The sequence below is a fragment of the Genypterus blacodes genome, unplaced genomic scaffold (genome assembly GCF_046128005.1).
Source record: "Genypterus blacodes isolate CSIRO-AG114 ecotype Tasmania unplaced genomic scaffold, CSIRO-AGI_Gbla_v1 ptg000141l_1, whole genome shotgun sequence".
NCBI classification, from domain to species: domain Eukaryota; kingdom Metazoa; phylum Chordata; class Actinopteri; order Ophidiiformes; family Ophidiidae; genus Genypterus; species Genypterus blacodes.
Window position 1 is genome coordinate 817,148 of NW_027466943.1, and position 144,179 is coordinate 961,326.

The following is a 144,179-nucleotide window of genomic DNA, read 5'->3' on the forward strand; positions in this document are numbered from 1 at the left end:
AATTTCCTTAGCAACTTGCATGTTTAATTTATTTAATTTATTTAATTTGGTGTGTTTTAATTTAAGTTTGCACAGTTGTTTTGTATGTTGATCACACCAACGACCAGAAAAAAATCCTTCTAAGTGTAAACTTTATTGGCAATAAAGCTATTCTGATTCTGATTCTGAGACTGATATTATGCTTTATTTAGCTCTGTTTTCTGAGCAGTGCTGTAAAACGGCGCTGTAATTACTGTCTGCAGTGATGATTCAGATCACTGCACACAGATTTGACCTGGTCAAATCAGGTGTGTTTCTCTCCAGTGGACGCTTTCCGTGACTCATGGGCTGACTTGTTCTATTTCAAACACACTATGCAGAACTTTACTTTACGCTATAGTGATTCACTACTGAGTCTCATTCTTCATCAGCATCCCACACAGCACAGGATGCGGATATTCTTATTCATATCGGACCTTCACTGATCTCCCTGTGTAGGTGCTGAATATGGAACGTACTGTACTCCAGACATGAAATACAATGTGACTGATATGGAATTCCAGTATACTTTTGAGAACTATACACTGTGCATAATGTAAACTCTTGATAATTACAGTAGAAGAAGATGGAGTAATCTCAGTGCAGTATACAGTATATAGAAATTGTGATTCCACTAGTGTTACTATTGTAGCTATTAATGTAGTTGTGGCAATGCTGATAGGATACAAAATGAACGAAATGGACATTGATGTCTCGGCCACTGCACATTCAGGGACAAACCCACCATATCTGAAGGTATCCCATATATGTTTACATTGCATTGATACAGGCCACATTTATCACATTTGTGTTTGTAGTGTCTATTCAATTTTATTGACCAATGTTTTGTTTGATATGATGATAAAACAGAAACTTTATGACCTTGCGATATGATGAGCATTTTATTGAAAATGGTGTTCAATTGATGAATCAAAGCCTCTTTTCCTTCTTTTCCAGGAACTTGGAAAACCACTTTGGGAACTCTGCAACATTCCTTTGTGTTGCACATACCAGGAATCATTTGTAGCTCATGCTCCAGGGTAGTTACTCAACAATGTTAAAGAACTGCTTTATATTTTTGCATAAGCTTGTTATTGTACACAGTCAAACAGAAACCTCTCTACTCCACACACTGGCACCATCAGTGTGAGAGAGAGACTCTGTGATTCTTCTGTTGGTATCATTGGGCCATGCTGCATTGTCCCTCAGGATGAGGATGATGTCACCAGAAGGCAAACAGTATGGTGAAATTGTTTTCAATTTGATTAAGAACAATTGTTGGCAAATCAGCTTTTGTTACCTCTGCAACCCTACTTTCCTCATTTTGTTTCCATGTAGGAAACTGTAAAACCTTTTGAGCAATATCTCCCAAGCATGATTTTATTCTCAGAAATGTTGCTGTTCTTTGCTACCTTATACACGGTCGCCTATTAAGTTGGAATAAACAATTATTCCAACCTTATGAGCAACAGTATATACTGTACACTGTTGCCCATAAAGTTGGAATAATTATTTATTACAACTTAATGGCCGACCGTTTATCTGTACAGTTAGTGTACCTTCAAACATGGTGGCCAGTCAAGGTATGACATTCCATTTGCAATCCCTACTAAAATAACTGTGAATGAATAACAACATATAAGATCTGAAAAAACGACCCACCATTTATGGTTGACAAAGAGGGGGTGCTCATGTACCACTATTAAATCTGGAGGACTACATGTAAGATACATACATAACATGCTTTAACTAAAACTAATTAAAAAATAGCCTTCAATCAGTTAATCAACTTAGATTCTGATTTTAAGGCAGAGCAGGAGATCATTTATTATTGTCAAGTCATTTTAATATAAATGCCTTGATATGTTCCTTAATATTGTTGATATGGTTTTAATTTCCCGTTGGTCTGATTAAACCTGAATGGGTGGAGTGATGATACACAGTTATTCATGACGAAAAGGATGAGATAGAAGCCCACTAAAACGTGGAATATACAGTATGTGTTGTCCATTATCTGAGTTATCTGCCACAAATTCATGCAAGCTATAGTAGCTGTTGGGAAGAGTTATCTTGCCCAAGGATCTTCCCCAGTCACTGAGATCTTGAGTCAATCAAAAGGTGATAGACTAACATTCAATATGGCTGGATGTTTCTTCTTCATTTTATTAGGTGTATTAAATTTGACCGTCTGTCTGAAATTAAATCCTAAGGGTGTATTCAAATAAAAACTGTATTGAATGCCCTCTTCATTTCTCTCATCATCTTTCTGGGCACTCTTTAATTTGAAGGAAAAGTGTAATAATGGCCAAATGTCAAAGTAATACTAGGAAATAATAACTGAAAATCAAACTATTATAAGCATCTAACCCAGATATGACATTTATAGCAAATACCAATACTGAATTGCAATTGTGCAAAATTCTGAAAGTGCAATCAATAAAGGCCCACCAATCGTCCCAGTCATCCTTTCCCTGAAACACAAAGATGAAGGTAATGATTAGAGGGCATCGTCTTATAGAGTTCTTGTGTTTACCTCCAAGCATTGCTAAGCTAAGATGCATACAATGCAATGTCCTTATATTAAAGTCCTGACTCAAACACCAGGAAGTCCACGTGGTCCTTCTCTTTGGTCTTGAAGGCCTCCGCAATGACCCGGGCTGCATCCTTGTGCTCCCGACCTCGGAGGGAGATGCCATTAACCTCCAGGATGACCTGACCCACCCTAAGCTGACCACAGTTATCGGCTGAGCCTCCTCTCTGTCAATAAAAGCACAAAGGGGAGGGAATGAGAGAAGGAAGGCAAACAACATGAAATCAGAAGAGTTAACGAGTCACAAATAAGACACAGAGGAATGTTCTTGCAATCTTTAAATTCAGACTAAAAAAATGTACCTTTTTCTTGCTACACTTAAAATGTAACTGAACTGCTGTTAAACAGGGTGTATTAACCAGTGACTAGCTACCAGTTTAGTTTAGGCTTAGAAAGGCTGGGGTTAGTCTTATCTTAGCCTGAGCTGCTCAATGGTAGTGTGAGTATAGTCAGAGGATCAGCAGCCGATCCTTTCTTTCTTTCTTTCATTCTCTGTCTCTGTCTCTCTCTTTTTCTATGGGACTCATATTCGTCATCTTTGCTGTATATATATAGCATTTTTGTATTTTCTGCTGTATTATTTTATTTCAAACCTGGCCATTTGTGGAGAGGGAATCTCTCTCTGAATTGCCTCTACCGAGGTTTCTTCCTTTCCCGTAGACATTAAGGTTTTTCCTTTCTCTAAATGGAACAAGGACAGACACGGAAGTGTGATTCCGGGGGTTTTCTTGTCCGTTGTATAAGATAATCAGCTGCTGGATTGTTTAAAACTGGCTGGCTGTTGTAAATATTGCCATAGCAATATATCTAGTTAAACCACCTAACATTAACATTACATGCTGATTAGAATGTTGACGATGTGACAGAAAATGCTCTGCCTAGTGACACAAGAAAACACATTTTGTTGTATACATATTGTTTATGTTTGTTTGTCTTGTTGTCAAAGTTTTGATTAATGGGGGGAAAAAATTGCAAAGATTCAGGAAATAAACACAGCAACATCTGGGATCTTGATCACAAACATTGCAAAAGAAATTGGGAAATCCTGGAGGGACTGATTCATTCATTAATATACAAACTCTTCTCTCCACTCTTCCATTCAGTTAACAGAAAAGCACAATTTTCCATTTATATAGCCCTTTTCCACATTTCCATTTGTATTTAATGTTTTACTTGCATTAACAGTGGGAATCACTCTCCCATGATTCCATGAATGAAAACGTGAATGATTTCACAGCTGTTAATGTCATCATTGACAAAGACACTACTTAGAGAATGTGCAATTGACACACACAATATTTTGAGCAAACGTTGGAGAACAGTAGGAGTGATGGGTCGGGCTGGGGAAAAATATATGTGGGAGGGGTGCAAGTTTTCCTTGAAGGTGAGGTTGGTTAGGGTTAGGGAAAAGTGTCTGAAGTGCACTCTGCTCTATAGTCATGGAAATAGTGGATAACTAATTCTCTAAACTGTCAGACAAGAAAGAAGGAGTATGACAACAATGAGACCTTGTGACTTTCTTGATCACTAGTGAGGCTCATTATTGTGACTTAATCCCCTTGGAAAGGAGGTCAAACATACGAGACCAAACAGTGTAAGCTTCAGACAGGTATGGGTTTGATATTGGGCTGTTGGATTGGATTGCTTTAACTTGCAAAGATGTACATAATAAAACTGCTGTTGAAGAAAGTGGCAAAAGTCAGGACAAAGTGCACAACTGTCACAATCACCTGAATCATTCTAAACCTCAGGCCTAAACTAAGCTGAATTTGCTGTGACATTCAATTACAAAGCTGTGGCTGTGACAGCTACAGGACATGTACTGTACACCAATTATAATGAGGTTTGAGTCTGCAGATCTGACAGGACACTCTGGGCTTCTACAACCATCACTCAAATGGCTTGGAGCAAAGTGTTGACCTCCAGATGCTCCAATGCAACAGCTCCCAGTGGTTGGTGGAGACTTCTCATTTATGGACATTTTAAATACATCCCTGTTGAATCACTGACCATTCCCGAGTACCTCACCTCTGCAGTCTGAGGGTTTGGAAGCGGGGTGACGAGCAGCACCTAAGGAGATCCACTGTCACCAGGTTATAGTGCACAGAATCTGTTCCCACTGAGCTATCGTAGGGATACATGACAAGTGGTTGGGAATCAGAATAATTGATTCACACAATTGAAGTTAACACAAATTGTCTTGTAAAGTTTGCTTTAAAGCAGAAGTTCTGTTCACTCCAATGTCATAAATGGAACCCCTGCTGTGACATCAAAGAGCAGGTTGTCATAATGTGCTTGAGAGTTTCAAACCACAGCGATCGGTGCTGCTGCACTTTTCTGTCCTGTGATGCAGTGTAATATTTTGGTGCTGACCTCCAGGTTATATTTAGAAAGATGTCTATTTTTGTAGTTCACTTTATGCCTACAGTGACATTTCTGAAAGGAATAGGAAGGTCCTTCAGCACTTGAAGAATCTTAGACTTGATGACTCATGAGTCATTTGACCGAAACGTCTGTGCAGAGCTTTAAGCCTGATTTCTGAGCACTCTCTCTGTTAGGCTCATCTACCACAATGTAGGATATCATAATCAGCATGTCTCCTCCCATCCACCAGTAAGCAGTGATTCTAAGATGCCAGGGGAAATTTTAGTCATCACTGCATTCGTCACTGTGCCCAACATTGCGTGGGAGGAGTGACAAGGTTCAAACACTCTATTCATATTTGGTGCCATGTGATTTGTCAGACTGAAATATCCTCTCCATCAACTCCTCCTGAAAAAAGGCAAAAAAAGGTAAATTAGATAGTCTCACTCTTCCAAACACTGCCAAATCCTCTGCTACTCTGACTGTGTGCAACCATTCAGAAGAAAGCAACTTGTCTTTATAAAATTACAGCCCCTCAATATGATTGGGATATAACAAGGCAAATGTGCTTGTATTCCAGGCAGCATGACTGTGTAGGTCAAGAGCATAATGTCTGACATTCAATGTTATTCAGTAGATGGAGTCATTGTTATGGAAATCTCTGCACAGTCACGAAGACTCCTCAAGTATGCCTCGCTCAGGAAAGAGAGGCTGGAGGGAGAGACTGCTGAGGTTGCCAAGTCATTCGCTGATAAGATGATTTTATCGCCTCATGCTCACTATCAAACACTGTTATAGCAGTTATCCCTTCTGCTTTCTCTTTGCTACGATTAACAAAGTATCAATAGGAGTATACATTTATCGCATTTTGCACTTCTGGTTAGAGGCTATCTGCATTTTGTTGCTTGTACTTGTGACGGGCAATGACAAGTTGAATCTAATCTAAACTTATACAGATTGCCTTGCAATGCTGACTTGCAAAACTATTGCAAACAATTAGCAGACACTGAGCAAGAGCGCTATCCAAGTCCGTCTCCACCCGGTACATAAAACATGTTGCATGTTGTGAATCCAGACTCAAACATAGTCTAATAATTTGTCTACCAAGCGTTGAGAGTCGAGAGTTTTGAATCTGAAATTGACTATAACCTGACAAAATTCAGTTAGACCAACGAGTTGGAAAACAAAATCAATGATTGGGCTCCAATATCAAAGTTAACCTCTGCACTGACTTTGCCCAGTCTGCACTCCACTACCAACAACAAACTATGGCAAACTGCCCTACCAACTATATGAAATAAACTTGATAGTGGGAAATAACATTAATTTGCACATTGCAACTAAATTCAATCAGTCCAACATTTAACTCATACATACATACATGTGCTTTAAAACTGTAAAGACGCTTAAATAATTATGTGATACACAGCAAACAACTAACTAACAGGAACAATAGGTTGTCCCTATCCCACTGGCGGAAACTATACTGCAAAAGGGCGTCCTAAGTTGCGCGTATCTAACCATGATTTAAATAAACACCAGGGGTGACAGTAGACTCCAATTTAATCTCTTCATATTGTTCTTCTCCCACCATCAGCTTCATGCATCCCTGAACAGAAGCATTCAATGTTTTAGAACCTGTATGGTGTAGCTATTAGAAACATTTGACATCATGCATAGCAAATGCTTTATCTAAGTAGTCAAAGTGCAATTATAAATATAAATATATGCAAGGATAAATTACAACACGATTCATCAACAGTTGAGCAGTTTGCAAGGCTGTTTTTGAATATTGAAAGCAACAACGCAAAACACTTTGAGTTAGTTGCCTGTTAGCTATGGACTTAGAACTAGAAGCTAGAAACAGAGTGAGGGAGGAGAACTCAAACACAGGGGCACACAGGTATAACAGAAAGAAAAACAGCTGTTATTGACTAAACTCACACAATCACAGAAAGCACAAGGAAACTGAAGAGGAAGATGAAACAGAGATAACAAATTCAGAAAACAGATAAATAAACAGGGAAACATATATATAAGAGACTAGCAAATGCATATCTAATGCGTATCCCTAATCACATGAAATCAATAGATAAGTGCTTAATGAATCTATTTCAATTGACTGATTTATGTTCATTACCTTTTTACTCAATAGCATCAAATGTGTGTTGCATTTATATATTTGGTCAGTGCAGATGGCAGCCCATATTTTCAGATGATACTTTATTTATTCCTTATTCATAGTTCATATCAGGCTCAATAGACTGCAGAGCTAGATTTCTAGTTGACCAGGGCTCTAGATACAAAATTGAGCAATTGCCAATTATGTAAAAAGTATTTTCTTATAAACCTTATTATTATTTTTATTTATCAGTAGCTTCATTTTACTAACATTTACTTCATTAACAATAATTTGTTAATGTTCTTTAATTGTTTAATGTGAAAGCAACTTAATTTAAATTGCTGTAATAATATGTGCAATTGTTGCAGCTGTTTCTTTATTGTCTCAAGGTGTTATGAATGTAATTCTGTCGGCTTGCATAATGACAGTAGGCCTGAGCAGGAGTGTGAATAAGAGTGTGTCTTAGCCCTGTGATGGATGAGGAACCTGTCAGTGTGAATCCACCCTGTCGCTCAATGATCCCTGCAAACCTGCACAGGATAAGCAGGTATAAACAATGGATGGATGGATGAGCAGTTAAAGGTATTGTTCTTACTCTGTCAGTTTCCTGTGTGGTGATCATCTTTTATACCCTGCTGTTTACACAGAGTCATTGGACTTAAGTCTTTGCAGGAGTTAGCAAGGGATCATGTTTAGTGATTTGATTATTCAAGCATTCCCGAATAGAAAATTCATTCAAGATATGGAGCGCATTCATTGGTTAACTGAAGAATTCAGATTATTCTCTTTGACCTTTGAATTCATAATAAAAGCTACATTGATATTTCACACTAACTTTGTTCACTGTTTGCCAGTTTAACAGCATGTCTTGAAGTAAAATGGTAATTTGAAGTTTCCTACTTGTATGTTGGACCTTTGAGTGCAATGTCTTGCTAATGAACATTGAATTATAATGAGTTAAAGGAAAAACACACAGATGTATAGAATAGATGTATAGAATGGGCTTTGCAGGTTAGATAATGTCATTTCCTGGAAAGGTTTAGATTCTGCCAAGCCTTCAAGGTTATTCTACCCCTGAACTGGGAGGCAGCATACAGTATATGTGTGCGTGTTCTTGTTTTTCCTGATGATATTTCAGGAAGATCCATCACAGAAAGCATCTACATCTGCATCTAACATTAATATTGCACATGCTGAAAGACTCAGATGTTTTTCCTATTACTGTGTCTCTTATTGCCAGCAAGCCCTTCAACACTTTGTTTTTTGATGTAAAACAGTGATAATGTTTAAAGAAAATATACAGATTATAGTCGCAAAGTACGGTTTATAGGCAGCTTTCCACCAAAACTCAGTCAAAACTGATTTCTCACCTGTATGGAGACTATTCGTGGCAAGGGCTGGCGTGTATTAGCTCCTCCCTCTATAGCAATGCCAAGGGTGGTGGCATTTTTCACCACCCGTACCATGGTGGGGGCAGGAGCTGGAACTGGTGAACCAGCCTGCCGTGCAAATAGGGAAGAGTGTGTAAGAAAACAAAGCTGAATTAAAAGTAATTTACAATCTTTGGGGGTAAAAAAAATCCAGATAACTCAGCTGTGTGATAAATATGGGCTACAGTAATTTCAGCTAATGCATAAAGCTTCCCTTATATAAAGGAATATGATTATGATAATAACAGTGCATGTAAAATGTGTTCAAACCGGCAGCTGCAGCATATGTAAGAGACAAAACACGTTGTCTACTGTTTTCTCTGGTGTAAAAAGCAAATTGAACATGTCAAATCAGCAAATGAAGCCTTAATTCTGAGGTTTACAGCGCTTTAAGAGAAGGGCTCTTTGTCAGTTCTGCCTCATAGGTGGTGGCTGGGGGATGTGTGTGTGTGTGCTGTGTGATGTGTTTGTGTGTGACATATAGAGAGGAGAGGAGGATGCTTAATAAATGGCAGAGCATTAGTAATTATTCAACTCAAAGCCTCATTTTAACTGATCATTACATTACATTACCACCCTTCGCAGAGGGGGGAGCAATTGAGGGTTCGGTGCCTTGCTCAGGGACACCTCGGCAGGGGCTCGAACCGGCGACCGTCCGGTTCCCAAGCGGAAGCACTACCCACCGAGCCACTGCCTCCCGCATGATCACTAATACATGTGAGGCGAATTCATTTTAAAAGACACCCACTTTTAGAACAATTTACCAGATTGAAACAGGTCTTAACTTTTGCATGATGGTATGATTTATCAAAAGCTTACTCATCAAGAAAATGAGAAAATACTGAGGTAGCTCTTCTTTCTGGGCAAACTTGTGTGTCTTTATGAATGAACCCTTTCGTATATCGAGCTCAAGTAGCAAAGTAATAGGTCTGAGTGTTTATTAAAACCACAATGAAAAACCAGATGGAGCAATAAAGGAGTGCAAGAAGATTCATGCTCTTCTTAATAATGTCTTTCTGTGATTAACATCTTATTTAGCTCCAGTGGAATAGTGTAGATACAGCAAACAAACACAAATGGCCCTTTAATCACCCTAAGGGTTGTCAAGCATAATAATGCAGTGGTAACAAACCACTGCATTTAACATGAGAAGAACAACCTTGAAAGATAGATAGATACACATAGTGCACTTAGTATTTGACATGATGAGGCAATAGAATATGATGGTTGAAGGAAGAATTGTGCATGTTGTCATTACATTTGTCTTCTCTGCAGGTAGCATGCGAAATGGGGTTAGTGGGTTAGTGAGCAAAATGCAGCTAAAACCTCTGTAGAGCTGCAAATTTGATTTTGAATTCTCTGTTTGCTTCTGAACGCAATCTGAACAAATTAAAATGATCAATAGATAACATGATCATTTGACCTGTAAGTGTCATGTCCCGCCAGATTATTTAATGTCATGACTTTATGTGTGTTAATCCAAGTATAGCGTTCTAGCCTAATTTTTTGTTTCACGTATATATTTTGTAAAGCTTTGTTATTTTCTTGAGTAAAAGATAGTGATGGCGAGATGAAGCTTCATGAAGCGTTGAAGCTTTCCATCCAATTGCTCGACAAGTGGTACAGCAGGTTCGCAAGGCTACGAACGTCACTACATACGTCACCAACACACAACACACAACACAACACAAGAATGTGAATGATGATAACCCACGGCTAAAGTGCTTAAAGATCAATTAATAAAGAATGTTCAAACTGTAAACAAAGAGACCATTCCATAATCAGACTGCCTCAGGAGACAGAGAGACAACGGCGCAGCAGCGCAAAACGTCCTGTGTTCATCTTCATATTTTCGTTTAGTTTTACGCTTTCCTGCATCCATGGTGCTTCTGTCAGTAGCACTCTGAGACTGTGCGCGCACATTAGAATGTTTCAAGTTTGGAGCATTAACGTTACTTAGAGACATCCGTCAAGATCGCGTGATGACAAATTATATGTGAGAAATATTACATTGAAATCGGACCGCTTTTTGTCTGTATTGCCAAATATAGTTAGTACAATATGAAAATCTTGTACACCAAGAGAAATATCAGTGAGCGCTTGAGCCGAGCCGCACGTCGGCCGTGGGATCAATTGCGTTTCGCTGACCCTCAATTTTCGAATTGCGTGACGCTTCGAACATCAACGCGTACGTCACCAACACACTCCTCAATACGCGCTTCACAAAAATTATTCGACACACGCTTAAAAGCCTCAACTCGAAAGGACACATCACTAGTAAAATATATTTTTGCTGTTTGAACCCCTTCGTCGAGTCGTGTATATGGATCCAGTGTCTTTGGTGCTGTTGTCCCTGACTGAACAAATCAGGCAACGCCAGCGGCAGGTAATTGATTATGCAATTAAGTTCTGCACCATAGCCGCTGATAGTGGTTGGAACACGGCAGCTTTAGTCGACGCCTTCATGAACGGATTGACGAATCTGATCAAAGACCATTTGGCGCCCTTAGAACTACCCGAGGAACTTGTAACCATAATCGCCATTGCGATTCGCGTGGACCGCAGACTGAGGGAGCAGGATAGGGAACGTAAAGGTCCGCGATTCGCCCTCCCAGTCACCAGGTACGCTCTCCGGTGGGAAGTCCGCCATGGACGTCTTTGCCTTCTAGATCAGCCCCCGAGAGACCAGCATCATCCCAGGCATCGGAGGAACCGATGCATCTGGGAAGGACCAAGATTCCTCCAGAGGAGGGACAGCGCCGCTTCCGGGAAGGTTGCTGCTTTCACTGCGGCCAACAAGGGCATTTGCAGACTGTCCAAAAGAAATGGGAGGCTCACCAGCCAGGAGGAGTGCGCTTCTGTCTATATTCCCTCCTTGTTCAATGACTCAGGTAACCCTTTCTGTTAATAACCAAGTTTTAAATCAAGAGCTGATAGTCCATTCTGGTGCTGATGAAAGCCTCATGGACTGGCACCTAGCCGACAAAGTCAGGTCAAGACTGTTCCCCTGACTAAGCCCAATAAAGCCAGTGCCTTAGATGGTCGATTATTGTTCAAAGTGACCAGCTGCACCAAGCCCATACTAGTTGTGGTAAATGGTGACCACACTGAATGGATGAAATTCCATTTATTCAATTCAGCACAACACCCACTGATTTTGGGCTACCCATGGCTTACTAAGCACAATCCCCATATTGACTGGCGCACAGGCAAAAGGCTTTCCTGATGTTAAACCCTCAATAAACGAATCCACGTAATGACTCTCTGTACCTAGATTTGACTTAAGTCCCCTCCTGTTACCATGACCATACGAGAAGTGTTCAACAAGGCTAAAGCTATGTTGCTCCCTCCTCACCGTCTTTTCGACTGCCCCATTGACTTGCTGCCTGGGGCACCCATCCCCAAGGGATGCCTGTACTCCATCTCTGAGCCGGAGAGAGCGGCCAAATGGACAAATACATCACCACTTCCTTGGAAGCCGGGATCATCCGTCCATCCTCCTCTCCCGCTGGGGCGGGTTTCTTCTTTGTGGGTAAGAAGGATGGCTCCCTCAGGCCATGTATAGACTACAGCCTGTGGAATCCTTCCACTTAATCATGTGGTTGGAGCAGTGTCATGGCAGATAGAAGAAGATGTTAAGCAGGCTAATGTGAGTCCAGCACCTAGTGGTTGTCGAGGCAACCGTTAGTTTGTTCCAGTGGCACTGCGATCCAAGGTAATTCACTGGGCTCACACATCCTTGCTATCATGCCATCCCGGGGTTAAGCGTACCATATTCGTGCTGAAGTAGCGTTTTTTGTGGCCATCCATGAAGTTGGAGATATCCGGGTACGTGGCGGCCTGTCCAGTCTGTGCCCAGAATAAAACATCATCCAGGGCTCAGATAGGTCTACTCCAGCTCCTTCCAGTTCCTCAACGCCCATGGTCCCACATCTCCCTTGATTTTGTGACTGGTTTACCACCTTCGAAAGGTAACACGACCAATCTGACGGTGGTTGACCGTTTCAGTAAAATGGCACATTTCATGACCCTAACCAAGCTTCCCTCTGCCAAGGTAACGGCAGAGGTCATGTTGAGTCAAGTGTTCTGTATCCATGGTCTTCCCGGGGACATTGTATCTGACAGCGGCCCTCAGTTCATTTCAAGGTTTTGGAAGGAGTTCTGCCACCTCCTCTTCAGGATACCACCCATAATCCATTGGTCAAACTCGCCTCAACCAGGACCTCGAAATGAGCCTTTGTTGCCTCGTGACCCAGAATCAGACCACCTGGTGACCACCTCACCTGGGTGGAATAAGCCCACAACATCTTGCCTACGGCCGCCACCGGCCTGTCCCCTTTCGATTGCGCCAATGGGTACCAGCTGCCTGTATTCCCATCCAACGAGATGTAGGTCACGGCCCCATCGGCTACCTCTCCACGTCCATTCCAGGAAGTTGGTCCCCAGGTTTGTGGGCCTTTTTTCCAATATCAAAAATAATTAATCCAGTCTCTGTCCGTCTAAGACTACCCAGGTCATTGAAGGTCCACCCAACATTCCAAGTCAAGCCAGCCAGGACAGTCCCCTTGTGCCCACTTCCAAGCCTCCTCCCCCCTAGGATCGTCGAAAGGCGGTCCAGTATACATCCGCAACCGGGGTCGAGGTCGACTGTTCCTTCTCGATTGGGAAGGTTATGGCACAGAGGAACGCCAGTGGGTCCCATCCAGCTACATCTTGGACAAAACTCTCATCCAAGATTTCTACCACCAGCATCCTGAAATCCCCGGGCCGTCAGGTGTTGGCCCTAGAAGGGGGGGTACTGTCATGTCAATGTCAATGTCTTTAGTCATAGTCACCCCATGTTACAGTTTAGTTCATGTTCAGTGTTTAATGTCTCGTCCTTGTCTCTCACGTTATGTCAAGTTACCGTCACTCATGTCTTGTGTCGTCTTGCACTTCCTAAAACTTACCTTTCCCTCTCGTTCCAGGTCACTTAACTGCCTTTGTGTGTTTTCCCGCTCCTGTGATCGTCTGCCCCACCGCTGATTGTTGTCACCTGTGTGCCCTTACCTCATGTATAAGTAGTCCATGTCTCTCCTTGTCCTGTGCCAGTTTGTCTTGTTTATTCACTACGTGTGTTAATCCAAGTATAGCGTTCTAGCCTAGTTTTTAGTTTCACGTATATATTTGGTAAAGCTTTGTTGTTTGAGTTAAAAATGTTTTCTTTCTTTGAACCCCTTCGTCGAGTCGTGTATTTGGATCAGGTGTTTTTTGTGCCGTGGTTCCTAACAGTATGTTTTATTACGACTAGACTTTGTAGTGTGAAGTGCTGACCTGTCTATTGGCGCCCAGTAGAAGTGCCTGGGCAACTGGCTGCTCTGGGTGGCTCTGCTGGTCTTTGCTAGGCCGAGGGCTGCCGTCCTTAAAGAGAATCCCTGCCTCGGCAATGTCCACTCCACTGTCCTCACTCAGGGTCTGGCCACTGTCTGACAGCTGGGACAGTGTGGCCCCTGAACAGGACAGAAGTGTTAAGTTACAATTATGCAACGCAGGATATCATAAGGTATAAGTGACGTGTCATTTTGTGCAGAAAACACAAAATTACCTCTTTGCTGTGGTCTTGAGTCTGCAGACAGACGGTTCATGTCTGTTATGGTGGATATATGGTATCGGGCTGGTGAGCAAGGCTGCTCAGGAGTGCAGGGTGGAGCTGCAGGTAATATTATTGAGGTACAGGGGGAAGGACATGGTGAGAGATGAGGAGATAGATGAGGGGACAACATAGGCGATGCTGCTTTTGAAGAAGACGCAGACTTTGACAAGATGGAGGACTTCTCATAGGAGCTGGATCTGGAGGGGAGTTTTCCACATGCATCTGGTTTAGCAGGGATGAAGGGGTCACGCTGGTTCAGGACCCCTGGGCATATGTGATGTCCTGAACTGGGCCTGTTGCGGTGGGGACTGTGATGGTGGTGGTGGTGGGCAAATTGTGCATGATTGTGAGGATCAGTGACCTGAAAGCTACTTCGACACATGTGATGGAGCGAGTTAAGGGAAGTGTTGTGGGCTCCACCGGCACAGGCACGGTGGGCAGATGCTGAGGACGGTGGGGAGCAATGTGGCTGGTGTGTGGAGGGAGATTTTAATGACTTGTGTTGGCAGTCCTGGACCCGACGGGTGGGGCCAGTGAAGACTACACCAGAGCCGGGAGAGCCTAGCCTGGCTGAAGGATTCCGGCTGAGCTCCACCTCCCTGGACTGCCTGCGCTGAGCTTGGGGAGGAGCAAGCCTGAAGAGTGAAGGAGATTCAGCCAAAGCCTGCACTCCATCCTGCAAATAAGGGGACAGCAAACATGTCAGGGCAAATGAATGATGCTGTCCTAATCTAAACGAATCACTAACAAATATGCAACATAATGAAAAAAGCCAAATGATGGTAAATCCATCATGCAGTCTCACAGCGTTTGGAACACCTGTCAAATAAGCTCTATCAGCTTGTTGACATCTACATGGTGAAAGATAAAGTGAAGACTCTTCGCTCTGTCTAACATAATCAAGACTAACATGCAACAATTCAATTGCAAGAAGGAGGCTTGACCCTAAAGGGACTGTACTGTGATTTGTTCCACGAACACCGAGACAAGCCAGCCATTTGGAAATTTTCAGGAAATTCAGGAAAGTCAGCATTCCTTTTGTGCTGCTCTGAGACCAAAAATGTTTTGGTTGAAATACCCAATAGCTGAAGAAGCAAATTAACTTGAACATTACTGAGTGCATTTATGATGACTTCGCCTTTCCTTGGACTTTATATTTTATACTTATCTTGAAATATAAAAATTTAAAGACTTATGTCCGTCATGGCGTGTAAAGAACACAGCAGCTCCCAAGGGCAACAAGCAGGGATATAGACTGATGTTATCGTGCAATTTAAAAGTGGATTGTTGTGATAAAAAGTGCTGAAAAGGATGATGTTTTGATGTAGCAAAACTTGATGGCCTAATTCCAACAACATAACACAAACAATGACACATACCAGTGCAATGTTTTGTAAGGCATTAGTATTCTCCTCTTGTTCTTGGTCTGTCCAGCCACTAACATAATTGTCAGTCTGAAAAAAACACCAAGGGTTACTCATAATGAAGCATAGCAGTATTACCGGGCTCCATCCCTTGCTACAACAATGAAAATGCTTCAAATGATTTTGAAGCCAACTAGAAGGGGTTTGTCCCATATAACACAGTAAGAGTGAGAAAGTTTAGACACTAGAACAAAGTGCTTGAAATACAGTTCTATAAATGTATAATTATTTGAAGAGGCAGTATTCAAAGTGGGCTTCAGGGAGCACCAGAAGTTTTTTAAGGGGTTCTCAGTAACTATATAACTATAACAATAGCGCAATACTATAAATTTACTCGATTAGAGAATTTATAAGAATGACTAAAAGTAAACATTTAATTAACATTAGTTATGATTTTATTCGTCGCTGTGCCATTTCGGCATAATTGTCTGTCAAACCTTCATAGAGAGAGTTATACCGCCATGCACCCCCACCCTCTAACTCCAATCACTCACATGTTTTGGCATGCTGCAACATCTTTAGCAATGTTAATTACAATTATTGTCTACTAAATAATCTCTAAATAATCTTGCCGCCATCTATCAATTAAATACAATTAGCTATTTATTGGGGATGTTGTGATTTCACAACCATAATTATGACTGTGCAGGCAATTTAATAGTTGGTGGTATTTCTTGGCAAACAGTGACACCAGCAAGCAATAGGTGCCAGAAAAAGCTAACTGGACAGGACAAATGGAATAAAGGTACTGCTGGATCAGGCAGTGAAGTGTTTTGTCAGGCAGTGGGACAAAATCCTCTACTAGAGGGAAATAACACATCCAATAACACATCCTTTATCATGCTGAAACCAAACTATGTTATCAGATCAAGTTCTCTGTTGGGTCTTCTGACCTAGACTGGTGTAGATGGATAAGTAGCAGCCTGTAAACTGACAGAATGAGAACTTTGTGGATTGATGAGGGCCATAATGAAACATCAAAAATCCCAGATGAGCAGAGATACTATACATACATTTAGACATTCATATATAGCTTAAAGTTCTTGCAATGATACTTAATATGTTTGATAATATGATGCTCATTCATGCACAATAAGAAAAACATCATTTGTTAGAGTAAGATTTCGACAATCAAAAGTCCTACTGCTTCAGTTTAGTTTTTTTTGCCTTGGTCCAAAGATCACATTTTGTGAAGTTTGCACTAAAACTGTAGGCTGTGAAAACTTTTGAAGGTTTAAAAAAAGAAAAATAGTTATAATAATAATAGTGAAATTTGCAGTGCGGCAATATATGACATAAAACACAGGAAGCACTGCTACACCCTATGAGGTACCCACAGGTGGATTCATGATATGAGCTTGACATCCTCATTTTCTACAGTTATGGTATCCCACAGCATCACAAGCATTTGGAATTATTTCCAAACAAATTGTTTACCACAGAAGAGGCAGGATCACAATCAATGAAACAGGTATATTTGCTTCCCGCCATAGCAACTATAGACGAAACACAGAGATAAGTCTGCCGCGAGAGTAATGGAGGTCATTGCCCTACCACTGACAAGGCATTGAGCAGAGAATATCCCCTATATACAGTAATTCAAGTCCTACTGCAGGTCAGCCATTAGTGCAAAATAAGTTTGACAATGTTGTTGAAAGTTCCAACATGGGTCTCGGTGTCAGGGCTGAAAATAATTGAATGGAATATATCAGCCAAGGGTATTAAGGGGTTACACCTTTTACCTGAGCAGAGGTGAGGTATCCTCCATCAGGGGTTTCATGAATGCAGTGGCTCAGTGGCTGCAGTACACTAATGTCTTCATGCCAGGCCTGGTGAGCCTCCCTCTCACAATGCAACACAAGCCTATCATACACCTCAAGATCCTGGGGAGCCATGAGACTTCTCACCTCAGACAGCATGGATAACTGGTTGAAAGGAGAAAAGGACAGAGAGAGACAATCCAGTGTTTCACTTGGTCACAACTAATAACACCGACAAGAAAAAGAATGAAAATTCCTAAAATGCATCAATTTTTTTTGAGAACCATAACTTATCAGTGAACAGGAGTACAGGAGGCCAACTCACTATGAAAGAAATTATATCAGAAAGTATTCAAGTTTTGATGAAGAGAAGAGAGATAATGGATCTGAATCGACATGTTAGAATATTACAGTACGTTTCCTGAAAATATTTTTTTGTATTGTCATTAAATTATTGTTTTAAACATTCACTGGCCTCTAAGACTAACTTTTTTGCAAGTTATTGCTGTTTAGATAGGCTCTCAGTATATCCAGCAAGTTCACCAATATAGAGTTTCCTTTTCAATGAATTAATGAAAAGAGTGAATACTCAAAGACATGAACTACACTGATTGTAGTGGAGAGTAGTTTCAACCCTGATCAGTGAACATTCTCTATATATATATACATGTGCTCATAACCAAACCCCTAAGGAAAAACAGAAGCATAAGAATGTATACATTTTTGTATTTGTAGGTTGTTGGGTTATTCCCACTTCTTGCATATTGGCTACAGACTTCTGTCTGTTATGAAGCAGGGCCAACAACTAGTCCTCTGGACAACCAGTGTCTCAGCTTGCTTCAGCAAGGCTTGGTACTGCAGCAAGGAGTAGCAAAATTGCCTCTCTGTGTTTTTGAAATCTGTATAATTTAAAGTTGAATCAGCAGCTTCACATTGCAAATATTACACTGCATTTATTTGTGACTTGCACTGTTGAGCAGCAACATATATAAAGGTTGTTGGTTTCATCAGAGTTCCCTGCTTCAGCATCATCCTCCAACAGTTAGATGGAACCCCTCCCTTGCTATGCATGTTTTTTATAAAAACCCCTGATGCAATCCTAATAATCCACATCTGATCTACCATTACCACTACACAAAAAGGAAAATAATTTGAATTGCTATAGGACTCTGCAGTGAACCTGCAGCACAAGCAGGTTGGTCATACCTTTGCATGGGTGTTGAAAAGTTCAAAGAGAGCCATGGTCAAAGGCTCCACTCCAATGTGTCCCTCTTGGTATTCCTGCAGGTAATATCCCATTGTTTGCCTCTCTGGTTCTGTCAGCAGCATGTGGGCTTGTTGTTCCAGGGACACCTGAGAACCTGGTGGGCCCACACCCCTGTACACTGACGGCTGAAAAGACAGATGGGTCCATGTGAAAGTGAGAAAAGAGGGACAAAAACAGATATGGTAAGAGCTATCAAACGGTAGAACCACAGTAGTATGCAGATATGCTTTTGTGTGCAGGTTATTACCCTCCATTTCAATCCCACACACACAGGGGAGTAGCTAAGCGTATCACTCTCAGGTAAAAATGCACCACTGTAAAGCAATATTGGAAGTCAGAACTTGTTTGCCTTTAGGACTGCATCATTGTCGTAAGCAGCTCAACTAGGAAATAGTTCTTCCACTGTTGGTATACTGAGATACAGCAAAGTCATATTGCTTAAAGCTAACAATGGAAACCTTTACATGGACTAGGACACTGCCAGTGGGAAAAAGCTGCTCAAGATTTTCACTCCCACAAACCTTTGACTGTGAATAATGCAAAACAAAAAAGCAGTTCAACAGATGCCAGAAACAACGTGTTAAAAGCCTCCCATATGCATCTCATCATTAACATACAGTGGCGCTCTGATGTTGACGCTCCAGTAAAACACAACAATGAATAGGACCGCAAAGGGATGTTAATGAATAAGCTATTTTCTGTGCTTAAATATGCATTGCATAAATATGCATTGCAGTGCTGGACCGCTTACATTCACTATAAGAGAGTGGGAGAGGAGAGGCAAAAAAATAAGAGACAACATGGAGCAAGGGAAGCTCATATCTTTCTGGATTGAGAAATCAATACTTCTCTAGGCTTTACAGATTGCATTTGACCTTGGCCTTCTCACAGGCGAGTTACAAGGTTGGCTTCAATGAAGAAACAGATCACCCATGAGTGTATCTACTGTATATTTTAATAATATATTTAAGTTATTGTGCATCAAGATATTACATCAGACAGCTTTAATTGAATGACTTGAGAAAGACCTTCAAGGTTTAGTGCATGTTTTCTCTTTTTTTTGAGTTGCCCAGTGGGCTTTCCCAAAGATAAGCACAGTACATACTGTAGATAGAAATGAGCTGAGCTGAGGGATAGGCCACAAATAATAAACCATAAAAACAATATCAAACAGGGCAAACACTATAATAAAAAAATAGTGGCAATGCATAATAAAATAAATACAGAAGAGGACATAATGCATAGTAATCTGACTGAGGGTAAAGCTGCGTTGCCCTATAGCCTAAACAAGTATAGTTGCAATATGGTCAAAATCAGTAGATTTTCTCTAGAGAAGTGAAGCTGGATAGTTCATCCCGCCAATGAGTGATAGAGGGGGAGAGGTTGTTTTCCAGTGTACAGTCATACATTTCCTTGGTGCTAGACAGACTAGAGCAATGTATTTCTTTTGTCTATCCTCCTCTCCAGTGCCAAAAAGACACAAGTGAAGGGTCTGTGACTGTATCTGATGTAAGGTGCCCCTGGCTTGGGCAGAAATCAAATGAAGTGAATTTGATCAAGACAAATGTGATTTCTCAACACCCAGTGGGCAGTGTATCCACAGGCTTTGCTTCCAACATCAGAGTGTCATTAGAAATAATGCTTCTGTCTAAACAGCATGTAACCTCAATTTAATTCAACTTTTTAATAAAGAGCCAACTAACAACAAACGTTACCTTGAGGCACTTTACATACAGAGCATTTAGAGAAGCCCAACATTCCCCCATTAGCAAGCACTTGGCAACAGCGGCAAGGAAAAACTCCCCTTTACCGGAAGAAACCTCAGACAGAACCGGGTTCTAGGTGGGCGGCCATCTGCCTTGTGTTACCTGTGTTTACACTGTGGTGGGCTCCTTTGCAGAGAAAAAAATAAGGACGTTTGTCATTGATGAAGTAAAAGTGGGGTGGGGTGGCTAAATCTGTGAAAGTTTATTAGCTGCACCAGAGTGAGTGATGACTTTAACTAAAGTGGACACAACACGACAAATGACAATCACGATCACAGCACTACATCGTGATTCCTAGCCATTGAAAATCTCAAATACTTTAAAACATTTTAATAGATATAAAACACTTAATCTGAAGAATGCAAATCAAGGAAGTACAATTTTTAATTTCTAGCTATAGATAAGGCTCAAGGTTGCAAATTAACTAGCTGATTTGTCGGGATATTGCAATACACGACTTCTCCACTAGGTGTCTTCCTAGAGCTCAGTCCCCAGGTCAGTCACCTTACTGCTTCTCATTTCCTGCCAGTCATATCTGCCAGTCGGTGGCGCCACCAGGGGGGGGGGGGGGGGGGGGGGGGGGGGGGGGGCGCATTTACCTGATAACCTGTTTACAACCTATGACCCCTGATCTGGACTTGCGCTGTGGTTTCTGATTACCTGCCTCAGCACTATTGGAATGAATATGACTTAAAATCTGCTAAGGAAATTAAACAAAACTATGGGATAATTCACAAAATGCTTTATAATTTATTGTAACTACGAGAATAAGGTTATTACATCTAGATTGTTCCTTTAAATAAATCATGTTGATTTATTTAAAGGAACAATGATTAGCAGCTACTCCAAATCAGAATTTAATTCATTTTAAGTGACTTCAATTACATTTATCTTATCGTAAGTTGTTTGAAACTCCAGTATAATTTCACATCAGATTAAACACAAGATATTGAAATGACATAAGCTCTTGATTATAAAAAGAATATCCCCTACATGCATTAAAGGGCCGTCTAAACAATCTCTGAGCTGGAGCACTAATGAATAAACATCTCACCACCTCCACTAACATGCTGCTTTGTGATGAGAATCCCCATTCAAGACATTATCACACAAGCACTGAATCTGATGTCTGATAAAGAACACATTCAGTTATTATGAGAGGTTTCTGGAGAGAAGTGTCTTTTATGCAGTGTCCCTAATACATTCAACAGTTACCTAACAGGGCTGAGTGTGTGCTAGACACACATTAACATTCAATCTTAAATTAAGAAGCCACTAGGCTACAGCTGCCTGAGGCCCAGCATTTTTTCTAACCATTTCCGAGAAGAAAAAGCTGATTAATTTGTCTTTGAATCAGACTAGTTTGGCTTTCTGAACACATTACCATGTTGCTAATCTATTTACAGTGTCAAAGGAGCCCATTAGTAGAAGGGACAGTGAGAGAAGCAGGGGGGGTGTGAGCAATGTAGAGTAAGCCTGAAACATAATCGTTTCATGAGAGGGTTGTCATTTTAAATTAAATGCTTTTAATATTACAAGATCAGGGCATCTGCTTTTAACTTTCTGTAATATTCTGACTGATAAGCTGAAGCTTTAACTGCAAATAGCTTACATGAACCTCATTGGCAATTTAGTACATTTAAGTTCTACTCGGATTTCCTGTTACCCAACTGTTCATTTTAAATAACGTGAAAAATATCATTTACATAAACTGAAACAAGCATTATGTTGTCACGTTTACTTGGGGCAGCATGTGCTTTGTTTCTCATCAAGATTTTGTATAATGGACATCATAATGTTGTTGTTCCTGAACCGAGAGAGCTAACCCCCATGCTGTAATGTTCTAGAAAAGCATGACTGTTAATGGAGGACCAGATAGAACAAGCATGGACAATGAATTTGTGCGTATCATGTTTTTCAGAGGTGACACTCCTCAGTCTAATGGACTGAAAATATGGGAAAATATTTAATTCATAGACTGGAGGCGCCAGTCGGTCAGGCCTCTGATGTGTGTGCTACATTTCAAGCTAGGACTGGACTGCAATGTGATTATATCATTTAATTTATTTCCATGGCATTTTAGTAAACTAAACATGTCACTATATTGTCATATAAGACAGATGAATTGCTTAAAAATTCATAAATGACCATTCCTAATCCGATGTAATTCAGGAGATTAGAAGTTAGTTACCTAGAAGTTGCCTCAATGGATTTGTGTTGCAATATAGAATACTGAAAACATGTCTTCATGCATACAGGTAGGAAATTGAAAGGGTAACAATAAGCTGATATGCGTGGTTGCCTTCCTTACCTTTCCTAATGGTAGTGTAGCTCGAGCTGAAGATGGTCTGCAACAAAGGGAAGAAAGAAAGAAAGAAAGAAAGAAAGAAAGAAAGAAAGAAAGAAAGAAAGAAACTGAAAGGAGACCTCAACTAAAGTTATGTTTAACCAAAAAAACACAATAAACACAAAAACATATCACACTGAGTCAAGACAAACAAACCTTGCCTAGACTGCTCTACAGACAATGTGAGTTCATTGAAGTGTGGAGCTGACAGCCATGTTGGTATCATTTCCAAGGCAACAGCAGGCAGAAAAATGTATAACTCCCCAAATTCTCAGTTCCATTTCAGCTGGGAGGCAGAAGGATGAGGAATAGTAGTGGAAATGGGTTGTGTCCCAATGTGTTGCTTCACTGGTAAGCACAATAGAGCTGTCAAGCGTAATTCTCCAAAACAGGGACAGTTTTCCATGTTGTGGGCACTTCAAACAGACCCATTTTTGGCCACTGGCCTAAAATTGTCCAACATGAAACACGACTAGCTGATCAGGATTGAATTCTGTTATTAGAACTGAGAGGAAAAAAAGGACCCTTGGGTAAACCTGACATTTAGAACCAGAGCATAAAATTAATAATATAGGATGCATACAATTTTACTAAACTTTAACTTTAACTAATAGCTGGTGATGGTCTGTTTTTACAAATCATTATTGTGATGTGAAAGTTTTTCTTACTCCAACTTAGTCAGTTGATGGATCATTCTTGGGAATTCTTTTGACTGTCAAAAATGAATGTGGTCAACAAAAAGCTATGACTTTCTATGACTAACAACTTATTTACTCTACAATGTTGTTCATCACTAATTCTCGTTCCATGCATGATGTACTGACCTTGTACTGCAAGAAGTGGTGCTGACACTGGTATGAATGCTGGAATTGACAGTTGGGTTGGTATTAGAACTTGTGCTGGTTGTGGCCGTGCTCTCAGCTATGGCTTGGCTGCTGATCCACTTGGTCTGGTCAACCAGCGTTCGGGCATGGGGCAGCCGGCCCACACCCCTCACCCTCATCAGCAGGTGGCACCCCATTTTCAGGATGTGAACGGCCTCATCATGGGAGATAGTGACAAAGCTTTGACCATTCACTTCAAGAATCTGGTCCCCCACCTGGAAAAGAAAGCAAGAAACCAGTGGTGTAAGTGATGGGATGAGCATGTGACGTTTCTGGGTAGAGTGGGGCGCATGATAAGAAGTCTGGGAAGGAGAAGTGTCGCTTATTGCTCAATATCATCTGTAATGCTCATGCACAGACCAGCAGTAGATCAGTGCACCGGATGACAGACGGCAGGATCCCACCAGCTCAGAAGCCAAATGGCCCTGGCTCACGGTGATTTTTGATGTAGGGGTGTCTCCTTTTATCTTGAGAGGTGAGGTCAGAACTTTTACCCTGTGATCTGTGCATTTCACAGCCTCATGGTGGTTTACATAGAAATACAGCCTGTCGTGTTTGCGGGACCTATATGAATTTGGGGAATCTGTCTATTTTCTCTTATATCCTTCACCTCCCTTTATCTTATCTTGTGCAACACAAAACCTCTCATGCAGAGTTGTCTGTTCAGACTTTTATCACTGCACTGCTTCCTGACAGCACAGATTCACACTCAGTCTCAGAAATACTCTACACATGAGAATACAGCACTGAGTGGACATTCTTACCCTCTTGTCTGGGATATAACCACAGACCATCACATTTGTGAGGCAAATGTAGAACACCGTATGCTGTTTTGGCTGTTAGTGTGCTTGTCAGCCTAACGCTATTTGTTATTTCACTTTCCTCCTGAAAATTAAGAGTAACTAATTTCAATGAATGTTGTCAGTAACTCAGGAACTTTAGGCTGTTTTGCACCACAGGAACCAGGGAATGATAATCAACTTTGATTCCAGAACAGAAACATTGCTCCTTGTTCTCCCATACCTCAGTTACATAGTTATAAGAGACTCTGTAAAGTGGTTGTTGTTGGCCAAATTTGGCAACAGCATGGAAAAGGAACTGTCACCAGAAGGGAAGTTATGTGTTGTATTGTCACAGTGTAGACAACACCAGTCAAGTTTCCATAAAGTTCAAACCCCAACTCACTGAAGGAACCACGTGGTTCCTGCACAAGATAGTTACATGTAAAGTGATTGTGACTGTAACAAGAGCTGACTGTGTGAGCACCGATTCACTTGGTTTTGTATCAGGTCTGGGCAGAGAACCCAGTCTGGAGGATAAAAGACAATTGGCTATCACTGGGGTCAGAACTGTCCTCTCACAGCTCAAAGTGATTAGCTGAGGCCTACAAAACGCAGGGCTCTGTGATGTAACACTGTTGTAACATGGAGGGTGCATTGATTCCTTTATTCAGTGAATATCCAAATATTGCAAGAATGAGAGAATTAATCAGAATGTGATTGAACTCTTATATTGAGCATTGTTTGAAAAGCTGTTGATCAGGCAATTAAGGACCCGATTTAAAGACATTTTGTTCTGCCGCAAATTGTTGGATGAAAAGGTAGTTCATTTGTCGAATACAAAACCTCCAGAATAAATGAATGCAAGGACTTACTGTAAAATGTTTATATATTGTCAGTACTGTGCCGTATAGGAGCAAAAGCTCATGGCACACCACGACCACCATTAGTAAAGAATGGTGCAATATTTGTTCTGTTTCTGTGATCCCAGAGGAGAAAGAACGTAGACCTTACAGATGTAAAATTATTTCTTTTGACCAAAGACACCATGATAACCCACCCGAGATACTCTGTCTTCTCTGTGCAGTGTGTGAACGTGTACTGTGATGCATGCACTGCATGCAAATGTATAATTTTCTTATGTAGCAAGACCTTCAGCCACAAACAAGGAGTGTCAAATGCAAGGATGACCTGACAACATAAAATAGTCTGAGTTGACGCAGGGTGCCAGACACAAACATGCACCCATATACTGCCCAAATGCTGTACTGTTTGTTGCGGAATTTGCTGGGCGTGTTTCTGATCAGCCCTCTTGGTATTGATGACCGCATGTGCTTTTGTTTGGTAGTAACAAACTAAGGACACAATTCCCCTTTCAACACGATTTCTTCTAAGGCTCTATGAATAGTAAAATGAACAAACTATCACAATGATTTGCAGGGATCTGTAGTATGTTGGGATCCCCAGCCTAGTGAGCAGTGTTGAGAAAGCATGCCTGTATATGTTTTGCTTGTTGTATGCTTAAAACTCTCCAGAAACACATCACAGAAACACGAAAACTTGAAAATACAAGTATTGCGTCAGTAAACAAACATGAAATTATTTTATATCTAGAACCTTCCCAAGAAGTCATATCACTCCTTAAAACAATGCAGAAATCCTCCTCCTGTTGAAATTGGTGGCACATTTCAGCCATGTGTCTTACTGGGAAGCATAATAAAACCATGTTTTCTAGAAGTTTTCTAGTCGTCAATCCTCTCCAGGGAGGCTAAAAAGTGATACATTATTAAATTTTTTACCAAATCATTACACAAAACCTTAATTTGTAAATTACTTTTCAAGATAAAACACTTACTGGATCTCTACAGTAGTGACTTTTAGTGACAGTAGAAGAAGCCTTGACCGCTGGCCCTTAAAATCTCAGACAGGAGGCATGATGTCATGCCTCGTAGGCGGGAGAGAGTTATGCCAATGAGAGATGACTGGTGGCTACAAAATGATGCACAATAATTCCATTTTAGCAGTGTTATGGCTGAGAGAATGTTATAACTCCATTTCAAAGTTTAAAGGGCAGTTTTGTTTGCTGTTGTTTGTCTGGTGTCTCTAGCAGCATGTGTATGGTGCTAGGCTAAACACTACTTAGTGTGCCTGGGGAGCTTGCGAAGTAGTTTGTTGTGGTGAAATAAGTTATTCAAACATTTTTATAAAGCTTTTAATGGCTGTTTGGAAGTTGGTGTGTTTGTTGTGTGTTTGTGTGTTTTTGAGATGCAGCTTGTGTGTTTGGGTTATAATAGATTAATTTACATTTCCATATTTTATACTTGTTTACTTGTCTAGCAGGTGCTTGCCTGTTAGGCAAAAGCTACCCGGTTCGATTCCCGCCAGGATTGACGTCAGCAAGGGCATGCGGTCGCTAACGGTCCCAGCTGCCAAATAAATGGGCTCGGTTAGCCAACTCTCTCATGAGGCGCATCACAAGCCTGTCCCAGATGGGAGTTCGTGATATAAACCCACATACATGCTTGTTTGTGAAATAGATATATATCTCAATGATACACTCCTACAATATTTACAAGTACTAATAACTGTTTACAGTTTGAGGACATGAATATATGTTTTGCACTTACATAGTTAAGTTTTAGTCTAATGTTAAACAAGCAACATTCAGGGGGGAAATTAGTTATTGACTTCTCCTCACCTCAATTTCTGTAGAATCTCCCTAACTCACTGAGCCATAGGGGAAGAGAGCACCTGATTTGTGCTGACCATGATTATTCCCAATTTATACAGGACACCTACAAAATGTAGTATCCACGTTCAAAGACAACTCAGCTATCACACGGTATGCAGCAGGGGACTTTAAGCATGGCAAGCAAGCTAGGATATACTAGGAGACTCCACTCTTCCGATTCTTCATGTTGACCAGCTGTGTGATGGATCATCTGCATTATACTGCTTAAATGTTAAATGTGACAGCCTTTTGAGATGTAGAGTGGGAATCCTTGTTTTCTTTATTTTAGTTTTCTCATGTGTTGCATTTAAGAATTGGCATCATTTAGTCTTGTTTTGGTATTTTCCCAACCTGAAGTCCAAAACTCCATTTTTATGTAAAAAATACAAAAAACAAATGTCTAAAGGGCTGAGTTAAAAATTCTTTATTTAATTTTCCAAGAGCATGAAGAGAGGGGAGTCTCGTTTTAGATAGCGTCCTGGTTCCCCCTGTGCCGGGCGAAACAGGCACAACATTGATTGCAAAATTATGTTAAGTGATTGGAACAGTATGGTGTAGTGTAAAGTTACAAAGTAAAAATACTTTGTTACAAATCAAAAGTATTTTCAGGGAGTAAGCCTTCTTATCATCACCTGTAGTGTATGATTCAGAAGTTGGGCTCATTGATCGGTGATGAATAAACAGACCCATTATGCTGGGTGTGTAATGTATTTGTCCTTTTCACATAAAGGGCAAACTGCTATTTTCAGCAGCAGGAACAGTTGGCTGGTCTGCAGTGGTCTCCAGGTGATCACAAGAGTTGCTGTTAATGACTTGGGTAAATACCAGGGACTATCCAACATGAGCTGTCAGTGGTCCAAGGCCAGCCCAGGCCTTGAGCTGAATTTCAGAAATATCTCTCTGCCTGCTGTCATTGAATAAAATAAACACCATGAAGTCCCTGGATTTGTTACAGTGATTAATTTTGATTGATGAACTTTTGATTCTACTATGTCAGGTTCCTAAATTACTGTCACAATGTAACTGTTGTTATAGCGCCGCTAACAGGTCAATATTTCATTTGTTGCATAAGTAGTGAGTGCATTTTGAACATGTCCACACAGTTTAGTTACAGTAGACTAATTAACATTGACTCAACTTTGGCAGCCAATTATCATTTCACAATGGTGAGGAATATAAAAGATCAAACTGTGTGTAGCCTGTACAGATGGATACACACATACACACAATCTGAAAGACTTGGGTCATGAGTAAAGGGGATCTGTCCCGAGAGGCAGAACTGCAGAGATTTCATTCTGTGGAATGAGAAGTCAAAAGGGGGCTTATAAAAGACACACAGGGAACAAAGGGGTTTCTCATCAAAATTGTGTTTTGAAAAAGCATTCGCTGGTATTATTAATACTGAATTCAATTTGCTTTTCATTAAATTGTCTGCATCTACTGCAGTGTCAAGGCTACCTCTGCAAGGTTAGGAAACATTAACCTGACTCTAATTGAATGGATTTAGAGCAGATTCATTTCACTTTCCAATCGATATGACTGTGCCTTTCTTTCCCTTAACTTAATGAATATGCAAAATGAACATTCAGTCATTTTGTTGCATAAGTATAAATGAGAAATATGGCTTTCAGCTTGCCTGTTCAAATAGCGCTCTAGTGATGGATCTACTAGTTTCACAGCACTAAATACTGTAAAGAAAGGCTACTGCTGCTTTCCACTTTATAATAATAAAACATCCCCAGTTATCAAACATGCAGGGCAAAACCCGGCAAAGATGCTTTATTTGATCCTGTTGCAAAAAAACGTGTCTTACTGAGGTTGGATAAACGATTAAAACGTAGCAAAAGTACTTTGCCATAGTGTACAGTATTTTGTATGTCTCAATCTACATTTAAGAAAGACTTAGACTTAAAATTTGAAACCCCATGACAGTTGGAGCAACTGAGATTCTTAGAAATAGCTAGGCCAAAACTAAGGATGCTCTAAACAAAGGTCGAAATTAAACAGATGTATACCTTTGGGATGTGCTAATTAAATTACATTCGGATTATGCCAATTATACATCAGCACAAACTTGACATTTTGCCTCATATGGTCTAGACCAGGGGTAGGCAAATATTGGTACAAATATGGACAGATTTTGAATTTGACAGGAAAATATACTGGCTTGCTTAAGCAAGTGTGTGTGTGTGTGTGTGTGTGTGTGTGTGTGTGTGTGTGTGTGTGTGTGTGTGTGTGTGTGTGTGGACGAGCGAGCGAGAGAGTCCGGTGATACGTAGATCGTTGGTGGGAGCAATGTTACAGTTACGGGCTATGTATGAAGATATGAATGTACAGTGTGCCAGAAACTGGTGAATATAAAGCTGCGGCTGCAGAGTTACAGGCATCAACTTCAGCCCCGGAGTAAACATCTCCCCTTTGCTCCTCGACCACGGTCTGGGAGCCAACCAGGAAAAATGTCAACATAACTCTAAACTAGTGTGTGAAGTGGTGCAGATCAAAAACAACAACCAGGCCGACAAGTCTCAGTAAAAACAGACAGTCAAACCTGATAACAGAGGATACAAACACATGAAGCAATAATGTTATCTCATTCTTCTGCTGCAATATGAAGAAGTATTGCATCATTCATTTGCCTTGTCGCGCCCCTCACTTTGGGAATCACTGGATAATCCATGAGGAAGCCCTGTGCAAATCGGTATTACAGCTTGATCATGTAGTGTAGTCAGTCATAAAGTTTGTCAACTGCATGCGTTCAAGGGGACTTCAGCATCGTCAGATTCTTAAATTCCTTGAGTAAACTGATGCTGATCACCAGGACCTGCTTTACCACTCAAATGTCCGCTGGTTAACTTAAGTCTATGGGTGTGGGAGCTCAAAGGGGAGATTAGCTCATTTTTGGAGTCAATTGGGAAAGCTGTTGATTGTCCTGAGCTGAGTAACAAAAATTGGCTTTGTGATTTTGCTATTGAATGAATGAGCTGAACGTGAAGCTACAAGGGAAAGATCAATTTGTGCATAAAATGTACAAAAATGTGAGAGCCCTCTTGCCATTAATCAATACAAATTGTGCCGTAGCATCCCGGAAGCACACATACACACACATGGCGGGAGGTTGCACCCCTAATTGTTGGCCATGGAAAGACAGGGAGGGGTGCAGTTGTGAGAGGGAAAGTCCATGAGTCTCTTGTTGTTGTTTTGTGTGCGTTCCCAACCCGGTCATAGGTGTATAAATAGGGAATAAACTTGCCATTCTGTTGACATTAACAATGTCTCCATATTCCCTCTAATAATGACAGCATGTTGAACACGTTTGCATGTTGGCAATACAGAAATTATATAAAAATAAAAGAGGAAAAAAGGACAAAAAGTGCATTTGGTGAGCATTTGGGGAATGTATGTAATAGCTTCTACAGGTAATTTATGTAAGTTCACACTGGCCCGGCCTGTCTGTCAAAAATCATTGTCTAGACTAAAGGTCAGGGGTCACCCAAGTTCAATTTTGGATCACAAATTTCAACAGTAAATGATTATGACTGTTTGACGACAAGCAAAAAAGATCAACCAGACATAATGTACCCCATCAATCTTTTGTAAAACACATTGAAACATTACTAATTTATGACCACATTTTCATCAATAAAATAGAATAAATAGAAATCAATCTTTCAAAGTGAGTCAAATGCATGACTGTCCATGAGAAGGAAATCATAGGTTCAAATAAATGCACTGTCTGTGAAATGACCCCATGTTTAATGGTAAAAAGAAATATAACATATGCCCATTTTCCTTCCATTTTGACCAATGTCACATCAGTAGTACACAGTGAGGGTGGATGCCATTAACCACAAAGAGAGATGTTCAAGGAAAGGAAATACAGTCTCATTCTCTGCCTTCTGCATTCAATTTACCTGCAGGAATTACTCAGTCTGCTGCAGTCTCCAGACCTAAAGATGGACAACACCTCTCACCCACACACAATGAACAGTAGGTAAGGTAAGAGACCCCTGTTACTGAATGGAGGCACACTGGTGACACTTGAAGAGATAAAGATCCAGTACTCTGCATGGGCACCTCTTTCTCTCAAACTCTGCAAAGTAATTTCCCTCCTCTGCTTTCACCTCTCCCTTCATGAGCTCCATCACTGCAGTGTGACCATTCAATTATCCACGCTAAATATAAGTTAAAGAAACAGAGAAATCTGTCATGCAATTGCTGCATCAATGAGAGCATTTTAATGCCATCCAGGCTCATCTGTTTTGATCTTTTACTACCCAAATACATGACTTTTTTGTTTCTCAACGTGTTCCAATTAGTTTGAATGACTAGGGAATCAATCCACACATCGGGCAGCCTATTTTTAGTCCCAAGTAGAACACTGACATTATCACCAAAGCCACATATTGTTTACAGGTAGGAACCGCTGGCTTCTGTTCTTCTCGCCTCAGGCAGGTTGAATATAGGACAGAGTGAGAGTGGCCTGCTTGTTGAGGCAGAAATCTAACCTGAAACTGCACAGCAGAGGTCCTGCATGGATAATATATATTTTTTGGGTGAAGTCAGGCACATGAATTGGGTTGTAAGGCAGGTGGCAGATATTAGTGAGTAGATTTCAGCAATGGTCAGCCACTGGTTTTTGTTTGATACTATGAAAATCAAAGCAGCATGAAAGCAGAAACGATGTTCATTGTCATAGACTTCTTGTGTTAGGTTTCAAATCTTGGCGAGTATATTTTCATAAAATGAATTGAAATGAATGATATAAATATAGATCCATTTAGCTTTTATCTATTGATTTGATGTAATTGGGGATACAGCTTTATGCATTTATTAGACACAGGTTCCCTAAAAAGCATCGATCAGTATCTTGTGTGACCACCATTTGCATCGTGCAATGAACACATCTCCTTCCAACACAAAATTGATCAAATGGTTGATTGTTGCCTGTGGAATATTCTCCCACTCCTTTTCAATAGCTGTACCAAGTTGGTCCAGAGCATCCCAAACATGCTGAATGGGTGACATGTGTGGTGAGTATGCAGGCCATGGAAACTTCAAGGAATTGTGTACACCTGAATGGCACAGCAATGGTCCTCATTCTCATCACAATATCTCTGTGCATTCAAATTGCCATGGATAAAATGCACTTGAGTTCACTGTCAATAGGAATATGCTTGCCCATACCATAACCCCACCAACACTGTACATGTTGTCAGTCATCCACCGTGTAGAGCTGAAATCGCGATTCATCTGTGAAGACCATTCTGCATCATGCCGGGAGTCATCAACGGTGAGCTTAATTGTGACGCCAAACTGCAGACAAATCCAGACCCCGATGAGGAATGTGAGCACGCAAATGAGCTTCACTGAACTGATTTCTGACAGTTTCATCAGCTATCCTTGTGTCTGGCCTCAGATGAACCCACAAATGAAGAAGTCAGATGTAGCGGTCCTCGGTTGGCGTGGTTACACACGGTAAACAGCAATGAGCTTTTTCTAAATAGATTTCTTAGTACCAAAAAATAAGAGCATCTAATGCTGTCAAATATGCTAATTGATCCTCCTAGGACATTACAGAGACATAGATTACAACTGTTGATTTAAACTACAAGTTCCACATACAGTAAGCTAGCGCCTATTAGTATGGCATGGAAAATGTTTCTTGGGGAAACCTGGTTTATTGTATGTACAATCTAATCTTACATTTGACACACTGAAATGAAATGAAAATACACTAAGATGAAGGCAGATGCTGAAACTCCAATTCATGCATTTGTTACTTCCAGACTGGACTACTGTGATGTCCTCTTCTCTGACTTGAGCTCCAATGCTCTGAAAAAACTTCAGCTTGTTCAAAACGCAGCAGCAAGGCTCCTGACTGAAACTCATATATTTTAGCACATCACACCAGTTATACGGTCACTACACTGGCTTCCTGTCAGTTCCAGGGCTGATTTTAAGGTCTTACATCTTACCTATAAGATACTACATGGACTGTCTTTAATATGTCCTTCTGGCAAACCTTGAGATCTCAGCAGGCAGAGCAGACTTTTGCAAATAGAGAATTTGGGAAAGTCTTTTCTCTGGAACACACGTCCTGCACTCGTTAAAGACTCCCTTGAAAATGATAAATCCTGTCGAAAGACGCACCTATTCTCGGTATACTTCGATAATTGCTAACTCACCAATGAACAGGAAGCACAGTCCTCTATTTGCCAACCCAGGCTCTCTCTCTCGATCCTTCTTTAGCCCCTCAATATCATATCCTGTGACTCGACTGACCACTTCTTTGGCCTATAGGCCCCACACACCCTTGAATGTGGGGTCACCAGGTCAGCTATTCTCCATCTCTGTGGCTCCTGAGCTGTCTCAATGGTCTCACCCAGAGGGAGGTCGGGCAGACCACTCCCCATCACTTCCTTCCCACCCTGCCATTTTTTTAACCACCACCCTGCAAAATCATTTGCTTACCCGGACTGCTCCCTCAACTACCTGCATGAACTACTGCTCCAGGAGAGAGACTCTTACTAATAGGATTGCACTGTATTGTGCTCATATCATTCTCTCTCTCTATCGCTCTCACCCTCCTCTCTGTCTTGCATGTTCTTTCCTAATGCATGGCTGTTTGTGTTTACTGCTTGCATGCTTTATCGTACTTTTGTGTAATCCCACAGGAAGTTCCCATTGTACACCAGGCATTCGAGGAGGGGGAATCTCTCATGGCTCTCCCGAGGTTTCTTCCTTTTTTCCTTATCCATTGAGGTTTTCTCAGGAGTTTTTCCTTGTGTTCCTCGAGAGCCCTGGGCAGGGTCAGGAGTTTTTCCAATGTTGTGTGCCTTTAAAGCCCTTTGAGACATATTAGGCTAACCAAATAAATAAAGTTGTCGATGAGATGACCTTTAATACTGTATGACTCATTAGATCTTAGATCAGGGTTAGTGGCAGAGAATTAGCCCATTGATATATACTGTAGGCTCTAGGAATAATTGATATTTTTTTAACTGAATTGTATTAAGCTGGGCAGTTGCTGATCATTAGTAGGTTAAGTTGACAGGTTAAGTTGGGTTACCTTTAGTGCACCAGCATCCGCTGCAGATCCAGGGTCCACACCAGTAATGAAGATACCCAGTCCATACTCAGCACCACCCCTGATCATCAGGCCAAGAGAGCGACCATTATCCATGTTTAGGTTCACCTGAATGCAACGACAGCAAAAAGGAGATGACCTCGTTATGGGTTTAGTTCTGCATATAGCGTAAATGCATATTGTGTTACACACATGGACCCATCTACCAGAACCATGACAATTTGGCGTCACTATTACCACTGCGGTACAGAACACAATTATTTAATCACCAATAACATTTTTTTTTTCAAGAAAAGGAAGTTACCCCTCTGATCCTGCATGAAGAGAGATGGAGAGAGAGAGAGCGAGATTATGTATGTATATATTTTTTTTTTTAATACAGTGATGTCATACATTATGTGATGATTGATGTAATATATAAACATGTGTATATATTACATCAATGTATGTATATACACTGTATATACTGTATATATGTGTGTGTGTGTGTGTGTGTGTGTGTGTGTGTGTGTGTGTGTGTGTGTGTGTATTGTATACATATATATATATGTACATTATTGCATCATCACTGTATAAAATTATTATTGCAGTAATCATCCAATTACATCCATGCTCACCTAAATATAACATGTGAGCAGTGTTGAGAATAGTGATTTCACCTGCTGCTTGACCTACATGTAAAAACTGCTTCTGAAAAGCTTTTGGGTTGATCACTCATCAACTGATCCCCATTAAAATATGCAGAAAAGTGCAGAGCTGAGTGCAGAGGGACAATCTGTGGCTGCTTAGAGCTTCCTCTAATGCAGCAGTTTAGACATGAAGAAAGTCATTGTAGGGAGAAAAAGAAGAAGAAAAAAACTTGATTTCCAATCCCTTCCCTACTCCTCACCAAAAAGTAATAATGGTAATAATAACAATAGACTTCCTCTCAAATCCTCTCAAAGATTATGTTATTGTTGTGAAATCCGGAGAAAATCAAGATCAATTTCCTGTTCTTTTTTTCTTACACAACCAAGTTCATATTCAGTTCTGAGGGCTACGTGAGCAATGCTTGACCAATTCTTGGTCCCATCATTACATCATTGTCAATGCCTATGGTTAACTATCTTTAATGCCTAATAACCCCACAGCTAGAGATATAGAGCTCCCAATTTTTTGATCCAGTTCAATAAAGTAACTGTGATTCACTGTACTTTAAGACAGCGCTAATTAAACTAAAATGTTTGCAATATAGTCATCAGAAGCAGATGCTTGCTTAATAGTGAATTGTCAGAAATAGTACAGAAAAAAAGTTCCACAAATAAAAATTAATACTGTAAAATGTGAAAAATTATAATGTAAGAAATTAAGAAGAAATTACAACTCTTTGAGACATAATTATTTTGTCAGCCAATGAGCTACTTGGAAGTCTTATTTTTTTTTTGAGACACTTTTTTTCAGTGTCAACATCATCATCTTTTTCTAGTTGTTTCTATGCTGTGTGAGGATGCCCATCTCAGACACCATATCTGAGACTTTGATCGTCCATGTGGTGACTTAAGATTTTCAGTGCTGGTTTATAAATCACTGAATGGTTTAGGGCCAAAATACATGTCTGATCTTGAACCATCCAGACCTCTCAGATCGTCAGGTTCAGGTCTGCTTTCTGTCAGAGTCAAAATTATGCATGGAGAAGCTGCGTTCAGTTTTTATGCTCCACATATCTGGAACAAACTCCCAAAAAACTGCAGGTTAGCTGCAACTCTCACTTAAAAAAAAATCAAGGCTGAAGACTCTTGTGTTTGCCTGCCTTTAATTAAACCAAATCATCTTTCACTGCACTGTAACTTAATTTAACTCAAATGTAATTTATACCTGTTTAAGCTTGTTTTAATTTTCTTTAGTGTTTTCTTTTTTTAATTGTATTGAAGTGACCTTTTCTTTTCCTGATGCTTTAATATTTTATTGTAAAGCACTTTGAATTGCCTTGGTGCTGAAATGTGCTTTATAAATAAAATTGCCTTGCCTTGCCATCAGAAGTGGAGGGGTTTGTGCTCAAAATGATAGCAAAGCATATCAAAGGATTTCAGTCATTTTACACAATGAAAAGATACAATATTTACAAATTATCTAATATTATTTCGTTGCTTAGTAATTGAGGATTTGTTTTCTTGGGAAAGTTGAGGCAGGCAAAAAGGATACATAAACCTTAGGGGATAAATAAAACATAATACAACTTTAAAAGGTAGCACTATGAGTAGAATGTCACGATAATGAACTGGCACGTATTCACAAGTTATTGAATAACTGTGTGGTACTTCCTGTCACAAAATATCTTTTTCAGGATTTAACGTCTTTAAACGTCTGACCAATCCACACCAAGTTAAATATCAGGTAAAAAATCCTATTGAAAAGCAAATGTTAGTGCTACTTGCTGGCAGATCTGTGGTGGATGACTTTTTGATGAGTGTTTTCCACAAATGTTACAAATCCAAAGGTCATGGTCCCTGTCTCAAAAAAGCAATATTCCAGTCGTGGACTGACTGACTCATGAGCTGGAGGAAAAATCTGCAATACACTCTTATCTCTGTTCGACACATTTTAATTAAATAAATTTGATCTGTTTGGCATTGTCGCATGGTATGAAACATTTTCAAACAAGACTCAGTTTGGAAACCTTGTAGAACTGGAATCAAAGACAGTTTGTAGAAGTCAGTCTCTCAACATTTCTAAAGATTCTGAGGAAAGCCTGTGCTTTTCTTTGCATCTTCCCCATGCAGAGGAAGGCTGAGCTGCTGCTGCTAACAACTGACAAAGGGACTCTCTCAGTGTAAAATTTGCCCATGCTATCTTAATTGTTATTTTGGATTTGCGTGGTTGGAGTTTTAATTCTGCTCTGGCCAGAAAATGTCTGTTATCTTTATATTAAGATAAGCAAGCAAAACGGACAAATGTATGACATTTGGAATGTCAACAAAATGGTGTGCTTTCAATTAAAAAATAAAGAAGAACATGGCCATTTAGTAGTTTGGCTATTCAGTTGTCGGTGCCTGCAATATCAGTTCTTCTAACTAAAGTGTTTTTGTTTTGTATGTGTGTTTTGTGTTGCCAATTAATATGAAATGCATCAGGAGTAGTGTGTACCAGAGCTGAATTTAATCATAGTAGGCATGATCCTTTCAGGGAGTCTGAGCTTTTCTCCCCATAGCAAGGCCGCAACCCAGAACACTGGCAGAAAGCACCAGGTCAGCTGAGGTTAACTGAGGTAACACTAGCACTCATAGCCATGCACTTGTCTAACATACAATTATTGGCTAATAAAATGGACAAACTCTTCAGCTGTATTTCTACACACTTTCTACACTGGTAGATTAAAGATGTTCTGTATTATTATGTTCCCTGCATTACACCGGCAGGCTACACGACCTACAGAAGTCACCACAAAGCTGAGGAGAGCACTAAATCTTGCAGAGGCGGTACAGCAGTCCTTGTAAGATTGTCATGGTGTATTGACATCAAGGTAACATCGGAAATGCAGTGTTTCAAACTGAGTGTTTTGAGTGCGAGCATCGTTGTTGGTTGTTTGCGAAAGTAAACATACATGCTGCTTTGAATTTGATGATTTTAAATTATTTTCCTACACATGACAAATGCAAAACGTATTTCGTTTGGGTAGTTGCCATTGTAGGTCAGATGACATTTGTGTATTCTGAGATAAATTTGCTATCAACCTTCTCCATGATGGGGAGATGCAATTCAGTAAACATTGTCTGCATATATGTATGGGGGGGGGGCATGGATACAGCTTTAAGTTTTACATATGCCTTTCAGTGTACACATACTATCACTCCAATCACTCACACATCATTCTTACCGTCCTATCCTCCATGGGGTTTCCTTGCCCCTGGTTGATCTCGTGATTATCAGGTGGTGGGGAGACGCTCCGGCCCTGAGGGTCCACCCAGCTGTATACATGGTTGGTGATGTAGCCTCCGGGTATACGACCCATAGAGCACACGGCCATGGCCAGCCTCTTGCATCCCTTCAGTACCTGCACAACAACAGGGACATTAGTTTGTGCTTCTTGGCTGATTTTACATAAATAATAAAAATGTGTTTGCATAGTATAAGGTCAGTGTAAAGAAACAATCCTTGAGGAAGGAAAAAAACATGCATTTAATGGGACATTTCCCAGCTTGCACAACTTATGTGAAATATAGCCTTTGCATTTAACCCATCATGCATAATGCATGAGCAGTGATCAGCCACTGTGCGGCCCCCAGGGACTGACTACAATTCTAAGCTAGTGCCTTGGTCAAGGGCACAAAAGCAAAAGATGAACCTCTCTGGAATGTCGCATCAAATAGGGTGCTGATCACCACAATTGTCTTGGTCAAATTGGGTTCAAGGAACAAATGAAGTACTTAATCAGAGAACATTTACGGATTATTGAGGTGAGTGTTTCAGGTCTCCAGTCGTTCAGGCATGTCACCTTGGGTGCAGACCAAAGATGTCAGGGAGCACACTTCGAGACGAGCATACAGTGTGTTCAGCTCACCAGGGTATGGGGTTGAGGCGATCTGCACAACTGGTTCTCCATTTGAAGTCTGTGGTAGCCTGTGGTCACCGCTACAGACTTGTTACAGTGTTCTTGTTGAATTGATCTACCACTGTCTTTATACTACTGATCATGAGGCATAACCCCCCTCCTCCAGCTTTTCCATGGAAAGCTTTTGTTTTGTCGACGCGGTGCACAGAGTACCCTGTTGGCTCGATGGCAAAAATGCACACTCTCATATGGCTTGTTGTCCAGTGACTGTACATTTGCCAGACGAATGGTGGACACAGGGGGCTGTTTGGCCAGTTGTCTCAATCTGACCAGAACGCTGGCTCTTTTCTCCCTCGTCCTCTGGCGACACTTGGCTAGGCTTTGATGAACAGAGAGTCTACTATGTCTACAAACAGAGAGTCCAAGTTGACATGGCGGCCTTCACGTACTGTCGCAAAAACGGTTTTCCAAATATGAACATCTTTATTTTTGCATTTTGAAGACTTTGCTAGACCATAAAATCGATTTTGAGATTAAATAGATGCCATTAAGCAAGCCATAGAGCAATTTAAGGCAATTCTGTACAGTTTCAATTCTGTTTCAGCCATGGTGGCAACTTAATTCAGACACAAGTAATCATGTGTGAAATACAGCAAAATCTTCATGCCATCTAGTCTGTAACACAAACCATATGTGCACAGTCATCAGTCACACCGCCTGGCAGGCATTCTGCTGGCAGGTCTGACTAATCACTGAAGTATTAAACTAAACAGAGACTCTTGACTAACAGTCTGTCTGTTTTTTGGCACCCACAGATTATATTCTGTTTAGCTTTTGTCATCAGAAGCTGAAGCGTAGTTCTTCTTGATCACATTCTGCTTGAGTGATTTTCTAATCCCTTGGCCTCTTTAAACTGGTGAAGCTCCATCACCTCATGCATCTGCTGTCACTGCATAGAACTGTTTTCTGTAAGAGTGGCAGAGTTAGGCTTTGGAAACCGCTGACTGTCCCTATGCAGACGTGGAAAACACACCAGGAAGAACAAGAAGGATGGAGAGTGAGAGAGAGGAAAAAGTGTCACGCTGGCAAAAATGTCAGGCCTATTATTATACAGTACATGGAGCAGATTCCTTCCTGCACCAAAGCCTTTGATGGCACTAGTTTGTGGTCTTGTCCCTTGATGGCGTAAATGCCACCTTCAAAACCCCATAAGAGAGAGACTGATTTAATTATCTATCCCTCCCACATGTTTCAGAACTATGTACTTGTGCCACAATTTATTCTACCACCATAGTGGTGGTTGTATAAATAACATGGTGGTGGTGCATCTGTTAATTCTGGAAAGAGAATGAAAACAATTGAAATAAATGATTATGTCTGTATTTGTTTTGCACTCAATTTTAGAGCATCACACATGAGAAATTGCTGTGAATTATCATAGATTTGGTTGTCTGCCTGTGAGGTGATGCTTGATTCAAGTTTGAGAACCACTGTTGTAAAGAAACTTTACAACAGCAGACTTTTACAGAAAACAAATCTGTACAAGCTGAAGCAGAGGTCAAATCTTTTCCACATCAAATTTCCACTTTTCTACCTGAATCTTGATAGATTAAGACATTCCTAATCAGATTTTTAATAATATTTGAATCTGCAGATGTTTCAAGCTATGATATGATAACTTTGAAACCAACCTAACCTGTTTTAACCAGATTTTGGAAGTTTTGGGGTTCAATTTTCGTTGATCATGCACTGTATTCTTACAGAGTGTTTAAGAATGTATACTGAAAGTTAAACAGACTGAAAACTCATATTTAAACAGGTTTGTGTGAAGTAGGAGATTATTGTGAGTGCAACAATCAATGAAAATGTTATTAGAATATGCCGCTTGATTGTCAGTCACATGCCATTAGTGCTTCTCTCCTCTTACTGCAGTGCAGGGCAAGTCAACAAAAAACCAACCAGGTGCTGGTGCAAAATAGCAGACTGACTGCAAGAAAATCTCACAGTGGAGGCAAAAGACAAACAGCGTGTCTGCATGAAGCTCGAGCCCTTGCACTTAGCAGCCACTTTGTATTCTCTCATTATTACTTCCCATCTGTTTCCCTCATCTAATTCAGACTTTTACACCCTGCCAATTGTTATCTCTAACTAACTGATTGTGTGAACGGACAAACCATTCAAAGAAAGGTTTCTAATCCCTACCTTGGTCCCCATTTGGTTTGTTCAAGGCAATACGTCTTAACCTCTGTGATGTCTGAATAAATAATGTTCCCACAGGGGTCACTATTATATTATTAGCACCATATTTCCTTTATTCCTGTTCCTTTTCTTCATTACATCACCTCATCAGTCTCATTATTGAGTGTTTCCTGTTAAATACCGTTCTCTGTATTGCCACCTGGGATTGGATTCAGCCACCCATGGCCCTGTACAAGATAAGCAAGTATCTAGAATGGATGTTCCAACCCAACAATTTGGTGATGGTGAAGTTTATGGATGGCTGATCCCAACAGTCTTGATAGATGTTCAGCGCTCAGTGCTGTGACTGCAATGTGCCATTCCAGTGGTACAGTAGCCGTAAATCAGCCTACCCAGCTCGTTCATCACAGCCGAAAGCAGCAGAAAGACTGAGTGTGCTAAATTGAAGGGTGGAGGTACTCACACATGAACCAGTATATAAAAACAAATTCATGCACACAGACACACAATACACCAGCCACTTTGACACCTCTGCATGTTATGGCTGCCTTAATGGTTGAGTTGTGTGCCCCTTCAAATGTGCAACAACTGAAGATCAATCCTGTATAAGTAGTCGTGTATAAATGTGAGATTAAAAAAATGTATAATTATAGTACTCTACCTCATCTCCAGTCTCAAAATAGACACAAGAGACAGGGGTCACTTTGAAGACAGACTGCAGGCCTATTACTAAAAGAATGATTTATATTAAACTAAACCAGAAGTGACTCCTCCTCCTTCTCCTCAGTGCCCTCCAGGCATTTGTATGCAATAGTCATCTCAAGGTGTTTTGTGTTTTAAATACAATTTATAGGCTCCTTATGTTCTAAATGTCTAAGTCTAAAAGCAGCTGTTCAGAAGTCAGAGAAACAGCCCACCCCAACATGGTGTCTAGGGGTCATTGAGCTCCAGTGTGATCGCCTGTGGCTTACTGCACCATGCACAATAGACTGGACAGCATGATTAGTTTGAATCATTTCACACACTGACGTATAGGCGTAGTCTATAGTTATCTTGTCAACCGAGGGTGTTCATTAGCGGCTTATGTCAAAGTTTCATTTTATCAAACTTGGTAGGCAGGTTGGACATGATCCAGGGAAGAATCCATTGAATGTTGATACCTGATGGTGGCGCTCTGCACTTTTATAGTTTGGTCCATAACCTTTGAACTGTAAGTCACAAAATCATCTTTTCTGTTTTCCTTAGATTCTTTGGGTCAAGCCCCATCCATCCAGATAGCTCACGCCCATTTGTACCTAACTGGATTTTTCTGGGGGTCAATTATCACAAAACTATAACAGAAGTAGAATCAATCATTATTTTGGTTTGTCAGTAAGCTCTCGATAACCTGTTAAACTGAGTCACTGAGGGATAATTGGACATATGTGCTCTCTTTTATTTTGTGTCCCACCTGTGATCCAACTACAATGTGGGCAGTCCAGAAGTCTGTAGCCAATACAGCAGAAGAAGGAAGAATCCTCCCGGAAGTGAGACTGAGGTGGTGAGGTTTTATAGTTAGGTTAGTCGGGTTATGAAGCTTAAACCTACAACTACTACATGGACAACATTTTGTACATAACTGAGACAGAAGTACATTTTGGCGTTATGCAATAGAATACAATCACATCCTTGTTGTCGGACCACAGGTGACAGAAACCTTTTGCTGTAGGAACAAGGTTCATTGACGTGGTAGTCAAGAGCAGTAAATGTGTGAGAAATCAAAAGGAATGGTCTGATGTAATAGGAGTAAAACATGCACAATCGTGCAAACAATGTGAAAAATATGCTGCGCAAGATCCCAACCCTGTGGGGACTTGTGAATGCCATGTTGAATAATAAAAGTTCAACCAAAGAATTGAAGTCAGAATATCAGAAGGTACTACCTTAAGGACTGCTTTTGAATAGGGGGATGTCATAAGAGGCTCTACAAATGAAAGTTTCTCAAAGAAATCACACAAAATCAAGCCAGACAGCAGCTCTGCTTAAAGAAATGATTAAAAGATTAATGCAAATGCACAAAATAACCAGCCATTATCATATCAGGGTTCTAGCTGAGGGGAAAAGTACAGGAATGGGTGCTGAAAAACAAATGTATGCTCATGTTTTAAATATTTTGTCAGACCTTTGTCATCTTGTGTGTCTTCATTGGGTGTGAGGCTGTGTAGTGTTCTTTAAAACCACTCTACAATAAACTGTCCTGCACTGTCCCCCACTCAGACATGATGAATTGGCCTGCTGCATTGTTGGCTGAGCCCAAGGCTGATGTTTCTGCAAACCTTTGACAGGACATAATTTATCCTGCCAGCATTTTAATATTACGACCTATATATCAGCATAGCCTCCACCAACAAAGTCCCTTTCTTCACTTAAGGTTTTCAAAGGCACACTCAATGTATTTCCATAGCAAGGACTTTGGCAGTATTGATGGAAGTCATGTCTCATAATGCAAACATATTTGATCCAAGTTGAAAAATCCATCTTAGGTTAAAAGAAGTGACACTTCCTCAACAAAATAATGAATTTCATAAATTTCAAAGAAAACCTTTATTTCCTAGTTTGAATTGTGTGAATTTGAAAAACTGAATGATGTTCAGACTTGGGGAATGGTTTTCTCCTTGGGGGTCCTCACACTAACAAATGAAAGAAGAAATGCATATTTTGGTGCAACGCATCTATTTTAACTTGTGTGAGGCAGGCAAGTGAACATTGTGTGGCTGCCTACTTAACAGCAGACAACTCTACTAATAGTGGTCAGAAGTAGCAGACTCATACTGGCAAACATACTAGGCAGGTGCCAGGACACAATATGAAACTGAACGGACATTGCTGCTATGTGCTCATTCAACTTTCCCCTGAGAAATCGAGGGCAGCAGTTTAATTGCATTATATTTTCACTAATTAAAAATTCTGGTGGATTAGGTCAGTCATGACTCTGTGACACACAGAGATTCATACTTGCTTTTATGTCCTCTCATCTTGATTACTGCAAAGTCTTATTTACTTGCATCGACCATCAGCTGTGGCACAGCTCCATTTTGTGGAAATTGCTGCGACAGGGCTTCTCGCCTGAATGTGGCCGTGGGACACGTCCTCCTGCTGGCATTTTTACATACCTGTGAGAGCAGGTATGTAAAAATGCTTACATACCTGGCATACCCGGGCTCAGTTCAATCACACTTTTGACCTGTAACAAATCACCTACTATACAGTATATACAGGTATATAGTTTTTACATATACAGTATGTATATTGGGCATGAAGACCTCCAAGTGAAAGATCGAGGGTAGTCTTGTTTGTGATTGAATCACTTGATGCTGACCTCCAGCGTTATCTGACTCAGCTGAAGAAGTTCTGACCTCTTACTGCATTCCCTGCACTCACTCCTCATCATGTCCCATCCGCAGGGAGCAACATTGCCATCCCAGCAGATGGTTCCAGTACACTAAGTAGACTGTTGGCACACTCAGTGCCTCCAGCCTTAAACCACTGCAACTCCACAAATTCCATTTCGAGACAGTGTTTTAGAAAGTAGAATAGAAGGGACAGTGGTATTTCAGTGCATGCAGGCTTGTTGAGCACATGGTGCTATTTGAGCTGTGAATGCTTTCCTCACATTCTTACATTCTTTGTTTATCCTATATCTAAACGTTCATTATAATACTGACTTTGCTGTTACTTTAAATTAAATCCATTTGCCTATCCTTCTTAACAAAGATGTCAGCAAATTTGAAGAGTACTGCAATATGAACAAAAGTGCAATAACATTTGGTTGCAAACACTTTACACAAATAAGTTGCTTTTTAACAGCAGTATTCCTTCTACACAGTAGCAGTTAAAATATTTATTGTAAATCTAAACTTAAACATTGATGTAATCACACACACACACACACACACACACACACACACACAAACACACACACATAGTGTGTGTGTGTGTGTGTGTTACAGCATTTGGCCAGGACACTGTCAAACGCACTCTTCTGCAGATACTGTGCCAGAACTGTGACAGAGACCATGCCTGACGCAGGTGGCGTGTTCAAAAAGCAGACATCTAGCAGCAGCGATCATATTTCCTGCACTATCTGTGATAAGTTTGTTGACTTAATTTGAAACGTTCCACTGCTGTGCAACATGAAAATGTTCTGGGTACGTTTCAGCAGAATGTCCTCTTTTCATTTCAGTCAGAGCAGTGAATGCAGCTCCCTGTTCATCAATATAATGCACTGTAACTACGAGGTATCATGGTTACCCAGCAATGTCTAGTAGTCTCCAGTAAGAGCAACAGTTGATGCACGTTGTAACACCGTTGCTTTTGTAGTCCTCTCCTTTTCATACAACTTATGTATTCTTCTTGTGATGGTGCGTGTTGAGGGAGGCTCATACGGACCGTCATTTGTTGAGATCCGACATCTTCCACAATACTAATCGGCCTGCAGTTTGTAGCTAGTGAGCAACGGACTTTAAAATAATAATCATTTTTAAAAAGGCACGATAAAATAATTGTCGGCTTTAATTAATCAATGCTTTAACGCGATAATAGCGCATTAACTTGCCAAGCCCTACTTTATAAACATACATGAAATAAGTTACCTGGACTAAGGAAGGCAGGGACATATTATCAGGGCTCTACACACATTACATTGGTGAATATGATTGGAATCATACTGAAGTGACATCTATAACACAGATCAGTGGAAAAACCTCAATATATATTTCATTATTATCTATCTATTATCATCTTTTTTTCTTCCTTTTTTTTCATAAAAGCTATTTTCATTGGGGTATGACAGATGAGGGAGGCTCCCCCGACCGCAATCCCTGAATGGTAAAACAAACTTTCTTCAAGCTGATTGACTGATTCTATCAGAATTTATCTGTGCTCTGAGGTTTAAATGTTAGTTTATTATATATTCATTTTATATCATTAGTCTTTACTGGCTTTCCATCAATTACCATTTATGCTTCAAATAATATCCTGAAAGCATCTGTCAACTGCTTCATAAATCTTCATACAACACCAACACCACTCAATATTCAACAAAAGCCAGCAAAAAAGTGCAAACACACAAATAATTGAAAAACCGGTGACTGAGAACAATTCATTCAAATGAAAACAAGTCATTTTAGTTAACTGGCCAATCACGGACCTCTGTTCACATTGGGACGTCTGGCTTGGCCAATCACAAATCTTGGTTAGGTGAGGGTGGTGGAAGTCTTCATAACCTCTTCACATATAATTCTTCATTGAAATTCAGACATTCAGACTTGAAATTCTCTTCCAAGTTTAGTAACGGTGCTATATTTATCAAGTGTCGTACAAGAAATCACTATACAGTTGACAGTTATAACTAAACACATCTGAACTGAACAAATCTCAAATGAAAGTAAAAAAATCTAATGGCACGTCTTGATGTGCACACAGCTGCACACTGACCCTTTTTCCTCCAACAGCTCAGACCGGCTCAAATATAGCTTCTTCCACAAGGTAGTCAACTCTTGCCATCCCTTTTTGCCAACTGCTGGCTGTTACACTCCTCTGTCAGAAGCTTAACTGTTACATAAGTTATTTATTTCATACCCATCCAATACAACAATCATTATGCATTAATTCTCGAATGATATCTTGGTAAACCGATGCTAACGATCAAGATTCAAACCACAACACAAAACAACATAAACTTGTCCTCCCCATACACTTAAGATGGTCTGTGACCTCACTGAAGAGGTCAAGAATGCATGAATAGAGGAAGTGAAGCCTCACTTCTTCCTTTACTCTTTCCACTCCATGGTGGACATGGTGAATGACAAATGAACTGATCTATATGAAATGCTTAACCAAATGAACCTATAAATAACTCAACTTAATACCTGTCTGTGTCTGTGTTTATTTTATCCAGAAATGTTGGATGTGAGTTGTAACTGAACTTAATACCAACACAAGCAAACCCGGGATAGCAAACAATAAGCATGGTAAATTAAGCTTATATGGAAAATTGTGTGGGACAAATGGAGTGCTCTCACCAACTTCGTCACAATTGCTATAAATATCTAATGCCTTTTGTATTATACTCAAAATTTGATCAGAGTGTTCTGTATATTTCCAGTAGGATAGTTTGGTGTGCCTTCCACACTAGAAAGTGGGTTTGCTCCTCTGCCCTGACTGCATCAGTGATGGACGGTGCTCTTCCTTCTGCTCTGGCAGATATGTCACCATTACGCTGGCACAACAGCTTTTTGATGGGACATCAAAAGTTTTCCATTTACTTTGACATCTTAGTCTGCTCTGTTTGGAAAAGTCTGAAGGGGAATGATGGAGAGCTGCTGTGACAGGTGATCAGTCTCTGCAAGGAAGTAATTATAGATAGATTAACGGTTGGCTTTTGTGTCTATGAAATATAGAAAAACTGATGGAGTCACATTATTCTATATCTGTTAACCATGACACGCCTGTCTAAGCTGCCAAAGATTGTTCAATAATATAAATGAGATTGTGGCATATTGGAGAATGTTATAGAGGCAATTTTGTGAGGTTGTAGCATTAAGACTGGCTGAGGGAATCTGCGAGAGGAAGATAAATGAATGCCTCCATTCCATCATGCTGTGTGTATTATGCAACACAGGTAACACTAATTCTAGCAATTTTTTTTATGAAATGAGCAATTAACTCTGAAATTCACATTACAGACTAATAAAGTAAACATAAATCCACCAAACACTCCTCCATTACACATTTAGTACGGTAATATGACTCATATATACAGTATATCGCGTATGTATTTGTGACTTTATGGTGTATTTAACAGCGACATGTCTCAGTTCTTAACTGAGGTTGGTTGCTCCTGTGAGAAAGATATGACAGAGGCACTGATGCTAAGCTGGAGTTGGTCCCTTGGTGCATAGGAGCAGATTTGCCCACCAGTGAACTACAGTACAGTACATCATCAATCATCTGATTCAAATGCTTACATGGGACAAAGGAGTTTTTTGATTATACATTTCTTAAATGTGCACTCTAGCTAACCCAAGCTATCAACCAAGCAGGCGGGTTGGCTTCACTCCTCTAACCATACTGTCACAGCAGTCTGCATACTCGGGTAATAGCAATGAATCACAACATACTGGGCAAGACGGTATCCTAATCTATTATCCCTGGCCAAGCATATTTCATTTAAGTCTCTTTGGTTGCTTGCAGTTCTGTATCTGGGGAATGACTACCGCCCACCTTTTCCATCACATCACAGAGAACTAGGGGGTGCTATAGCAGTGCACTGTGTGGAGATGGACATTTATTTATTTGAAAAATGTATGGATTGTAACAATAAGGAAAATATAAAGCATTTGTTCTCAGAGAAGCTCTCAACAGCATACAAACATATAAACATATAATTACATTCCTGTGACATTTGAGCAATTAAACTGGCATACATAATGCTGGTAATAAAGTATGTGCTGCCTCATAATCCCTCATTATTACAACCCATTATCACGCCATAGGCAAGACACAGTGTTTACTCCAGATCTTTACTGAAGCCATATGTACAAAACAACAACCTCAAAACACCAATTAAAGTCTTTTTTCCAATATATAACCTCTCATTGCACAAAATAAAAAAGACATTATTATAAGATGAACTTTATTCATTAAAGTGTCTCCAAAGTCCAATTATAGCCCTGATCACCTTAGCTCAAACTATCAGGTTATTTGACTGCCGCTGTTAAAAGAATGACCTAGATACACTACAGGAAGCAAGGGTACGCAAATGGAGTTTTACTAACAAATCTCACATGAAACTGGACAACAACAGAATCTATGCGGGTCCATTCACTTTGTACAATGATAGGGAATGAGAGGTTCAGGGAGAAGCTGCTTTCTATTCGGAGCTGAACATTTCTCCAGGCTGCAGAGGGGCAAACATGAGCACCACAACTGCAGAGATGAGTGACATTCAAGTGTGATTTGGGCTATATATGCAACGAGTGGGTGGCACAAGAGCTCTCAGTGGGTCTTGCGTAGGGCAGGATGGGTGGGTGGGTGGAGGGATGGAGGAAGAGAATTGTTGAGCTGTTGCTGTGATAAAGGGGTGGGTGGGTCTTTTTTTAGAAAGAGAAAAGGTGACCAGAAGCCAATACAGATGGCAGTGCTCGTCACTTTGTTTACAGCGCCTCCCTGAGGGCCCTTCATCATGACTGAATAGTCTCTTTAGCCTTTAACCTGCTCTTATTCTGAAGTCAACTCTAGTTCATTCCTTCATAAACATGTGGCATTAGATAGGCCAATTCATCTTGAGTGCGATTCATCCCTGCCAATGACATCACCAATCTTTGTCCCCTCCATACCTGAAACTTACCCAGCCTCTCTAAATATTGCACTCATGTACAGTATTTCACGTGTGTCTTATTTGTCGTTGTAATTTTCCCAACGAAATGAGGTATCTGCTTTTTACTTATCCTTAAGAAGCAGAGAGCATCCATAGCCCTGGGACCAATTCCAGATCAACATTGAAGTGCCTCGGTCAAGAGCACCAGTAGAAGACGTTAATGCGTGTTTTTTCTGTGGGTGTGGGAAACCGTAACACACCCACGCAGAACAGTACATGGACCAGGGTCAGTGTTGTAAATATACACTACATATGTCTCCAAGCAAATGCAGGAACTTTTGAATTTTCTTCTGAGGCTAAATATCTCACACTTTGCATTAGAAAATGTGAAAGTATGAGAACACAGGCAGCAAGCAGCTACACTACTAGCCACAACATATGTGTTCTGTCCAAAAAAGGAAAGTAGTCCCAGCTGAGGAAAAAATGAAACTACATGGTATACAATGGTGAGACAGCTCAAGGAACAAGAACCACATTTATCTTTGTCAAGTTTCAAATTTCAATTACTATGCTGTAATATCCTAGTAATACAAGATCGTGTCATACATTCATTTATTTAACACTAAGCAAACAATGCACACCTGCATAGCCTCTGAAATATATTGTATATACGTACATGTTGTAAACATAAAACAAGGTTTTAATACCTTATTTTAAATTGAACTCAGTTGAATTAGTTCCACTCTACAGCTGCTGACCATTTACTTCATGATTTCCTTTATGTTTCAGGTAGGACGGGAAGATAGTATCAAGCACCCCATTATAACTCTTATCAACAACGCACAAAATTTACGTTTTTTTTTATACATGTTATCTTTTTAGTATTATATTCTATGTATATGCAACTCTTTGTGTAGGGGGGGAACTGCATATTTGTGTTCCAGAAATGTTCTTTCTCTTCTTTCTCATCCTCTCTCTCTCGGCTATCATAAAAGTACTCCTGACTCATAAAGTGAATTGTCACCGCGGTGCATTAGTTAATAAGTTGTGTGCTTGCCAGACCTGCATATGTGTGTTTGTGAAGAGAAGCAAATTACATGCAGTCGAACAACACATGGGAATATACAAGCTCTGTTTACTGTTTACTGTCAGGTCAAAAAAAAAGTGTCTTTCCCATGCAGAAGTAAACATACACATGGATAATGTATAGAAAGATTATTCTGCTGCAGTTATGTGTGAGTGTGTTTTGGACCACAGCAACACAGAGTACATGCATGATGCTCACCCAACACAAAGCTATATTGGCTTGTTTTCCACTGCTGTGCACGTGTGTTTGTGTGTGTAACAGAGAAAGATCAATAGATGGCTTGCACAAACTCTATGTAGATGTAGTAGCTGTGATAGATGAATGAGTAAAGGAAAACAGCTGGCATGGGAGATTTGAGGCGACAGTCAATTTAACCCAATATGCCAACACACACACAAACACACACACACAGAGACAGACAGACAGAGAGAGTGAGAGAGAGAGAGAGAGAGAGAGAGAGAGAGAGAGAGAGAGAGAGAGCGAGAGAGAGCGAGAGAGAGAGAAAGAGAGAGAAAGAGAGAAAGAAATATGCAAGATTGACACAAATGCTACACATACTGTACATATTTACATATTATTTAACACACACTGCCAAATACTGACAACAAACACATCAGCAATCAAATGCATATACACACAGATGTATATCCCACACACATAGTGTGACAGCTGCTCTATGATCCCCTGTAGCATTTCATGTCAGGCTGCTTCTCCACATCAGGGAGATGATTCCTATGGGCTTCTCCCACACACTGAGGCCTGTTATCTAGAATATGCACTCTGAAAAATGGAGAGCTGTGTTCAAGGACACTTGACAATGGCAGCAACTAACATTAGTGTTTTGATAGTGAAAGCAGCATAGGGAGTCAGCAGAACAGACAGGCAGTATTCCTCTAATACCAATCGGTCAGACCACACTGGCCTTTTCTAATTAACTGTAAAAGGACAACTTCACCTACTAAAATAATTCCATATTCTTTATTCAGCATGGAGCACATTGAGGGCAAGCTGCATTTTTGGATTGTTTTTCATTTGACGGTTTTTATAGATTAGTTCTGACGTCTTCGCACAGGTGCAAAAGATTAAAAAACTCCAAATCTATATTACATGAGAGGCTGAAGCTGTACACTTTGGGCCAAAATCAGATATAAAGTAAAATGTCATATTGTCTGCAAAATTCAGGATAGATGTATGTCCACTTTTGGCAGTGTATATGCTATCAATTTGAAAAACAAATGCTCATTGTCACCACAGGCATGTTGACAAGAGAAAAGAGTGGCTGGAATTCTGTTTTTTTGTTAAACAACTGGAGCGCACTGCAGGCTATCAATACTGCTCTGATTACTCTCAAGTCCCAGAAACCTGCGCTATAGCCTATTCTTAGTCAATAATAAATGACGTGTTTGAGCAACAGACACAAAAGAACATCACATTGTATGTGGGTTTACATCACCGACTCCCATCTAAGTTCAGCACATTACAGACACGATTTAGTATTCAATGAATTAGGGGTGTTACTTCTATCCAGCAAAGCCAATTTTTTTAGGTATTACAACTTCCTCTGTTACTATTTATCAAAATAGCTCACACAAGCAAACACACAAACAATGCAATGCAATGTGGAGTTAAAATAATATCATTTGAGATCACTACAACATTAGTGGGTAAATGTAAAATACTGGTAAAGAAATTCCATCATGACATGAAAAAATACCGGCCTGCTTAAACGGATCCAGGATAAGGTGAAAAGAGGAAATCTTTGAGCTGGATGTAATTTCCCTACATTGAATAATCCAGTGTTTCACAATTTTTTTCTGCAGGGAGAAACAGGTAAAAAGTGTGCCCACCCCTGCTCTAACTTGTTCACTATTGTTTTGCATTCATTTACTACACAACAAGCCTCTGAGCATCATAACTCCACAAAGCACTTGATAGAAATGGATCGATCTCTCTGCAGAGCAAAATCACAAACCAAAGTATCTCATTTCCAGTATCTTTCCCTATTTAGGTTGGTGTCTGAAGGCTGACTTCATACCTGTTTCTCTGATGATAATTTCCAAATTTAATATGTGTTACTATATATGGTATTCCAGTGTGCCATGTCAGAGTGAAGGCTTTTGACAAAGTGAAGCAGAGCATATGGTGAGACTGACAGACTGGTAACACCTCAGACAGATCCGTGGCCAGGCTGACCATGGCAAGATTAACACAGAGGCAAGCAGCAGACTCACTCACTACAGTACACTCACTGTACGAATGCACAGATGTGTTTCTGTGGACTAAGCGGCTGCCAATAGTCAGTATTATGTGCTGATGCTACATAGAGTTCGGCATTTGAGCATGCGAGAATCTTTTATTAGTAAGGAAAGGCCATCATTAATCGTATTAAACTACAATGATAAATAAAAGCTACTCATACATATTTGTATGAAAGTTAAACAAATGTCACTTTTGTACAATCACATACAATTACTTTGATCACTTTCAAAGTTCTAAATTTCCGGCTCCATCATACATTACAGGATTTATAGGAAAGCAGACACCCTCTCTACATTTGAGAGTAGGCTTAAAACTTTCCTTTTTGATAAAGCTTACAGTAAGGGCTAGCCAGGCTTGCCTTGGATCAGCCCCTAGTTATGCAGCTATAGACCAAGACTGCTAGGGGACTACTCATGATGCACTGAGCTCCTCTCTACTCCTCCCCTCTCTGTCTGTGTATATCCATGTCATTACATTACCACCGCATTTCAATAACTAACTCTACTTCTTTCCCAGAGTTTTTCCGTGTTATCTCGTCTCACAGGTTGCTGTGGAAGCCTGTGTAATGACAATTTTGTACTCTCACTGTGTATTATTATGTATTACTCTGTATTAGTATATGTTTATATTTTGTAGAATGTGTATCTTATGCTGGCCTTTGTTTGGTTTTAGAAAACCGGTTGTATCTGGTTTTGGTGTCCAGTTTTAGCCTAAAGGTCATACAGTCACAATTTGCCCAGTAACAGTGTTGTTTTGACCTTATATGGACATAAAGGTTGTGGGCCTAACTGATATATAAAACCATGTTTTTCTCTTTGTGGGCCGTGGAGAGCTAGATGGGCATCCTGTGCACACGTATTTCTCCTCCATTTGCAAATGTGAATAAACTTTGCTTACTCTGACAAACTCTGACTGGCCTCTGCTCAACACCGTGGTACTCCTGAAATTGCCACAACACCTGTAGAGATGAAGACCCTGTCCTGCTATGAGTATTAATATCATTTGTCATATTTACATTAGTACTACAATTGTTGTTGCTGTGCCTCTCTGTGTGTGTCTCTCAACCGGTCAAGGCTGATGGCCGCCCACCTAGAGCCCGGTTCTGCCTGAGGTTTCTTCCTGTTTAAGGGGAGGTTTTCCTCGCCGCTGTTGCCAAGTGCTTGCTCATGGGGGAAAGTTGGGCTTCTTAAATGCTCTGTGTGTAAAGTGCCTCGAGATAATGTTTGTTGTGAGTTGGCGCTATATAAATAAAGTTGAGTTGAATTGCATTGTTGTATTAGAATGTGGCATTACTTCATCCAAACATGACCACTGAATCAGTGGTGGAGAATCTTGGCAGAGTTAAAAAAAAAAACTGAACAGGGTGCTGATGTTACATGGTGTTCACACCAGTGAGGATTCATACTGCCAAAATAAGAGCAGGTAGTAGACAGGGAAATGGTTAAACAATGAATTGATCCCTTAATCCGGTATATTTACTCCTACTACTATTAACATGTAAGTGACATTTATACTGATTCAAGCATGTCAGAGCTGCTTTCCTCTGCTGCTCTGTGTTCCTGATTTCCTTGAAGGAGCGCATCAAATACAGGCTCTATAAACTTCTGCCACATGAAGTAGAATTCTTAGAATGCTTCTGATGTCACTATCTGTGAACCTGGCTTTATAGTGACTGTGGCTTTATGAAAGGGTTACGGATAAAAATCTCAACTGTCTTGCCTGATTGTGTATAAATAGCAACATGTTCGTAGGTCTGTTTGTTCTTGAGCCGTGGGTTGTCAGCACAGCAAGCACCTACGTAGATGATGAACTTCCTCCTGACTGAATGGCAACCAGGGGTATCCTGCCAACAATAATATCCCACGTGGGTGTAACTTGTGAGTAGAGGGCAGTACACAATATGATCACAGAAAAGATTAATTTCTCACCCTCATCAGATTATGGCAAAGAAGAATTTATAACAGCTCCTGTTCTGTCAGCTCTAATATATGTAATCCCAGTTGGATTAATCATATCCTACACCTGGTCTGATTCTTCTTTGACATTAACACAAGATGTAAATGGACCTTATGGACATGATGAATCTGGTGCTGTGTTTTATGACATACCCCCATGGTGTTGCCAGCCACTTCTTTGCACCAGCCAGTGTTGCATCACCAGTCCCTAGCCCCCTATATCACCCTGATTTCCAGGAGTTTCATAATAAGCCTGCGCTGCAAATCCTACCCCTTTTTACGGAAGGGCTCAGAATGATCATTGAACATTGCCAATTATCAACAACCAGTGCCTTATTTAAGGCAGGACTACACTTTACTTATACACATACTCGCGCACACAGTTTCTATTTGAGCAGTGTTGTGTACGTACTCAGAGGTTTTTGTATTTGCTGTGAATGCATGGCTTCAATAATTATTCTAATAATTGGAGTTACTTGCATAACCAAACTAACACAGAATATATGTACATCATGTCAGAAATCTTTAAATGGAGTTGTAAAATGACTTGAAACAGCTCTAATGAGGAAGTGTTTGTGGCATAAGAATTCTTATAGGTGAAACAGTTGAGAGACATGAAATTTTAGGATAGAGCTGAAATGTAGCTTTTACATAATACAAGCTTCAACCGCTCTGCCACCAGCAATCATTTCTTTCTTTCTTTCTTTCTTTCTTTCTTTCTTTCTTTCTTTCTTTCTTTCTTTCTTCATAAACGAGTTATTACTGTATTCAGGTCAAATACTGTTGTTGGATAATGGTAAGAATAATTTTGCAGTAAAGCTTCATCAAATACCTTCCTGTGCGTCAACTACACTGATGGTAGACAGTTCCACTTTGAAGCCACACTTCAGATGAGAGGGATAAGTGTTCATGCATCTTGCCCTAAATGTTACCAGCTTCATTAAAAGCTGCAATGAATTATTACTGTTTTGATGAGACAGAGGATGCGGACCAGTGACAAGGTGAGCGCCTGTGTCCACATGCTGCTGAATATTGATAGAGTCTAATAATGGAACAGCACACTTCCTTCCCAAGACAGCTATAATTATGGATCAGCAGTAAACATGTATTCGTTTGATAGTAACAATGCTAAACACCATTGTCACATATTAAAACAGAAAGGGAAACGGAACAATATGACCCTGGAAAATTGGCATTGAGGGTTAATTGACGAGCATAATGTGCATCAAGAACAACATTCTAGCGGTGTTATCCTGTCTGCCCTTCAAATCAAGTGAAAACCTTGACCTGTCTGACTGCTACTTTAGAGCTTTCACTGCTTGACAGCATAGCAAAACAGCGACTCCTTCTATATACCACAAATATCCAAGATTACCTATATGTAGGATGGGATGAACAAGACAAATTCGGACACACAGTCATGAAGAAGGAGCTGTTCTGCTTATTTTCCCTATGCTGGGATGATTAAATAAAGCCTTGTATTGGCAGGTGAAAAGCCTCATTATTTGCTCTTAAATAAGATGCCCCCCAAGGCCAGAATCCAGAGAAAGTGTTGTTTCTGTTTGGAAATTGCTGTAGGTAGAGTCTTACTTGGGGAGAGAGGATTGCAAGGTCATATAAAAGTTTCTCAAATAGACACTGCAAATACATACTGTAAATAATCATTACTGTCAATGACAATAAAGGAGGAACACATTTATTTTGCTGACTTTGACCTTTGCCACGTATATTCTATGAGTTATTTTAAGTATCTTGGCCTCCCACATTCCTTCTCCATTTTTACATGATATTCCTATTGCACCACATTGAAGAATCAAAGTTACTTGGTGTTTCAGATCAATATGGACTTTTGAGAAACATGATAGTTAATAATCTGTTCTCTGTCTCCCTCATTTCTGTTTCCATCTTCAAATCAAATCTCTCAGCCAATATCTGTCACATACTGTAGTGTGACATCGGTAATATTTGACTACCAAAACAACAGAGAAACACCAACTGTCCCATATTTGCTATAAAAAAAACAGTGGCACACTGTCTCTGGTGCTTTTTATTAAATTGTTTTACAGCCTATTTTATTTGGTGAGAGGAAGAAAGAAAAATCTTTGATCATACAGTGACAGAACACACAAAACTTTTCACACAACACAAATATCTGTAGTGTCTGTAACTGTATCATCCAATGTGAATAATCCTGATATTGATCTATATGGGATGCTACTTTTAATTTCCAATACTTTATCACTAAAATTGGCTGATGGCAACACACAACAAGCTAACATAAACAAATGTAAATGTGTCTGGCTATTTCTATTTTTTTTGTCTAATAACAGGTAAGTTATTAGACAAAAAAAAATAGAAATAGCCAGAGCATGTTATCCTTAAACATCTCGTATAGATGGGGTGATAAATACAGTAAAAGCTAAACTGACAGTTTAAGTCTGCACAACTCCCTTCGAATGATTTATCATGCAGTGCCAACATGCGTGCCAACAACATTGTTTAAGGCTTTTCAACTAAGCCAACTCAGACACATCATTTCAGTAGTGAGTTTGTACAGGTCCAATCTATGACAGTCCTAATTAAACTGTATTTATCATTTCATAAATAACTATGTTTTGCCATACCTTTTGAAAAAGACAGTTAGAAATTAAATGTTTGTGACTATAAATATTACATATATAACTAAAGAAATAAACAACCTATACCTTACATTTGCATTACCTTCCCTCTGTGGCATTAATCACCCCCTATACTCACACTGTTTCAGTTATTTTCAGAAACAAATCCTGCAGAAAGACTGTATGTGTCCTTTGGGGGCTTTCACCATCAACCTTAATGTGTCTATCTGGGGGTCTGTCACATGACACTTATAAAACCTGGTGTGCGCAACTCAATGTTCTCTTCTTAAAGTTGGGAACAGGACATTTATTCTATCCGAGAGTTGAGTTTATCTTGGGTCATTGTGCCAGCGGCTTCAGAACACCAAGCCACAGTGAAATTCAGTAGATTTATTAAAAAGTAAGTGGCTTTGCCTGCTGGGGTGACTTCCAAAAGTACCTGAGGGCCAACAGAGCAGAAGCACTTTCACAATCCCCTGCTGATTTTTAGGCCATGCAGCAGTGTAGAGCACCAGTCGATCAACATGCATGAAGACAGCCCCGTTTGCATCTCTTGAATGCACACAATGTGTAAAATGTGACCATACAGTGTTGCTATTATCACCACTGCTGCCACACACATACATTACCTTGACTGCTTCTATGTGAGTGACATTATCAAACATCATGTCGTTCACAGTCACGATCTGGTCTCCGACCCTCAGTCCCTCTGTCTCGGCCGATGTGCCGGGCTCCACCAGGGACACGTAGATCCCAACCCCGTGCTCCGAACCCCCGCGGATGCTGAAGCCCAGACCCTCGTGGCTCTTGGTGCGAGTTAAGGTGACTTTGCGCACCTCTCCAAAGAGGCCTTCAATGAACGGCGGAACCATCTGAGCGCTGCTGAAATCCCCCGCACAGCCCGAGCCCGGGAACTGCCCGGGGATGGAGCTGATATATGTCTGTAGAGCTGCATCGCCCTCGTCTTCACAAACATCCGCGCTGCCATTGCTGGGCAGCGGCTCGGACTTCAGATAGAGTCCCTCGGAGGTGTACTGATCAAACAGCAGCTGATCGGAGCGCGGGATGACCAGGCGCAACATGGGGAGAAGTTGGCGTTTGTTGGCGGTGTTGAGGATCACTTTGAGAGTTTGGACCAAGTCGAAGACGTTGCGCTTAGCGTGGTAAACATTGAGGCAATGAATGAACTGTTCTCTCTCCAAGTCGCTGAGCAGCAGGTTGAGAGCGTTATGGAGCCTTCGGACGTTTGCCGAAAGCGCACGACTGTCCGACCCAGCCGAGTTCACCGATGAGTTGTGCGAAACGCGCTCCAGATCACCGCTCATCCTACAGCATAATTGAGAATCAGCGCATCATACAGGTAGGAGGGCGGCTCGGGCATCGGGTACAATCGGGTTTCAAACTCGATACCTCCTAATATTAGAGAATGGAAATCTCCACTGCGCACCGAGCAATTTCAACAGGTGACCGGTGTCCTACCCGCTTAATGCCGGTGATGTGTCCGGCTTCTGTTGGAACTGAGAAGATCACATAAGTTATTTTCCTTTACCCGGCTCAGATTCTGGACTGCAGCATTTACCTCTTTGGAGGGACGATCCTCAGCAATTTAAATAGGTTCTGCTTGGTGCCCGCCAGAGGAAATTCCAAGACATCTTTGGGACAGTCAGGTGGCTCCAAATACATCGCGACCCTCTGTGTGTTAATTGGCAAACGTAAAACTCCAGAGTGTGTGAGGGTCCACAGCGGAGCTCCGCCTGTGAGCAGCTCGCACAGTGCGCTGGATGCTCTCAGACCCTCTCTGTAGGAAATGACGCAGGTGTGTGTGTGTGTGTGTGTGTGTGTGTGTGTGTGTGTGTGTGTGTGTGTGTGTGTGTGTGTGTGTGTGTGTGTGTGCGCGATAGAGAGAGCGAGAGAGAGAGAGAGAGAGAGAGAGAGAGAGAGAGAGAGAGAGAGAGAGAGAGAGAGAGAGAGAGAGAGATTTCCTGTGTTGCTTAGAAACTGACAACACTGCCTACACTTATTTAAATGATTATTTTTAGCAAGTCATTAGCTGATGTCATGCACAGTTGAGTGAAAGCAGGAATAGCTCACAAAGTGCTACCAACACATAAACCTATCAAACCACAGAGATGTCAATGCACAAACATGTTCCCTCCGATATAGAACGAGCAAATCCCTGCTTGGGACGACAAACTTTTATTTTGACAACTTCATAATATGTCAAATAATTTAGTATGTGTTCTTTCATTTGTCATTTGTTTCTCCTTAATCACAACTTACGCTTGTGTGCACCCATGTTGCTCCTGGAGAGAAGCAGGCACCCTTTACACCCAGCTGCTCTCCATGACTCTCACCCAGTATGTTACATGATAATAAAGAAACAAAGATAGCTTTACTGATCATTATCGTCTACAATGTCCCACTCTTTTGTATGTTTCATAATCATTGTTTGTATAAAAAAAAATATGTCTGTCACCAACTTTTAAATATAGTAAAGTGAAACATGCTACATATACTTAGATTGGAACAAACCAACAGTGTGTGAAAGTGCCATTGGGGGACTTGTTTTTATATGTTGTTTTTATGTTGTTTTTTGTTGTCTTTTTATATGTTATATGTACGCACCAAGGACCAGAGCAAATTCCTTTTAAGTGTAAACTTAATTGGCGAATAAAGCTATTCTGATTCTGATTCTGATTCTGATTCTGATGAACGAAGATGCCAGTCTGTTCCCTGACAGATGCGTCTCTCTGCTTTTTCTACTTCCACTTGAATCTAAAGGAGTATGAAGCGCCCTCAGCTTAACCACTCAATTATGTCATTACTGCCCTGAAACTCCAAAATCAATCATCAAGTAGCAATTATCAATATTATATGAGCAATGTTATACAGAAGAAGTATTTCTGAATTAGGGCCATTTTAGAAAGATCACAAGGGCTCTTTGACTGAAACCTCTGTAGCTGCCTGGACTGACTTTGTCCTCTAGGTGTCACAATATCCTCATTCCATCTCACTGACCAGTAACAAGCAACTTGATAGACTGTTGAATGCAAAAGTCCAGTTCATCTCTTTTTGTCATTCAGAAATTTTAAGAGGACCATTCAATTTATTTTGACAGCTCATAACTAACTTCTAAAACTGGCAAAAGAGCAGTGAAGTCATACTGGGCGGAAATGAATGTGTCATCCCCCTGTTTGCTGGCCTTTCTCTGTAGCTTGCACATTTCCTTTTCTCTTCCTCAGTTGTAAAACACAAAGAAGATTAGATCATGACGGCAGTGTGAATCAATGCATGCTGAAAAAGACAGCAAAGGAGGAGGAGTGGTGTGGTCAGGTTATTTTTTTTATATTATTATATTTATAGTTCCCAGCATTTTCAGCCAGGTGTTGCAGTTGTACCGTGGAGGCTAGACCTCGCATTGTTTGCCGTGTGGGAGGTTCCCAGGGCTTAACAGGTTTTTTTCTGCTGTGTGGTTGTAAACAAAGTGGGGTGCTGGACCTAGTTAAGTTAATCTGGGAAGAAGGTCCAAGCCCATGTGAAAATGGGCTCCATACGTCTTAGACCAGAGAGCAAAATTCCAGACAAAGGAGAATGAGAATTTGTCAAAGGAGAATTTACAGTGATTGCAGTGACATGTTGCGACAATTTGCAGCAGGAGAAAAGGTATTTTTGTTGCAACCATCATTCAGCTGTATACTGCTCGCCAAATGACAAGGGCCACACAATGAGTGGGCTGAGTATGAGCTTGAGTGCTCTGACAGGGGAGGAGAGGCAGTCCCTGTGTCTCTGATGATCATTACATAACATATACATATGAGAACTGTGAATGAGAGAAATAAGTTGGGACCTGAGGCCAAAATCCTTCAAATCTGCCTCACCCTCTGATCCATCTCTGAAACGCAGAGAGATCAGGCGCAGCCTTGTTGCAACAGCAGTTTGCAGACTTGTTCTCAGTCAGTGATCACCAATCTCATAGAACACCATGTGCTAACTCGCCCAGACGTGACAGTACGGTCACAGACCTATTGTTTGCCTGAACACAAAAAAATAATAATTCAGAAAGATTGGAAGCCATGCTGGAGATGGGAGTGACAGAAGGGTCCAACAGTGCATCCCCGTGGTTCTTATCTGGTTCTGCATGGACTATTGCAAGGTGAATGATAAGTCAACATTTGGTGCCAACCCTCAAGTGCCTCAGATCAATGACAATGACACAGCTAGCTGGCTTTTTCGGCCACTGGCAGATTGACTTGTCCAAAGTCGAAGGAAAAGATAGCCAATTTCATTGGGTTTGTAACAATTTGTCATGCTTTCCTTCAGGCTGTTTGGGGCATATGTGGCTGCCTACTTGGATGATGTCATCATCAGTAGTGGCAAGTGTAAGGAGCACATTCAGCAGGTGGCCATATATGTTAAATCCTTCAGGCAGGCTGGGCTCATAGCCGAACTGAAGAAGGGTGAGGTTGGATGAAAGGAGCTGCAGTATCTGGGGTATCACTTGGGCTCTGGCCCCAGGTAGACAAGACTCAGTCCTAGGGTAGGGGAAGTCGACCGCTCGATTCCTTACATCACCCAGAAGCTCACAGATCACACTATAGTACCATTTAGATTGAGTGTCAGGCTATCTGATAGGCTGTCGACACCCAGGGGCGCCAATTCACACTCTGTTCAGACCTTGCACCCCTCCAATGGGTCCACTGTATGTAGGAAGCCAACTTGCAGATCACACATTAGTATCTGGCTCTGCAGTTTTATAAGTTGTGGGTGATTCATAGTTCCATCTGTTGAGGAGAGACAGGTGGTGTTGCACCAGAGGCAGGTGAATTAGGCACAGGTGTCCCTCATTTACTGATCACTGTCTCTTTGTTTAGGTAGTAGCAGTTGGACCCGAGCTCTCTTGCTCACACATCATGTGGAGCTGCTGAGAGAGTGGATACTTTGTTGATATGATTACCTCAAGCTCTGCCAGCTTATTGGCTCATTGAGTTTCTATTTCTGTTTGAAAATGTTAATAAAACATAAGACAGCGCAGTTTTTTTGGCTACTCTCCACTCTGAGCTTATCAAAGGGATTGGCACATGTTGAGTCTTACCCATTGTTTGTGTAAAAGACAATCACTTGTTTTTAGGTGCTGTGAAGTTTAACAAATCTGTCACCAGCGAAATGAAATCAGTATGCACAGGTAAAGCGTCTATTTGCACACAGTATCTTCACTTTACAGTAAACAGTACAACATGGTATAGTGATTTACAGTACAGTAAATGTGACCTATTCACATTTGCTATAGCTGCAGAAGAGAATATGTATAACCATTTATTATTATATTATTATAACCATAATCGGGCCATCCAACAAACACCATCTGAGAGCTACTTTGACAAAATAAAGATGAGACAGACAAGAGATGATGTGAAATAAAGAACTGATGTGATGACTGGAGTCGCACTACATCACATTAATAAATGACAGAAATACGTTAATCCAGGCGGCCAAAATAGACTATGCTTTTGGACATATTTTTGGTTGACATTATATTAAGGAAAAACACTTTTGTGTTATTGACAGAACCAGGGTGTGCAGTTGGTAAAGAGCTAAGCTCAGCATTGTCCTGAAGTCATCGTAGGCTGCTCTTCTCCATCTGATTTAGAGGTAAAGACAGATTTGAAGACCAGGGTGTCAGAGCTCCATGTATTATGAATTTGTGGGTAATATACATTAACTAGTGTACAGTACAACTCCCTTACTTCTGAATTGTGTAATGGGTGTAAAGCTATTTTTAAGGTTGCACTACTTAGTTAATCCTGGCTGTGCATATTCCTCTTCCAATGTAGCAGTACTTAACTCAACCCTGACACTACAAGACAAAGAGTCTCTCATTAGGCAGTCCAAACACTTTGCCTCTTCTTCACAGTTTCTGCACCTCTCCAATGTCACTCAAAAGTAAAGTATTATTATTTGTTTATGCATTGTTAGATTGTTGTGATCAATACAACATGACCACATTTAAGATTATTTAGCCCTGTAGTAGTGCACATTTTGGGGTATGTTATAATTTGAAATCTTTCTCAAAAGTTGAAATATTAAGACATCATAAAGCCTTTCAGTATATTCAACTATCAAGTTTGTTTTGCCTGCTCAAAGAGAAGAGAAGACACAGTGGCAGAGAGACAGAGGCTGAGGAAGGGGAATCTGTATTTCCAGCTATTTAGAATGAGCGTTTTTTGATGCTTGAGGCTTGCTGAACATGTACATATGGATTTTCAGTATTTCAGCTATTAAAATTGCGTGCACATGTCTGTATAACTGTTCATCAGAATGACAGCTCTCAAAGCAGCATAATGTCTGTGCAGAAGCTAAAGTATACATTTAGAAATAGTACTGTACATCAATCCAATATCCACTCAGAACATCAGAGAGCGTAAAGAATGGGGCCCTGCCTGGACAATAAAACTAAGTATATGTAAATCATGGCTGAGAGTTAAGGTTACAATCAGAAGTAAGTTTTACTCTGGTGGGACCTTATTCCAGCAGTAGCTCAGTTCATTGGGACTCAGCTTGGGAACCGGATCGCCGGTAAGAGTCCTGTATGGACCAAGAAAGTGGACGAGCAGCTGGAAAATTGGCAGTTTGCCTCTAGGGCCCTGCTCCACAGGCGCTGTATCATGGCTGCCCGGCGTTGACCCCTCTGTAATGTATGTGTGTGTGTGTCAGAAAGGCACGCAAGACAAATTTCAGATTTGCATATGATTTGACCCATTAAAGTTTCTTCTTATTCTGTTCCCCAAAAGCTGATCAAGCTGCATTAGCAAACACCTTCAAGAGGGGCATAACTGGAGCCTGAGTCTATTTATAAACAACTATTTATAGGACACCATAGTTGTCTTCTTTGTGGCAGTATGATCTCACTCTGTTTGTTCCAAGACTGACAGCAACCAGCGTGCTGCTTTTAAGAGAAAGCCTCTGTCAAGATTGAACACAGCTGAGCCCCTTCCAGAGGCAATATGGACACATTAAGTTCCCAAGTGGCCCTTAAAGTGTCTTGATATTTTGTCATTGTTGTTTTAGTTGTCCTCATCGAAAATAGGGCAGAATATCCCCTGAAAAAAGATGCCAGAACTAGGTGGCTTGCAAATGTATTTATACAATTGCTTGCCCGCATTTTTTCTGCACTCTCTCTGTCTCAAAACATCAGTGCTTGTTTGCATGTTAAGAGAGCAGAGGGACAGAGTTATCTTTATTGGCGAGACATCTGGTGGGATTGGATTTTCTGTCTGTCTGTCTGTCTGTCTGTCCGTCTGTCTGTCTGTCCGTCTGTTTGTCTGTCTGTCTGTCTGTCTGTCTGTCTGCGTTAATATCTCAAAGTAATCAAAAATCTAAAGAATAGAATAGAATAGCTTTTTATTGTCATTGTACATGAAAAAACAACGAAATGCATTCGTGCTGTGGCTGAATCTCAGGACAGTAATAAATAAACAACACACAGTTCAATTCTCTTGGCACACACAATTCCACACTTATCAACGCACATAAAAGCACTCACGGTCTAATCATTGCTGCAGTTATCATGCAGAACACACTTTCATCCTGAACTTTATACAAACCAAAGTAACAAATGCCCTTATTTGACTGAACCACAGAAATAGCTTATCTTAAAACACCATTAATCCACTCTCTTTATGATATCATATTGTTCATTTTATCAAACGTAAAGATTAAAAAGAGAAGAAGATATTATAAGGTCCCATATCATACAAAACCATTTTTTATTGTCCTTTGCATTTAAGTCAGTTGTCAGTTGAAAGTCTGGTTTGTTCAGAATGTTTGTTTCATGTAAAGCTGTCTGAAAAATCCCGCCCACTTGATGTGGTGATCTTGATCTCTGCTTGTAGTTGTAATTGAATACGGCTACTGCAACACCCACTTCACTTCACTTCTGATCAGTATGGGCTCAACATGAATATGGGACACGTAGATGGCTGTAGTCTGACTCTGAATATACAGGCATATAATTGGTGACTGTTGACACTTGAGGCTCATGGTGGTAGCCTGAAAGTACAAAAAAGCTATGTTCGTGTCTGCCTTACATGTGTACATATTGTTAGATTAAGTGTCTTTATTGCACTGCTGTTTGTGTACATGCATGCTATGCTTCTTTCAGGCTGCTGGGGTGGCACTGCGTTTTCTCAGGGCAGCTGCTCATGTAGCTCACTCTCTGTACATCAAGAGATCATTAACAATAGTGTTTAATCTAATGCATAGTAATTACAAAATGAAAAACAGAATGTGTACACAGGACATGCAGATGCAGACTGTGAAGAGACGAAGCGGACAACTGGAATTTCTTTTGACCTGGCATTGCTCACTGTCTAAATCATGGAGCATGTAGAGGTTTTGTATACCCTTGTATAACCACATATGGGAATGGCAAATATTTGTCAAGGTATTATCTTCGTTTTTGTGAATTTCATAATGTAAATGAAACTGGGGGATTACTGCCTACTATCCAATCAGCCAGATAGAAAAAAGTCTTCAAACTTCAAAACTACAGTTTCATTATGTATGTGTTATGTAATAATGTTATCTTAATCCGTGGCATTTTTTTAACCAAATGCATTTGATCTTGTCAGGTTTAGGCATCAAGTCTGAGTATGGTGCAAAGACTTTGGTGTTTGCGTCTCCCCTGTCCCCTTTCTGACTTTCACACACATCAGACCACCACATTGTTGGAGAGGGGCCCTTGACAAATGTGCCTAAAGACTCAACATGAAAGAGTGTCGTGGAGGAGTCAACAAATATATTGTGAGTTTTTTGGGATTTGTGTTGCACGTTTCTGAATATGTATAACTAAATTGCAAACATGTTCAATGAAAATTTGTTGAAACGCCAGACTAACGATAATGCACATCGGTTGTCATCAGCAATGGTCATGCTCTTTTCTCACGTTCTTTGTCACACGGATTGTGTTTACTGTGAACCGTGAATGCAGTAACTGTAAAAGGAATCATCAAACTATACACTTAACATGTGGACACATCCTGCTGCATTCTTGAGGTATTTGTTGTTGTCTTTCAACAACAAATTGTGTCCCGGGATGTTGTCCCACAGCATCCCGAGAGCGTTAAGTCACCCCCAAAGCCTCCTCACACACAGAGGAAACAAATCATGGAGTCATGGATTAGTTGCATTTGCAACCTGTTCTGCCCACCCAACAGCTCGCTCAGATAACCGACAGAAGGAGTGAGAGCAAAAGCTAAGACTTTGATGATTTTCTGACACAAGTTACAGACCACATGGGACTATACTACAGTGCTAATGTTGTGCAGAACATACAACCTTAGACCAAACACAAAGCAATTTTTAGAGAGAGAGATTAGTTATATATTAAAGTGAGTCGTTAACGCCTCCAGAGGGAACTGTCAGAAAATCTATCACTAAACTATACTTCCTGTTTAAACAAAGCCAACATAATGGCAGAGACCATCACAAAACTACACAATAGGACTCATGAGCCCAGTAAACAATGTCCTCTTCATCACAAGACACATGCACTGAAAACATGGGCAGTGTGAGCAACACTCTGTCACTCATGTCAAACCAAAGGTTCATGCTCCTTGTAAATTAAACTTCAGTTGTTTTTTTTCCTTTGGTTAACTCTCTAACCATTTTTACTCTTATGCACATATTCAAGATCTAACTGGAAAGATCCGACTCGAGGCAAAACATCCTTTGTTGTTCAAATAAGTTCCAAAATGTATGGAGGTAATGGTAATGGTTTCTCAGAAAGTCTTACTCTAAAATATGTTCAGTTGAACAGAGTTTGTTTGACATTAATGATGTAGTTATTCCATACACATACAAGTACGTAAGGGATTATGAAAGCAACCACTAGGAGGGTGCATGGATTCACCATGTCAGTGGGTGGACAAATCAGCATTACGCATTCCCAATGTTTATTAAATATAATGACATTCCCAACAATCAAACAGAAATGCATACCTCAGAAGCTGCTTTACATCATCATCATGACATTCTTCTCCTGCTTGGATGAGACATGATGGTGTATAATTTTAGAGAACAGCTTAATGGCCTACATGATGGCCTCTATGTCCCACAGCCAAGAGGCTGGACCTGGACGGTGTCGTCCTCAATGATTGTCATCCTACTGATCTCATGTAAGACATCAGGGTCAAGGAGAGCTACAGTTTTCAGTCTTATAGCTGTCTCTCCACCACCTGATACAGCAAAGACTTGAATGGAAGTACAGCATTGGCGAGTCTGAAATTAACTCGGTATAGTCGAGTCAGCTTCACTATTATCACTAAAGTTCACGGTAATACAAAGTACAAAAAAATAGAGCCCTGAGGGAGCATGTGGCAGTAATATGGACATCACTCACCGTTGTGTCCTCTAAGTTGGTACTCCTGCTGGCTGGACTAGCACGCTCCCTGGCTTGTTGGCCCACCTAGCTTGACGTGAATTAAGTCTTTTGGCTTTCCTAATATATTCTGTTTTTTTGTGGTCGGTCCACACAAGAAATGGTTGGTCAGCCCCCTCCAACCAATGTCTCCACTCCTCTAAAGCGACTTTTGACTGCCAGCAGTTCTTGCCTACATCAGAAACTTTTCAACAAAAGTTCTGTGTTCATCACGCTAAAATTGATGACAAATATAAAGAAAATATAATGGCTTTCAGAAGTGAAGTTGTTTAGTCAGTATTTATTGATCCCATGAGTCTGTGTTCATGTTAGGCTCAAATAAGTCTGGCATATCTCAGTTCAGTCAATTCCTCACTGCAAAGATGTTGTGGCTGTGGCGGGTTGGCTAGTGACCAGAAATGTTTCCAAAGTTTCTCAATTGGGTGGAGGTTCAGGCTGATTGGACCCTCAGGACATCTAGCAATTGTTTTTTTGCTCAACACCAGGAATTCCCTGAAGTGTGGGATTTTGTGGTGCCACATCCAGTAGCCATTAGTGGTCTTGCCTTCCACCTGGTTTCAACTTTTGGTTGCCATGGAGGCTGCCAAATGTAGCACTGAGCAGTATAGCAGGGACTCAAATCAGTCCTTCATCTTAGAATAAATTGTCAATGAAACGACGCTGTACTTCTGTGAGACAGAATTTCAAATTCACACCCAGGAAACCAATATAAAGTATAATAGAGATAGATTTATCTCTGTCTGTCACACAGAAAAAGTTCAATTCCCAGATGACGAGGCATGAAATCTCCACAGTGCTGCAGGGATTAACACTGACGCCTCTCAGCAATAAAACTCAGACACTAATGAATCTGTAAGCCTTGCTATCACAACTTTTGTGGCAAAGTTAAGTCTTTGGTTACACGATTAGGTGCCTCTTCTCAAATTAAAACCACAATGCTTTTTGTATGCATAGAAGTTAAATATCATTAATTCGTGGGCTTCCAGTATTTGTGGCACTGCAGAAATGCAGTGAGTGGACATCCAAGCCTTTGTATGCAGGTACCTCTCATTTGAGGAAATATTATGCACCACAACCAACTAGCCTACCTTCACCAGTCTATACAGGCGGTCAATTAGTCAAGCACAACAGAGACAATCATCTGCAGTGTTTGGAGAGCCCATTGTCTACACCTAAATGTTTTATATAATAGGCTTTATGGAGGTTGGTGCGTAAGGGAGCATTGGCATTAGGTTTTACATTTTACATGAAAAGTCTTTTGAACAGTTTTGGTGAAGTAATGAGCTGAGAAGAGACACCGGGATTATGGACGCGAGGGATGTCATAATTACTTGTCATGCATTCAAGTGAACTCACTGCAGCTGTGCTCATTCACAAAATGGGTCTCTAAATACTGCTCACCTGAAAACATGCAATTAACCAGATATTTGCAGGGTTATTTTTTGTATCATGCATAGTAAATCTAGCCCATATTCTCTTTAGACTAGACTAATGTCAGTACTGTCATGGATGTCCCTCTGGCAAACCTCTGAGTTTCTTTCAGCTCTTTTCTTTTCTACACTGGTGAGACTAGTAAGGTTTTTGCAGTAGCATGCACGATTTGTCCCTGTACAGCTTTAGAGTGGTGATGATGATGATGATGGGCTTCTTGTTGTCCTTGTCACAAACTCCTTTTTAAGCCTGTTCTACACCGTGTTATGCATTCTTTCAGTCTCTCTGTAATGGTCTTCTTGTGCTTTGAGAGACATTCTTTGCTTTGCAGATATACAACACTAGCAGTCTTTTTAGTGTGCTTATGTCAAATTAAAAGCATATGAAATGTTTGATGTATTAGAGATGCATTATGGTGCTGATCTTTATTTGACTAATTACCTATGTTGTGATTGTAGTTGCTGTGGATCCATTTGTTGAAATTAAGTTGAAAAATACTTGCTTGTTTTGTTTTTAGTGGAAAAAAAGAATACCTGTTGAAAGATGCCCTCAGAGGATTTAACAGTCAATCTGTGTTTAATATACCCAGTCTTGAGAAATGCAATCACTGTAATTAATTCAAACTTGTATTCAGTCAATGTGTACACACCAAGACAAAATTGGCCACAGTAACCCTACAGAAAAATAACCACAATACTATATAATATTAGCTACCATAGGACAAGAAAACCTCCTACCAGAATAGTATATTGATACTACATGGTTATTTTGAAAAATACCCCAAAGTGAAACAAAACACAAATGGAAAAATTGGAGTATCACAGACACATTATCAGCCACGACACGACTATGATAGTATTACCACTGATAGCTTAATATTAGGGCTTAATAGTACAGACAAAATAGTACAGCAGGTTTAGTATAAACTAGATTGATAACAATGATTCTCTGGGGCAGTTTAAGATAAATTAAGCTATGTTTATAGATTATTCTGTTAAATGGTTTTAAAATGCAGTGCTAAGACGGATGTTGGTGTTCTCTCTATAGGCAAAGCAGCTGGGGAAGATGCCAAGATTCCCTGCACAGTGTCCCTCCAGCCACTCCTCATTCACTATAAGTGAGGGAAAAAAGAGGCACCCCTTTATAATGACAATGACAAGTGCAGGATACATAAATGAGTTTTCATCATTTCACTCCTACATTCAGTGTTGAATTGTATACTGTGTTGAATTCTGAGCCTCACCTTCAGCCAGAATATCAATGGTTTCTCCCTCACTGAACTCCAGGTCCTCGGGGCCCCGGGCAATGTAGTCATATAGTGCCACCATCTGGTACAGGATGGTACGGTTGGCGAGAGGGTCTTCTGTCTGAAATAGAGCACATGATGAAAATGATTAGTAATTGCAGACTAGAGAGAAGGAGAGTATGGAAGGAATAACATTGTTCCTCTTATTTGCACCAGGTAGTTTTCAAATATTTTTCAAAATGGCTGGTTTCTTTGGAGTGGACACTGAAGCTGCCTAGAAGACACAGGTTTTGTCCTCACCTGACACCACAAGATGGCTCTGCCCCCCTCAGCCACCTCCTGCAGGGTGCGGCCTTGTCCCACCTCCTCCTCCAGAGGCGTCAGTATCCGAGAGCCATGTTGTTTATATCTGTAGTGGGAAACGGAGTATTAAAGGATATACAGATGTAGGAAAAAGAGGCCATCATAGTTCAAATATAGGTAGGCAGGGGTCGACCAAAACCTGCTTCATATTTGTTATTTTTAATATCAACAGCAGCATGAATTGTTGAAAGAAGGCATTTCTGTCAGGTTCATTTATTAAAATGCAGCGTGAATTGTCTTACCTCCCTCTTTTGATCAATCCACTTTTCTAATTTAAAAGTGTTGACAATTAACATACTGCAAATTGATTTGATGCTCATAAAGAACATAAGAACTCATAATTGCTTTATAATTTTAACAGCCACAGTTAAATAGCTAACTGCTCACCCCTTCAAAACACAACCCTGATGGTTTGAAATGAATACTATTTTACTACTTCAGATACTATTTTATGACATGTCAGATTAAAGAAACCAAACATACTGTCTGAAGTTTAAAAATAAAACCAATCCTTCCCAAAGTGGAGACAGCAGACAAAGAAAAGCATTTTGTAGAAATACAGCCCCAGTTGTTGAAGTTCAAAGACACAGTGATTTGGCAGGCTGATGCTCACCTGAGGCGCAGCTGTGTGGCTGGCTGGCCCAATTTTTCTGCGATCCGTTCTTTGAGTTCCTGGTACGGTGTGTCCAAAGGAACAGGCAGAGCCACAGTGTAGCTGTAGTGGACCTTTACAACCAGAGAACCCTCTTCATCTCCCTGGGCTGAGCCAGTATACTGGGGGAAAAAGGAGGAAATCTAGCTGAACAGTCTTTTCTTAGAATTATTTCCAAAAAATCTACTACTGTTACTGTGCTTTAATGCAAATACTAGCATAAGAAGTAGCCTATTAGTTAGTTAATTAGTTAATTCATTAGTTAATTAGTTAGACATACCAAACTGCTGACTGCATTTGCAGAATTACATGACTTAACAATTCAAAAAGCAATGTGAATCCTGAATAAACAATATAGCACAAGTGTGAATAATTCTTTTCACTTTCTGCTCCAAAAGGCTCCAAAAGGTGTAAAGTGCTGTTTTTCTTTGTCTTTAGTCTGCAAGGTTTGATCATTTCTGTGCCAAACAGAAATTGATTAGCTTTTGAATGATGTGACTGCAGCTCCTATTGTTCCTTCCTTTGTTAAGAAGCAGCAGGTTTCAATTACCTCCTTCTTAGCTGATGGATATGGAAAGTGATGTTCTGTGAAAATGGAAATCTGGTATTCAATGTGAAACATGAATAAGGAGGCCCATTAGATATTTCATTTCTTTCCAGGTCACTTTGTCTCCGCTTTCAGAGACACAAAAGCTAATTCAAATAGTCCAGTGATTATTTATATCAGAACACTGACTACCTCTCTGTCCCTTGAGCATCATAGTGACTTAATCAGGACACATCAGTTTTACCCTCTGTTGTGTTGCACGTTTGTATTATTGTGTCATAAGCCCAATATGTGAAGAAAATAAGTTGGCCTGATCCATTCTATCATCCTGCACTGTGAAATGTGTTTTTTCACAAGGGAATATTACCTGCTCGCTGTCCGTGTCGGCTGGTTGCCGGGTGGCAGTGATGTAGGATGGCGGAGGGGTTTCTGCAACTGGTTGAGCTGCATAGAAATAAAATGGGGAACAAAATGGGGGAGTATTCAGATTTTCAGGCATATGTTTTCAACTTAAATTATTAGCAGAGTATGTGCAGAAATGACTACAAATCTAAAAACCTGCCAAAGCCCCCTAGTGGCTGCTCACCAGCCATTCTTGACTTGTGGTTCAAGTCAAGTCAAGTAAAGTCAGTTTATTTGTATAGCCCAATATCACATACAATGTCTTAAAGGGCTTTACAGGCCCACAACATCAGGAAAATTCTTGACCCAGCCCAAAGCTCTTTAGGAAGACGATGAAAAACTCCAGGGAAAAACTCCATCTCAATGAATGGCTGGGTGTGCAATGGAACTTCCAGTGTGATTATACAGAGGAACAAAAGGCATGCAGGGCAAAACACATAGAAGTTATGCATTGACAAATAGCAAGCCAGACAGGGACGAGGGAGAGAGAGAGAGAGAGACAGGGAGAGGGAGAGGGAGAGGGAGAGGGAGAGGGAGAGGGAGAGGGAGAGGGAGAGAGAGAGAGAGAGAGAGAAAGGTAAAGCACAGCAAAATGTAGTCCTATATTTTTTATATTATATAGAGTCTTTCTCCAACGGCAGTGGTGGGAGGTTGGATGCCATGGAAGATGGGATGGTCAATATATTAAATATTCAATACAGAATTCATACAGTATTTGAATTCAATATTCAAATGCTGTAAGTGCCACATATATAGAAGAAGGTAGGAGTACGATTTATCTTCTACCCTGAGGAGGAGCTGCAGGGATGGGCTGAGACTGTGGCCGAGTGGGCGGCTTGAATCCTGGAGGCAGCGGGATCCCACTGGGAACTGTCGTAGACTGTGGTAGAAGTCGCAATAGTCAGTGAAAATGCAATTCATGTCAGCTGTGTTAGTGTGTGTAAGTGTTTGATCGACTTCCACCTTTCATTCAGTGGCGCTATATCTTTTGTTAAAGGGATTGGGGTAAAATGCAGCTCAGCATGACTGCAATATTGAACAACTGTGAAATGCCAATCAGCAAAACACTGGGCAGCACTGGGCAGCAATGGGCCTGAACTACAGTCTGTTTGACCCCAAATGAGTCTGAAAACTCTCTGCTGAAGCATCATACTGTGCAGTATTTAAAAGCTGAAACTATTTACACTCTTCATTTTGCCTTTGGACGCCTTGACATCTGCAGGGTCAAGTAGAGACACTGGCAGAAGACCTCTCTGCAAATGAAAAAAAAAGTTCAAATCAGACATACAGTTTATGTAAATTTCAAAAAACAAGTTTTACAACCACTTCAGATGCAATAGCTCTTATAAAATATAAACCAACAAATACATATATCAATTTGAAGTTACATTAAGTTGAATATAAGACTTAAAAGTCCTTTCAGGAAGAAATATAATAGCATGGAAATAACGAATCCACATAATTGTATATGGGCTATATACAGTATATATAAGAAGAAGAAGAAGCTGCTCTTTCTCCTCACCTGTCCATCATATATGACAATTGCCATCCCATCCCTGTCCTCATCACCGAACAAGAAAACAGTGGCCCCACCTGGAACAGTGAGCTGATCAGGGCCTCGAGCCATATAGGGGACCCGCATACGCATGTACCGAGAATCCCTTATGAGTCATGAAAAACATTATCATTCATTCACATAATGGCTGATCATGTCCATTTTTGTAGTTTGATTGATAATACTCACTGAGCTCCATCCATCGTGGGTTCATAGAATCCAGGTTTCTGTTGGGAGGACAGAGTCAGACAATGACCAGATTCACATGACAAGATGTTGTCACTGTCGTCAGTTTTACCTGCAGCCTCAGAGGCTCAAATCCTCCAAAATCATCATTGGGAATCATGGAGGAAATCACCTGAAAGTGCAGCAAATAGACCGTATCACATTACAGAATCCTTCGTGTTTGACAGCAGTTACACAGGTGACCTTGAATGGATATGAAAGTAGAGGATAGAGTATGAATTTCATATGAGATCAATATGTGCGTGGAGTATGATGGAAGTTTTTTGCTGCTGGTTGTCTTATTACAATCTCATGTCTTTTGAGTTTTTATTGGATTTTATCCAATATTTGATTTAACACTGTGTATATGTTGATCTTCATGTTTTTGTTAGGGCCTCATCTCAGGTTTTGTTGAATGGCCACTTTGAGTACATATTTTGGATATAACCAGTACATTTGACTCTAGATCTCAAAGAGTTGTATATGTTTTATCCATTGTTTAAATCAACTCATGTTTCATGACTTTTTCAAACTGCACAGTATTATTTGGAACTTTTGAAGTTCTAAACTTCCCCCATTTCGTATTAAGTAGAGCTCTGACCAATGGTTGACAAGATGGACAAAATGAGGGAACACTGGGCAACAATGTTCCCTGAAGGGACTTAATGATAATGTATGTATCGAAATTCAAACATCTAGTTTCTAATGACAGAAATGTATTTGGATTCACTTAATGTAAAGAATGGGAATGTGAACAGAAATCTATTTTATTCAGCACAGGGCTCATCTACCTTAGCTTTGCCCAGAAAGTCTCTTTGTTTGAGCTGCTCCACGTCTTGTTTCCTGGGACGAAACACCACACCTTCAGGTACCAGCAGAGGAGCCAGGACCTCCCCCCTCTGGTTTTTACAGTCAAAATCAGAGGATTTGTTTAGTATAGTAAGTAAGGTGAATAGTATAGCATACCTTGTTTTTAAGTAAATAGACAACACTGCACCTCAACGTATATTTTCAGAATTAAAAAAAGTGCTGTATTAAACCACAACAGATGTGAAAAGCAATGTAACAAGATGGAAACTGTAGTTTTGGAAATGCCAGATTAGCATTTCTATTCGTAGTGTTTCCATAATCTTTTGATACATTCATATCACATTGTCATCAAAAAAGATTAATATGGGATATTTAAAATCTGATCTGTCTTCAACATTGTCTATTTTTAGTGTAGCTGAATAGAGCAATTACAGTCATACACTCAACCAACTCATAAGCAGTCACTTTCTTTTTTTGAAGAGCAACAAAACTCAGGAGGCTCCATGGAGGACAAAATTGTTTTTTTCTTTCAATCATTTTGAGGACAGTTGGACTTAATGAAAGCAGAAATACAATTAAAAAAAGTTGCAATGAAACAGAAACAGAGAGGGACTTTACACCAAAGACCGTCCCTGTTACTTCTGTGTAAGTTTGTAGCATTTCCCACACTCACCATGACACAGTCCGAAGCCCCTTCTAGGTTCCACCCTCGACCTCCTACTTTCTCCTGGGAGGCTGACAGCAGGACCTCACTGGCCCGCTCCCACTGGCCCATGCGACAGTATACAGCTGCTGCATTATATAACACCTAGATGACATCACAATATCATTCATTATCATGCAACGTGAAAACCTTGTGCTGTTAATTGTCATTGTCATGGTTCAACTTTTCAAGATATTTAGGCACTATCTGTCAAATGGTTCATGTGTTTCTTTCTTAATGGCTCATAAATTCTGAGTAACCTTAGTTCCCTAGTCTTTGATATTTTTGATATTTTCACATTTTGTGGCCATATTTAATTATTTTCCCTGCAAAATGCCTTTGTGTCCAGATTCATCTAGAATACAATGGGTTCTCTAATTTTGCTCTATTTTGAAATAACTGTACAAAACATAATTGTGGTTTCAGTCTGGAAACAAAACTGAAACAGAGTTTATCAGAACAGTGTCAAACACAGACACGGTCAAATTACAAATATCTTAATGTACTGTACATTTTAACCAGCTCAGATAATCATATGTTTAGGGTTTATTGTGTCTGGACATTTCAGTCAGGGTCAGGTGAGCCACTGAATTACCAGAGGAAAAAAAGCTTTGAAAGTTGAACTTTTCTTTAAAATTAACCAAAAACACAAATATATCTTTGTGTCTCCATGTCACACCTGTTTCTTTCAAAATGAAAGTCATTCTTTTGTTCTATCTTTTAACATATTTGAACATTCCACCATATGCCTCGTTGGCAACATGGGTTGACATGGTCCTGTTAGTACCATAAAGCAGATTTGAACCTGCATTAAGTGCCTCAATATGGTGGTTTTATTGGTGGATGGTGACTGAAAATGTGGTAATGTAACCCAATAATCAATAATGAACATAAACAATAATAAATATTCAAATTACAGGTATCCAGCCGCAGAACGAAATGTATGTGAGGTACCTTGACACTCCTCTGTAGTCTCTACCACAGTAAAATTCATCAATTTTATCAACCGAAGTTGCACCATAAAGCCTGTTAATTACTGCTGTTATATAACACCATCATTATCACACCTTTTTACCTTATTACACCCTTGGCTTTAGACACTATATGTATGTGGGTTTACATCACAGATTCCCATCTATGACAGGCTTGTGATGCACCTCACGAGAGACTTGGCTAACCAAGCCCATTTATTTGGCAGTTGGGACCGTTAGCGACTGCGTGCCCTTGCTGACGTCGACCCTGGCGGGAATCGAACCGGGTACCTTCTGCCTTCTGACAGGCAAGCACCTTTACCTGCTATATACACTATATATACATATATAAATATATAACTCCAACGAACATCGAATCATTGTGCTTCCTCCATGGAGAAAGCCCGAGCTTTGATTTGCACTTTGAAGGAATGAATCTGATGTGGAGGCGACATTACTAACATGATACAACTTTTTCTCTTTTTTTTATGTATATATGTTTTTATAAATATATATACCTAATATATATATATATATATATATATATATATATATATATATATATATATATGTTACATAGCAGTTTGAATCATTTTTAGATTTTCATTTTGACTATTTAACTTGTTATGCCATGTAAAAACAATGAATGAAAACTTCACCTCAAGATGTGTGTTCAATTTATACCTAATATAAATTAGGCATATTATATATATGTATATATAATATACAGATGTATGACAAGCGGCCTTTGTTGACAAAAGAGCTGAACTGAACCATAGTTCAATACCTTGTTGTTTAACTGCCAGCACAGGTGCAGATCCTTTGGACTCATCTGTACTATGAGAAATATGTGATATTTTGTAACATCTTGGCCGGCATCCATCAGTGACTCTTTGTTAGCTCCTAGGTGTAACTGCTGAGTGAACCGCAGAACGACATGCCACAAGAAATTATATTTTCCCCTTGTGGGAAAAGATTTCTCCTTAAGTTAAAATGTGTGAAGAAAATGTCTGGCTGTTGCGAAAGTGTGTGTGTGTGTGTGTGTGCGTGCATGTGTATGTGTGAAAAGCAAGGTCCAACCTGCCAGCTGTACAGTTTGTATCGCAGTCCAAGTTGTCTGTAGTCAATGACCACATTTCCTCTCATGTGTTTCTGTGCCCAGATACAGTCTGATAGGGCCTCCTCCAACCTGCAGAGACAGCATAAACCACAAAGAAAGAGAGAATACATGCCATGCTTGAAAAATGCTTTTTCCAGAGAACTGGAAATGCAGTATAACAAGAATGTCAGAAATTACCTTTATGCTGCCAATGTGACAGAAAGCTACCTCCTACCTGTCAACTTGCATCATCACTGCGGCTCTCTGGAAGAATCCAACAGCAAGACGTTCATCCTTGGCAATAGTTAGGTCCAAAGCCTGGACATCAGATACAGACAAATTCAGGTTTGACAGACAGGCACATGGCAGCATACACATGTTACATTTCCTGTTTTAACATCACAGTGATTCAGCAAGCCCTCCATCCATGCTGATTTATTGTGGGCGAGAAGGTTCGGCTTTGATGTCTTCTTCTATACAAGGATTAATTTCACTGTAGAAGTGTAAAAGCATTATCTCAGATTTCATGAGATTGTGTAGAGTTTCCGAGGAATGAAACAGAATATATCCATGAAAATGTTGATTTACTCGTCTGATAAATGATGCACTTTTGGTCTTTTAATGGTATAGATAAGGTAGATTAGGTAGGTTATAGATAATTACATCATTAGAATCCCTGATTTTTATTCAGTGATCATTAGTGACTATGCATGTGTCGCATTGTGAAGCTACACACCAATTAACATACTAAAGGACGTGATGAAAAATGATTGCATTCATTGTAAGTTCGATAGTTGTAAATTAGAGTTCAATTCTGAATGAGTAATGTCTGAGGTGACCTCAACAACCCTTAATTGACCCCCAGCACACAAAACATACAGGACCTTCTTGGCCAAGTCCAGCTGTCCCAGAGCAACATGGGCCGCGGCAGTGAGGAACAGAGTGCGAGATGTTGGTTCAGAGATCTGGTTCAGTTTAGCTAGAGCTCCTTGCCAGTCCTTGGCATCCACAGCATTCACTGCCTCATCCCACAGCCTCAGTAACTCAGTATAAAGCATTCTGCATGGAGTAGACATGATTATACCAGAGTTTAAATTATTACAAGTATGCTGTATATATACACATATTAACAATAACAGGCTATCCTTTGTATCTAAAAAGATAGAACTGATTTCTGTATTCTTCTGAGCTGGTTTACTACAGTAACATGTAATATTAAACATAGACATTAGTAAAGTAAGTCAATTTATTTAACCTCACCCATTTTTTGCAAACTTTGTATTCTAATGTTAGAAACGAATGAAAATATCTATACATCATACAGGACATCTGTCTTAGATGTTATTTTAATCATAACATCAGGCAACATAAAATTAACATCACTATTCTGTTAAAATGAGACACATACAAAAGTAAATTGTTGTACATGAAGTGTACGTGAACATTAAACAGGTTAACAGGTTAACAGGTTAACAGGTTAACAGGTTAAAGAATTAAAGAGTTAAAGAATTTCCCCTCTGGGATTTATAAAAGTGTTTCTTCTTCTTAAGCAAAAACTCTTAAAGTAGGATGAGAGAAGAAGATGGCACAGAGATGAATGGAGGCAAAAGCAAATTAATGCCATGGAGAAAACCACTAATGTTAAGCATTAAGTAGTAAAATCCATTAAAATAGATGATGATTAAATGAACTGGCTCGTCTCTTCCATACAAACAGCACATTACATACGTGGATAAGCAGAGATATACAGGTATACATATATATCTCTTCACACACAGAGTTCCTACTAACTAAAAGGTCTATCAGATTCATTCATTCATACAAGCCGAATTCTTGCTGCTCACCTTTTGCTTCTAAATGATAGAGTTCAGTGTCCAGGTCTATGCTGCCTTCCTTATGCCTTCTACAAGGAAGTGCAGGTGCTTTAAAACAGGCTCGGTCAGGAGTCTCCACCCTGCTGCTACGAGGAAGTACTCCATCCACATTCCGTAGATAGGGCATCATGAAGCACAAAGCCTTTGGCATTCCTTGCACACTTCGGCACGAACCCAGCACTATTAAAATGTATCTGTGTCATATAAACTATGACCAATCTGTTATAATAGCCCCAATAAGATCACTTGTTGTATTATATGCCATGTTTTTTGTTAAATGTCCGCTATTAAACAGGTATCTGAACTAGATCTATTGTGGACATGTAAACTGAGTCACGTTATTATGACGATTCATTGTAGAAGGCTGTGGATACTCTCTCAGGATTACATCATGGAATGGCTGGGAAGTTTTGAAAGAGTCTATTCAGAGTGACCTTTGACCTGACTGTGACAGGTGTTTATCAGAGAAGGAAGTTAGCAGGGAAATGATTGCTTCATTACCAGAGAGCACAGTTCAGATCATGAAATCATATAGATGTATAACTTTAATGAAAAGGAAGTATTTCCACAATAATACAATGGTGGAGCAACTTGCTGCAGGAGGCTTGATGTGTAGCAGAGTGGTTGCAGTAGCAGAATAGTCGTCTGTGTTCCAGCACAACTGGCTTTGTCTCTCATTTTGACCCATGTGACCCATGTGAGGAGGTCTGATAAATTCACCCAAAGTCATTTAATTTTAAAGCTCTCTCTATCTCTCTCCCTCCTCTTCCCCCTCTCTCTGAATAAAAAAAATGTCTTCAAAATATTATAATTGTATGCGCAATGTCATGTAAAAGGTTTGCTTCAATAAAAGCAAATAGCAAAGTCATTTAAATAATTCTAAAGTGTTAGTAAGTATACCCAATGATTAATTAATTTACCAATGTTTGGCGGATTAACAGCTTGTATCAATATAATGCAATCAGTAACATATATAAATTATAGATAGAACATTTTATTAAACACAAAACTTTTCAATTACAAAAACAAGGTTTAACACACACCAATACCAACATACCATACACAATAACCCAAACATTTAACTCGAGGAAACTTAACCATTATCAACTATTCACACATTTACAATCTGGATCCCGAGCCCCTCGATTTTGATCCCGGTCTCATTGACCTCCCATTGAACAAAAGGCCGTTTGCGCCATTTGAAAAAAATAAATAAATAAAATAAATAAATAAAAATAAATAAAAATAAATAAAAATAAATAAATCTGCTTATTTGTTTTCTTCTTCTTACAATTATGAGATGCTTAGTCATGAGTATTAGACACTATCTGTATCTATGACTTGTATCTCATGGTAATTATGAGATCTTATATCATAGTTATGACATGTTATATCATAATTATGAGTTACCATCTCATCTTCATGAGAAATCAATACTTGGGGGGAAACAAGTTTGTAAAAAACTGATGGAAACAGGCTTCCATAAGTTCATTACATCGAGCACACTGACAGAAGTCCCTGTCTATTGCGCCTCATAACAATAACCTTCCGGGTATTTAAACGCACCACGGCTGAAATCACAACTCACGTGACAGATTTATTGGCGCATGCGTATTTTGTCTGCTCTGCTGTAGCATGCAGCAGCTGCGCAACTCATCTTCAACATGACTGAAATACACATTTTTCTCATGGGAACATTGTCTATCTACTACGCGCAGGTACTACAGGCTCTGCCACAGAACTATTTACAGGTAATTTTACTTTCTTTTCTCCAAAAATGTCTCATTCGCCGGGTAGAAAATGTGTAACCGAACTCCATTCCAAGTCTCGTAATTTCCTTTTGATTTCAGCACCTTCAGCGGTCTACCAGAGTCACTTCAACTATGTTTTGATTGATGTTACGTTTTGTTAATATAAATGTTGGCCGAACCGAAGAATGGTGATTTAGCTTTATGAGGTCTTTAACCGCATTCATACCTTTTATGTTTTCTGAACAGCAAGACAACACTGAATCACTTGATATCTGAATTAGGTTTGGTTTGACGTTACTAACACAAGTACCAGGAAAACGGTAGATTATTCCAACAGCAACAGCTGAATCAGAACGGGGTTTTAACGTTGTAATATTACGGTCATTACATTAATATAAAATGGATTACTTTGTGTTGGTGCTGAAAAAATGCAAAGCCAGAAATCAAAGCCTCTCCTAGAGCTTTTCTTTTTGGCGAATTCAACCCTGAGTTTACTGATGCATATCAAACCCCTCAGTAGTTAGTTTGCAGCAACATGTTGGTTTGTCACATGTTTAATTATGCTCCTGGGGACATTTAATGTGTGAACAACTATAACTTATACATCTAAGTTTTGAGCAGATTATAAAATCAAAGTTTATTGAACAGCAAACTTCAGCGAAATTTAATGACATTTGTGTAATCCCATTTTATAGTCAGGCAAACCTCATGGATTCAAAGCAGAATGTGAACCCCAGTTCACTGAGAAATATTTCACTCAGCTTCACGATCATTTCAACTTCAACAGCATGGGGAATGGGACCTTCAGTCAACGTTACCTGATCACAGGTGAGTCCACCAAGCATTATTTGGTTTTATTTGACTAAATAAATCAATACTACAAGTGACTGATTGAGGTCTCTGTCCCTCTCTCTTTAGATAAGCACTGGAAGAAAGGCTTTGGTCCCATTTTCTTTTACACGGGCAACGAGGGAGACATTTGGGAATTTGCCTGCAACTCTGGGTTCATCAGTGAGCTGGCTGTTCAGCAGAAAGCCTTGGTCATATTTGCAGAGCATGTAAGGATATATTGTAGAAATTAGTAAGAACAGTTGGTGTAGTCAAGAAGTTCAGCAGGAGCAAAGAAGCTGGAAGACAATTTCTATTTAAAGGTGTTGGGATCCTGTTGAAGAAAGCTCAGTGGATTAAAGGTTTAACAGGTTACATAGCAAATAAATGATTTGTGCACTATTGAGGGACAAAGGGAGGAATAGTATGAGAGTGCAGACAAATGCGCAGTGTAATAGATGCTGTATTCTTTATGTAACAGTTATGGCTGAGCAGAGTCTTGTGATGAGGCAGACATGGGAAGTGGATAGTGGATAGCTCATAGTCAGCTGACTTCTGACAAATACTGTTTGCAAAGCAGTTTGGTTTATGCTTACTCGCCACCTTACAATTGAAGCTATAATTACAAAAATGTGATGGTAAAATTCAAATGTGTTTGATCAATTTTGAGATTTAAAATGTGTTGAAACATCTGTTATTTGATCCGGAAGTTGTTTTATTTGTGCAGCAGTTTAACTCCGTTGTTTGGACTTTGCCTGCAATCTTGCGTGTTTTACCATGCTTCACCTTCACTTCCACCTCTTCCACCCCTTTCCAGAGGTATTATGGTAAATCCCTTCCATTTGGCAGCGAATCCTTCAATATCCCACAGGTGGGCCTGCTGACAGTGGAGCAGGCCCTCGCTGACTACGCTGTCATGATCACTGAGCTGAAACAGCAGCTAGCAGCCGCAGCCTGTCCTGTCATTGTGTTTGGTGGCAGGTAAGATCTGCTGTTTGACCGCTTCTTGGGTTAACTATATGTCTGACAGTGGATGTCTTCTACTGTGGCCTCTACATTATGAATTCCCGCATAACTGATCAGTATTGCATTGACTTTTCATTGAGATTCCGTACAAGAATGAATTAATAAGTTATATCCGTGTATTTTTTTTTTGTCGTTCAGTCATTCAGAGATTATAAACCCTGAAGTTAATTTCAGTTTCAAGCCTGTCCAACTCAAAATGTACAAACTGACATGAGGGAGAAGTGCATTTTGACCTGTAAATCCTGAATCATGACATAATGATTTAGGGGGGAGGAGGGGGGGAGTGTTCCACCATACTGTATATATGATGATTGGCTGCATTAGTACCAAACCTCACACACTAGGGGAAGTATTTGATCCCTTGCAATTCAAAAATCTACCAACCAACCTTCAAAAGCTCATACAGATTGAACTCTGGAACTGACTTATAAAATATGATTCCAAGTCTAACATCGACCACAGTATTAAGTTTCATCTGGTGAGTCCTCTTGCAGTGAAGCTTTTAGTCTTAGTATTGTGAAAAAGAAGACTCTCTGATGTTTGTACATTTTGGTTTGCATTTCCTTACCTCTGCTTGCTTCTTGCAGTTATGGTGGGATGCTGTCTGTGTACATGAGGCTGAAGTATCCAAACGTTGTGGCTGGAGCTCTGGCTGCTAGTGCTCCCATATTGTCAACGGCTGGGATGGGAGACTCCAGGCAGTTTTTCCAGGATGTTACAGCAGTAAGTTAAGCAAATGGAAACCAAGTCAGGAAGCACATATGGCTGTTGATTGTGTTGTTATATGTATTTTGTTGTTAAGTGCATTTCCAAAACACTGTAACTGCTAATTATAAATGCTAAAACACTACCTGAAGCTTATTATTACTATTATTGAATGTTGTAGGTCAGTTCAGACACACATTCAGTGGTCACTTAATTAGGTCCATCTGTATAGGTTGTTAATACAGACAAGCCTCTGCACTAAGGCAGAACCAATATAGGAGTTTGGAAGAAATGCTTGTTAATACCAGGAGGATCAGATTGTGTCCTTAAGAGTTCACAGCATAAGGTGCAATAAACATGTAAGGGATAGTGTATCTGCAGTGGGTAATGAATGAATGAAACCCGGACAGATGCTTTAGCCTGCTTATTAGTTGGCTACTTACCATTGACAACATGTTGAACAAATTAATTAATAATATTCATTTTAAACTAATTGCATTGTATACATTCATTTTTTTCTTATTTGTTTGGAAGGATTTTGAGAGCTGTGCCCCAGAATGCAGAGATGCTGTGAGAGGAGCCTTCCAGCAGCTGCAAGAGTTGGCTCAACACCAAGGTCTGCTTAGGCAAAACTATTGGATGAAAGTGACATTGCATCACCATGTTAATATTTAACATTTAACACAAGAAAATCGCAAAGAGTACAGCAACTTAAGCTTTAATGATGTTATGTTACAGACAACAACTCTTAAGTTACTTTTGTTTGACAAGACTCTCCCTAGATCTATCATTAGTTACAAGTGAACATATGAAAATTGTAAAAGGAAATGCTTCATTAAAATGGAAATATACTAACTGAATGGAAAATACCGGTTGTTTTACAGATTATAGCCGTATCCAGGCGGAATTCTCCCTGTGTAAACCTCCATCGTCTCCTAAAGACATCCACCAGCTGAATGGCCTGCTGAGGAACGCCTTCACTCTGATGGCCATGCTGGATTATCCCTACAGCACCGCCTTCTTGGGCAACATGCCAGCCAACCCTGTCAAGGTAAAGAACAAACCAAACACAGTACAGAGACTACAGGTGGTGGACAGAACAACAGAAGCCGTCACTCAGAGCATTTTCAAATAGAATTTAAAAGAATTGTTTGCAACACTAGCTGCCCTCTTTGAAGTTAATATTGGTTAAAGAAATTTCACTGTTTACCACTGTTAATTATAAAAAATGATCAATGCAATCTGGAATTTTTGTTCTTTGTATAGCCAAACATGCACAACAACTGTAATATCAGTGTCCTGCAGATTCAGATACTGATGGATGGAACTGGGGTCTTTATAGCAACACAGTGGTGAAATAAATGCAAAATGAAGTTATCCATGTACATAGACATGTGGTTTGCAATAGCATGACATGGAGAAGCCAGAAAACCAGAGAGAAGAAGATGAATACATGTTGAGAAGCTTTAACTAGCTTAGTTTCCAATTGTTTTGAAAAAGTAATTGAGCAGTAACTAAGATGTTTTGAATACTATTTTATATTTAAAGAATCGCTAAAGCTCAAACAAAGTATAAAAGAGAACCAGTCAATTTGTGTATTTGTTGCAAGATAATCTAATGCTATATAGTTATAACTGATAAGATATGACTGGTTTCTGACGTTTTACTAATTGGACTTTGTCCCAGGTGGCATGTGACACGATGCTGAGCGGAGCTGAGCTGCTGGTTAACCTCAGAAACACTGCAGGTAAAGGAAATAAACCTGAAAACAAAGCGGTGCCCATGCAGTATATGTGTGTGTTACTTCTAAACCCTGCACTTAATGTCTGTATTCAGACTTCAGACTTGCACTGTGGTATTTAGTGTGATTTTAATCTTTATCATATTGTTCATGATGTTGTCTCATCACTACCGTTTATGCTGTTGGTACAGTACAGGTTTTGGAAAGATTACAGGAGCTTGTGTTTAAGGGAGGGACAGGTGACATTGAGAAATCTCACGTTCCTGGCAACCACAGATGCATGGACTAGGTTGATTATCTTGATATGACGCTCAGAAATGGAGTTAAGCACCGGTGCATCTCCACTCTGAATATCAATTGGGAGGCAGTGGCTCAGTGGGTAGTGCTTCCGCTTGGGAACGGGAGAGTCACTGGTTCGAGCCCCTGCCAAGGTGCCCCTGAGCAAGGCCCAAAACCCTCAATTGCTCCCCCCTCTGCGAAGGGTGGTAATGTAATGTAAGTCGCTTTGCATAAAAGCGTCTGCCAAATGATCGTAATGTAATTCAGTTCAAAGTTTCCCTTGCTGCTCTTTTGACTTCAGCAGTCCCACTTAAGTCACCAACTCTTAATTGAGCCGGTATTGGCATTATTTGTGAAACGTCTGTAAGAGTTTGTGTCCATCATTTGGATATTACTGCTTGATAAAGAATTTCATTTCCTTTAAAATCACACACATTTAACTGGATTTCACAAAGGTTTGAAGAACTCCATCCTGCTGTATTTCATGTTATCACACTGTAGAGAGCAATGTCCTGCTTCAGCTCCATAACCATGTGCATAGCTTTGCTTAGTAATGATTTCTTCAATTGTACAACCACCCGTTTCTTCCTAAATGGGGCAGATTGGATATTTCAAACGTCAAGGGACATCAGTATCTCTCACAGACATCTCGCATCACATCAATCAGTTGTGTCCTGATCCTCTGTGCATATTTACCCATGTTCTCATCGCTCCCTTGTGTAGAGGACACTGCTGACACTGTAGGTAATGAGTAAGAGTGTGTGTCTCTGTGGTCAGGAGATGGCCAGTAATGCATTCCCGGGGAATAACACCACACCACATCCTTCCTCCCCCATATTATCTACAGAAGTTTGTAACCGATGATGTTTGTGTTGTGTTCTGCAGGAATTGTGTATAACTCCACTGGGCTCCTGACCTGCTTGGATCTGTATAGTCTGTATGTGGAGTGTGCCGATCCCACCGGGTGCGGACTCGGTTTCGACAGCCAGGCCTGGGACTACCAGGTAAGACCTTTCAGAGCACAGCGTATTATGAGCGCTATGAGTACACACTGTACTCCTAGTACAAATAGAGATACAGTGTCAAACTTTTTGGTTTCTAGTTTAGAATAAATGCTTTTTAACTTACCATCTTAAATGATTCATCATGTATACATGCACTGTTTATCATAAGGGCTTCAAAGTGCATTATAACATACTAAGAAAGACATTTTCACTATATCTAAAGAAATTATTGGGAAATATCAAAATTTGGTCAAAAGTAATGTGGATTGTTTATTTCAATATTTGTCATGTAGAACTAAAATTTAAAAAGCAAATATGTTAATTGAAACTTTGCCTTTAACTCCGCTACTTTAACATGTGTTGGTTACAGGCATGCACAGAAATTAATCTTTGCTATGAGAGCAACAACGTGACGGATATGTTCCCTCCGATGAGCTTCACTCAGGCAGAGCGGGAACTCTACTGTGCCAAACGCTGGGCTGTGATCCCACGACCAGACTGGCTCAAAACCCAGTACTGGGGGGATGGTGAGCACTGAACATCATTAAACACCACTACCAGGTCCTTCTTGTGCTTGAGTGTCACTACCTTTAGAGGCATCATCTCGAGCATACGAGTCAGGGAATTTGATTCATTCTAAAGGGAAGTTGGGCCACTTAATGGAAAATAATATTCATCCAGGCTTAGTTATTGCGGTCGGTGGGTTTTAGCTGAAGTGCAGTGGACAGACTTGAGTCAAGTGAGTAATGGCTAATTACAGGTATTTCCCGCATGTCATTAGGATTTAATGTTTGGTATTGGAAACACAATCTCTTACTATTAACATGACTATGTTTTAGAAGACATTCTTTTCCATAATGGAAAATCCATTTTCTAATGAGGTCTCATCTTGTCTTTAGCTCTCTCCACAGCCAGCAACATCATATTCTCCAATGGGGATCTGGATCCTTGGGCAAATGGAGGGGTAAGAGGTTTAAAGTTGTGAGCGTGGTTGAACTTGCGATGTGAATTTAATCCCAGTGTTAACCAGCTGTGTGCCGTTTAGGTGCGCAAGTCCTTGAGCTCATCGTTGGTAGCAATCAACATCACTGGAGGAGCCCATCATCTAGATTTGAGGTAAAATAAACAGTTGGAATGTCAAGTGAGACTCATTTTGAGCCATAAATATAATAGAACATTTCCTCTGTTTTATGCAGAGGATCAAATGACGCTGATCCAGTGTCTGTAATCGACGCCAGGAGGACAGAAGCTGACCTCATTGCACAGTGGGTGAAGATGGGGAGGACAAGATCATAGCAGTCGACAAAGTTTTGTTGACCGTTTTGTTTCAGGGATGTAGGTGAAGCCGTTTATGTTCAGTCACTGCAGCAGGGCCATAGGGAATTAATCATTTAAGATTGAGCCAAGGTGGAAATAAACCATGTGCATGTATTCAGTGATATGAAGGTCAATTTGACGATTAACACATCTTAAATGTATTAAGATCACATAGTTTGAACTTTTTTGCACAGGAAAAGTTGAGTTGGTGTTTATTTAGCAAGTCCAATATTGGAGTGTAAACCAAACTGAACGGCAACAGTGAAGTTGAGTCAGCATACCTCTGTTTCAGTGATCAACACACACGTTCTCCAATAAATTCTCTGCTTTTGTACAAAATCAAAGTAGAACCAGTATTTATTGTAAACCAGATCACCATTACATTTACAATACATTTTTATTACAAGCTGAGTTTTGAAATAAATTAACAAAACATTTAACAAAGACTTCCACCAGCCACTTACTCCATCAATACAAAGCCCTTAACATGAGTTGCACATTCAGATCATGAGTACAGACTTAAGAGAATGTTTCGGGTTTTTTTTTTTTTTTTTTTTAATTAAGCAATTCTTTTCTGTTCAATGTGTATTTGCAAAGGTATTTAAAACTTTGAAAATACTAAACTTGAAGACCAGACATTAACTGCCTGTTGGGATTTGAACATGTGGGCTGAAGAGAACTCAGGACATGAGACAAATGGACCACTGTACAGTTTATCATTCAACAATCTAACGAGTCATTCTTAACATGGCAGAGCTCCCACAAGACCAAACATTTATCAGATTCATTAACTTCACTGCCTCAGAGCTATGTAAACTAGTAAAATGAGTGGAATTTCATTCTAAAACATGAATTTGATAATTCACAAGTGTGTAAGTGTCTCCATTTGGGCAATCATTATGGAGAAAGCAGAATGCTCCCAGGAGAATCAATGAAGCTGCAACACTTTGATACACATTCACTGCAGTCTATCAAACTGCACTGACTGAACCTGTTGCAGTTAGGTGTAATGCCATGATAGCCCTTAAAAAAAAGCCAACTTAATAGGACTGAAACAGCGACTTTGGTCGTAAACATATTCCCGACAGTCTTTCAACACATATTTGCCAAATCTTTATCAAAAGCTCTGAAAATCATTTTAGGAAAGAAATGGCTTTGGAGAAATGGCTTTTTATAGTCAAAACGACCCAAACAAAGGTCACCGCCGTTACTTTTTCAGCATCTTTGGCTCAAGAGTTATGCTGAAGAACATCCAGGGAATGATCACATAGAGCCCTTGTCGGCAGGTAATGTATCAGCACTGCTAAAGATCAATGTTGTGTAAACCAAACGAGGGGGCTGCTGGAAAAATACATTTCATTGTTTGAAAATATATTCATATTTGCACTTAACTAAATAGCAAGTCAGCATTGTATGCACACTTTAAAATAGCTTGAACAGATATTGACAGACAGTAAACAATTATTTTTTTCAATGTTGTCTGAGGCAACATTAAAGGCACACGTGAGACAAGTATACACATCTGACATAATAAACAAGACGGCGGGTTTGGTCTCAATACAAATTCATAAAGCAAATGGAAACTACAGAGAGCTAGAACATTATCTATTGACATTTACTGGACCGATAACAGGCTGCTCTGTGGCTACAACTTGTAAAAAGAAAATCATAACAGGCTCACCATATTATGATAGCTACAATACTGTACTTACACTACAAATATATTATCTCAAAGCTCATTTCTCAGAAAAACAAATTAACTCGACACCCAACCCACAAAAACGATACAGGAGGGAAAGATCCCAACACATTCAGTGAAAACAGCTCTGCTCAGAAACAACAAAGATCCACATAAAAGCTTCACAGTACACAACAAACCGGTGGTTAATGGGAATGAAAATCCGCAGCCTGCGAGTGCCAAGAACTCGACACTGGTGATGAATTCAAGTCATATGGGCCAATACAGCATGAAGGCATTTCTTTGTTAATGGTATTGCAAGAATAAAAAAAAGCTGAAACTTGAACACACCCTGAAGTGTTCACAACAAATCCAACAAATCATTTACAAGTCGTTTATTTCCTTTAAAGCTGAACCAGCCAATCAGCTGATGGTTGGTGTTCCCGTCTGGTTGATTAGAGCCATAGAAAGATGGATCATAGATCATTTCACACTAGTTTTTGTTGGATTAAATTTGCGATGAATATGATAGCACGATAGCAAAATCAAAGGAATGTAAATGAAATGGCAAAGCAGTAGTCCAGACGGTCATATCCATAGATGTAATTAGAGCCTCTCACGCAGCACAAAAGTGATGAGTGGCATTCATCAGCCATGCTGCACCTGCTCTAAGCTATATTTTCTTCCTGAGCTGAGGTTTTTAAGTGGGAGGCTCCCATTTACTGTCTTTCCTGTATGATATGAATGCAGCAAGAGACTGAGCTTGCCAGGAAGTTCCAGTCGATTGTAAGGCTATTCATACATAGCCAGAACACACAATGACTACATTACACAAAGTCATGAGGAGTTGGCTTGTATCCCTCCGCACCTATTTTTGTATATATCAGAAGTTGAACAGGCAAATGTTCATTTCAAACAGGTGAGGGCTCTTTATAAGGAATCGAACGTGTCCTTAAAGCTACAAGGCGGTTTGTCTAAGCATGTACCAAACTGCTGCCAGCCCGATCACTATGGTAACACAGTGTGTGATATGGTTCAATTTGATTAATTCCATTTATACGATTTCCTATTAAACTTATGTGCCTTTGCATTTGTCCTCATTCTGCTGGGCGATGGTGGATAGAGGACCATGATGGTGCTAAATGCTGTTCTAGTTACTTCATTATTTAACAATATAATTGCAGCTGGCACCTGTCATGTTAAAATAACTTTGTTTGGTGTGGATAAAGTCGTTTTCTGACTTTATATAGCGAGACGATACTCAAGGAGTGAAATCAGCAGCGGTAAAAAAAAGATATCAGTATTGGTTTTCATAAACCCGTATTGATTGTATGCTACACTCCTCTGCTTCTCAACCTGTTATAAGGACAGCTTACATTCAAGTCACTTTGAAAAGAAAAGAATGAAAAGTTTTCCTATAATGTGGATGCTCTCCACCAGGATAGACTAACTACATCAGAAGTCCATGGATAAGAGAGAGGCACAGTCTGCCTGTCTGTAGCTGTTTTTCCATGGCTATTAGCGCAAACCACACAGTTAATTCCTTATGTAAAAAGGAGGCTTTTTCCAGTTGTGGTCTCTGTTCAGGGTCGTTGCTTAATGCTCCAATCACGGAGACAGTAAAGAAAGTCTCGGTGATAAACTAAACCCTGAGATGTCTGAGTATTCACACAAACAGATTTCTTTGCCATATGGATTTGTGTGTGTGTGTGTGTGTATCACTCAGTGGCAGGCCATATAGGCAGGGGGTGAGCCTCAGTGTTGAAGACATATTGGTCCAGGTTGATCAGGTTGGGGTCGTCGGAAAACAGCAGGTAGAAATATTTCAGGGTCTCTCCCAGGAAGAAGCTTTCCATCTTGTCTCTGGGACTTGGGTAGTCTGGGTCACGCACATTATTGATGGAAGTGTAGCCGCCTGAGGAGACCTGAGAGGAATCACGGGAATACAGACAACAATGATGATGAAGTTAGAGATCTGACCATTACTTAAATCCATGCAACCATTCACACAAAAACCACCATACAAATAATTGTTATTATCTTATTTAACACAATGACTATCATCCCTAAATAATGAAAGCAGTTCATCACATGGTGAATATCTGCCATCACTGATAGTATTGTATATAAAAACATATAAAACAGGACAGGACGAGCCAGGCTGATGCGGATGTAAGCTGACCATCCATCAATCAGTACTTTTCTATTTACATCAGATATGAAAAACAATTTCCTTCAAATGTTTTGTTACTGCAGTTTTCCCATTTTCAATTGTTAATTTCAGAATTTTGTTGACTTTCTTTAAACGCTTAGCAGCACTGACATACGTACACATTCCTTTGTGGCTATGTAGGTTCATTTAATTAAAATACAATAAAAGGGTGGAACCAGAGTATAGTTTAGTTTATAGCATATAGAACAATAAAATCAGATACATCTCTAACTTCCAACATTTGCCCTCTTCATTGACTGAAAAAAAACCGAAGCAAAATCAAGAAAAGAGATAACTACAGAAACGTGGAGGTCAATCAATTTAACACCAAACAGAGCAGTGTAGGAAGCCATAATTACCTTGGTATACTTGTTAAAGTTCTTCAGAATCTCCCAGCCCCAGTCTCTGTACTTTTGGTCCTTGGTAAATCTATACAGGTAGAAGAGGCTCTCCACCGTCTCTGGCCGCAGGAGGTTGTGTCTGTCTGCAAGCTACAACAGCAGAAACAGAGCAGACACAAACAGTCAATGGAAAAGCCACATCCAGAGTTTCTGTTATGGTTAAAATGCAGGCTAATTCATAAAAAAGCGTTGAGTGGACATAGAAAAAAGCGAGTAAAAACACTGAAGTAAAATTACTCTTGTTCCACAACTGACAGAATGAAAAGCATTAAATGTTTTTTTTGTTCCTGGTTTGGGGGAGATTACATTTCAGTTAGGCTGAACACCTTTTGAAGCAAGTTGAAAAATATCTTCTAATTTATTCCAGATGTATTCCTGCACGGGATAATTATCCAATCTGTTCATATTTTCTAACATTTACAGATGACTTTTTACACGACGTGGGAACCTTGGGACATCAAATTTATGAGTGTTCTTATTCTTGTATCTGCATGTGTAATAGATGTTTTACATGCTTTGAGCTCCCCGTTCCTGTTTTTACGCTTTAATTATTTTTCCAGGGGGTTGGGTTTATTTTCAGACCGCCCTCAAAGCCGTTAGCAGCCCTCTCGTATTAGGTTTATCTGATTTGAACTGGTTTCTAAGGGAATCATTGAAGAGCACCAGCAGTTTCGCGGCCATCCGACGTGCACAGACCTCAGCCTGGGTATGGTAAACAAACATTGCATAAAAAGGTTTTGCAACAGCAACATGAGCAAAATCGCGAAGAGCTCACGTGATTGCTTAGTTTATTTTGCTAATCCACTCCTCTCACCTTGACTTCAATGTCTCGGTTGCTGCCCTGGTGCATATTGAAGTGGACAATCTCTGGACTGAGGCCCGTCTCCATCTGGGCATACATCTGGTAGCAGGTCTCCATCAGCTGCTTAGCTAGATCCATGTGTTCAGCAGGGAGGCCATTGTGAGCACCAAGAGCCAGAGTCCCGGGAAGAAAACACACTAGATGGTCCTGGAAAAGCCAAACGTACATAACAAAAAGCAGTTAGCACAAAAGGGGAGTGACTGGGCTGAAGTGGCAATGGGCAAAGCTGAAGCAGAAGATTACTTTATTTAATTCACACAGGTAGAGAAGCTGTGTGTGAAAGTGAAGTTGTTTTTTTTTTGCCATGACCAAAAGCAATTGACATTCTGGTGGTTTGTGACACACATAGCTCCCTATCCTGATCACCTGTGCGCATGAGTCCTTTTCCCATCAGGTTTTGGCAAGATTAAAGAAGAGTGCTTGTTTTAGGGACTGGGCACAAAGAAAAACCTCTTCTCAGAAAGCTAAACAGCTGATGGTCCTGGTAACCTCAGCTGTGTGGACTGGACGCCGCAGATTATCTGACTGTGCGGCCCAGAAATGAAGTTTAGCCCCCATGCATCTCATCTCTGAATACATTATGTACTGTATAACTTTCCTTGTGCATGTTTTGACATAAAGCAGTCCAACTTACAAATCCAACTTCAGCCTAATGTGAGATTCTATAACAAGTGAAGATATTAAGTGTTGTAGTTTGACTGCCTTGCTGATGTGCCACTATCATGCTAATAATGTCAGTATGTATGTATTTATGATCACAGTTCATTCTTGCCTCTAGGACCGAGGAACATTGTGGTAATATAAATGAGCAATAGATATGGTAAGCACAGTAACAGAAAAAGATTCCACTGTATAATACAACACAAACTGTACATGTGCATCAGGTTTATGGGTCATCACTGCTGCCTCAGTCGCATATAAAGTAGACTGTAGCGGTTGTACGCAAAGGCAACAACTAGCTATGAGCAAGTAGTCTTAATTATATACAGAATTGAGAGTACTCATGTGCAGTGGTATACGTGCTTTCCTTGATTTAACAGATGCTAGAATATCCATTGTGTAAAAAAGGCAGGATAAAGTGACAATAATAAATTGTATGATATGTTATTATTATTTAGTTTATGTCCGTATGAGGGCTCTTAAGTGTTCTTTTTCAATAAGTATGCCATTTTGCGCAATTCTCAACTCTTCGTCAACTTTGTCAAGACCTGATGTAAAGTTTGAGGAGGACTTTAAATATTACTGACCATTTTTGGGCTGAATTGTCCGTGGGAGAGCTCTCCAACAAAGGTCAGGCCATTAGGTGAAGACTTTTGCAACATGTTCTTCTTCACCCCCTCTATTGCCTGCAGATAGTCCTCAACAAACCTAAACTCATTCAAAGGATGACAGACTCAATTTTATTTCAGAGAAAGAAAGCAAATATATGCAGGTTGAACAATCTGCTTGAATTGTGGATATCAATTCTATTGCCTACAAAATGAGTAGTTGCTAGAATTTGGACTGGTTCTCTAACTTACCTTCAAACATTATGCACATGTCCGAATAAGGCAGCTATATGTATTTCTAGCTGTTATTAGCAAAATAGTTTCATATCTCATAACTATTTGGTTTAAACCAAAATGAAATTTGGTTTTCATTTCTTTTGGCACAGTCTCATATTGTGATCACTAGGTAACCTAGGTAACCTGAGTCCAACTCACTGGTTTTCCTTCTTGCCTCCCTGAATCCACTGCTTCAGCAGGTATTCATAGTAGCTGTCTGCCCGGGCACCCAGTGTGTAGATTCCCTGATGGGTGAACTGTCCGTTGTTGGTGTTGATGAACATGGGCACCAGGCCGTCCAGTTTGCCATCAAGCTTGTGGACCTGCGCCATGACCTCACCCACAGCGGCCTTAAATAAGGACAGAGGTCAGACATGTAAACATCCTGATTTTGAATCAGAATTATTCATCATGACATAAAATCGGCTTTTATTTAACTCATAAAAGGAAATGAAACAGCAGTCAGAGAATAATAAATCATGTTGATATTACAAACGAAAACATTTATTTTTGCAGCCATTTTCAATTTTTTTAATAAGATTAAGAATAAGATTAGTTGTAGTTGCCGAAAAATATGTTACCTCGTAGGCATTTTCTTTGTTGGGGAACCTGTGACTAACAAATGCATATCTTTACCCCAATCACATGAAATCAATAGGTAATGAACCTATGAACCTTAATGAAACTACTTTGAGTTGACTGACTAATGTTTATTACCTTTGAACTCAATAATATCTTCCAAATTGACAAGTGTGTCATTTATATTTTGTACAGTGTACCGTAATTTTCGGACTATAAGCCGCGGCTTTTTCCCCATTTTTCGACCCTGCGGCTTATATAACGGTGCGGCTTATCTATGGATTTTTACAGCTAACGGCCACTAGGGGAATTCCTAAATCTATGGATTTTACAGGTAACAGTCCTCCGGAAGGCGGAAGTCCTCCAGAGGACTTATTAACAATGTTAATAAATGGGAGCTTCCTCAAACAGCCGCCTCTTTCCCGACAATCCCCTCTGTGCACGAACCCTTACATATGGTAATTAAACATTAAAAAACCTGCGGCTTATAGTCCAGTGCGGCTTATATATGGACACATCACTCAATTTAGCTTCTGCGGCTTATAGTCAGGTGCGTCTTATAGTCCGAAAATTACGGTACTTATTTCAAGTAAGTTAAGGGTAAGGTATTCCAAAATCAGAATTATACCAAACTAAATATGTCAAAGCCACAGTGCCAACAGGTCAAATAAAGTGAATACTCTAAATTGCCTGCATAGAGGTGAGAGTATGTGTGTTAGTTTGTCTCCAGTGGATGCTGGGATGCCTTCAACTCCTTGCAGGATGTATGGATAACTTTCCCAGAGTGACAAGTATAAATGCAATGTGATATAATGCTGTGAATGACTGACTTTGTTTTATTTATTTTGATGCGTTATCAAAGCCCAAATCTACTAAGCTAAACTCTTTGCATGCTGCTTATCACATATCGTCTCCATCACATATCTTTACACACCACAAGTAACCGACTAGCATTCTACTTTGTAATCAAATCTAAAATATCAAAAGAGATGTATAGGTTGTTTGGTAAGAGAGAGCAAGCTTTGCAAGTGGATCTGTGTTGATTACCTGATACTGTGGATCTTGTGTAACACGGCTGAGCTCTCGGAACTCCAACTGGATGCTGGTAACCTCAGCCACAGTGCTGTCTGACGTCCAGCGTGGGGGGTGGGCTATACCTTTCCCAATGTTCACATCAGAATAGGGGATCTTGGATGGCGTGTTGAAGGCTGGCATCAGTCTGGACCCTATGTCCTTCTGTAGAGAAATTGGAAGGAATGTCTCCTTAAGTGGATTTTTGAATTGAAACTGCTATTAGTTTGGCCTTTTACTACAAAGGTGCTATGCGACACATTTTTCCTTTCCATACTTCCTGAGACTATAGTATGATGTTCTTATGATACAAACACAGCTAAATCCTCCAGACTCCATGGCAAAGATGAATATTGAAATATGATGGAAAGGTTTCTTACAACACTTTCATCCATTTTCAACAAAAACAAATACTACTGTATAAGTTGTATAATCCACATAGCTCATACTTTGATGCAGTTTTCTGAATCCTGTACATGTGTGTGTGTGTGTTTGTCTTGACCCACCGCCTTGTCTAGGAACAGAGCGTCTCCAGTCAGGTGGTACGTGCCCAGCAGGCCTCCCAGGATACGTATAGTGCTTTCAAACAAGTTGACATCAATGTTCTTGTTGAAGCTGAGCTCTGTGGCCACCCATGCCTTTGCTTCTTCAAACTCTGAAAGATGACATGACAAGAAGTTTGAGACGTTTGGCTCGATAACGTTCAGGCAAGATTCAAAGAGCAAGACATCGGTATAGCAACAGCAACATGTGTTCCTTTGCATGCATTTTCAGGGCTAAATGTTACATCAACCAATGTATGTTTCTATACTGTATGTTCCAGATTAAATTTAAGTATACAGTATGTTCACTGTTTGTACAAAATATACAAATAACAGTAACTTCTCAACAATATACTATCATTTATGATACTAATACTTACTATACTATATACTTTTTTGGGATTTATTCCATTAAATGAATCAGCTCTGCTCTGGGGTTTTTCATAGGAAGAGCAGACTCACAAATGGCAGCTCAGTCTCACAGAAAGCCACGTGGCAAACTGTTATTATTATACAAAATGTTATTACAGCTATTACAGCATCCTGTTGGACCCTTAATGATGAAATACTTGGCTGGAAAAGTTAGAAGAATTGTATATATAATTGTATATATTATGTTTATCCTGGTGTCTTTATAGAAGCTGCAAACTCTAATAGTGTATCATTGTGAATGCTGGCCCCTGATGGTCTTGAATGTTAATCAGTTATTGATTGATAAGATGCTTGAGCTATTGGTTAGAAATCATGTAAAATTTGCATGCCCAGCACACAGTTTTTGCATTTGTAATTGCCCAAAGGTGCATCATGAAGCCAAGTTAGTTGGGGTTTAGGCAGCACACTGTATCTAGATGTAAATCGGTGATCAATCAACCGATCAATCAAATTAGTGAGGCAAAGGCAAAGCTGGAACTCCATCTAGACATAGACTGGTGGGACGAAGTCATATGCAATCTACATACTGTCTCATCCTGTGCTCGTCTCGCTCTCATCCAGTTTAAGGTCGTACACAGGGTCCATTTTCTTAATCCAGATTGGACGAAATATCGACAGAAGTGAAAGAAAAATGCAATAGATGTTCGAATCCTCACTGTAACCTAAACCACATATTTTTTCTCTGCCCCAGGCTGCACAACTACTGGTCCGGTTACTTCAACACAGTCTAACATATTGGGAACACAAGTTCAACCCTCCCCTCATATTGCCATCTTCGGTACCCTATCTGACTCACGCCAATTTAAAACCTCTCAAAAGGAAATGGTCATGTTCACCTCTCTGCTTCCTAGACGCCGCCTGCTCCTGCATTAGAAATCCCTAATCCCTTCCTCTATTTTGCAATGGCTGAGGGATATGATGTACCCTCTGAAACTCGAGCAAATCAAGTACACTATGAGGGGCCACACTGATGAGCTCTATCAGAGATGGCAACCATTTTCTCTTACTCCACAGACCTTAGGCAGCCCAGGACGGGGTTGTATGGATACGGGGTTGTGTGACTCTGAGTTGGGTTGGGTCTTTGGGTTGATTTCCTCTTTTTGTTTTTGTTTTTCTCTTTTCTTCTCTTTACCACAGCCTATGATGCGATTTATAGTAGCCTACATTGCTGTTTGACATCATCCTGTAAAAACTGAATTTACCCTATGAGCTCATGGCATCAACATCACTGATGCCATCCTGGAATCTGCGCCCACACTACTGTGCCATATGCTCACAACCTCCAGCGGCCGTGGCTTCCTGCTGTTTCAATTTCAATCTACTTGTAATCTCATATTGCCTATTTTACCTCAGGGTCTATGAAAAAAGTTAAACAACAACAATAACAATGCAACCCTATTTCTTTCTCTATATCTCTCTCTCATTTTCCCCCTCTTCTGTATGAAAAATGATCTCCAAAATGTCCTACAACTGTTTGCGCACTGTCATGTAAAATGTTTGCTTCAATAAAAACATAGAAAATAGAAAAAAAAATCAATAATTAAACTTAAGATCTGCTAAGGAATCCAAAAGAAGCAAAAGATCAATCTACCTTCTTTAAGCCCCAGGATCCACATGGTATCCAGGGCATCGACGAGTGTCAAACCCAGGCTGAACCACTCACTGTAGGACTTGGAGATGGGCCTGAGCTCATCATGGCCCCAGGCAAAGTCTTTATAGCCCTTCCATGCATGTCTGAAAGCTTCCCGTACCGCCTCCGAACAATTTGCTGCTGAATAGACAGAGCATAAAGGATGTCACTTTACAACACAGGCAAATCCATAGAATGATCTCAGAAATGATTCAGTGACACTGTACACAGGACAATCTCTCAATTGAACATTTATCATGCCTTTTGTGTTTAATTTGTTAAAAATGTTGAGTGAAAAATGTAACTCATACTCATCATCAGGCAACAACAAATAAAACAGCAGATACCCAAATCTGTGTGTAGTCTCAATTCTTGGTCAGTAGGTGCCTTAGGATCCTTCTTGTGCTCCTCTCCCTTGGTGCCGTCTGAGGCATGGTCAGTGTCAATCACTGCCCCATGCCGTCTACAAGTGCAGAACACCAAATAATAAATATTAAGCAGTTCAATTATGCATACAAAAGCATTATTCCAGTATGTCAACTAATACTCATAAATATGTTTCTGTGCTTTAAATTATTTACAGATATCTCATGTTTTGTGTTCTGCCAATTATTTTCAAGTGGAATCTGATATAATGTATTTCCATCTACATTCCAACAATAGAATCATGAACTCAACTTAAGTGTAAGTAACAATAACTTTCTCTGGAAATGTATCCAAAATTTCATGGCAGTTTGAATCATGACAATAATGGTCAAAGTTGTGAGAACAACACAGCCTTATTATTTTGAGCAAAGTGTTTGCAGTTTAACCCTGTAATCTTGGTCACTGAATTGTGGACTTAACTGCAGCAACTAATAGACTGTAGACAAAGACTTTGTTAAATCAATAAACTGCCTGCAAATCCATGTCACTTTACCAAGCACTGATCCAGCATTGTGACCCTACAAACTCCATGCAATCCATGATGGTTTAAACTGAGGGAGGAACTGAGTTATGAGCTCGCTGTATGTCTAACCTGATAAGGGCCTCATCTTCATTTTCCTTCCTGCCGTCAGCTGCCTTGTTCTCTACCTGCACATCAGAAGCGTTTCCTTTCTTCTGCAGACGATTCTGCAGGATGGGTGGTCCTCTCTTGTTGGGTAATCGCTTCTGGGCGGAATGGTAATATGTGTAAGGAACAAATAAGTTTGGATCATAGACAGTACTTAAACATTTTTGTCTGCTTTGTTATGTTTTGGCAGATCCAGTTTTTCAATGGTACAGTACTGTTGTGGCAAACATATGTTTTACATCCAAAATAAGATAAGACACTGTATTTTAGTCAGGTCACATGCAATTCATACAATGTTTATCACACGTAACGTGAAAGTTGTCTTGCAAGTTGTCTTGCAATGTCAAGTCAAACCATTCAAAATTACTATATTGAGCTTTAATCATGTATTATGTGGTGACTAGTTCATGTTGAGCATCATGTGTTCATAGAACAGTGATTAAAAACTGTTTTTAAAAAATACAGTTGAGAGAAGGAGGAACATAAGAGAGTCAGAAACTTGGACAAATGTTGCCAAAGGATGACAGGTGAAAAAAGTGAATACCCAATACAATTAACCCAATGAGTGAAATTACAAATGGGTGTATACTTTGGGAAACGATGTGTAACAGGAAGAGGGGTCGTAGAGAGAATAATATGTGCAGAGACCAGAGTTTCAGTTGGGTCCCTACTCACTGCTGATTTCTGAGACTTTTCAGTTTCTGCAATGAACTCGCACCAGATCACCCACCAGAACTCTTATTTATTATAATTTCTCTTTTATTTCTCTCCATATAGCAAGCACATTACACTTAATTATTATTATCTCTCTCCTGTATTGCTGTCAGTGAAAGCAAATTGTGAATGTCCAGGCAGAATTCAACTCTAGATGTTCCTCCAAGACTTTTTTGGAGTTATCCACGGATAGTGAGTCAGTTCAGTTCACATTTCTACATATATGTGGAAATGTACGTACACTTAAAATAATTTCTAGATCTTAACAAGTTGTTTTATATATACCTTATTGTTATTATTGATAAAATTGGACTTTGAAATTTCAGGTTGTTCATAATTTTTTGTAAAAAAGTAGTTAAATGAAAGTTAACATTTGCTATATGAACTTGTACTTCTTTGCACTAAAACAAAGGGAAAACTTTACAAAACTTTACATCCATTTATAGGTTGTTATGCTATGATTTTACTAATCCGGCCCACTTGAGTTTATATTGGGCTGACTGTGGCCCTGAACTAAAATGAGTTTGACACCACTGTTCTATGCGTTGAGGTGAAGTATATGTGTCAATGCGGATCAATTTAATACATTTCTAACAGCTATACATCTGCATCCTGACTACTTGTCTAACTGTGTGTTTCTGTTAGAAGCTCTTGACTTGCGGAACACTTTCACCACCAGTCTCATCATATAAAGCAGTGGTTCCCAAAGTGTGTGTGTGTGTGTGGGGGGGGGGGGGGGGGTCTATGTATGTATAAAGTTCAACAACAATAGTAGGGATACCACAACCTGCCTCCCTTCTCTCTACCTCTCTCTCTCCTCTTTCTATATAAAAAATGATCTCCAAAATCCCCTTTAACCTGTATGCACAATGTCATGTACAATATCTGCTTCAATAAAAACAAATTGCAAAAAAACAATGAACAAAGGTAAATCCTTTGTAGGACATTGGAAATTCCTTACACTTTTCCAGACCTTTATAAGAACCTGAGAGAGAGTGCAAGCACAAAGGTACTGTTGTTACCTGTTCTTGCAGAGGTGGTTGGACCCGTTTCACAGGCTCAGGTAGTAAAGGTGGACTACCACGCCCAAGGACGCGATTACTTTCCGTGTCCTTCTCCTCATCTCCAGCTGAAAGGCCTGTAAACCACACACATACACACACCTCCATTAGTAAGCAACACCACAGCATCTCAGTTGGGTTAAAGCAGTGGTTCCCAAATTGGGGGGGGGGACAAGGGAGAAAATAAGTTGTAAGCAGAAATGTTACACAGTATTACACCGTTAGACTTTAAATAATAATTCCACTGTAAAGGTGATTTGTCACTATTACATATTTTGTTTTGTTAAATAATAAGTCGCAGTTTTATGAATTACAATGTTGAAAATCAATTCCAGCCTCCTGAAGTTGTGTGTGTGTACGCGCTCGTTGGGGGAAGTTTGGGAGCCACTTGTATTTGCTGTTTGGCTCAACCAAACTAAATCTATTATGGTGCTGCAACAAAAAGGCAGCAAATATGCATATGTGTAAAATGCCTAACTATCCCTGATGATAAATGTGCTTTATGTTGGTGAAAATAGTCAGGAAGCTGCAGAATCGCAATTAAGTGCAAATGTCACATTTTGTATTTGCACAAACAAAACACCAGCATATTTTGCACGAGGTGTTACCATATTTTGCAGAAATGAATGTTGGAAGCAACCTGTGGGTTCTCTTGGTTAATTCCCAGGTCTTGTTTTTTTATATACAGTATATTTTCATCCTAAGTGCTAACATTCACAGTAAAGGTAGAATGGTAAGAAACAAATTTAGAATGTCTTTAAGTGGATAATGATTATTTAGATTATGACCCATGTCATAATTGTTATGCAAAGGCTCATAATTAAAAACATGCACTTATTTTTAGATGTTGCCTTACCTTTGAAGTGTTCAGTAACAGCTGGGTAAGAGAGAACTCCACAAATAAGCAGGAGGACCAAGGTGAAGAGGATGAGGCTACGCTGCAACCTTGACAGTTGTTTCCATTTCTACACAGAGCAAAGAAAGCAGCATGGTCAAATCTGTCAATTTCTATACTCTTTAAACTCCTACAGGGTTTTTCCAGACCCATGTTTGCATTACAAGGGAGTTGGTCCATAAGCTCCATCAATTTATTTTTCTTCTTGACACTTCTAATAACAAAAGGTACCAGTTACCAACATTAACTAAAGTGCGTTACGAAAATGCGTTTGCATTGCGTTTGCATTGCGTTTGCATTGCGTTTGCATTGCGTTGCAGGGCATTCCAGGAGTCTCTCTCCCAAGCAATGCTTCCCAGCTCCTCCTGGGGGTTCTCAAGGCGTTCCCAGATGAGATACATAATCCCTCCAGCGTGTTCTGGGCCGAACCACCTCAGCTGACTCCTTTCGACGCGAAGGAGCACCAGCTCTACTCTAAGCTCCCTCCTCCAAAGACCCCACCGCCTGTGGCTCATATAGTCCTCTGTACCTGTTAAAAGCAGAGGTCTTGGCCAAAATGATTGCTCTTCACTTGGAAAGGGTTTTGCCTTCTATTATTTCGAAGGAACACAACAGCTTCATTTAAGGTCGACAACTGTTTGTCCAACACTTGCACCCTCTGAAATATTATTTACTCCACTCACTCTGGTATCTCACCAGAGATTGTCATTTCCCTGGATGCGGAAAAATTAGAACGAGAATACAAATTTGCAGTATTGAAGCAATTTGGCTTCAGAAACAAATTCATCAGCTGGGTGAGATTATTACACTCATCACCACAGGTCAGTGTCCAACAAATGATATCCGTTCAGAATACTTCAAACTACAAATTATGCCCATTCTTTTTTGCTTTGGCCATTGAACCACTGGCCATCTCTTCACAGTCATCCACTCTCTTTAAAGGTGTTTCTCGCCAACTACATCGCAACACTGAAGTTTGAGTTTCTGAGTTGGAACAACTTACTTAATTGGGAAAATCAATGTGATTAAAGTTGTTGCCGAGATTTGTTTACCTGTTTCAATCTCTTCCTTTACTCCTACCTAAACATTTCTTTGACTCTTTAGACAAAATGATCAGTGCCTTCATTCGGGGTGCAATACCAAACTTCCAATCCTATTACTGCGCAATTCATACTGATAAATTCCTCTTCAGTAGCTGCTCAAATATACTCTCTCTCTCAAACAAGATCTCAAAGTTCACCAAAAACCCTGTGGTTTCTCAATACTCAACCTCTCTACACCCTATTGTCTTAATTAACATGAACAATACATAGCCTGTTTCTCTTCAGGGTTTCATTTCTCCTCTCTCAATCTCTGCCTCTCTCCCCTGCAGTATTTTAGGAAAAATTAACGATGATAATAATAATTAAAATAAATAATCTGTAAGCAATGTGCTACACTCACAGACCCAACTAACAGAAATGTGACAATGTGGCATCACTAGTTTCACTTTGGCACTGAACACAATATTTATCTCCAACAACACTGTTATAAACAACCCCACTGTACAGGTTATTAGCCCAAAGTCACCGTTCCATCGTCTCCTTATACACTCTGTCCACTTTTGTATCACATACCATAGGTCCCAGTCAACCCATTTCATTCCTCTCTCTCCCTCTCTGTCTTTCCCCCCTATTAGTATACTAATGATACATTATCCAATATGTCCCATAACTGTATGCTCACTGTCATGTCAAATGCTTTCTTCAATAAATATATACTAGGTACAGGTATAATAGGTACTTGTACTTGCTATTACAGATCTAACTAGATACGTCAATAAAGTAACTTTGCAGCGTGAAAGGATAACGAGGCTGACCAGTTAATGTAAAGTCACACAATAGGAGACAAATGTGAATCATTTATTTCTAATATGATCCAAATACAAAAGGCAGCACTGGTGAAAGTGTGACACAGGGATATTGTTCTCATGAGGGGGAAGAAACCAGAGCACTGCTTACCCTCAAGCAAGACTGCCTCCTCCACTGCTTGCTGTTGTTGTATTTTCCACTCCCTTTATCAGCAAAGTTTACAGATATGTAGTCCTGCCTAGATGTTGAGTGCATTTCTCCAACCCAGCCCTAGGGGAAGACAGACACACACACACACACACACACAAAGAGGAAATAAGGCTGATATGGGTGTGGAAATATGTAATCAGCTCCTGTTTGTGCATTTCATAGGCTAAGGAGCTACCATTAAAATAGTGTACAGCACTATCACTGTGTAGGAACATAACATTGTCAGACATGTAGTTCAGGGAAAACCCAATTACCTTCAATTTATCCACAAATTATTGTGGATGTTTACGTGATTAAAGACACTGGTGTTGACTGTTTTAAGGGGAACGCCTGATTCCATTTTCATATGGTGGTTAGCCTTTTTAAAACACATATTACTACATTGTTCGCGACAATTACAAATGTCAACATTCAACTCAATATCACAAATGCAGCATAACGAAACGTTACCGTCAAATATAGTTGCATTCTTTCGTCAAAACTATTTCAATATGTAACACCGAATTACACAAATCAGCGCAATATGTAAACGACATATGCTACTTTTACCTTTTATGGGGTAACATAACAGTCTGGTGCCGTCCTGTTGAGTGCCTGTGCGGGACTTAGCCTACGAGTGACCCGTTGATCAACATAACTATAGACCGAGGCATGGTTTAGGGCCTAAAACAGTCGCTACAAGAAGTAAACATTTTGACCTTTTAACAAATAGGAAAAACATTCTCCGAGGGAGAAAAATAAATGTTCTGTGCACGTTCCATATGGATTTAAGTAACTTAAATATGTAAAGTAAACTTACTTTATAAAATAAACGTCAAAGAAGCATCCAGCACCAGGTGGATATCAACAGCACAAGTGTTGCATCAGAAGCTTCAGATTAATGTGATAATCGCTGGCGTCTTTTCATTTTACATACACTCCACCTACAGTACAAAAAAAAAGCCTCATATGTCTACATTTTATTTCTATGAAGCGTAATGTTACATAGACGGAAGATATCGATAGGTTCTCAACTTGTAGTTAAGGATGATTTTCTTCTTCTTCTAATTTTCGGTAGTCTAGGCGGTACAATGGTGAATGGCTGCCCCCTCCGGTTTAAAATGTAATCTCGGCAATATTCCATCAAGGTGCCAAAGAAGCTGACGTCTCGAAGAAGTTCAACCGCTGTATTGACATTTCTCTCCGTTGGCAGCAAAAAAGCGTTGACATAGAATCTGTGGTCACACAAAGCTCATGTCAATCAAATACATATGCCAGGCTTGCTTTCTGCTTCTTCAGTTGTTTTGTCTTCCCAAATTTTTTTGCCGTTAAATATTCTAGGTAGTGATAAAGAAGAACTCATTATTACAAAAGTAACATAGTAGTTATTTGTCTGTAGAGAAAGAACTGAACCAATATTATTCTGACACACCTGTAAAGACTGTTGTGTGTGTGTGTGTGTGTGTGTGTGTTGTGATGTGTATACCTTGCAATAAATGTCTGCGGGTGTGTGGGTTTGATCCAACAATCTAGGCTTGTTATGTCTGGCAGAAGTTCAGATGTTTCCTTTCTAATAAGAGTTTTTCTTGTTATTTATATTTAGATTCAGTGGAATTGACCTTTTGATATTGACCTTTAGTATTTTTAACTATGTACATGGGACCCAGGCCTACTACACTTCTACCACACTTCCCACATTCTCTGCCATTTCCGACCAAGTTTTTTTCCCCCAGTTTTATTAAAATTTATCTTTTTGCCCATCCACTCTTTAACAGCTACTTTTCCTCAATATTGGCATGTGCTGGAACACACACAAATCCAGGCCTTTTCAGTTTATAGCCCACGCAGGACATAATGATGCTAAGCTCGGAAAATGCTTTTCAAATGTTTGTGTTCCTGAATTTCTTCATGTTTTGAAAGCAAATGGCATGCACATAACCTGAAGAATCTAAAACATTACTAAAATAGCCTCTAGATGGCACCAACATGCTGCATTAAGTTGATCTACAAATGTTTCAGATGAGGTGTCTTTAAGGTTGCCTTGGAAAACAACAGCTTGTAGATTTCTCTTCGTTTACATCTGTCTGAATCTGAGCTTGCTCATTTGTTTTTTTCCAAAACCAAAACAGTGTCAGAACAGGTATTTGATACAATCAAAAGGAGAAGATAATAAGGTGAAAGCCCACCGATTTTACAGAACACCTTACAGAGGTTGTAGCATTCTGCAGATTTTTGATGCTCATGTAGGCCTTTGAATGGAACCTGGTGCCATTACTTCAACAGAGCACAGTATACATGGTGTACTACACACACGTACACAGCTACATTCACAATGATGTAAGGAAAAAAACAAACAAGATTAATTACCATCTTATTCCTTGACCTTGAAAACATTCTCAAAATTTGAATAATATCCTTACCTTCATATGTTCTGGGAATACATTTGGAAATCAGTAATTTCATAATGGTTTAACTGTTCAGAGGGGTGTATTGTACCACACAGCAGAGTTTGTGGGCTGCTGTACCTGAGTCTATGCTACCACCTAGTGGATGTTGGTTCACACTACAAGCAAAAATGTAACAGCAAAACAATTGACCAAGTTTGATCAAGATGTGAAAACTTTCTGCTCAACAAAAGAAAACTCTCAATAGCTCACAATTTGACTTTTTCAACAAGCAGCATTAAAAAAATAACCAAATATCTAACATGTAGTGGGTCAAAGGCATATCTACCAAAGATAGAACAGCAACAAACGCCCCAATCTGCTTATCTAAGCAGCTGGTATGTGACGGTTTTTGTTGTGAAAGTTACAGATATTCAGCTTGCTGTTTTAGGCTCAGAGCTGCGGGCTTACAGCAAAATATGTTGTTCTGTATGAAGAAGCTATGCCTTGAAATCAATCATAAATATAACTCTGTGAACTCTACTACTACTATACATAAATGCATACATATCCTTGGTACTGGTCTTTGTGCCACACTGTTCAGCACCACGCACAAACTGTAGATAGATAACAGTATCTATCTAGAATAGTTAGTGAAGATGGAAGTGAAGCAGGTGAAAAGTAGAGAAGCACATAATGCAGTAGAACATAATAAAAATAGCAAAACCGTAAAGAAAATTCTGGAGAAGAAATGCTGAGGTGTTTTACCATCACTTAGATCACTTAATATTGCAACGATTTGTGCAGAAGCAGGGAGCAATGACACTGATGACATACAGTGAATTCCCTTGATTTATTGATACATTAAATGCAGAATCAATGCTTGAAACTTGAAACTCAAGTTAAGGATTTTTTCAACTTGAAAACAATATAAATTAAGTAAATTGGAAAAAGCATATAGATATATTTGAGGACACCACATGATATGGACTGAGATGACAAAATGAAGTTTATATGCAACAAAAGCAGCTCAGAAATATCTACAACCACCATGTGTATTTACATTTAACAATTCAACACACTGAAAAGACTGGTTTCTTACAGTGAAAGGCAGAATAATGACCAGGGAAGGCTATTCAGAGGGGTAAGGACATGCTGCATTGAAATAAAAACAAATACAAAGAGACTAATGTTTCAAATTATATGAATTTTCTTCCCAAGAATACACGTTTTTAAATTCAATTCTTTAGTATTTCCATTTGACCTGAACTAGCCTCATGTACTGTAGCTGCTCAGGTAGTGATTTACTGCACTTACCATGACATTGTTCATCAAATATGTTATATGTTATATTTGCATTACATTTTGGTATGAGAGGCTCCAGTCTTTGCATCTTATTGTTGGTGACAAATTGAAATCCTTACTGCCATTACTTTGACACACATTTTCAACCATTTGCAACCAACCAATCTCAATCAGTCAATCTCTATTTTAGCCATGCTGGAAACATTGCAATTTATTGATGTAACTTTTGACAGTTATCCATAGTAAATAAATATACCACTAAATTGTCTAAGAAGTCCAATGCACACAATTAAGGCTTGCATGTTTGTCCTGGCAGTGCTGCTATAAGGAACACAATGGAGTGGACAGTGTGTAGTTTGAGTTGTTTCCAATGTGGTCATGTCACAAAGCTTTAACTGAGTATTAAAAAAACTGGAATCACAAGAATGAACACAGTTAAGTTTTCTGCTTAAAGTTAAGTTGGTGTCAAGATCAAGACATGAATCAGTAAGAACCCATTTGAAAACTTGAAGTGTGAACTGTGTAAGCTGATTTTAGTAAGTTACACGTATCATGTTCAAGTTTGCCATGCAGCTTCTCCTCCTCCTGTAATGAATTTGGCTTAAAGAAGAAGACTGAAAGTGTCTTTTGTCCAAGGTCCAGTTTTCTTCTCATTTACAAATGTATTGATTTGGGAATTTTAAACATAAATTACACCATCACAATTCAATTAGTCCAAATAGAATGAACACACATTGAAATGATTGGGGATGGGAAACAGCGACAAAGCATAATTTTGGACGATAGAAAACAGTCTTGCAGTATTGTCAACAACTGGCCCTCTAACTAACCTGATGAACATACACACACTGATGTGTGAAGCAATTTACACAAAATGAAGGTACAAGGCATGGGTCAGGCAGTACATGAATCGATTGCTATTCAAGCAGGGCCCATTCTAAAATGGATTTATAGAGATTTGCAGGGCCTATTTCATCATCTTAAGCTGTTTTAAAGTTGTTGAAGAACCAACATATTAGTAATCACACTAAATAACGCACTGGTGGATTTGGACAGTCTTATCAAAATGTGTGTGGAATTTAGCAGCAATGTTGAGCCCATTTTGCATGGTTGATTGATGTGGATTGACCGGATCTTGGACCACATACACAAGGAGCCCAAAGCCCAAATCTGTGTATGTGAACATAGTATGAGGCTTTCATTGTGTTAACCCTCATCACATTTGTCACTCTGTAGTTGTTGTCACTGCTCAGACCTTTGGACAGCACAAGATCATCTATGAATTGGTGGCTCTTTGTATCAGTGTTTTTGAGATTTATGATAGAAATCTTTGTAGGTATGATATCATTATGGTTACACTACACTGAACACTAGCACTAACAATGGTAATAACCTATATTAATGTCTTAATCTCATTTGTTTATTAAACAGATACAGTCCTGTATCTCCTAGCTGAGTGCATGTTGCTGGTACCTGAGGTTGGACTGGAGACGGGCAGGATTTTAGTTCAGCTGTGAAGAATCAGCATCAGCAGGGCTAACCTGGTTAGGATCAATGTTATCGCTGCCTGAAACAATATTTACAAATTATTATCCAAAATTCAAAGATATATTAACCATGCTGTCAACTGTTTCAAATGATGGATATTTACACATATTTATACTGGTTACAGGTGAACACATAGCCGACCTGATCTTGTGAAATTTAAATGACTGAATCAATGTCATTCCGTTCCATAAATAACCATGTTTCAAGAACTCAACACAAAATGTACAAATAATAGCCAACATCACAACCTTGAGCTTAAAAACATCCCTGGTGTAAAAAGTGGACAGTCTGTCAACAATCCCTCACAAAAGGAAAAACTCTGTCCTGCAGGAATCTCAGCCTGCTCCGTGTTAACTTCTTCATGGATTTGTATGCAGCTCTGTGTCATGCACTGCCCACATTTACCAGAGTAGAGTGATCCGTCAAAGCTGCCCACACTTATCAAGCAAGATGAGACAGACCGGTCTGTCTCTCATTTAGCTGAAGCATGCAGGTCCTATGGTGAAGCCAAAGTCCTGGGTTACTTCATTGTTGCCAAACACCGCCAGGTCCCTGAGGGGCAGCAGCTGGAGGTCTTCACTCTCATCAAACTGGAAAACAGTTTCCTGGCCTCCTGTTTCCAGCTCCTCTGGGGTCTGTGGAGAGGAAACCAGTGCTGATCTAGCAAGCAGTTCTTAGAGGAGAAGCCCATAATGGCTTTTTATCTACTGTGTCAGGGAGATGTTATTTGATAATTTGATAACGTACTGCATTATAATTTTCTGATATTTTGTCTGTTTATGTCAACATTGAATTTTCAAAAGCACCAAAATGCATTTTAAAGCAAAGGATGGCCACAACGTTATGTTTTTTTACATTCTATTTCTTTATAAAATGAATGAAAATGCAATCAATCATTTTGATGCTTGAAGTATGTAAATATTTGGCCACCAAAACAGCGAACAGTGTTGGTGGCTGAAATGAAAAGGGAAGATGAGTGAGTGAATGTCTCCTTTCTGCTTTCATGTGCAGTGGACTGGGTTCCACCCATCATACTCTGTGCACTTATTGGACATAGCATGTGGCATGTGTGACCGTCGCTTCTACAACAACCCAGGTCTAGGTCCATTGTACAGTATGCTTTGTGATTGGTTCATGAAACACAAAGACTCAATAGGTAAATACAATTTACAATATAAACAATGATTTTGCACTCAAGAACCACAGTAACAAATAAGTATTTGAATACTAGATTGGTAGTCCCGAGCTTCACAATATGACATCTCTGATCTCCACTGGAGATTAATCCACAGCATTTATGCTTGTCACCTACCTTACACATATCACAGTATATATTTTTTAATCCTGTAGGTCTAGTATTAAAAATAAACATACTATATCTTCCTTGATTAAATCTCTGCTGTTGTCGATACATGAATCACCAGCACCATCATCTCTATGACTTACCACACAGTCTCTGAGTGCCCCAAGATAACTCTGCCTCCGAGTGTCAGCCAGGAACTTGACTTCTCTCTGTCTGTGGCCCTGTCTGCTCTCTGGATGGCAGGAGTAGGTGATGGTCTGGGTGGAAAATCTGCTGTTCAGTCTCAGGAACCTCAATTGCACCACGTCTGTTCCTGGATACTCAAACTGGTAGCATAAGAGATGTGATTAAGAGAAAGAAATAAAAAAATAAACTTTACAGAAAAGCTAAATTTAGATTAGACTCTTACCTGGAAGCCCTCTTCAACTGTGCTCAACCAATGAAATGAGATGTCAGTGCCGAAGTCCTTCAGCCAAGATTTCACTGGAATCTGTAGTTTGCCAGAAATATGTGTTAGTAAGTGTTAGAGTAATGACATAATCTCATTGCTGAGTGTATGCTGCTAGTACCTGAGGCTGGACCGGAGACAGGCAGGTCTTTGGTTCAGCTGTAAAGTCACAATACACTCGAAAAGCGTCAGCTGGGCTACCCTGGTTAGGATCAATGTAATACATCCCTGAAACAATATTTACAAGTCATTATCCAAAATTTCAAGAGATATTACTCATGTTGTAAACTGCATCCACTCATGAATATTCACAAATATGTATATTAGCAGGTGAAGACAAAGCCTATCTTGAATCAGAAAACACATAAAAATCTCAAAATCTAATAGTACTCTCTGTCAAAATATAGGTTTTATATATTCTAGAGTTGATTTGAGTTCCTGAGTTGTTGATATCATGCTCTCCACTTAATGTCACAGACATTGCCATGACAGTTTTAGTCTCACCATTCAAGGAGTTGGGGCGAGCTAGCCACAGTTCGAGGCATGTGGTGGCTGGGTGTACCTTGGTACCATCTGGTGGATCTATGAACCAGCGTAGATCTCTCTGAAGAGAGTTTAGAAGACTCTGGACCAGGATGTAATTAGGCTTGTCTGACATGTACATGAGGTCCTGAGATAATAGTTAAAATATAAATATGAGTACAAATATAAATATATACACAAGATATATTGTTTGTATTCATACACTTAATAAATATATAAAGTATATAAGAAAGGTAGTAAGGATATATAGAAAAACTGATGAAGCTGCCCATCAATTGAAGATGCAATTAACAGGATCATCCTTAGCATTTCAACCAGTTGACAGAAAAATAATATTTTTTTTGTTTCAAAGTGGATGATTTGATCATTTGGTAGCCTGTCTAGCTATCAGCTACTCTTTACCTTCAGCTGAGTTAATGTGAGGTTCAGTGAGGCTCCTGGGGGCCCGGGTGGCCCAGGTGAACCCTGGCAAACACAATGAATACAATTACACCTAAGTACGCTGCAAGATTTTTGATTTGTTTCCAAAAAGACACATTTTATTCTTAAAGTATCTCAATAGAATGCTCCCTTAAATTCAGGATTTATGAAATTGTTTGGTGCTTTACACTTGCATTATAATGCCCAAATCTTAAATAAGATGACATATACTCACAGGTAAGCCTCTCTTTCCAACAGCACCAGATAATCCCATAAATCCTTTTAGGCCCTGTTGATCACAAATAACCTCTAATCAGCAATATACGTTTTTTTCTTTAAATTATATCTTTCAGGAAAACAAACACAACATTAAACAATCTAATTGTGTATTCAGACACCCACCTTTCGTCCAAACAACCCCTGAGAGAGGGAAAATAAGCAGAATGTAAGGTTCAGTGTAGTTGCCATTGATTTAGATTAAGATACATTATTCATCATATTACATGCAATTCACGAGCAAATCAAGTGCAATTGAAATTTTTCTTGCACCCCCTCTTACATATCACACACACAAACACATGCATTAGGCTGGACAAATAGGAAATGGACAAATAGGCTTAAGGACAGGACTTACAGGCAGCCCGGGCAGGCCTGGAGCACCACGTCTACCAGGTGGACCAATATCCCCCTGATAAAAAAAAATCACTTAATAAAATTGTACAAAGACAGCTCACTCTCTGCAGCAGAATAGGTTGACAAAAGTGAGATGTGTATTAAGGCAGCCTCTGAGTTCAAGCACAGTTTTTGAACTCTCACACACATGAAACTTGTTTTAAGCAAGCAAATCATCAGAATAACACGTCTGTTGGCCAGGCGCTTTTTTGCACTGGTGAAAAATTCCCATGTGTTTCTATTTGTACTGCACTCAACAGCAAATGTATGTTAGAGGAATCTGTAAAGACAAACAAACTGCAAACATAAGACGTAAGCACAGCCATTAGTTCACCTGCTCTCCCTTTGGACCGGCTCTGCCTGAAACCCCAATAGCACCATGGTTTCCCTAACACAAAAGGAAAAAATGCTTATCTCAACACACACAGCATATTATCATGTCCTCATGAAGTGTATGTATCTATCTATGTGAATGAAGCTAAAATGTAACACTTGCATAAATGTACCTTGAACCCCTCTCCACCAGAAGGGCCAGGTGATCCAATCATTCCTGATTCTCCCTGCATTGCGGGAAATCAAGAAAATACCCCTTTAAAAAGATTTGAACCTATATACAGGGAGTAAGGAGAGTTAGGGTAAGGGCCCTACCTTTAGGCCTGGTCTACCTGCTTGACCCTTCTCTCCACGTGAGCCCACTTTACCCTTTGCAGAGGCAGAAATTGAAGAAAGAAGAGGTGAGTATATTTCCACAATGTGCTCCCGCAATTAGATAGATCAGGTGCTAGTTAACAATACCACAGATAGCTGAGTGAAGAACTCCATTTAACTCAATAATTATTCCTTCTAGCACAACTCAATAGTTCAAACAATCAGGCAATATTAATAGATAAAAACTCACAGAAATCCCCTGTATCCCTGGGGGGCCAAGTAGACCCAACTCTCCCACCTTCCCCTGCAAGGTCACAAAAATGTTTTTTTGATAATAACTAATGAATTACAATAAAGGGTCAGCTGTGTGCTGTGCATAAACACACCTTTTCACCACGATTTCCTCTTAGACCTCTGTTTCCAGCTTTTCCTCTTTTCCCCTTTGAAAAGGAAATCCGTTACATTCATTTCATCCATCATTTTTCATTAAATTAAAAAACACTTGAGTTATCCTACCCTCCTCCCAATACGACTGTCTTTCCCTGGACGTCCATTTCTGCCGTCATTCCCCTGAAATGAGATCAAGTCAGATTTTATGTGAGAAAGATCTGAGGTATTATTCCCTGGGATTAGCTGAATTGTTGTAAAGTGAAGGTCTCCTATGTCCAAAATGATTGACTTCTATTTCATTGTACATGTTCTGTGTTGGTATGATTGACAATACTAAATAATTAAACAATATTTGATAAAGATCATCAAAGAACATTGCGAAAGAGGTCCTACTTACTCACAATGTCATTTAGTCCATTATTCAATTGCATAGCAACAACAGTACTACTACTACTACTACTACTACTACTACTGCTGCAGGAAATAACAAGGGGGCAGGGGCGAGAATCACATGAGCAGAGGGGCATCAGTGTGAGGAGGACATCTTAAATGGATGAGCTTTAAAATGGGAATGAAGAAATAGAACCAATCTGAAAACTGTATGCTGGGATAGAGCTCTAGATGTTGGGTGCAGTTAGCTTTAGTCCCAGCACTGATGGTATGATGTTTACTGCATCTGAGTATCCAAGTTGTAGGTGAATTGTATGAGTAGTTTTTTGTATTTGTTGTATTTTTCATTATGGTCTTTGAATTGAAATGAATCATACTTTTTTTACTTATTCTTATAAATATAATAATAATAAATATAACGATAGATAGATAGATAGATAGATAGAGTATATATTGTTATACAACACATATACAGTATATGCCCAATAAAAACAGCAAGGGACATGTATAAAGAGAAAAGAGAAAAGAGAAAAGATTAATCTGACCTTTTGACCTTTCCGTCCTTTCCTTCCCTCCAGCCCAGGCCTGCCTTTAGGTCCCTAAGTATGATAAAGATAAACTTTTATAAGAATTGTAATTCATTTTATTCCCCTCTGTCTCTCTCTCTCTCTCTCTCTCTCTCTCTCTCATACACACACAGACACACACAGGCTTAAGTGAAGCAACATTCCTGGAAATGTGTACATACATACATATTTTATTTCGTAGTGGGTTTTAAGTCTCAGGTTTAAGTTTGTGTTTTTACCATTCATTCTGCAAAATGATTTCCCCCATGGGACAATCAAGGCCTGAACTGAAGAAGCAAGACTAACCTGAGGTCCTGGTGGGCCGTCTGGACCTGAAGGTCCAATGTCACCCTCCATTCCCTGGAGGATGGAATGGAAATACAATATATAGGTTGAATTTATGCTTCTCTTACATTCAGAAAGAAGTGCTGAGGAATGATTCTTTCCTCTGCACTTGAATGTCCCAGTAGTACACATATAGTGCACCGCAGGCTGAGTGGCCAAGAACCATTGTGATGTGGGGACAATTATATTAAAATGTGTCACATAATTTATTTTTTAATTATTTAAAAATGTGTGCTGTGTGAGGATTCTGCCACTGGTAAAATATGTGTCACCAAGAATAATCAGAAAGTGTTTTTGCATGTAATTGCTCGCATTCAATGATTTAGCAATGGTCATAGAGTTTGCAGAAAATGTGGTTTTGTCAAAGCATTATTAAGCCTCATTATTGATAGATTGCTATATCTATCACTATTGTTGCAGTGATATGATTGAAATTCAAATAATCTTTTATAGAATTTTTTACTTTGACGATAACAAAATAAAGCCGTCATGCTATGTTGGTTTAGAAATAATGAGTTCTCCATTAGTGTCCGTCTGTAAACTACAGCGCTGGTATAATCCACACACGTATAGACATTATACAAGGAAGGCATGATGAAGAATGTCAGGAAGAATAGAGGCAATCAGTAAGCTTTAAGTATTCAAAATATGTTAACCACAAACTTTGGACAAATTGCTTTGAAGTGTCCCAAATCATCTAAAGATTATATTGACATTGTGTAGCATGGAGTCTCTCATTTGTACTCACTTCCAGCACTGGGAAGTGAATACAAATTATTGTACTTCATCTTCCTGTATTTGTGAAATGTCCCTCTAACGCCCAAATGTTGTCATCTCATGACCTTTAAGGACTTCAATCTGCTCATTTCTTAGATGCACCTTTACTTCTGAGCAGTTGTAACAACAGTAACTTCATGCTATTCCACTGCGTCATTCTCAAGACTTTCACAGCAGTTTGGAATATTTTAATTAATGAGGATTTTTGCTCCAAGTCTCACATCTGATCCTGGGGAGCCGTTTGATCCTTTTATTCCCGGTAGGCCTTCGATACCCTGCAAATAGATGAACCATTAATATAAATTATTAAGAGTAGAACAAAAAATATTATTATTATTAACAAAAACTACATGCCTCTCTCAGTCTGTCACTTGACCTATGTATATATTTTCCCCACATTTCCTCAAAGTCTCTGGATATCAGTTTCCTCAGTTTCTCCACTTTGCTGCTAGTTCAAACACACTTTGTCCCATTTGCTGGTGAACTCAATTAGGCAAATGTTAACTTACAGAAGAAGAACATAGTTTCCGGTTGTATTTGAGATGTCAGGACAGATACATCCAAAGCTAAAGTCACGTATTGATGATGCATGTTGGCCTTGGTGTTGCGTTAGCACAGCATCTGGTGTGTGGGCAGCAAAGTGAGCGATGCACAAATCCTTTACCAATGTATTGTAAGCAGCCTCAGGCTCCCTTAGAACAACTCATGATCCAGTTCTCCAATGCTACAAAAAACAAAACAGTATTCTCACCATCTCTCCTGGATCCCCTTTCTTTCCAGACTCTCCTCTCAGGCCCTCAGGTCCAGAAAAACCCTTTAGACCAATATTGCCTTGTCTTCCTCTGACCCCTGTAGTCCCCTTGAAGTTAAAATATTAAGTTTAAGTTCATATGTAAACATCATATTAGAATTTAACCATAGTTGGCAACACCTGATGTGAGACGTAAAGTCAACTCAACCATACTTGAGGGCCTGTATTTTAATATTTGGAAGTTTGGAAGATGTTTTTACGATGACAATGTATGATGTTATCACCACACAGCTCATTAACCTATTTGTTGTGAGATGAGTTAATATGATGTAATGTGGGATTATGGAAGCCAACTCACTCACAACATGGACAACATGTAAAAAATTGGGGTTTCTCATTTTCAGCACATATCAGCAGTAGCCTTAGACCAGTAAATGTCTGGTCTAAAAAACGCTTATCTGCACCGACCTTGAAAATGTGACTAATTTAATGGTATAGTTTTGAATCCACTCACTACTAGTCCAGGTTTTCCAATGTCACCTTTAATGCCATGCTTTCCGGCCACCCCCTGCGGTTGGAGCACAAGATTAAGGAAATCAAGCCAAAAAAAATCATATTAGTTGGGGTATTGACTAATGTGATTTACTGTAGATTGAGTCATCAGCAGTACCACACCTTAGGACCTGCAGTCCCAGCCTCTCCTGTTAAACCAGTAAGACCGTTCTCTCCCTGCAGAGAAAACAGGTTCAATGAAAGTCCAATTGGACAATTGGAGTATGTTCAAAGTTCAAATAACAAATTGGTCTGGTATGTTTGCTTTGATGGTAGATGGTTAATAAGCTGTTGTCTACCTTGGGTCCTGGTGGTCCATCTGACCCCAGAATTCCAAAAATGCCCTGAAAACCCTGAATAAGAAAGAATCCGTGATGACTACAATCATTTGATCATATCAGTGAGAAAACTGTAATAATATCAACATAATGACTTATTCCCAACTTACTTGTAGTCCCAATAAGCCAGATGTGCCTATGTTCCCTCTCAAGCCCCCTTGGCCCTGAAGGAAATAAAGCTTAACTGTACTGTACAGTGTGTGTGCAAAATAGATGATACATGATACATGGGGTCAATTACCATCAATCCAGCATATCCTTTTTCTCCTTTTGAGCCTCTTGATCCTCGTGTACCTGGGATCCCTGCAGGCCCTGTTAACCCCGAAGATCCATGATTTCCCTTATTTCCCTATAAGAAATTGAGTGACCAAGTACAATATTAAGTACTGCATCATCAAGAAGTCAATAACTCGAAGAAAACTCACAGAAACAGTTAGGTTCCCAAACTCAGGGGAAAGATAATATAAAAAAATACACAACGGCTGATCAGTCTGACGGGGGGAGGGGGGAGACGATTTAAAACAATAGGGGACGATCGGTCTGACGGGGGGGAGAGACGATAGTACCACCTCATTCATTTACCTGAGGCGGTACTTATTCATATCGCTACTCTTCCGATTCCACGCCGCGCCCCCCTGCAATAGCTCTGAGCCCCCCCCTTTGGGAACCACTGTGTTACTGATACCCACATAGTACAAAGATACATGTTGTGTACATGGGATGAGTAGGGCTATTCAACAAATAAATAGATACAATTCATAATCTAAAGAGAATAATAATTAAACTAAAACTGTATTATAGTTCAGTTTATGCAGATGATCACAGAAGAAAGTGTCACAATCAATTCTTCTGTGTTTTAGGGGAGAAGGCACAAATAACTTTTAAAAAATCAGATAAACTTCTATCCTTTTTCACAGATGTTTCCCCTTAGAAATCCTTCTTGGCTGACCAATTTAATGTCAATAAATATATGATTGAAATACACCCTGACTCTATTATCTTGCACCTGCTGTGCTCCCTACTGTAAGAAACACAAGCAGTAGGAATACCACCGATATATCAATTTGACATAATGATCTGCTGATGTTTACAGGACAGGACAGCAAACAATGTTAAGATGACCTTTGATCCTGTGGCTCCTCGATCCCCCATAATGCCAGGCTCTCCAACATCCCCCTACAGAATGAAACAAAGAAAGGAACCACCGTGCCACTTTATGCCAGATAAATCAAAGGTTGAATTAAGTGGTGGCATGAAATAACAATATATCTAACCTCGTTGCCTTTTTGCCCAGGCTCACCCTGCAGTCCCTGTGAGCCCCGAGGTCCTGGCCCTGCTTTCGGCCCCTTTGTCCCTTCTTGACCCTGATAACCATGGGCTCCCTGTACAGCCAGGATGGTATCACTTATGAATGTTATTTGTATGGTCTACTTGGGTGTATTATTTCATTTTGAATAGATATACTCATGTCACTGACCTGTTCGCCTTTTGCTCCAGAAGTCCCTTCTTCTCCAGCTGGACCTGGAGAACCCTATAATGACATAAGCAATCATGCCTATCAATAATATGGCAGCAATGATATTACAGCAAATAAACAATTTCTGAAATGTATAATTGTCCCAATACAATGTTTTCTGATTAATGACTAACCTCCAGCCCATCCAGTCCTGGTGAACCCTTATCACCAGCAGGACCAAGTAGTCCCTAAACAAAAACACAACAATCAACACCAGGCTAACATTGCTAATATGTGATCTGTTAGCATTTCATTTGGTACACTAGATAATCGAATGCAATCCAATAAAGCAATAAACCTTATTTAGTCTTAACTTGTCTTTTGTAGATGCTGTGTCAGAGAGGAGCTGTTTCAACACTGTGGTTTGAGGCTACAGTTATTAGTGATGTTTTATTGGACTGTAATTATACTGGAAAGGTGTACTACTGTGTTGAGCATTTCAAAAACTCTGCGTCAAAAATGAAGGAAATGTACTGCCAATGTGCATAAGTATATAAGTATAAAACTGTTACCTGCTCTCCTTTCTCTCCAGTCTGACCCAACAGTCCTGTGATCCCCAGCGTACCCTGATCAGAAACACACATTGATCTTCTTCTATATATATATTGCAGTATTATTTATACACATCCTTCATACCTTACAACATATAAGAGAGAGAAAGTTGAAAAGTACCCACTCACTGGAAACCCTCTTGGTCCAGCTGAACCTGGTGGTCCCAAATGCCCCTGGCTCCCTGGAGCACCATGAATCCCCATTCCACCTACTGGTCCTGGTTGGCCTGGAGGGCCCTGAAAAGATTTGTAATGGTAAACGAGTCATTCATGGCACTTAAAACTAGAAGTTCACAAAAATTAATTTCAGGAGAAATCTCCCTCAGATCAGATTTAATCCCAAAATAACTACATTGTAAATAGAGATGGCTTTGTTGAACATATTCTCTAGTAATTTCAGGTATAGGTAAAAACATGCCAGCCTGTACTGGGCATTTCTTGTGAACTACTTGTGTCTTTTGGGTCACTGACTTCTTGCATCATCCAACTTGAATGAAGCCTCAGCCTCGGGAGCCTCACCCACTCCTAGCAACAGCTAACTTATTGCACTGGTACAATTTGTCTCTACTGATTGATGAATACTCAGGTATTTAGAGAAAAATCTGGTACTTGTTTAATGTATTTCTACTCGTCTAACTATTCAAACATGTTTGCATTGTTTACAGAAGTTCCTTTTCTAAATATTGGAAACGATTAAACATTTTTTAAAACAAACAACTTAAACAACTTTTCCAGTAGATAGAAGTGAAATAATTCTAACCCACTTGCAGACAGAAATGATTTGTTATGGTAGACATGTTGAGTCTGAACAATACTGTTAATCTATCGGAGCTACTCACCAGTGGTCCCTGAACTCCTTTTGGACCAATCTCCCCTTGACGGCCCTGAGGAGGAGGAATGACATAACACTGTTAGGTTATCCTCGTACATTCAGGTGGGCGGGGATGTATATGCAACGTTTTTAGGGTCTTCTTGTTCTTACCTGTGGTCCTGGAGGGCCTCTCTCTCCGGGAGTGCCCTGCAAACCCTGGGAAAACAAGGAAAATGGAAAAAGAATTTCCCTCTGGGGATCAATAAAAGTGTGTTTATTTATTTCTGTTTCTTTCTAATGTGTACAGTAAGCACTCTAAACCAAGATCAACCCAAACTCATTATCTGCCTGTGATGACATCATATGTAGTGGAAAATGCCAACAGCAAGATTCAAAATCATCTCCATTAAAAGCACTCACTCGAGGACCAGCCTTTCCTGGGATCCCTGGTGATCCCCTGACACCAGCATCTCCCTATAAGGACAAAACACAGCAATAACATTTCAGAATAACATACAAAAAACTTTTGACATAGACTTGTTTAAAGGTTATCTTCATACAAACCTCACAATATATATACAGCTGCCCCCCCCATTCAATCAGCCACACACTTCTGTGAAATGTAGGTTTGCCAGATGTCAATTGTTTACTTGGAAGAGATGAGTATCATTGGGACAGCATTGTATAATAGGAGAGCCAGATGTTCACATTCCCTACTCATCTCCCATAGATAGACAAATGAGGCACCATAGTTTTTTATCGCTACAGTGGACACAGGATTTACGTATTCAAAAAGAAACGACAGTCACTGCCACCAGTACAATATTGCTTGATTGTTTTATAATAATGGATACATCTTCCTTTGAATGACATGAAGGCTTTTGACTTTTTGTGAGAATTTGCTCACACTGGGAATCACAAGCTTTCAAGTTTAGGGAGCTGACTGCTACTGTAAAAACAACTGTATTAGAATGAGAACAGGCAGCATTTGATTTGTTTTGGAGAGTAGCAACAGATGAAACCTCACAAAACAATCTCCTGTTTTAACAGGTCAGCTTGTCATTACAGAAACTGTGATGAGATGTACCAAAGGTAAAGCACGTATTAATTGATTACACTTGATAATCTCATATGATCTGGTGATTCGGACACTGATTCTGATTCACACTATATCATATTAGTAGGAACCATGCCTTACCGATTGTCCCATGTGGCCTGGTATCCCAGTCAAACCCAACGATCCGGAGTAACCCTGTGGAGGATTTAACAATAACATTCAAATTCAGCATGTGTCTGAACAAAGATTCAACATGGAGTACTTTTCGGGTCACATTTAAAAGTTTATGAATATCTCAAAATAGCTAATAAACATTTTAAAAAGTCCTAGCATATCATATAGATATTTCTGTCAAATAAAACACCAGTATAAAAACCAGATAAGAGCAATGATGTCACTTACATACATCCCGACTGGCCCCTGGGGTCCCATCAATCCTGGTTTTCCTGTGAAGCCCTTAAATTGAGATGAATAAACGATTCAAAAAATAATTAAAAAACAAATATTAAAAATCTTTCTAATACCTTTTTTTGCAGGAAAATAAATACACACAATGCAACTCAGTAAAGTCAGGCAATAATGCTCACATTCTGCAGATGTGTTCTGTACCTGAAGTGATCAAAATGCTTCCAGTTCCAACTACTCACCCTCTCACCTGATGGTCCATGGATTCCATCTTGGCCTGGTTTTCCACGTCGACCCTGTTGGAATTACAGTAAAAACTATTAAATGTGAACCTGTGATCTTAGTATTATAAAGTTCTATCAAAGTATTGTCACTGTGGCTAGCTGACGTCTTACATATACTGACTTTTGGAAGTATTGAACACATACATTAGGGATACATTAAGAACATTAAGCATTCTTCACTAGCTAAGATTATGTAACTACGTAACAATTTTTTTTACAAAAATATCAAATGGAACCCTATAATACTAAGGTCATGAAATATTAAGAAGTTACAAATAAAGCATTTAGGTGTCTATGAGAACAAAAACACTGACATACCAGAGCCCCGGTAGAACCTGCATGTCCTGGATCACCAGTTACACCCGGAACTCCCTTGAAGTGAACACAGGTTACGCAGTTTGAATTACATTTTCATTCATTTTCATCCAGAAACAGACGACAAACAACAGCTCTCGCTATTGGAAAAATTTATTAGGTAAACGGAATCAGTAAGACCTCTCTTTAAGCAATCTCTGTGAAGCCCTTGTGAAGCTTGTAATATTCCATCAAAGCTAATCAGTGACCACGAGCAGAATATTGTGATTCTACAAGATGGTAATGGCGCTAGTGCTATTGTATAATAAGGTACACACTTGAACGGCTTGACAGTTTTTATCTGTCAGTTATTCCAATTTTAAAGGGTGAATCTGATGCTCTTTGTTATTTGTTCAGAGTACATGCCAAAGTTGCAGCATTAATGCTAAAATAAATATTAACAACAAACCCATAGTTCCTGCACTGCAAGTTTAGTTTTTGATTAGTCCTTTGACAGTGTATCATGTTTACATCAGCAAGTAACACAATTAACTTGACACTCGTACACACCTTATTAGAAACACAACAAAGAGCCAGTCAGGAGTTTGTGTTTGGCCAGATGCGTTTCTTGGCCCGGCTAGTTCAATACTGTCATAGCTGGCCAATGAGAACAAAGTGGGCTGTTGGGGGGACAATCTTAAAGGGACAGTAGCTAAAAGAGCATGTTTTCACATTCACACAGTTCTGGCCACATTGCCAACTGTTGTGGCTGTTGTACAGACAATGCCTTCCCTTCCTACGATTTAGATACGTTAGATACTGTAGATTCAAAATCGCAATCCGTTTCCTGGATTCTTCCATTCTCAGAAACTGGATTAAAGCTTAAATATATATGAATCTATCATCAATGACAGTTATGAGCTCGTTAAAGGACACACATTTGACATTATTGCCCCCCTAAAGGCCCACCCATAGGTACAATTTATCAAAAAGACCAGCAAGTGCACAAACAAAGCATGACTATTCACTGGTGACCACTGGAGTGGCTATTGCATAGAATCAGTAGGACCTAAAGCACCACATCTATCAGAAAAAGTTAAGAAATGCCAAAGGTCAACGGCCCCAAGTCTGTCCCTCAGTCAGACTGAAAGACCTTTCTGCTTAGAAATGTGGCATTCGTGGAAATGTGGAAATTGTTCATAACCATATCCATCCCCATTGATGGTTGATCCATTCACATTGATGGTTGATTAAAACATTAAAACTCACTCTGTCTCCTTTTGGCCCAGGAGAGCCAACTGATCCAAGGATGCCCTGCAAGTTAAACATAGGGCATTACAGTTGTATCATGTTGAAAATTGAAACTTTAGGTGAGTATACGAAACTTGTGGAGCTGGCTCACGGGAATAAGCACAGCAAAAAGCTAAGAATGATATGAGATGAAAAGTTATAACATGGGAACCTGTGTACCAGGCTTTCCTTCTGGTCCCTCTATCCCAACTTGGCCTTTAAAACCCTGCAAAAACACACATCAGCAAATACACAAATCTGAATTACTGTGTGCGCACTGTATGCTGATGACCATTAGCCTTGATCAGATTGTTTGTGGTGACGGTCTTATTATATTGTTGGCCTCTGTTCTTACCGGCATGCCAGGTCGACCAAACAGGCCTAGGAGTCCTGTGCGACCCTATACATGGATTTGAACAAAGGTGTTAAACATTTAAAAAATAGAAATTGACCATGTCAGCTATCTGTTAGTCTCAACTGTCCTAGTGGTGCTTACCCTGGGTCCTTTGGGTCCTAAATTCCCATTTTGTCCTGGGGCGCCCCTGTAACCCTTGAAAATGAAAAAACTCAGTCATATTTTCTGGTAGATTACCTCGACTCTCTTTATACTCAACTTTGACTGATAGCTTATGTTGGGAGTCCAAAGTGTTTCCCAGATTTAAGTTAACAGGTAACAGTCTGCTTCACTTGATCATGTTTTTTTTTGTATTTTACAGCTTTCTATAACAAACTACAACACACAGGCAGTTGTTGCAAGCATAGTAGTAAAACATCACTAATAGTAAGAGTATTTCTGCTAATAGGTGCAGTAAAAGTTGGTACCGGTAATTATTGTTTAAAATGCTTCTTCAGTCTCAGTTCAGTGCAATTCAAAGTGAAAAATCACCCTCTGACATTATCTGTCAGAGGGTCATTAGTCACTTTGCATAGCACTTTTATTGCCATTGCTTGATCTGGTTGCAATATAAGCTGCTCACCTTTGGCCCCTGTTTCCCGGTAACTCCCTGGAGGCCTGCCTCCCCTTCTTCACCCTTGATGAGAAGGGACATTCGAAAAATGCATCGGAATTGTGTTCATTCATATTCTACTGCTGCACTAGGCCCTCAAAGCGACAGTTGCTATTTGATTTCAGCAATTTATTTCATGAAATAAAAAGAAATGCTGTCAATAGCGCATGGGACTTTTCAGGTCAAATTATGATCTCTACCTCTTTTCCTTGGGGCCCTGGTTGGCCTCTGACCCCTGGGGTACCTGTGATGCCACGTCCACCTATCTCACCCTGATGACCTCGGATCCCCGCAGCACCTGACGGGCCCTGAAGAAACAATTTAAGCTGTTCAGTCCACGTTATACATAAAGATATATGGCAGCAGTATGAAAACACAGTCTGACCATGGAAGCCTTGTTTTTCACTGTTTATAATTTGAATATATAAAATAATAATATAAAATATACAAATAAAAGTTATTAATGGACAAGTTGAGATTCTTTCAATTACTGTTTTGTTATTAGCAATCTTTTTTTACAAATACTGGTGTTTGTCTAATTAGATTAATCAAAGCACCTTTGACATGTTATACACAGTATTTGGAAAATTGTCAATACATTTTGTTATGTTTCTCCTCCTATGTTTTCCACTCATTTTGGGTGTCTATTCTGAAATGCTTAATTGTGCAAAAAATGCATTGAACAACTCTTGTTTGCTGTAGCACCAACGTGCACACTGCCCACATGAGGCCTCCTCCTGAAAAGCCTGCTATACTCACTACGTCAAACCTGAGCAGACATCCACTTCAAAACAGTGATATTTGCCAAACATTTGCTTGTCATGTAGGACTGTAACTTCAAATGTGATTGGAAGCATAAAGGACTAACTTAAAGAAAGGTTTCAAGGTAATGCAAGTCCAATGGGTACAGGCTGTATTTCTATTGGCTTGAACCTCAAGTTTGACAATGTTCAAAACATACTGGCTGCTACGTAAATTACAGTTTAAATATTGGGTAAAATGAAAACGAATAAGGCCCCTTTTAAATATTCATGATGACAGAAATTCAATAACATTTCTTACAAATTACCTTTAACAACCATCTGACAAGGTCAAGATAGTGTAATTTAGTAATAACTAAGAATTGAATTTTTCCAAAATTGCCTCATGTCTTTGCTGTAGATGTTGAATTATTTATATATCATATTTTATACAACACCCTGCGCTGCAGTGATATAGCTTTCCATTGTATCCATAACTCATGAAATTAAGTTATTGATCTTGTCTTGATTTAACGTTGTTTCTTACTCTGTCTCCTTTGGCTCCACAATCCCCTTTGTCACCATAAGGTCCTTGAAGGCCCTAGACATGAACAACACATAAGATTTTTACAACTCATTGGATTTCCTCAGGGATTCCAACTTTCAATTCAAGGTCAATTCAGATAATCTTATTTTTATTATTAGGAACATTATTATGAAGTGTAGATCACTAACCGTAGCACCTGGAAATCCTTTAGGACCATACATTCCAGAAATCCCCTAATAGAACCAGAACAAAGAGCTAAAATATAAACACATTTATTATGAAAGAATACATGTGTGTGAAATGTTTATTACAACTTAAATACCGTAGCTTGCTATTTACTACTGTGGGGAACTAAAATAGTTAAAAATAAATAAATAAATCAGATGGGTTTCGAAAAATGTTTAACTCATGGGCATTGAACAGAGCCAGGTGTTTGAAAGTGGAAAGGAGATTTGAGTTGGCAGTGCTCTAGAGGTGTGAAGATCCCAATGTGTCCCAATCAGCTGTTGAGATAATAAAATCTACAGAATATAAGACATACCATAGGTCCTTCAATGCCAGGCAATCCTTTCCTTCCGAAAAACCCCATTTCACTCTGTCAGAGATAACATAAACGTCATTACTATGTTGAATGATAGAAATGTAGCTGAATAACGACATAACATAGCACTTCAGGCCTTCATAACGTACCACATCCCCTTTGGGACCAGGAGGACCATCATTTCCTGGGTTTCCCTGGATAAAGAAAGCAAAAAATAAATAGGCTGCATTTTGTAGGCTACAACTAATACAGTAATATGGTAGAACAAGCTTCAATTTATGTTGGTAAGCAAACAAGTGACAAATGATTACAATAAGATCTATAGCACAAATAACATTATTACTAGATAATTCACTGAGCTTATGATAAGAGAAGTGAAGCAGAATAAAAGATTTCGTCGGGGGAAAAGAGTCAACAGAATTTGGTCACATCTCTTAGTATTAAGTCATCACTAAGGTCCAAGAAATCTCTTTTTCTCACCAGTATTTTTATTGAGGACAGAATCAGATCATATAACAACGAGCATGCAGTGAAACTTTTCAATAAATCCCTTTAGTGTACTTGTGCTGGTATTTAGATGTTGCAATATATTCTTGAAGTTCTCGAAACTAAACTAAAGGTAAAGCTCCCAAACAGCTATGCAGCACAGTATAATACTTGTCTCCTGCTGTAATTCACCTAAAACATTTAACACAAAACCAAATAATTGTGTCTGCAAATTAATTAGTGGCACCAAAACTTTCCCTCATACCGATTGCTCACGTTACCAAACTTTCATTTCTCTGTAGCAAACTGAATGCAACTCTGTACCAAATCAAATACCACAGGTATCAAATACACTAATTTGACCAGTATGACTCTACCATTGTAGGGCTAACTGTATGTTATGGTCCACAATGATGTATTCCATCAGGGACATGTCTACAGCTTAGTCCTATTCTGCCTCTCCCCCTGCTTTTTCATCTTTGTTCACCTTTGTCACCTTCACCTTCACCTTCACCTTGTCATCTGCACAGATCACATTTGTCCATGTTCAGACATTGTGGAAGACAATGGAGTGCACTATTTTAAACAATGAAAAGATGGCTACATGTATTTCAGAAAAAAACTATAAACAATTAACTCATTAAAAACAACTGAGAATCAATGCCCGACATCGGCTTGTTATAAGGTCAAGCCATGTTGTCTAACATATCAAACAATGAGCTGATCCACAAGCTCATCCTTGCAATGCTCTCCATGCAGCTGAACCTGGACAACATGAAGCTGGGTCCTGCTTGCATGGTGAATCCCTACCCACACATCACCCTGGGCACTCCCCAATTTGAAGGGAGTCCCACATCAGACACAGACACTGATTCTATGTTACAAAGATGACTCGAAGAAGGGGTTGCAAGAGGGGCCACACACATTATTGAAGTGTTAAAAGTACAATTTCAAAATTTCTATTTGTTTTCTAGTGATTAACAGTCTAATTTAGCTTCCTTGTTGTTCATCAGAGGGATTGTGTGTGATTGATTACATTCCTTAATCTTTGTTCATTCTTTAGGTTAAATATTAGTCACAAAGAGATTGTTGCATTCCGTTTTTCCCTCATTATATGTGGCATAACAACACATCACTTGATCAGTGCCGTCAGATGCAAAATGTCTATGTTCACTATTCACTTGTTTTTACTCTGGTCAGGTCAACGCCAAATCTGTTTTTATCCTTAAGGGAAAACGAAAATGCCAGCTGCTGGGATTGTGGAGGATTGAGAAAGACCCAACTAAAAATACGAATCAACTTTGCAGGCATTAAACCCCAACAATTAAAAGAAGAGAAAAGTAATGTAATTGTGATTCTGAATAGTTTCTTTTAAACGATCAACAAAGTTTCACATTAACCATTTGTCGTTAGTGTTTTGTCATTAAGTTTACCTGGGGTCCTCGGTGTCCAGGTGAACCTCTCTCTCCTACTAAACCTGAGGGTCCCTGTTCAAAATGCAATAAGAGTAAGTAACTAAACTGCTGTGTTGATTCTTAATTTATAAACATCTATCAGCATTGGCAGTTTAATAAGTCTACTGTGAAACGTACAGGGGGGCCTTTACGACCTCGTGGACCGGCTGGACCTGGATTACCCTGTAATGAAGAAAAAAACTTAATCAAATTTGAATAATTATAAGGGCTTATAAGAGCTATTATCTGAGCTTAAAGTCAGCAGAAGAACACACAAAAGTGGAAATTTAATGATCCAACAGCAACTGTAGATATGAGCTCACCCCAGAGCCCTTCACCCCATGTGGCCCTATCACTCCTGTGGCTCCTGGTGCACCCTGGAAGATTCACACTGGGTATTTGTTATAAACCATTTGCTCAACATTCTTCACCAGCAACCTGTAGAGGTTGCTATAAAACAAAAATCACTCTATACAACAACATGCTCACCACTGGGCCTGGACGGCCGTTAAATCCAGCATATCCAGATTCTCCCTAATTAAAAGAGACATGAATAAAGAAGAAGAAGAAGAAGATGTTATAATCCCAGCTCTTGAGAAATTTCTCTTTCAAATACATGCACTTTACATTTCATGCAGTTTTTCACAATGTTTCACAGTTTATACATACGAGCTGTTTCACAATGTTTTACACAAATGCAAATCACACACATCTGAGAGTCTTGCGCCCCTCCACAGGGGACTCGAACCGACCACCCTCCAGACTGAGCCGCTTCTGCTCTAATGTGTTGAGTGATTTCAATTATGGAAATAAAGATTGGACAGAAGTACAAGGGACTTAAATTTAGAGGAGGTGACTTACTTTTGGCCCTGGTGCTCCAGGATGCCCCTGAAAGCCTTTGTTGCCCAAAGGACCCTGAAATGGATCACAATGCAAGAGAAAATTATTTTGATGGTTTGGTACCGGGTTCGTTGCAATATTGAAAAGATCTGAGTATTGGATGAAAGGGAAAATTCTCACAGGATGGCCAAGAGGTCCCCTTTCTCCTGGTTCCCCTTTAGAACCCTGGATGACACGAACAACATACAAGGGAAATAATTTATTCTAGCCATTCTGATTTCAGTTCGTTATCAGTGCTGGAGCAGAGAAGACGAGGTATTCGCGTGAAAACATGTAAGATGCATGTCCCGATAAGACACTGTGTATGTCATGCATGCATAGGAGTGTATGCAATTATGTTACAGGGTGCAGCAGTACTGCTTCTAGAATGCAACACTGAAATAAATTGTAGTAGTAGCTGTAGTAATATTAGTACTGGTGGTAGTAGCAGTAATAGTAGTAGTAGCACACTGTAGATTGAAATAGCCTTTGTTGAGTTAAAAAAGCTATAACCATTTCCAAACACTAGAGAGCAATGTGGTCAAGCCATGGTTTGTACAGTACATAGTTGAACAGTGAAACAGCATTTGTAATAAAATATACAAAATTCATAAATATCTTGTTTCTTTTATGAGGAAACGGTAGTATACATACTAACCTTTCCCCCAGGATCCCCGCTTTCTCCACACTGACCAACCTCACCAGTGAAACCCTGCAGTTCATCACATAATGAAATAGATTATCACTAATGATAGCAACATTCATTTTGTGCAATCACTATATTCCATATCCATGCACTTTCTCACAACTGTTGGAATAGGATAGCTAGGAGTTTGGATGGCCAAACTGATTAACAGGTCTTGATACAGGGACTAAGACAATAGCTAAATCTAATAATAATAAATAGTAAAAAAGTACAATATATATTATCCTTGAATACAACAAAATTAACATATAGCCAAAGTCAGTCTTATTATTTCAACCCTTGATAAGACTGACAAGAATCCACGTATAAATCACCATCTGACTGTCAGTTCCAAAAAAATTTGAAATCAAAGATTGAGGACTTCTAGAATGTTCTTTGGTGTGCCGGGGCCACGATGGATTCGAACATCTAGAACCCACAGGGAAGTGACTACACTGCACTGTGTGTATTATTCACTGTGCAATGTGTTGACTTCCTGTCGGTACCCTTTCATTAGTAATTTACTTATAAGTTTATTGTGGACAGTTTTGGCCCATGTATTATTGTAATTGATGTTTTGTATTGTGAAGGCTGGCTACTAAATTAATGAATAAATCTGATGTTGTAAACTTTGATCTATCTCAGATTATTCTCTGAGCAATTACTTTAGTAGTTTCTAGGGACTGTCTGTCACCACTGGGCAAGAAACTACAGATTGTTAGTCAGAGGCTTATCATTGGGATAGTTATACTGAGTGGGGCAGACATCGGGTACTTGTGCTAAATTATTACATGAAACATACACCCTCAACCATGGTCCGAGATTCCATTGATTGGCCCAGAACTGTCCCTACACAATGACTATGAGCTGACTTTGCCATGGCTGCTTTGTATTCGTTTCTCACATTAAAAGACTCACCTCATCACCTTTCTCCCCTGGTGGCGCTTCTTCTCCCTTAAAACCTCTGAGCCCCTGGTGGGAGAAAAATGACTTAGATGTTACCAATTGTTGCATACCAGTTGCAAAGTTGCTGAGTAATTGACAGTGTGAGCCCTATTGTTTTTACCTGAAGCCCAGGTAGCCCTGGTGGCCCACGAACCCCATCCACTCCCTGACTGCCATTTCTGCCCCACTTCCCAATCTGACCAATGACCCCCTTTGGTCCAGGGTAACCCTAACAAAGAGACACACTCAGTTAACCTTAATGTGTAAATATGGATGCTATTGATGATGTAACGGGTTTACAGTTCAGCATTTACCATGTCTCCTGTCTCTCCTGGCAATCCTGTGTTCCCTCGGTCTCCAGGAATACCCTTAAAAACGACAAATCATAAACATTGTAATAAAGAGAGAGATTTTGAGAGTGAGCGAACAAGAAAGTCACATCAAAAATCGGAAATAGAACAAATAGAAAAAGCATAAACATAACATATAACAAACAAATAACATAACAAATAATAACATAACAAATAACACAAAGCTATCATAACACTATTAGGTATATAATACATAATATATTTTGTGCACAGTGAAACCTTAACTCACCGGTGCACCAGGTTTGCCCGTTTCGCCAATTGATCCAGGTGGACCGGGCATCACCTTTAAATACAAGGAAAAGTTACTTCAGGGGCTTAATGTAATTCAGACACTTCAATTTATATAAAAAGTAAAGCTACTTACTGGCCAGCCTGTTGCCAGTATATGATAGATTGCTGAACTCTGGAAATTAAGAAAAAGAAAGTAACATACTAATTAAAAATGAAATACAAAAAAAAAAGTGGGACAGTAGATTAATTTAAGTTGCGTATGCAGTGGACATCAAAAGTGAACTTTTGCATAATCACTTTCAAGGCCAGAAAACCAAAGAAACGTGTTAAAAGGTTAATGCAGTGGTTCCAAAAGTGGGGGGCACGCCCCCTAGGGGAGGGCGGCGCAGGATCGGAAGAGGAGCAATATGAAGTACCGCCTCAGGCAAATGAATGAGTTACACCGCGTTACACCGATCAGCCGTCCATCACCGATATCGCATCTCCCCCCGTCCGACCAATCAGCCCTCAAAATCACAGATAGTAGCAGTTTTACGACTTTGATTTCACTGCCTGTTGTGACTTTACTGCCTCATTGTGTAATAAAAAGACTAAACAGCTAGTTACATCTGCGCTCTGAGAGTGTGCCGTTGTTAGCTATAGGAAGGACCAGACAGTAAGACACAACTCTTAGTGTTTGAAAGTCTTAAATTATCAAAATATTTTGCCACCATCTTTGGTCAGCTAGGCCAGCTGTTCTGACATCTGACCTCTGGATTTAACATAATCCAGGGTTCTCTGGACAGAAATCTCACACAGAACTGATTAGCAGCACTTTGAACTGTTATTATTTGTCACATTCTACATGGTGAGGATTTCACAACACTTGCCCAGAATTTAATTTGGGAAATTCTGCTTAAATTACTGTCTCAATTGGGGGTGATAGAATGCCCCTCTCTGTTAAAATCACAAACAATACGAAATGGCTACAAGTCTAACTCTTGGTACAACATTAAAACCTCTGTTGGACCTCTTCACAGCTCCAACAAACTGCTACACAGTAGAATTGCAAACCTACGAAGGAAAGCTAAACATAAGTGCACTGCTGTTTGTTCAAGGTTGCTTGTCTCTGCTCTCACACTTTGTGTCTTGTAACATATGAGTTTGCGCACTCGGTTGGGGCCAGAAGAAATGAGTTGTAAACAAAAGTGTTGAGAGCCCCATGCAGAGCATCTCATAGATTTGCAATATGGCATATGGCTCGCTGACAGTGTTGTCTGAGAGCCAGCGAAGTGCCGGTCAACTCCAGCACACAGGGGGCCTTCTGGTTTGTTATACCACCCAGCTCTGCTGCTCCAGGTAATGTTTGTCTTGGCTCTGGTGCTGCACCAGGGCTGTGAGGGGAGGCTGACCAACCCTGTCAAGGTGAGGTTCAGACCAGACACGAGGCCTGGACCTCCTTAAATCTCCCTCTGTTTCTGCAGACAGAGCAGTCAGAGCCCTCAGTGTACTCTGAGTGGCCAGAAACACTGAGGCCATTCACAGCCAGCTCAACCCTGCTCGCATGTCTTGCCTAAAACCAAAGCATAGGGCCTGACCCAGCCATGAGGTTTGGGGGGGCTCCAGTTACAGTGCTTGGCAGTTACATGAGCTTTCATTACAGTTCACAAGAGTGCACTGAGGCCTGAGTACCGTCGACTAAAAGACATTGTAAATATACAGGATGAGGATTACAGAGCTCACCCTGACATAGAAGTTTATTTCTCCCTGTTTGTCAATGCATGACATACTGTTGTTGCAAAATTAAAATCTCCTGTCTAAATCTAAAAACACCAAGTTCTAATTAATCTAAATAGACCACAAGTTGCAAAATTGTGTGTCACACTATATATTCAACATCGTATAAAAAAAAAATAAAGAAATAATTTAACTACAATTCATCATACACTATATGTGGGATAAAGTTGGCAAAAGTCCAGTTAGACTTAAAAAGTATAATTCCCATGTTGTTTGAAATTTCAGTACATGAAGTCATTTACGAATACATTGGCTATCAGACCTTTGACCTTTCATGTATGGTACAGCCTATTGCCAGGGTGGTATTAGCAGTACCATACTGTTTCTATGTTTCCACTGAACTGTACAGATACACTTTTTCTTATTTTCTAGCCATTACCATATTAAATCAGTGTGTTTTCAATGACAGTGACCTGGCGAGGAGTGATGGCGTAGTGAGACGGGGTGAAATTAGTAGCCAGAAATAGGCAAAGTGTGGTTAGGGCAGTGACGACAACCAGAGACAACCTCAACAGGACAAGTGAACTTAAGTCGTAAAAGTCTGTTTGCAAAGTTTGTTCCAATGTTTCATTGCATTTCTAGCCAGATTTCAGTATGCGTGTTTTCCTTCAGACTGCAATTAGACTTACCCTAAATGCAGTCCAGTCCTCCACAGAGTGGAGGTATAGAGTGGGAAGTCCAGGAGCTCCGACAGGTCCCGGATCTCCTCTCCTCCCATCCAAACCTTGAATGCCTTGGGAGCCCTGGTGCAGAGAAGATCAATTTAGGATACTAACTACTTTCAAAATGCAATATGCTCTCTTACGAAATGATACCAAAATTAAAATGAAAGTAGTACTATTGCTTTATAAACACAAAAAGTTATGGAAAGTCCTATACAAGACAACAATGTTTTCAGATGTTGTAAATCAATAATGCTTAAAACAGGCATTTTTTCCAATGACAGTATCACAGATTTGGATGACAGAATAACAACAATACTGATACTAATACTACCATTACTACTACTAATCATAATAACTTTTACAAAACAACAGGCATGTGATGCTGAGGGTAATGTAGGCACATTCTCAGTTTGGTGGATCAACAGAAGGGAAGTGGATTGTGCTTTATAAGTTGTTTGAGAAGATTATATAGTTTGTATATTGTACGTTTGTATATCATGAAAATGGATCACGGCAGCACTGTATTTTAACCAAAATGGTTCTAAGTGGAAAAAGCAATGTTGCTGTGTCTTGGAAACTAGGAAGGGGTTACACATGGGGGTGAAGTAAAAGGGGTAATCAAAGATAGTAGTTTCTCCTGAGTCCAGAGAGCCATTTGTAGTTCAGGGCACAATGTCTTGTTTTCAATGGCAGAGTACCCAGTAGCCTGACATTAGATGTTTTTAGATGTGAAGTCAATGAGGATGGCAGTGGGCAGTGTTCCAGCTCAGCCCTGTGTATAACCCTGCCATGAACCCTGCCATGACTGCCAAGACACAGTAAACCCCCTCCTCCTCTTAATGAAAACACAGCTTTCTCACCTGCATGAAATGAATGTTGGAAACACAAGAGATAGATTTAATGTGAAATATTTCTTTGTGCAGTATTAGCATTTTGAGGAAATACCAGCTTTTGATTTAAAAAATATATACAGTTACACTACTTACCATATTCAGGATAGACTCCTCATACTCCCAACCAATAGTTCACACAAAATGATCAAACTAAATTCTAGATGTAAATGATGATGTCTTACCTTGTCACCTTTAAAGCCAATATAGCCTTGTTTTCCACCACATCCCTGTAAGAGCAAAACCCCTTTGAGTTATTTATTTTTTTGCTTACAGTCTATTGGCAACGACTGTCTGGTTTACAATGTGATGATCTTAGGAAGAAAAGTCACTGTGGTCTCTGCAAGACACTATTAATGTAATACACTTTGAAAACACTCTATCTACCCTGTAATTTGACAAGCCGAATAAAAACCAGGATGAGTCAGTTTCATATGGGTCCATGAAACCACACTGTTTACACAACAAGACCAGAAGCTCCACTCCACTCAAGAAATGGTCTGATTAAAGGGAAGCAGTTTGGGGAACATTTCTGTATTGAAATTAGAAACAGTTTATACCACTGGATGTATTTTGGTAATGGTGACTGAACTGTTGACATCACTATTCATTCAGTACAGACATATAGATTTTTATGATGGACTTTTGTCATTCGTAATTCTGTCTTCAAGCGACGCCGATTGGCAACATCTAAGTTAGTAACTTGTATTTTTAATATTTCTGATAGCATGTGAAGATAGAATTGCTGCTCTATTCAAAGCCTTCAAAATGTATCATCAGTGTAATGCAGGTCCCCGTGAGTAGAATACACTAAAAATGTCTACCGTCTACAACATTTGATGATCTCATTCTACAGAGATACTTACTCTTTTTCCTTGTGGACCAATTGGACCAGGAGGGCCCATGCAAAGCCGATACCTCCTTTGGTCAGGTCCTATGAAGATGTCCCCTGCTTGCATACCCGGTGCTGATGCCAGTGAGTCTCTATGCTGCAGACTGTGATGCCTCTCTTCCTCAATGTCTCTTATGAGAGACTGACTGGTTGTCTTCCGATGTTCCTCTGAAGCCATTGCTGGTGCTGTGTTCTGCTCTATCAGATAATTAATGATGTGAGATGTTTTCACAATATTAGGCAATGTGTGGTTAGAAGATTTTATGTTTTCATCTAAGGTTGGGGTCACTGAAGTGGATTCAATGGCACTGTGTGTTTTAACTTCAATGTTTGTGGCATCCAGAACATAAGGTTCATCAACAACCACAAAGGTGTTGCGGTCTTCAGCTACATCTTCATGTGTAGAGTCCAATGTGTTTCTATTCAGTGAAGGATCCTGGGAAGAGAGAGAGAAAAACATTAAAATCCCTAATTTTGTTTTACTGAAACTAATCCTTCATTTCATTTTAAAATCTCCACAGCCTGTAGCACTTTCTCAAACTGACTCGGGGGACTTCTTGTTCCATTCACCAGTTTTATATTAAGAAGTGTAATAAATATTGCATTCTTCTCAAAGCTAGACATCACTTTTATACAACTGATAAAAACTAATTGCAGCTTGATGTTAAAGCTCAAGTTCAGAAAATACAGTCCATCATAAAAGTCTGGCGCTGATTAACTTCAAAGCTGACCTGAAACAAAAGCAGAGAGACAGTGATGCACAGCTGAGTGGCAGGAGGATGAGGTACAATACATAAAGTTTGCACAAATCCTCCTTTTTTTAGTGGTGAACAATGCTCCTCTATCATACACAGACTGGCATTGTGACTGCAGCTCTCCAAGCAAGCAGACTTGGTCGCTCTGCACCTGAGCCTTTTTGTTCAGCTAATCTGTCCACAACACACATGTCTATTGCTCTCTCCCACTTGACTGGATAAAATGAGAATCAAACACTTCCTACACCAACATTACCACAACTACCCAAAGATGAACACTTAATCCACATTCATAATGCCAATCAAGATTTCACAGATCGATATCTTCTTTTCACAAGTCAAGATTTAGGGAGTAATTCTATCCTGAATACTGTTTTCAAAAACGTTTATTTTGCCCCTTTAGAATTTAAATGATTACCTCCAGCAGGGTGTTTTTTTAACCTTCTGATTATTCTTATTATTCTTATTAGCATCTGTTTGTTTGTTTGTTTGTTAGGAGAAGTGCTCAAAAAGTTTTGAACTGATTTTGGGGAAATTGCATCCCTATTATATCTCAACTCAGACTGTCCACAGGTGTAGTCCACCTGACGGGGATCTATTTATGTGGCTGGAAAGATGCACATTACAGTACAGTGATGGATAGAAACATCATCAACTCCAACAACTACTGTAAAGCTGTTGCTGTAGTTGCAAAAAATGAATAGAAATATCATGGTAAGGTTGTCTCATTCTCTCTCAGTATTATGAAAACCAGATACATTTTGTGTTGGCATATTTGGCTTTGGTGGAGATGTCTTCCTTAACTTTATGTGTTCTTGCATATTCTTCTGTGGCAGCAAGAACTTGCCAATAATTTCTCTCTCACACACACACACAGTATATAAAGCCATGTAGAGTACATTGTTAAAGCAAACATGTAGTGGAGTTGTATTATATCATGTCACGTCAGGTCAGTTTTAACATCCGACATACTGCACATACTGACCAGTGTTTTAGTGATGAGGAAGAGTGGTAATGGTATGGAGTATCTGTCCAGGATTTGGACAGTGTTGGATGACATGGTGTTGCCGTTATAGCTGCAACCAATTGTCAATCAAGCCTAATTATATCTATGCAAACAGAATGTGGCCCAAAATGAAAAGCAGATGCTCTTTGACAAGAGAATGTCAACTAGGCCATGGACGAAACTCGAGGACCTCTTGGGCGTCGATCACCAACAGGCTAGAAAGATGCTGATGAACAGGACAGAATTTACTCATCTGCTCCAACAACGTTTCCCTGAGCAGACGTGCCCCAAGGCTGACCTCAGGCCCAGTGGGAAACATTGATGATGATGATGTTCAGATATCTTAGAGAAAATGTCATCAAATAAAAAAGCCATACATCACAGCATCAAGCACTCATAAAGAGTGCCATTGCTGACATTGCCATTTGCTTTCTGGCCTGACTGTATTTTCCATTCACTAAAACATACTGGTTTTTAATGGCCCAATTAGTTAATGCAATGTTGTGCAATGACAGAAATGTGAATATCTTTTAAAGTTTGTACTGCCAACAATGTGGATTACATTTAACAGGTTAAGAGAAGTGAGGAGAAGTACATTGTGGCACTATACAGAAAAGGCGCATCTTTCACTGCTCCATTAAGCTAGGCACACATTGTACAAGTTTAACCCAATTGTACCCCGATATGGTTGAACTGACAATCGATTTTAGCAAGTGTACAAAGTTCAGCCAAATTGGACATAATTTGACGTGCAGGATGTAGGGGTCGCAATCTCCAAATAGTTGCCCCGAACATTCCCAAGCAATTTGGATGGATTTCTTGCCTGTTTCAAATTTTGGTCGGTTCTGATAACTTTAGAGAAGACAATAGAGATAGCATTGGATTGGGAGGTGCTGCGGAGCAACCTATGGAGTATGACATGTGTTTGGAGTCTCCCGCAGAAGACATCAAAATTTATGAAAACTGTTATTAATCAGCATTTGGGTTCCTGGGTTTTTTCCCCCATTTGTTTCCCTTCATGTGTACTATCTGAATGTTACCTATTACTTATAGCTGTGACAGGACCTGTGTTTTCCAAACAAACGTGTCACTCAAAATTTCACAGACATGACGACAGATATCTTTTCAGTCCTCTGTGTCTTCTGTATGGAAAAATTCAGTCATCTACAACTAATTAAATTAATTAAGATTATGATATTCATAAACAAACAAACAAACTAACTAACACCTCTCTCATTATGAAGGGGTATTAAAATGTGTAACAAATTGTCAAAAAATCACATCTGATAACATAGTGTTAGCATCAGATATGCTGATATATAAAAACACTGACAGGTGACTGATTGTTCCAGAATCCCATGTATGTATCAAACAATGGAACATGACATCAAGACACACTTTCATCTGAATCTTACAAAACATCAAGAAACATTTCACAACATATTATCCTAACGTCCCTGTGTTGTGCTGGCCTCTAACTTTAACTTGCCCATAGGATAAGTGGGCCACAGAGGCAATACATCGTGCAATCTCTATCTGTAGGTGTGCAACTGAACTCTGCTAAGCCACGCATCTGACTATGCAGCTGGGCAAACATATTCCATCTTGAGCTATAGATAATGACCAGGGTGGCTCTGCAGAAACACCACATTCTGGGTTTTCTTGGATGAGAGTTGTGTAAGGAGATGTAAACATAGCACAGAGGGAGTCAGTGGTGAGTTAAACAGGCCTCTGAGGTCGATGAGTTGCCCTCTCATTGTTGTTTTGCTTCGGAAATGGTGTAAAGATTCCAGTCTAACTCACACTCTCATTGTTCTGTGTATTTTGCTTCTTTTTAATATAACCATAGAATATGACTATACAAAAAAAGCTGCCCATATGTCCTGTCTGGAGCAACTTGCTTCATATGGATCGATTTAAGCAGGCCTCTATGAATAAAGGGCGTGTACTACTGACTCTAAGAAGAGTGCTGAGAAGAGCTCAGCAAACTGGCAAGTTGCAAGAACATGAGTCATTTTGGATCTTGAACATAACCCAATACAGTGACCATATCATAAAACCAAAACTACATTAATCATGGGAATGTGGTGATTTTTACTGACAAGTCAGTATAATTTACACTCGATTAGATCCACCACTAGAAGTTATTTACACATTTTACATTTTACTACTTTGAACCATGGTTTAATTCATTTAACATCCTGACCTGTTGGTGTTGTAAATCAATTTCAGTACGTACCATGTGATGATCTGTCCATTGCCCATCTACAGTCTGTCTCATGTGGAGAGAATCCTGCAGAGAAAGACAGGCCAACATGCAAGTTAAACTATTCCACATGGCCAAAGTGTGTCCTCATTTGTTGCAGCTGTAAGAAAGTCAAGCAGAGTCCAGAGTCCATATGCTGCAGTTCACTGGTTTCCATCCAGGCAGGAGCTACTTTTCTCCTCCTCCATTTGTCCCTCATAGAGTGAAAAGAGACACACCCATGGCTGCCATACAAGCTACAGTACTGCTGCACTACATGTACAAAATAAGTAAGCACTGAGGAGCATGGATGCCTATCTTTTGTGTAGATTATGCAAAAGATCTGCTACCTCTGCATCAAAAATAATAATCAAACATAATGAGGGTCATTGCAAGATTAAATAGACAATATGGTGCATAAAGGGTGTACAAAGGTATGTGACAACAGCCTATGAAGACAACTAATGACTGTGAACATATACAGATCTATGCAAAATTATAAAATATAAAGCATAGTATTTAAGTCAACATAAATGTGACATTTACTATTGGAGAAACATGGAAAGAAGTTCCAATTCATATACTTTTCAAAATATTACTATTTGCAATAATACACTTTGCATCCTAAGCATCCTGCGGTTATACTGTAACAAGATCAAGTTACATTAGTGTCACACCCTCAGTCACTTTCTGAATCAAAGTGAGTTCCATGGAGGAAGACCCATGAATAAAGAGAAACATAGAGAAGTCTGACTGGACTTTACTAAAATGAATGTTGACAAGCCACAAAGCTTATGAGAGAATGTCCTTTGGACAGATGCAACAATATTTGAGTTATGCGTTCACATCACATCAGCTCTATGTTCACGAGTTAATGTGAAGGAAAAAAAAGGAAGATTTCAAAGAAAATAACACCATCCCTACTGTGAAACATGGAGGAGGCTCAGTTATGTTACTGTATACAGTAAACTATATATTGCTGCATATATGCAGTATATACTATATGTGTATATATATATATATACATACATACATACAGTATATACTTCAGACTTTTTTTTTCTGTATAACAAAAAGTTTTAAACATTATAGATCACATCATATGCGATGATTTTATCATTATTAAGTACTGAAATCAGATCTCTGAGGACCTGACCTTCTTGATCTGTGTAGGATCGTCGTAGTAAGCCACACCACTTCAGCTGTTGTCAAAGACAATAACACAATAACATAGTTTACCAAGATAACTTGATTAATTGTGAATGGCCCACAGAAGCTGAATCCATTCACAAAATATGAGACTTCCTTGCATAAAACCACAGCGGCAATCTGCTTACGATCTCACTGGGGGTAATTTGACTGAATTATAGGGGAGACCTACAGCAGCCTGAATCAAAGCACAAGCATTGGTGGGGTGGTCTATGGGACATCAAGCAGTGGGATCCGAGGTAAGACAGAAAAACCACAGGGGTAACATCAACAGCAGAAAAAATGCTTTCTTCAGTTTGTATTAATTTGTGCGAAAGGGATAAATCCCCAAGAAAATAAATAGCTCTAAGTCCCATCAATAATATACAGAGTGCAACCATGACAGAGCCACTTGGTCTACATGATAACTTTCTGTCAACACCAGCCTTGGAAAGTCATATACTATGTTACATGTGGTTTATATTATAACATAGGATTACAATGTCATTGGTTTTCTCAAGGAATGTTTATGTAAGGTGAGAAAAAGTTATTTGCCATACTGATTCTGATCATGTGTATTAGTATATGACTAACATGCTAGTAGTGTTTCTTCTCTCACAAGCTCTGTATTTAGTGTGTACGGTTAGACTAAATTAAAGGCTGCAGGGTATGATTTCAAGTCTAAATGTTTTGAGGTCAGAGATGAGAGATAAGCGTTGCCAATAGAAAAGAGCACATACATCTGGGATATGGCACAAGTACAGAGTACAAGCTCCACTTCAAACCACAATACAGTGAAGATTTCCCCCACCAAACAGTGACAAGCAGCCAGGCCTGACTCATAATGCTGTACAGTACGTACGCAAACAGAAATGCACTTCTGCACGGTCTGATTTTCTTCTTGATGTTTTTGGCTTTTTGGCCTTCATGCTCTATTCTGATTTGCTGCTGATGCAACATCTGTGTTCGTGGTGGACTGTTCAATCTAAGACGCAGTCCATTGACCCATAACTAATGACAGCATTGAAGAAAATGCAAACATACAACGTAGCATAGCTTTTATTTTGGTTGGCAGTAGCCTAAATGATGATCCATCCACTGGAACAAAAACATGATGGCTGTCCCAGGCAAATGATGTTTAATATTATCCATACTGATAAGGCAAACCATTATAAATAGGAAGAAATTATGTGTAAAACATGCCTACATCATGCTGCAAGTTTCAGGTTCTTTTTTCTAACGCACACATTCCAACATGGGCGAGACCAGATTTTATTATGAGGATACTCTTAGATTTAATGGAAAAGAGTGCAAATATAGTCCTAAAATTTTTCTATAGTAAAAAAAGAGGGGTACAGGTTGGACGGAGTGGCCGGGTACAGGTTCAACTGCTGATTACAAGGGAAGCATTCATTTGCAATCTTAGCCACACTGTTCACGTGATGATGAGATGATTCTGTCATTATGAAGGAATGTAATCTTCGCATAATTTGTGTCCAAAACAAATAACCCAAGTTTCAGTTCTGCCCTTTGGGTTTTATGATACTTTGTGACGATTGCCAAAACAGAAAACATCTGAATGTGTGAAGTTGATCAGAAAAACATGGGACAGGTTCTGCAGTTAATAAAATTAATTACAAATGTGTTGGATTTGAAATGGTTCACTGTTGTCAAAGACCACATCTGGAGGGCTGATGTCCGACACAGATTTGCCTCGACTCGTATTGAATAGCTCTACTCAGACTCAATCCACATTCTGTTGACCCTCTATGTGGTATGTAGCCAGAGGTTCAGGTCAGGACCACCATGACATTATAACACATGAAGTGTACCTTGATTCTATAAGGTTCAAATATGTTAGGTTATCCACTAGCTTGTGAACTTATTAAGAGCTTTTGCGTCTCAAACTTGAAATTGCACTGCTCCCACTTGTGTTTAAAGTTCCTTGGGAAAGTCATCTCATTCTTAAATAGAACATTATCATCTGTATGTCACATGACACTGCTGCTTGGGATTCAGTGTAATTTGTAATCGCTTTTCACCTTATTTGATTTAATTTTGATATCAAATTTTATATTTCTTCTCCCTATCTTTGGGGAATTTGGGATGGAGCCCAGGGGTCCTCCTGAAAGTATTGAAAGATGAAGACCACTAACCATGGGGTAGTATTGCAATATTTCTTGTGTGACTGAGGAAGAAATGTATGCACAAATGTATGTATGTATGTATGAGACAAGAAGAAGCTGTGATAAAGGCTGATGAAAAGGCGACAGGGCTGACAGGACAGGGTTGAGCTTGTTGACGAATTCATCTGTCTTCTCCTCTTTTCGACTCCTCGGCAAAGAGCAAACTTTATCAATCAAAACTATAACATCAGCACTGGTTTTTGTCATTATCAGCAAAA

General features: G+C 39.7%; 4 protein-coding genes and 1 long non-coding RNA gene across 8 annotated transcripts; 1 reads left to right on the plus strand and 4 right to left on the minus strand.

Annotated features, from left to right (window-relative positions):
* Positions 1 to 2,515: 2,515 nt before the first annotated feature.
* whrnb (whirlin b) lies at positions 2,516 to 58,531 on the minus strand. The gene is given in 12 exon segments (XM_076165124.1): positions 2,516 to 2,775; positions 8,465 to 8,593; positions 13,838 to 14,013; positions 14,109 to 14,832; positions 17,323 to 17,505; positions 18,547 to 18,718; positions 20,307 to 20,322; positions 23,573 to 23,819; positions 34,184 to 34,309; positions 36,056 to 36,064; positions 38,055 to 38,231; positions 57,836 to 58,531. Coding segments are annotated over 12 exon segments (2,832 nt in total). The 3' UTR covers positions 2,516 to 2,598.
* Positions 58,532 to 69,676: 11,145 nt separating this feature from the next.
* noxa1 (NADPH oxidase activator 1) lies at positions 69,677 to 79,577 on the minus strand. Its single transcript, XM_076165182.1, has 16 exons — positions 79,490 to 79,577; positions 78,530 to 78,704; positions 77,881 to 77,963; positions 77,627 to 77,735; positions 75,546 to 75,680; positions 74,854 to 74,961; positions 74,136 to 74,195; positions 74,027 to 74,064; positions 73,805 to 73,943; positions 73,467 to 73,535; positions 73,069 to 73,162; positions 72,248 to 72,324; positions 71,295 to 71,455; positions 70,619 to 70,727; positions 70,316 to 70,439; positions 69,677 to 70,183 (listed from the first exon to the last, which is right to left on the minus strand). The coding sequence occupies exons 2-16, from the start codon at positions 78,701 to 78,703 to the stop codon at positions 70,077 to 70,079; spliced, it is 1,587 nt and encodes a 528-aa protein (XP_076021297.1). The 5' UTR covers position 78,704; positions 79,490 to 79,577; the 3' UTR covers positions 69,677 to 70,076.
* Positions 79,578 to 81,119: 1,542 nt separating this feature from the next.
* On the plus strand, positions 81,120 to 88,528 carry dpp7 (dipeptidyl-peptidase 7). The gene is made up of 13 exons (XM_076165107.1): positions 81,120 to 81,270; positions 81,966 to 82,098; positions 82,189 to 82,328; positions 82,916 to 83,079; positions 83,712 to 83,847; positions 84,364 to 84,445; positions 84,714 to 84,880; positions 85,516 to 85,576; positions 86,735 to 86,853; positions 87,224 to 87,380; positions 87,753 to 87,817; positions 87,899 to 87,969; positions 88,050 to 88,528. The coding sequence occupies exons 1-13, from the start codon at positions 81,184 to 81,186 to the stop codon at positions 88,147 to 88,149; spliced, it is 1,482 nt and encodes a 493-aa protein (XP_076021222.1). The 5' UTR covers positions 81,120 to 81,183; the 3' UTR covers positions 88,150 to 88,528.
* Positions 88,510 to 105,958, minus strand: man1b1b (mannosidase, alpha, class 1B, member 1b). 4 transcript variants are annotated; one of them, XM_076165104.1, is made up of 15 exons: positions 105,705 to 105,958; positions 105,455 to 105,580; positions 104,846 to 104,965; positions 102,807 to 102,915; positions 101,912 to 102,027; positions 100,140 to 100,273; positions 99,469 to 99,584; positions 99,083 to 99,262; positions 97,024 to 97,172; positions 96,494 to 96,682; positions 95,027 to 95,217; positions 94,571 to 94,691; positions 93,276 to 93,470; positions 92,420 to 92,551; positions 88,510 to 91,773 (listed from the first exon to the last, which is right to left on the minus strand). In XM_076165104.1, exons 3-15 carry the CDS (start codon positions 104,948 to 104,950, stop codon positions 91,567 to 91,569), a joined length of 1,944 nt encoding a protein of 647 aa, XP_076021219.1. In that variant the 5' UTR covers positions 104,951 to 104,965; positions 105,455 to 105,580; positions 105,705 to 105,958; the 3' UTR covers positions 88,510 to 91,566. The 4 variants fall into 4 exon arrangements, with proteins under 4 accessions (XP_076021219.1, XP_076021220.1, XP_076021221.1 ...); XM_076165105.1 differs by lacking the exon at positions 105,455 to 105,580 and having other exon boundaries at positions 100,140 to 100,270; XM_076165106.1 differs by lacking the exon at positions 105,455 to 105,580 and having other exon boundaries at positions 99,083 to 99,259.
* Positions 105,959 to 116,843: 10,885 nt separating this feature from the next.
* Positions 116,844 to 117,934, minus strand: LOC143012072 (uncharacterized). Its single transcript, XR_012964978.1, has 3 exons — positions 117,889 to 117,934; positions 117,375 to 117,482; positions 116,844 to 116,898 (listed from the first exon to the last, which is right to left on the minus strand). It is a non-coding gene; the product is annotated as an uncharacterized LOC143012072 (long non-coding RNA).
* Positions 117,935 to 144,179: the final 26,245 nt, after the last annotated feature.

Bases quoted from the DNA above. Each gene is read 5' to 3' on its own strand.
- noxa1 (XM_076165182.1), bottom strand. From the start codon at position 78,703: ATGCTTTATACTGAGTTACTGAGGCTGTGGGATGAGGCAGTGAATGCT. The intron at 73,536-73,804 runs GTGAGGAGAAAG...TTTCATTTGCAG, and splicing joins TTGTCATATATGATGGACAG to AGAGGTCTTCTGCCAGTGTC. The intron at 70,184-70,315 runs GTGAGGCTCAGA...CCTCACTTATAG, and splicing joins CATTGATATTCTGGCTGAAG to TGAATGAGGAGTGGCTGGAG.
- dpp7 (XM_076165107.1), top strand. From the start codon at position 81,184: ATGACTGAAATACACATTTTTCTCATGGGAACATTGTCTATCTACTAC. The intron at 82,099-82,188 runs GTGAGTCCACCA...CTCTCTCTTTAG, and splicing joins TCAACGTTACCTGATCACAG to ATAAGCACTGGAAGAAAGGC. The intron at 86,854-87,223 runs GTAAGACCTTTC...TGTTGGTTACAG, and splicing joins GCCAGGCCTGGGACTACCAG to GCATGCACAGAAATTAATCT.
- man1b1b (XM_076165103.1), bottom strand. From the start codon at position 104,950: ATGCACTCAACATCTAGGCAGGACTACATATCTGTAAACTTTGCTGAT. The intron at 94,692-95,026 runs GTGAGTTGGACT...GAATGAGTTTAG, and splicing joins GGAGGCAAGAAGGAAAACCA to GTTTGTTGAGGACTATCTGC. The intron at 92,552-93,275 runs GTGAGAGGAGTG...CTGCTGTTGTAG, and splicing joins ACCGAGACATTGAAGTCAAG to CTTGCAGACAGACACAACCT.